General features: G+C 43.0%; 1 protein-coding gene across 4 annotated transcripts; it reads left to right on the top strand.

The window, feature by feature from the left end:
- The first annotated feature begins 45,408 nt into the window (after positions 1 to 45,408).
- Positions 45,409 to 136,385, top strand: ARFGEF2 (ADP ribosylation factor guanine nucleotide exchange factor 2). Of its 4 annotated transcripts, none has more exons than XM_059706805.1 (39): positions 45,410 to 45,718; positions 59,992 to 60,022; positions 60,673 to 60,796; positions 68,974 to 69,120; positions 70,018 to 70,197; positions 70,558 to 70,792; positions 74,972 to 75,040; positions 76,874 to 77,025; positions 80,132 to 80,262; positions 81,425 to 81,659; positions 82,268 to 82,367; positions 83,122 to 83,261; positions 84,355 to 84,463; positions 85,072 to 85,255; positions 88,890 to 89,001; positions 89,520 to 89,725; positions 92,369 to 92,453; positions 92,558 to 92,729; positions 93,325 to 93,476; positions 94,879 to 95,007; positions 96,040 to 96,198; positions 102,428 to 102,575; positions 103,693 to 103,792; positions 105,631 to 105,671; positions 105,770 to 105,939; positions 109,453 to 109,604; positions 112,037 to 112,209; positions 114,995 to 115,155; positions 116,585 to 116,715; positions 116,863 to 116,992; positions 119,161 to 119,296; positions 120,603 to 120,741; positions 120,846 to 120,900; positions 122,801 to 122,915; positions 125,586 to 125,716; positions 129,032 to 129,200; positions 130,229 to 130,367; positions 132,165 to 132,282; positions 132,832 to 136,385. In XM_059706805.1, the coding sequence occupies exons 1-39, from the start codon at positions 45,466 to 45,468 to the stop codon at positions 133,006 to 133,008; spliced, it is 5,490 nt and encodes a 1,829-aa protein (XP_059562788.1). In that variant the 5' UTR covers positions 45,410 to 45,465; the 3' UTR covers positions 133,009 to 136,385. The 4 variants fall into 4 exon arrangements, 3 of the variants coding, with proteins under 3 accessions (XP_059562788.1, XP_059562787.1, XP_059562790.1); XM_059706804.1 differs by having other exon boundaries at positions 70,558 to 70,794; positions 74,962 to 75,040; XM_059706807.1 differs by lacking the exons at positions 132,165 to 132,282; positions 132,832 to 136,385 and adding an exon at positions 132,016 to 132,146 and having other exon boundaries at positions 70,558 to 70,794; positions 74,962 to 75,040.
- Positions 136,386 to 144,179: the final 7,794 nt, after the last annotated feature.

Raw genomic sequence — 144,179 nt, 5'->3', positions numbered from 1 at the left:
AACCGGCGACCCTTTGGTGCATGGGACGATGCTCAACCAACTGAGCCACACCAGCCAGGGCAGATTTTTTTTTTTAAGACACTGTGAGGGCACAAAGGCCACAAACCCATAAACTGTGGCCCAATTTCAGCCTAAATGTGTTTTGCTTGGTTTGTACCTGCTCTAATATTGTTGTTGTTTTTCACTTAGATATCGATATAAACATAACCTCTAAAACCCAGCCCACTTCAGTCACGAGTACTATCTTTATGGCCCTTGTGGGCATTTGAGTTTGCCATCCCTGCATAGAGAGTTAAAGATCGTTACAGCCACAATGCCCAGAAGCCCTAAAGAAGCTTCTGGAGGCAAAGGTTAGGGATGTATTTAGGCCAGTTGTTCCCAATCTGGGTTGAACATCGAAATCACCAGGGAGTGTATAACATGCAGATTCCAGGCCCACCCCAGGCCCACTGAATCCTACTCTCCATAGTATGTGGTGCTGGATATGAATTTTCTTTTCAAGATTCTCCCAAAACACTTATGCATTGCAGATGGGAATATGTATTGAATCAAGCTCTGCGGATGGGAATTTGACTGTCCCTGTCAAAATTATAAATGTATCTATCTCTTGACCCAGCAATTCCACTGCTGGGAATTTATCTTCCAGACCAGTGCGTCTTAAACTTCAATGTGCACACAGATCCCCTGGGCATCTTTCTAAGATGCAGATCCTGACCTATCAGGCCCAGTGTGGGGCCTAGGAGACTCCAGTTTTAACAAAGCTCCCACCTGACACCCAGTTGCTAGTTCTGGAACATTCTGAAACACACATATCCAGGGATGCCTGTACAAGATGGGTCACTGTACCATAGTCTGTTATTTGCAAGTGTTGGAAATAACCTAAAGGTTCACCAACAGGCGACCGTCAAATAGGTGCATCCCTGCAGCGGAGCATTTCGCAGCCTTGAAAAGGATCATGGCGGCTCTTCACGGAATGGTGTGCAATGATCTCCGCGACATGTTATTAAACACAAAAAGCAAGGAGCAGAGCAGCGAGTGGAGTGCTCAACCATTTGTATGAAGAGTGTTGAGGGGAACATTTATGCTCATGTTGACTTGTAGAAGCACAGAACAGCCTGGCAGGAGGAGCGTAACTGAATGCCTCTGGAGAAGAGAACAGAGTGGATGGGTGACAAGGGAGAGAGGGAGATATATTAGAATACCCACTTGAATTTTGAACTATAGGAATATAATACCTGTTCAGAAAACTTTTTAAATTTTAAATTATAATGATACCTAAATAAAAAGTCTCACTTCTGGTGCTCAGACATGAATTTAGACCATCAGAAAAGTTGGTCCAGAGTGGGTCACCTCCTACCTCAGCACACCGTGTACATTTGTGCATACACACACACACACACACACACATACACACACACATATACACACACATACACACACACACACTTGCGACCCTTCAGTCCGCAGGCCGATACTCTATCCACTGAGCCAAACCGGTTAGGCTGCAGACAGCTTTGAGGACAGTCTGTGCAGCGCGTTGACAAGCAGACCAGGCTTAGACTCTGCAAACTTGTTAGATCCCAGTCCTGCCAGCCAAGTGATATAGAGCAAGACATTCAGCCTCAATGAGCCCCATTTCATGGGGGATGATCAAAATAACACTGGTCGCCCTGCAGACCTTGAGTGGTGGGAAAATACTTCACAAACAAGAGTACACATGAAAACACTAGTTATAACATGAACCCCAATGGTGAGCAGGGGGTGGGGCTGCCCAGCCTGGTCTCCGCAGGGTCTCGTGCAAACCTCCCAGGACACCATGCAAGGTGGAAACCCAATACCTTGACCTTTGCAGGGAGGCAACTGCTCTGAGCAACCCCTGGCAATGCTAATCACCAACTCTCCTCCCACCATCTGGTCCAGCTGCCAGGCTGAGTCACATGCAGGCAGGCTGAGGGACAGGCACATGACCTGTATGTGGGACTGGTGTGTGAGGTGGTTGGGGGAGGGTGGGAAAGGCCACAAAAGGCTGTAACTCCCCCCTCAGTGGGAAATTTCCTGCCAGAGGAGAAGATCTAAGCTTGATTCTTAGGTTTGAAACTCAGCTGGCTGCCTGGATATCTGGTAGAACTCCTCCTTCAGGAAGCCCACTGGGAGAGAGAGAGAGAGAGAGAGAGAGAGAGAGAGAGAGAGAGAGAGAGAGAGAGAGAGAAGAGAAAGTGTACATGGAATAATAATAAAAATAACTAACAAATATGCAGCACTTATTGTGTGCCAATCTCTGTCCTAAGCATCCTGCAGATTAAACTCTGTGAATCTTCATCAACACCAGCATCCTCATCACCCCCTTTCCAGATGAGGAGCCAGAAGCACAGCACAATTAATAATTCACCCAAGGTTATATAGTCCAGATTCAGAGTCAGGCAGTCTGACTCCAGAGGCCCCACTCGGAACCTCTCAGCTACAGGGAATTTCACTCCTTGAAGGGGTTTTCCAGGTGTCGCTGGGCTCAGGGCAGTGGATGACAATGGTGGGAACACTGCCAGCTTCTATGGGCATCTCTCTGTGGAACGTTGGACAAATTAACCCTGTGCTTCCTGCTGAAGAGACTCCGCTTCCCCACCTGTAAAATGAGGATCGTCATGGCAGTGCCCAACTTTCAGGCTGTCTCAAGGCTCAGTAATGAGGTATTGAGAGTCCTGCACACAGGACTGCACAGATATTAACTTTGTTAATATAATGTATACCCATTATTATCCAGTACTATTGAATGAGGTATTAAAAAGAAAAAGAAAACAGCTAGAAACCCCCAGGCCTGTGTAAGAAGAAATCAAATCTCTTTTTTTTAACTGTCTGTCCATATCATTCATCTGTAACATGTAACTTAAGTAACTTGCCTTTTCTCCTGTTTCTATAAGAAAGCAAGATAGCCCTAACTGGTTTGGCTCAGTGGGTAGAACATCAGCCTGCGGACTTAAAGGTCCCAGGTTCAATTCCAGTCAAGGGCAAGTACCTTAGTTGCGGGCACATCCCCAGTGGGGGGTGTGCAGGAGGCAGCTGATCAATGTTTCTCTCTCATTGATGTTTATAACTCTCTATCCCTCTCCCTTCCTCTCTGTAAAGAATCAATAAAATATATTAAAAAAAAAAAAAGAAAGAAAGAAAGATAGGGTTAGCAAAGAAAGTACACAGATCTTGGTCATGATTAAAACCACTTTCATTCTTTCAAAGGCACCAAGAATCTTGATTTCTTGATTTCTACCAAGAGATTTTCGCAGAAGAGAAACCCACACACAGCACCAAGTCCAGCCTGGTGGCAGGGGGACAGATGAAATGTATCTTTCAAGGACACCTTCACCTCTTGGTCCTCGGGAAATTAATTCGATCCAACAATGATTTAGTGAGGATTTACACTGTTCCAGGTCCCTAGCAGGGATTGGGGAGATACCACTCAATAAGACAGATACAAATCCCCCTGTCTCATGAGGCTGACGTTTTAGGGGAGGAGACAGATAATAAACAAGTAAAGAGATCATCTAATGTCAAGTGTTGAGAAATGCTGTGAAGAAAAATAAAGCAGAATTAGGGCATGGAGAATGGGGGGGGGTGTTATTAATTTGAACAGAGTGACATTTGAGCAGAGAGCTGATGAAGTGAGGGTAATTAGGGAAAAAGTATTCCAAGTTGAGGGAATGAGTGGCATGTGCAAAGGCCCTGAGGCAGGCACAGGGAGAGAATGATAGAAAATGAATTTGGACAAGCAGGCAGGCCTTGCCTCTGTCTCTTTTCTTTGCCCAACTGGGATGAAAACAGTAACCTGCCACCCCACCTCCATTCCAGAGCCGCAGGGAGATAACGGATGGGAAAGTGCTTTGAGAGGGAGAGCAGGAACAGTGTTATTAATGGACATGCTGGACAAGGCCCGTGCCAGGTGCACTTTGGGACAGTATGCTTCCTCCTCCCTCCTGGTGGTTCTGTTATCCTAAATACCAGCACTGGGCGAGTCCAAGCTGCAAATAGTTCTGTGCTCTAATTCAAGGGATGGAAAAGGTAGGGCCCAGAGAGGAGTGGAGACCTGCCTCAGGTCACAGAGTAAGTTCCTCCACAGCCCCAATTTTCAGGATTGGGCTCAAAAGTAGTGAACAAATATTGAACCAGCCCACTCTCCAGTGAAGATAAGAGTAAATAAAATCAATATTCTTATCTCCTTAAGAAGTTGCTACTTCCCCAGGGCAAGAAAGAGGTGAGACAATTAGCTGAGGGTGGGAGGGGGGTGTTGGGCTGGGGGAGTCACACTCAGCAAAGCAAATTAAATGTGTTAAATTAGCAATTTCTCCAATAGATTGATCTCTTTGCTCTCAGCAGGTGACCTCTCATTTATGCTTTTCAAAACATTCCCCAAATTTTCCCAGGTCTTCACAGCCCAAGACTCGGGGCTGGTTGTCACCTTCCCACAGAAGAGAGAGTGAGAGCGAAAGCGAGGCTCAAAGTAGTGAAATAGCTCATCTGAAGCTGTACAGCAGGTTTATCTGATCAGTCAGCAGATATGGCCTAACTGTGGCCTGAGAAAACGGCGGGGAGCAGGCCACATAGAAAATAACATAATGAATAAGATCATTTCAGAGAACACAAAGATGAAATTAAACATGGGGACTGCAGAACTAATTTAGTGTGGTCAGAGAAGGGCCCCAGGGTGGGTGACATATGAGTGGAACCGGCCGCTTGAGAAGAAACCAGCTATGTCCAGAGCCAATCAGAAGAGGGTTCCAGACTGAGGCACTACACACACACACACAGTCCCTGTGGTCCGAACAAGCATGGTGGTGGAGGAATGGAACAGGGCAGACCAGGGGGAGGGGCGGGGGAAATGAGATCAGAGATGGGGGCAGGGCCTTGCAGGCCACTGTAAGGAATCAGAATCAGTGCTAAGGGCAGAGGCTGCCAGTTCAGGGCTCTCTGGCCGGTGGCAGAGCTGGGCCTTCAAACCCAGAGCTCCTTCTTCAGAACTAAGGCTCGCTCTTCCCTTTGGCCTTTTATGCATCCTGGTACTTCCTCAGCTGACCCTGGAAGTTCCTGGTTGTACTCCTAGCATGTGACTCTGTCTTGCTCTGCTCAGCCCCGCTTTCCCACAAAGTCAGCATCGACTTGACTGCCTTTCTCACACGCACAGGCCGACCTTCACCTCATCTTCTCAAGTTCAGACTCTCTGGGGGTCTTGCAACAGCAGGTGATATTGCATCCCCCTCCTCCTCTGGCAACAGCAGGTATTAGGGAAGGGAAAGAGAGAGAGAGAGAATATGAATGTGCCTTTCAGGAGTGAATCTGCAGCAAACTAGGTAGAAAGGCAGGGAGAACACAGGTAAGAGCTGGTATAAGGGGCTTACCAGCCTTGCCCCGGGGACAGGTTCCCAGTGGCCATCGCTGTCTCCTCTGGCTTTACTTCTGGTGTTAGGAGGTGGCAGACAGGATCCCAGAATGTAGCTGGCCAAAAATAGCCATGCAGCGAGGACAGCCTCTGGGGAACCCTGAGGGAGTCCTAGGTTGTATAAGGTCATCATTACTGCCTACACATTTTGTTATTCCTTGAACATATTTCCTTAAAATTCAAATTATGCATAAAGAGAATGAATTGGAAACTATATTGGCCAGTGTAGGGTGTGTTTCTGTGTGTGTGTTTCTGTGTGTGTTTTAAAAGACAATTAAATCAACAGGAACAAGACAGCATGTCCACTTTCACCACTCTTATTCAACACAGCACTGGAAGTCCTAGCCACAGCCATCAGACAAGAAAAAATAAATAAAAGGCATCCAAACTGGAAAGGAGGAAGTAAAACTGTCGTTATTCTCAGATGACATGATATTGTACATAGAAAACCCTGCAGACTACACTGAAAGACTACTAGGTTTAATTTAAAAAATTCGGCAATGTAGCACAATATAAAATTAATGCCCAGAAATCAATGGCATTTTTATGAACTCTGAGAAAGAGAAACTAAAAAACCATTGCTACAAAAAAAATTAAGATACTTAAGAATAAACTTAACCAAGGAGCTACAAGACCTGTACTCAGAAAACTACAGGACGTTGAAAAACAGATAGAGGAAGATATAAAACAAGTGGAAGAATATACTGTGTTCATAGATCGGTAGAATAAACATCATTAAAATGTCCATATTGCCCTGGCCAGTGGTTAGCGTGTCAGCCCAAACACCAAAGGGTCTCAGGTTTGATTCCCCATCAAGGGCATGTACCTGGTTGCAGGTTCTCTCCCTGCTCCCGGTGGGGGCCTGTTCAGGAGGCAACAAATTGATGTGTCTCACATTGATCTTTCTCTCTCTTTCTTTCCCCCCTCTCCCCCTCCCTCCCTCCCTCCCTTCCGCTCTCTCTCTCTCTCTCTCTGAGAAGCAACGAAAAAATAAATGTCTATATTATCCAAAGCAATCTATAGATTCAGTGCAATCCCTATTAAAATACCAACAGCCTATTCCACGGATCTAGAACAAATACTCCAAAAATTTATATGGGACCAAAAAAAGACCCCAAATAGCCTCAGTAATCTTGAAAAAGAAGAGCAAAGTTGGGGGAAGCACAATACCAGTTATCAAGCTATACTACGAAGCCACTATAATCAAAACAGCCTGCTACTGGCACAAAAACGGGCATTTAGAACAATGTAACAGGACAGAGAATCCAGAAATCGACCCAAGCCATTACGCTCAATTAATATTTGACAAAGGAGGCAAGAGCATGCAATGAAGTCAAGACAGTCTCTTCAATAAATGGTGCTGGGAAAACTGGACTGGTATATGCAAAAAAATGAAATTAGACCACCAACTTAACACCATACACAAGAATAAACTCAAAATGAATAAAATATTTAAATGTAAGTCATTAAACCCTAAAAATTCTAGAGGAAACAGTAAACAAATGGGACTACATCAAACTAAAAAGGTTCTGCACAACAAAAGAAACCAGCATCAAAATATAAAGCTTCTTTCCCGTCGGGTGTGGCTCAGAGGTTGAGGGTGGACCTATGAATCAGGAGGTCATGGTTCGATTCCAAGTCAGGGCACATGCCTGGGTTTCAGGCTAGATCCCCAGTAGAAGCCGTGCAGGAGGCAGCCTATCAATGATTCTCATCATTAATGTTTCTTTCTCTCTCTCCCTCTCCCTTCCCCTTTGAAATCAATTTAAAAAAAAATTTTTTTTAATGAAAAGGGGACCCACTGTATGGGAGAACATATTTGCCAATGATACATCTGACAAGGGGTTAATTTCCAATCCAAAATATATAAAGTACTCATGCAACTCAACAAAAGGAAGATAAATAACCTAATTAAAAAATGGGCAGAAGACCTGAATAGACACTTCTCTGAAAAGGACATACAAATGGCCAATAGACATATGAAAAAAATGTTTAATATCACTAATCATCAGAGAGATGCAAATTAAAAGGACAATGAGGTATCACCTAACACCTGCCAGAATGGCTACCATCAATAAATCAACAAACTACAAGTGCTGGCAAGGATGTGGAGAAAAAGGAACGCTAGTACACTGCTGGTGGGAATGCAGACTGGTGCAGCCGCTATGGAAAACAGTAAACAGTGTGGAGTTTCTCAAAAAATTAAAAATGGAACTGCCATTTGACCCAGTGATCCCACTTCTAGGAATATATACTAAAACTCCCAAAACACCAATCAGAATGAATATACGCACCCCTATGTTCATAGCAGTGTTATTTACAATAGCTAAGATCTGGAAACAGCCCAAGTGCCCATCAGCAGATGAGTGGATAAAAAACTGGTACATTTACACCATGGAATACTACGCAGCTATAAAAAAGAAGGAACTATTACCTTCTTTGAGACAGCATGGAGGGGCCTAGAGGTGATTATGCTAAGCAAAATAAGCCAGTCAGAGAAAGACAAATATCACAGGATCTTACTAATATGTGGAATCTAATGACCACAATAAACTGATGAATAAAATAGAATCAGAAGCATGGAAACATGGAACAGGCTGACAAATCTCAGAGGGAATGGGGAGGAGGGTGGGCTGGAAGAGATTAACCAAAGAACTTCTGCGCATACATGCATTGCCCATGAACACAGACAACAGGGTGGTCAAGACCTGGAGTAGGGTGGGAACCGGGTGGTGGGGGGCAAAGGAAGAAGAGGGGGGAGACATTTGTAATACTCTCAACAGGAAAGATAAAATAAATAAATAAATAAATAAATAAATAAATAAATAAATAAATAAATAAGTAAGTAAATCATTTTTAAAGCCAACTAGCCCATCTATTGCATTTTTTCATTTTTCCTTTCCAACCTGGGCCCAGCGGAGTGGCGCCCACAAAGAATGAAGGTGAGAAGGACCATTCTACCATCAAGAGAAAGTGATCAGAGAATACACCATCAGCATTCACAGGCACGTCCAAGGGGTGGGCTTCAAGAAGTCTTTCCCTTGGGCACACAAGGAGAGCTGGAAATTAGCCTTGAAGTTGAATGGAGACTCCAGAAGTGCACTTTGACCCAGGCCAAAGAAGAGGGAATGTCCCTTACATACCTGTGGATGGTTATCCAGAAGCGTAATGAGGATGAAGATTCACCAAACAAGATCACCACATTCAAAAATCTGCAATCCGTGTGGATGAGGACTAACCACTGATGGTCAAATAGAGTTACAAAACCAGAATTTCTTTAAAAGCCAAATAATCGAACTTAAAAAAAATAAATAAATAAAAATAATTGAACTTATAAAACTGAGCCTAAATATTTTAAAACTTAATATACACTCTAGAGCAGTTTTATATTTACAGAAAAATTGAGGGGAGAATACAGAGAGTTGCCTATACCCTCTGAAACCACCCCCCCCACCCCCCCCCCCACCCCCCACCGACCACCACCACTGAATTTCCCGCTATTAGCAACTTGCATTAGTGTGGTACATTTGTTACAATTGATGAGCCAATATTGATACATCATTATTAACTAAACCCATAGTTTATATTAAGATCTACTCTGTGTTGTATATTCTATGGGTTTCAACAAATATATAACACACTAGGGGCCTGGTGCACGAAATTCGTGCACTGGGTGTGGGGGGGGGGGAGTGTCCCTCAGCCCAGCCTGCCCCCTCTCACATACTGGGAGCCCTCAGGCGTTGACCCCCATCACCCTCCAATCGCAGGATCGGCCCCTTGCCCAGGCCTGACGCCTCTGATAGAGGCGTCAGGCCTAGGCAGGGGACCCCCAGACCCCTCCGATTGCTGGCTCTGCCCCTTGCCCAGGCCTGATGCCTCGGCCAGAGGCGTAGACCCCCATCACCCTCCGATCGCCTGATCGGCCCCTTGCCCAGGCCTGACGCCTCCGCCAGAGGTGTCAGGCTTGGACAGGGGACCCCCATCTCCCCCCCGATCACTGGCTCTGGCCTAGGCGTCCAGCCCGGGCAGCGGGGACCCACAGCTGCAGTGGCCCCGCGATCGTGGGCTCCGCTTAGGCCCAGGCAAGGGACCCCTAGCTCCTGGGACTGCCAGCTTCAACCGTGCCCAGCTCCCATCACTGGCTCCACCCCTACTTCCTGCTATCACTGGCCAGGGTGGAAAAGGCACCTGATTCTCCGATCATGGCTGGGGGGCAGGGCAAAGGCGGCTGCCTTTGCCCTGCCCCCCAGCTCTTAGCTCCCCCCTGGTTTTCTGATCACTGTCAGTGGCAGGGGGCTTCTTCCTGCTTTCCCTTTCGCCTCCCTGCATTGTGCCTACATATGCAAATTAACCGCCATCTTGTTGGCAGTTAACTGCCAATCTTAGTTGGCAGTTAATTTGCATATAGCCCTGATTAGCCAATGAAAAGGGTAGCTCGTACGCCAATTACCATTTTTCTCTTTTATTAGTGTAGAGATAGTTCCCATTGTAGTAATATTTAACATTATAGTTTCCCTGCCCTAAAAATCCTGTGTTCTGCCTATTCATCTTCCCTCCCCCCAAACCTCTGGCAACCACTGATCTTTTTACTGTCACATTATTTTGCCTTTTCCAGAAAGTTGTATATTTAGAATCGTACAGTATATAGTGTTTACAGATCGGCTTGTTTCACTTAGCAATATACATTTAAGTTTCCTCCATGTCTTTTTGTTGGCTTGACAGCTCATGTTTTAAAAATCACTGAATAATATCCCATTGTCTGGATGGACCATAGTTTGTTTATCCACTCACCTATTGAAGGACATCTTGGTTGCTTCCAAATGTTGGCCATTACAAGTAAAAGCTTATACATTTTTTTAAATATTTTTTTTCTTTTCATTGCAAAAAGCAGTGACATATGGTCATTGTAGATTAGGAGAACACAGACAAATACAGAGAACAAAATAAACATCTCTCATTTTACAAATGAAGTAACTGAGGCTGGGGGAGGGAGAGTGACGTGTTCATTCATTCCTCCCTCCAGTGAATATTTGCAAAGCTCCTCCTATATGCAGGCATGTGCTTGGGCAGGGGACACCACTGAGAACAAAGGAGACAAGCTCTTCCTCTGCCCCCCTGGAGGTGACATTCTAGAATCTAGATGGGCAATAACCAAGTAAATAAATGATATGCATAATGAAAGAACAGCTAATGTTTATTGTGTACTTCTTTAGTGCCAGGCATCATTCCAAAACCTTTGTGTGAATTGAGACAATTAATCTTCACAAGCGCAGATGGGAAAACTGGGGTCCAGAGAGGCCAAATCACTAATCCAACGTCACACAGCTAGAAAGTGGAGGGAGCAGGATTTGAACCCAGCTCATGGGCTCCCAAGTCTGTGGGCTTACCACTGCTCAACTACAACAAGAGGGAGCCTTTTCAGACCAAGGGCTGGTGGCAGAGCCCAGGCTGACCCCTGATCTTCAGCTTTTTATCTGCCGTTAGGGCTCTGAGAAGCCAAACTTCATTGTCCTTCGTGGCTTCTCCCAGTCTTTTAGCCGTGGTCCCCGAGGACTGGAGGAAAGGCCTTGGAGCTCAGTGGCTGGCCAGGGCTCCTGAGTGCAATTGGATGCCCTTTATTTTTAAGCCATTAAATCCCTGATGACAAATGCGGCTCTTCAGAGGAGCAAGATGACCTGACCAAGAGAGAGTCATCGCTGGGTATGGAAAAAAACAATCTCAAAGCACACACCTCAGCGGATGTATTTGGCCATCAGTCAGGGAGGAGCAGTCTCACTCAACTCTGTTTCCTGCAGGGCAGTTCAAAATCTGCAGCAGAAAAAGCCAAAAGCTTCAATAAACGGTGTTGGTGAGGCTCTGGGGAAAGAGATACTGTCCTAGACAGCTGGTGGAAGTCAGAGTTGCTTTGGGAAATGATTGACACCAACTACCCAATTTTATTTTTTTTACTGATTTTTAGAGAGAGAGGAATGGAGAGGGAGAGAGAGAGAAAGAACCATTGATGTGCGAAACATCGATTGGCTGCCTCCTGCATGTCCCTCACTGGGGATCAGGCCTGCATCCGGGACATGTGCCCTGACTCAGAATTGAATCGGCAACCTTTTAGTGCCTGAGACAACACTCAGCCAACTGGGCCACACCAGCCAGGGCTCAACTACCCAGCTTTAAAGAAACACAGCCTTGGACCCAGCAATTCCAGGTCCAAGAGTTTCATCGTACAGGCATCCTCTCTGTGTGTACACTGATGTACATACAAGGCTACACAACACAGCAGTTTGTAGTAAAAGAACTGAATAGGACTGGCCAGGTAGTTCAGTTGGTTAGAATGTTGTCCTAGTACATCAAGGTTCAGGACACATACAAGAATCAACCAATAAATGCATTAATAAGTGAAACAACAAATTTCTCTCTTCTCTCTCTCTCTCTTTAAAAAAAAAAAAATCAATGAAAAGTAAAAATGGCCCATCCCTCTCCCATCCCCTAACCAGGTCCCTGGTTAAATAAATAACAGCCATACAGGCATCCTTCACTTTACCGAGCTTCACTTTATTGAGCTTCACAGGTATTGCATTTTTACAAACCGAATGCAAGACCCTCCACCAGCAAAAAGATTCCGGCTCGCTTGGAACCAAATCCAGGACGCCTCTGAGGTACGCCTGTGCATACTTGCAAAGAAGTGCTCCACGTACTGCAATTGAGCTTCATTCAAGATAAATTGTTTAAAGGGGAAAGCAAGGTCGGAACATTAAGTGCTATCTCTGTCTGCTGTAAGAAAAGGGGTAGGGGCTATTCCCGAGGTGTTGAATCATGACAGCGGCAAGGACCTGGGGGCAGGGATCCCATGCTGTGCAATGAATGGCAAAGTCCTCAACCTTTCCAGGCCTCCGTTTTCCAAACTGTAAAATTGGGGCCTAATATCTGGGCTCTTTGGAAAAATTAGATAATCTATGGGAGGGGCTCTGCTCAGTGCCTAGGATGTAGGGATTGATTAAAAAGAATGGCTATATAGCCCTGGCTGGTGTCACTCAGCGGTTAGAGCATTGACCGGCACACCAAAGGGTCTCTGGTTTGATTCCCAATCAAGGGCACGTACCTGGGTTGCAGGTCCAGACCCCAGCCCTAGTTAGGGCTAGAGCAGGAGGCAACCAATCAATGTGTCTCTTTCACATCAATATTCCAATGTTCCTCTCTCTCTCTTTCTCCCCCTCCCTTCCTCCTACTCTCTCTAAAAAGCAATGGGAAAAAATATCCTCAGCTGAGGATTAAAAAAAAGAATGGCTATAATAATAATTATCATTATCCACAAACACTCTTTCGAGGAAAACACAAGAAACTGGGTAGCTGGCTACTTCTGAGGACTGGGAGGATGGGGATGGGATAGAGGGCGACTGAGAATGCATGCCCTTATTGAAACATTTGACTTTTTCTTTTTTTTTACCTTGTGCATGTATCACACATTTAAAGAATATCATTTAAAATAGGGGAAAAGAGCCCGCCTGGCATGGCTCAGTGGTTGAATGTCAACCTATGAACCACTTGGTCACGGTTCGATTCCTAGTCAGGGCAGGCTCCATTCCCAGTGCGGGGCATGCAGGAGGCAGCCAATCAATGATTCTCTCTCATCACTGATGTTTCTATCTCTCTCTCCCTCGTCCTTCCCCTCTGAAATCATATATATATATATATATATTTAAAAACAATAAAATAGGGGAAAAGAGCAAGTTCAAAATGAGGTGATTTTTCCACTGGATTTTCTGAGCTAACAGCAACCTGTGTGTCAAAGCCTTGCTCCCCCTGGGCCTCGCCTGGGAGACTGTTGGGACTGCAGGCCCTCAGCCCCACCCCAGACCTGCGGAGCCAGAATCTGCATTTAACCAGATGTCCAGGTGGGTTGCACACTTATGCAAGTTTGAGAGTCACCGGTTGTAAGACTGCTGCCCTAGCGGCTGCCAAAGGCCAGAGGCGGCATTTTTCCGTTTTGTGACTCAGCGTAGCACAGGATGAATGGAATGAGTTGCCCCTCCCTTGGGGTAGTGAGGGGGGAGGGGAGAGAACAGTAAGAATTAAGAACCCTGCTTGCTCTCGCCCCACAGGAGGTTGTAGTACATGAGATCTGAGGTGTGTGGCTTTTGGCAACTCCCCACTTAGGGCTTAAAATAACTTTCTGGTTGAAGAAGAAGAGGAAGAGGAAGAGGAAGAGGAGGAGGAGGAGGAGGAGGAGGAGGAGGAAAGGGAGAAAGAAAGAAAAGGGAACCTCTCGCTGCAGCCCACACAGCGCCAAGAGGAAAGAAAGCTTCTGCTCCCCCATCCCATTTCATCTGTTTGGAGACAGTGACAGAAGAATTGCGGGAGGAGAAATCAAGTGGGAGGTTCTTAGAGTTGAAGAGCTTCTGAGATGATCCACTTCAAGCTTCTTATTTAATAGGTGGGAAATAGAGGCCCAGAGAGGGGAAGTACTTTGTCCAGGTCACACAGCAAATTAGGGGCAGAAGCAGTTCAGGGATCATAGAGGCAAGAGAGTCCTTGAAATTTGAGGGGGCCTCACAGGTAATCCTACTGAGAGAGGCAGATCAGCCATTCTATCCTATAGGCCACAGAACAGGCCTGTGAGCCAGCTGGGCTGATGAGAATTGGTTCTGGATCCTTTGTTAGTATTGGGAGCCATCTTTGCATCTACCCACAGGTATAGAACTTGCCATATTTAAAAAAAAAAAAAAAGTAGTAAAATACACAGAAGATTTACCCTCCTAACCATTTCTAAGTGGACAGTTGAGTAGTATTAAGTACATTCACATTCCTGTGCAATGAGCCTGCACTTTTGATGGAGACAACAGTAGGAGGAGTGTTTCACAGACACCATGCAGATGGTAACTGTGGACGGAGCTGCCCTCACACCCAGCAAGTGTCCTCTCAGATGTACCAGTCAGCTTTGGCTGTGTAACAAACAACCACCAAAAAATATCTCACTTATTTCTATTCTTTTCACCTAAAAAGCTTCACCAAGGGCTGGAGGAGGCCCTTATTACAGAGGGGAGTCTGCAGCTAAAACCCAGGAACGAGCTTTGGATCCAGACAGACCTGGACCCCAATCTTGGCTCAACCTCTTGCAAGCCGTACGATTAATTAGATAATTGTTCCAGTTGTTTCTCAACTGTAACAGGAGGATAATAGAAGCCCCACTTTAAATTGTACTTGGTAACCACAGTGGACACAACGTTAAGTATTACAATGGACCAACCCAATTGACCATTACAGTTAGGCCCAGCTCACCAAGATGCTCAGACTATGAAAGGCTGGAAGGGCCTGGGCCTGAGTGAGAGAAGATTCGGGGTTCTCCTCTCACTTACCCTCCTCCACGTCACACCTTCATTTAGGCAAGAACGGTGGGCAGAATCACCCATACTCATTAAATTACCATGGCTTTTTCCTTTGAGCGCCTATAACTGAATAGGTGCACATTACATGCACATGTAAAGCAATGCCTTTGTATTTATATTGTGTTTATGCACCTAGATCCTAAGCTCTGTGAAGGCAGGGACTGGCATGGGAACAGCTAAATATTTTGCCAGGTAGAATACAATTAGTCATGGCTGCAAAGTGCCATGGGGAAGGCCAACCATTCCACCTGGGGCCGGGAAGGGCTTTGCAGTCTTCTGAACCAGCCCTTGCAGGAGAATTAGGGGATAGACGAGGATCCAGCATTTATTAACTATTTGCTTGGCACTATGTTTCCTGCTTTCATTTTTTTCTACTTCGTTCTTTTTTTTACTTTAAAAGATGACACGAGTGTACCAGTTAGCTTTTGCTGTAGAACAAACTCATTTATTTCTTCCTCACACATCTGTGGATTTTCTGGGAGATATTGTTGATCTCATGATCTCAGCTGGGTCTCTGGGCAGTGGATCTCCCACATGTTGTACATTTTGGGGGGGACTAGCAGGCAACCTATGGCACTTTGCAGCCATCACTTCATTACCCTTAGTGAAAGGCAGGAGCACAGGGGACCAGCCCAACTCCACCAGCATATCTCATGTTCACTGATATCCCATTGGCCAGAGTCAGTCACATAGCCAAGGCCAAAGACGAGAGACGGAGAAGTGAATTCCTTCCATGAAAGTGAAGGTTGAGAGGGTGCACACTTGCTCAACAATGAGCTACTCTCTAGCAACCAGTAATACTTGAATGCAGTCTCATTAAAAATCCAAACTAGAAAACATAAAAGCATAACAAGAGAGGAAAATACTACCCTCACCCTCCCCATCCCACCCTCTCTCCACCCAGGCATAAGCACTTCATCATCAGTTTGGGATGAGTCCCACCAGACTTCCTCTCGACCTGGCCCCTCACACACAGAAGATTTTTATTTTACACAATGAGATCATACTACATAAATGTTCACGTGACAATTAAAGTATCTAATCATTTAAGTAGTATATTGACCCTATGATTAAGCTTGTTGAGTTACCATTTTATAAATAAGGAATCTGAGGCCCTTGCTGGTTTGGCTCAGTGGATAGAGCATCGGCCTATGGACTGAAGGGTCCTGGGTTCAATTCCAGTCAAGGGCACATGCCTGGGTTGTGGGCTCAATCCTCAGTGGGGGGTGTGCGGGAGGCAGCCAATCAATGATTCTCATCATTGATGTTTCTCTCTCTCTCTCTCTCCCTTCCTCTCTGAAATCAATAAAAATATTTTTTAAAATAAGGAATCTGAGATTAAGATGCTTAAACAAGATCACCCACCTCTTAAATAGTTGAACCAGGATTTGAACGCAGGACTTTCCAAAAATTGTTTTTTGTTTTTTGTTGTTGTTTTTTTAAATATATTTTATTGATTTTTTACAGAGAGGAAGGGAGAGAGATAGAGAGTTAGAAACATCGATGAGAGAGAAACATCGATCAGCTGCCTCCTGCACACTCCCCACTGGGGATGTGCCCGCAACCCAGGTACATGCCCTTGACCGGAATCGAACCTGGGACCTTTCAGTCCGCAAGCCGACGCTCTATCCACTGAGCCAAACTGGTTTTGGCCCAAAAATTGTTTTAATTGCAATGAGGTTGTCTCTATGAAAAGGGGACTGGGTTGGTCCATCAAACATGTTACCAGCTCACTGCACCTATCCTTTGGGACCACCGAGAAGGATGTGTGTTTGTGTGTATGAGTTTTAGGAAAAGGAAAAGGGAGTGTTTACTGTGACCGGACTTAGGTTAGGAGCTTTGGGGACAAAAAATCTCCCCCCTCAGGTCACGTTTAATTGAATCAAAGAAACCAGGAGTCTCTCTTGAGGCAATTTAATAACAGGGCAGGATGTGCTGGGTGAAGTGTGGGGCACCTACAGGAAGTTTCATTATCTGTCCATCTAAGAGCTGAATGCTGAAGGCGAGCTCAGCCAAGAGCTGATAGCCCTGCTCAGCCTTGGGGAGGACGCAGGCCTTAACCACATTCCTAGAAAACGGGTAGAATTTAGAGAAAGGAGGAAAAAACGCACTCCAAGCAAGAATTGGGGATGGTGACTATCACTCTATCACCTCCAGCAGCATGCCATCTGAGTGTGTCACCAGGGGGCCAGGGAAGTACATTCTAGCAGAAACCTGAAGGCTGATTGGGAATTAGGTTTGAAAAAAGTGGGGGGTAGAGAGGGAATGGCATGTGAGAAAGCCTTGACTGAAGCTGGAGAGGGCTTGGGCATCAAAGAGAAAGACACTTGGGTGGGGATGGGGGCAGGGATGTGGTTCAAGATAAGGCTGAGCGGTTGGCAGGGCCAGGCAGGCAGGCACGTGAGCTGAGCTCATTGGGAAGGCGAGTAAAAGGGGAAAGATGTGGTGTGACCACAGGCTGGTGCGAGAGGAGGAGTGCGCATGTATGTGCTCTGTGTAAGAATGGCGTCGTGAGCGTGTAAGAGAACAAGGGCAGGGCAGCAAACGGCTCTGCCATAAGGGCCAGGGCGGGTACTGTGTCAATCCTGTGATGACTCTGGAATATGACTGAACCAGCAGCTAAAAATTCAAGATTTTGAAAGCGTGCCTCAAATAGCAAAACTTGAGAAGCCCTTTACATGGAATTTGAACAAAGCACAAAAGAGGCGAATTCTGATGTGTTTGTGGTGCAGAGTAGAGGAAGCAGTGGGGGAGGGACTGGCATTTGGAAGGTGTCACAAGGTGACATCTGAGGATTGAATAGGTCTTGAGGAATGAATGAGAGATCACCAAGTAAGAATGGGGGCAGGACACAAGGGGCAGAAGGCACGGCAGAGGCAAAGGCAGAATGTTCTGAAAGTTCCCGGAAAGTGAAAAGTGATGGAAGGGTGCGAGTTAGATTCCTGAAGGAGAGGGGCACCAAGGAATGTGGTGGTTCAGCTGAGGATAAGCTGTGCAGAGCCTCCCACACCAGACATGCACACTGGGGAACGCCAGGATCAGATGGTACATGATAATATAATGGGCTTGCCTTCGTGCTCTCTCACTCCCAGGGACTAGAGCAAGGCATTTGGGGCCCTTCCCCCTCTTCCTTCACACAAAGACACACCTTTTGGGGAGGTCCTGTAATCCTATCCCCCCGTCCCTGAGTCAGAAAGCCCTTTCCCCAGTGGGTTCCAGTCCAGGTCTACTGTGAAGACAGAGGTTGGAAAACTTTTTCTCATCCACCTGGCTTCAGGTAAGTGGGATGGAAGCCAACCTGAGTCCTCTGGAGACAGCTCTGCCTGTGCAATCGGCCCCTTAGAAGACACAAATGAAACCCAAAGCAACATGAAAGATGGCAGGAGGTGGCCAAGTGCTGATCTTATCAAGCAAACTCCTTAGAATCAAAGAAAGGGAATAGAGCTTTCCTTGTTTTCTCTCCTTTTTCTTCCTAGTTAATTGCTGACTGGGGGTCTGTGGCAGGGGTTGTAGGGGACTCCTAGATGTATCTTCAGGCCTGCAAGGCAGGTTTCTCAGCCACCCTGGATTTTTACCATTTTCTTGTTGGAAGTCACATCAAGCAAACTGTTAAACACCATTTGGGGGGAGGGGCAGAAGAGGTTATAAAAAAAGAAGGAAAAGAAAAGGAAAAGAAGACTGTCTCTACAAAAGGAGTTTATCATCTTGATGGAAGCAGGAAAGAGGCACATGTTTGTTATCTATCTCACTCAACTGTGAGCTCATTAGGAGCAAAGACCAAGTCAAAACCATCAAGGCATCTATCTCTGGAACCAAGTGCATAGTGGGACTCAATATCCATGTCATCGCCTTCAGAAATCTTTTAGTTATAAGTGATAGAAACCCAGCTAAGTCAATCTAAGGAGATTTGATCCTGAAACTTTCATTGGAAGTATTAGAAATACAGTGCTTTCTTTATGCTGATCTTGCTAGAGGGATAATATCAGCATTAAACCACCAGAGCTACCGCATGGAGAAACACCAGGGAAAACAGAGCAGGAGAGGAAAATTGAGCTCTGGTTGATATCTTTGAGCCCCTGGATGCAGCCATGCCTGAATCCCATTGGTCTTTTAGTTGCAGCCTGAGTAGAGTCCCTTCTTGGTTCCAGTCAAGTTGAGTTGACTTTCAGTCACTTGTAAACAAAAAACCACATTGAAAGGCTGTTGTAAAGGTTAAACAAGATTGTAAATTATAAAGTACTCAAAAAACAGGAGTTATTATTAGTAGCATTTTATAGTTCCATCTTCTGCATGCATATTGAAATCTGCTTTCACTTTAAAACTTTTACTTAAGGGAAAAAATGCTTAAAAGTCTATAAAATCAGGGCTGATATTCACTTGGTACCAGTGTGGCCACATGGATTATTTTAATACTGAAATATTTCCATAATGGTTGATAAATTGCACCACTTTGGATCTCCAGGACATACCCAACCTCTCTCTCTCAGGACCCTTCAGCCCATCCCACAGTCTGGCACCTAAGGAGTTAATACCAGGGCTGGCAGGGGATCCTGAACCTGCTCTCTCACTTAAGGCCTTCTCTATGCTACATATTTTTTACATCACCTCTGGGTATAGCTGTGTAACCTTTTCTGATCCCAAAGATGCCAGAGACATAATTTTGCACAGTGGTAACTAAGCAGGTATGGGCACCAGGCCAAGTCCTGCCTCCCTCCCTGCCTGTTACCTTGTGGTGCTCCTTGCCTTAATTCTACATCAGGGCCATATTTGTCATTTCTGTGGCAATATGATATGCCTTTGTTTTAACACACGATGGCTGGCCCAATCCTTTCCCTGCAGTGGGACATATGGTCCGTTTTTGTTCAGCTCTTCAAATTTTAAAAACTCACTCTGTTGGAAATTGCATTTCCATGTGGTGCCCATCTTTCTGGTAATAAGCAAAGGATTTCCTTCCTGCCTCGAACTTCAGCTTTGCGAATCACAAGACACAGTTTAGCCTTTTTGTCTGGAAATGTTTTTTTGGTTGTTGCTCTTTGAAATAAGAATCCATGGGCTCAATTATGTAATGCTGCCATTTAATAAATTATTTATTTCGACTCTAAGTCTATAAAGGATTTAAAATGGTTTATAAAAATACATACAAGATGAAATCAATACAAGAGGGAATCGCAGGGGGGGAGGGTGGAATTAAGAAGCAGTATATCTGACAGGTAAGGTGCTCAGCTGCTATTGAGAGGGACCAGAAATAACAGTAGCCTAAACACCATAGACGTTTACTTTTCTCTTACATCAATGAAATCTGGAGAAAGGAAGTTGAGAACTGATTCGGCAGCTCCACAAAAGCAAGGACACAGGCTCCTTCTAGTGTCCTGTTTCAATAAATCCTTAGAATGTGGCTTCTGTCCTCAAGGCTGCCTCATGGTTCAAAATGGCTACTGGAGCTCCAGCCATTGCAGCCACATTTAGGCAATAGGAAGGAGGAAAGGACAACACCCTTTCTTTAAGGAGCCTCTCAAAAGTTCCAGCCCCAAACTTCAACTTATATATCAATTGGCCAGAATTTAGCCCTCGCTGCATAGGAAGCCTTTTAGCTCGGCACAATGCCACCTCAAATAAAACCAGGATTGGGTTACTAGGAAAGAAGGGGGAATGGATAACAGGTAGACTGCTAGTAACCTCTGCTACAGGTAAGGAAAAGAAATAAAGCCAGGAATTCTGCTGGTTCACAAAACTGCCTATTGTAAAGACTTTTCAGGCTTCCAAATTGTCTCTGAGCATGCTAGCAACCATGGCAGAAAGGAATCCATGACTAAATACAAAGTGTTATTATCAAAGCAAAGAAAGCAAACCTATTGCCCAGAAAAACTTATTTTTTTTTCCAGATTCAGAAGTTAAGATGAAAGTCTACCCACAAGTCTTCACGAGGAAGACATGGGACATGATGTCCTTAACAATATTCCTGCAAAACGGAACAACATGATTCTGGGATTTGCTTCAAAACTTCCGGGCCAGGAAGTGTGTGAGAGTATAGCTAAAACCAGATGAGCCATGAGTTGGTAATTGCTGAACGGGGTGATGGAGACATGGGACCTTTTTATACGTTTCTCTTTACTTTGGTGTTTAAAATTTATCAATAATAATAATAATAATAATAATAATAATAATAGAACTTAAACTCTGCAAAGCCTCCTTTCCTACAGTTGCTTTTCAAGTGTTCCTTTCAATAAACTTGCCTTTAAGTTTAATTATCAGGCAGTTTCTACAATAATTAATCTGTCATATTTTTTGGCCTTTTTAGTAATGTCCTTATTTATTAACTTATTTATTAACTTCTTTAACAGATTTATTGAGATATAATTCACATACCGTACAATTCACCCTTTTAAAGTATCACTGGTTTCTCAGAGTTGTACAACCACCACCACAATCTAAATTTAGATACTATTATGTTTATCAACATATCGAAACCCCCTACCCATAAGCAGTCACACCCCATTCCCCTCCCCCACACATCCCCTGACAACCACTATCTACTTGCTGCCTTTCTGCATTTGCCTATTCTGCATATTTCATATATGGAATCATACAATATGTTTTCCTGTGTGCGACTAGCTTCTTTCATTTAGCATAATGTAGTCAAGGTTCATCCATGTTGTAGCATGCATCAGTACTTCATGCCTTTATACAGCCAAAAAATATTCTGTTTTATTGGTAATACCACATTTTGCTTATCCAATTGTCAACTAATAAACATTTGAGTTGTTTCCAATGTTTAGTTATTATGAATATTGCTGATATGAGTCTTTGTGCATGAGTTTTTGTGTGAATATATGTTTTTATTTCTCTTGGGTATATACCTAGCAGTGAAATGGCTGGGTTAAATGGTAAACTCTATGTTTAAGATTTTGAGGAATAGCTGAACTGCTTTCCAAAGTGGAAATGTATAATGGTTCCAACTTTTCCATAGCATCATCAACACTTGTTATTATCTGTCTTAATTATTTTAGCGATACCAGTGGGTGTTAAGTGGTGTCTTGTGGCTTTGATGTGCATTTCCCTAATGAGGAATGATGTTGACCATCTTTAAAAATGCTTATTTGCCATTTGTATATCTTCTTTCGAAAATATTTTTTCAAATCCTTTACCCACTCTCCAATTGACTTCTTGTCTTTTTATTGTTGGGTTGTAGGTGTTTTTATATATTCTGGGTACAAGTTCCTTATCACATATATGATCTGCAAGTATTTTCTAGCATTCTGTGGCTTTTTTACTTTCTTTTTAAAAATATATTTGTATTGATTTCAGGGAGAAAGGGAGAGGGAGAGAGAAACATCAATGATGAGAATCATTGATTGGCTGCCTCCTGCACACCCCCTACTGGGGATTGAGCCCACAACCCAGGCATGTGCTCTGATGAAGAATCCTGGTTCATAGGTTGATGCTCAACCACTGAGCCATGCCAGCTGGGCTTTTTTATTTTCACTTTTTTTATGGTGTCCTTGGAAACACAAAAGTTTTAAATTTTGATGAACTCAAATTTATCTATATTTTTTCTTTAGACACTTGTGTGGGGTTTTTTTTAATCATGTCTAAGAAGGTTTTGCTTGACCTAAGGTCACAAAGATTTGTTCCAATGTTTTCTTCTAAGAATCTTAGTTTTAGTTCTTACCTTTTTAGGTCTATGATCCATTTTGAGTAATTCTGTGTGTGAGGAAGGGGTCCAAATGCATTCTTTTTTTTTTCTTTTTCTTTTGCATGTGGATATCCAGTAGTCCCAGCGCCTGTTGTTGGAAAAGATTTTATTTACCCATTGAAAGGTCTTGGCATCCTTGTCAAAAATCAACTGACTGGAGAACCAAGATGGCGGCATAGGTTAACGCCGGAGTTTGCTGCTTTGAACAACTACTTCAAAAGTAAAACTAAAAGACGGAAGGGACATCACCCAGAACCACAGGAACGCTGGCTGAGTGGAAGTCCTACAACTAGGAGGAAAGAGAAAGGCATATGGACACTCAGAGGAGGCGCAGTGCTGAAGTCAAATGCTGAGGTGCGGAGTGCTTTGCAGCGGGTGCTGGGACTCAGAGAGGCAGAGCCCCTGGGGACTGCTCTCTCCCGCCCACCCTGTTGATCCTGTGTGACCCGCCCCGCCCAAGCCCTGCACAGAGGCATTTGCCGGATAGCCTCAGGCAAAGGCTAGATTAGCACCTCCCTAGAGGACAGAAGTTCTCTCACTGCTGACACAGCTGATTCTCATAGCCACTTGGCCTGGAGGTCAAACCCTCCCTGGAATTAGCTACAACAATCAAGATTTATCTATAAGACTGCGAACAAAGACCACTAGGGGGTGCACCAAGGAAGCATAACAAAATGCGGAGACAAAGAAACAGGACAAAATTGTCAATGGAAGAAATAGAGTTCAGAACCACACTTTTAAGGTCTCTCAAGAACTGTTTAGAAGCTGCCGATAAACTTAATGAGATTTACACGAAAACTAATAAGACCCTCGATCTTATATTGGGGAACCAACTAGAAATTAAGCACACACGGACTGAAATAACGAATATTATACAGACTCCCGACAGCAGACCAGAGAAGCGCAAGAATCAAGTCAATGATTTGAAATGCGAGGAAGCAAAAAACACCCAACCGGAAAACCAAAATGAAAAAAGAATCCAAAAATGCGAGGATAGTGTAAGGAGCCTCTGGGACAGCTTCAAGCGTACCAACATCAGAATTATAGGGGTGCCAGAAGATGAGAGAGACCAAGATATTGAAAACCTATTTGAAGAAATAATGACAGAAAACTTCCCCCACCTGGTGAAAGAAATGGACTTACAGGTCCAAGAAGCGTGGAGAACCCCAAACAAAAGGAATCCAAAGAGGACCACACCAAGACACATCTTAATTAAAATGCCAAGAGCAAAAGACAAAGAGAGAATCTTAAAAGCAGCAAGAGGAAGAAACCCAGTTACCTACAAGGGAATACCCATAAGACTGTCAGCTGATTTCTCAACAGAAACTTTGCAGGCCAGAAGGGAGTGGCAAGAAATATTCAAAGTGATGAAAACCAAGAACCTACAACCAAGATTACTTTATCCAGCAAAGCTATCATTCAGAATTGAAGGTCAGATAAAGAGCTTCACAGATAAGGAAAAGCTAAAGGAGTTCATCACCACCAAACCAGGATTATATGAAATGCTGAAAGGTATCCTTTAAGAAGAGGAAGAGGAAGAAAAAGGTAAAGATACAAATTATGAACAACAAATATGCATCTATCAACAAGTGAATCTAAGAATCAAGTGAATAAATAATCTGATGAACAGAATGAACTGGTGATTATAATAGAATCAGGGACATAGAAAGGGAATGGACTGACTATTCTTGGGGGGGGAAAGGGGTGTGGGAGATTCGGGAAGAGACTGGACAAAAATCGTGCACCTATGGATGAGGACAGTGGGTGGGGAGTGAGGGTGGAGGGTGGGGCGGGAACTGGGAGGAGGGGAGTTATGGGGGGGGGGGAAAGAGGAACAAATGTAATAATCTGAACAATAAAGATTTAATTAAAAAAAATCAACTGACTATAAATATAAAAAATTATTTCTATTCTTTCAATCTATTCCATTAATCTATATGTCTGCCCTTATGCCAATACCAAACTGTCTTGTTTACTGTAGCTTTGCAATAACTTTTGAATTCCAGAATTATGAGTCCTCTAACTTTGTTCTTTTTCAGGGTTATTTTTTTTCAGGTATTATGGGTCCCTTGGATTTCTGCACGGATTTTAAGATCAATTTGCCAACTGCAAAGAAGTCAGCTGGGATTTTTATAGGGATTGCTTTGAATCTGTAGATCAACTGGGGAGAATTGCCACCTTAACAATATTAAGTCTTCTAATCCATGAAAATGGGGTATCTTCCCACTTATTTAGGTTTTCTCTTATTTCTTTCAACATCTTATTGTTTTCAGAGCACAATCTTTGTACTTCTTCTGTTAATTTATTCCTAAGTATTTTATTATTTTTGATGCTAATGTAAATAAAATCATTTACTTAATTTTTATTTATAAACTTTTCATTGATACTTTATAGAGATACAATTGATTTTATATTAATCTTATATAGTACAACCTTCTTTACTAGTTCTGATAGTTTTTAAATGAATTCCTTATAATTTATAACATATAAGATGATGCCATCAGAGGATTTGAAGATAGCAGCATAGGTAAACACCTGTACTCGCCAGCTCCCACATCAAAATTACAACTAAAATACAGAACAACCATCATCCAGAACCACTGGAAAGCTGGCTGAATGGAAGTCTCACAACTAGAGAAGTAAAGAAGAAGCACACTGAGACTGGTAGGAGGTGCGGAGGCATGGACCAGGCTGGTCTGGCACCCACGTGGGACGCTTTTTTAATTGGGAGGGAGATAATCTCTGCGGAGGCCACCCGGAGGAGCAAGGGGTCCCAGCCCCACACCAGACCCCCAGCCCAGGGAACCAGAGTTGGGAAATGAAGTCCCTAAGGGCAGTAAGAACTATGGGCTGTAAAAACCAGTGTGGATTGAGGCTCAGTGGCACAGGGGCTGCTGGAGACCCAGCTGTTCCTCTTAAAAGGCCAGCACCACAAACTGAACTTACAAGGTCTTGCTTCTTCTGAGCTCCAGCACCAGCACGAGGCTCTGGGGAACACAGACATATACGAGGAGGAACTAGATTGCCTGGCATCGGGGCAGGAATTCGGGGGCAGCTTTCTCCCAGATGGAGGTGCTCACAGGGATCATTGTTCCTAGGCTGGCACCTGCATGGTCGGCCGCCGGGCTGACTGGCAGCCATTTCTGTTTGCTCTGCCCTGGTGATTCTCTAAGACCCCGCCTCATCCAATTTATAACCTCACCCAAGCTGTGGGCAACAGCTTTTGCACATGAATGGCCTATCCTTGCTCAGGCTAAAACCTCTCAAATAAGCTGCAGCTGGGTCAGGAAGGCCCAAACCAATCAATAGGAAGCCCAAGACCTGGCACCAGCACCAGCCTGCCTTGCTTCACAGCTGGGCCTTGTCTGGGCAGTTCCAAACCCAATAAAAAGGAGAAATCTGCATATCTCTCTGTACCTCCTGCTGGGTGGCCCCAGGCAGTAGCTGACTTTGCACCTCCCTGGAAACCCATGAGCCAGTGTACCCAGTGGTCAGTGTCAGACCATACCAGATTACAACTCTACACTTCCATAAGCAACACACTCAAAGGGCAGACTCAGTGAGCACCAAATCCCCACTGAAGCAAGTCCTGCTCCATAGGGGGGAGGGGGTGTCTCCTGCACAGCAGCTCTCCCACTGGTGTTGCAGCGGGTCCTCACAGCCAATTGGTCTGGAGGTCAATTCCCCCCAGTGACACCAACAGCAATCAAGTCTCAACTAAATAAGACTGTGCTCACAGCCCACAAAGAGGTGAACCTAGAGCTCCCAGTTCAGGTGACTGGGGAGGCTAAGCTACTAGACACTATAGGACACCTACTACACAAGGCCACTCTACCAACTCAAGGAGACATAGCAGCTACCCAATATATAGAAACAAACACAGGGAAGCAGCCAAAATGTGGAGACAAAGAAACATGTCCCAAATGAAAGAAAGCAAACTACTGGATACAGAGTTCAAAACCACAGTTACTAGGTTACTCAAAAATCTTCTAGAAACCTCCAAAAAATTTGGAAAGTACCAGTCAGAAATTAAGAATACACTGACTGAAATAAAGAATAATATACAGGGATTCAACAGCAGAGTAGAGGATTCTGAGAATCAAATCAACGATTTGAAATATGAAGAAGCATAAAACACCCAACCAGTAGAGCAAAAAGAAAAAAGAATCCAAAAATATTAAGATAGTGTAAGGAGTCTCAAGAATACGAACATTTGCATTATGGGGGTGCCCGAAGAAGAGAGAGAGCAAGATATTGAAAACCTATTTGAAGAAATAATGACAGAAAACTTCCCCTCCCTGGTGAAAGAAATAGACTTACAAGTCCAAGAAGCACACAGAGTCCCAAACAAGAGGAACCCAAAGAGGACCTCACCAAAACACATCATAATTAAAATGCCAAGAGCAAAAGACAAAGAGAGAATCTTAAAAGCAGCAAGAGAAAAGCAGTTAGTTACCTATAAGAGAATGCCCATATGATTGTCAGCTGATTTCTCAACAATTATGTAGGCCAGAAGGGAGTGGCAAGAAATATTTAAAGTGATGAATAGCAAGAACCTACAACCAAGATTACTCTACCCAGCAAAGCTATCATTTAGAATTGAAGGTCAGCTAAAGAGCTTCACACACAACAAAAAGCTAAAGGAGTTCATCACTACCAAATCAGTACTATATGAAATGTTGAAGGGTATTCTTTAAGAAGAAAAAGAAAAAGATTAAAAATATGAGCAACAAAATGGCAACAAATACATACCGATCAACAACTAAATCTAAAATTCAACATGAACAAATAAGAAATCTAATGAACAGAATAAACTAATGAATAAAATAGAATCACAGGCATGGAAATGGAATAGACCAGGGGTCCTCAAACCACGGCCCACGGGCCATATGCAAATATAAATATTGTATTTGTTCCCATTTTGTTTTTTTTACTTCAAAATAAGATATGTGCAGTGTACATAAGAATTTTTTCATAGTTTTTTTTTTAAACTATAGTCCGGCCCTCCAACGGTCTGAGGCACAGTGAACTGGTCCCCTGTTTAAAAAGTTTGCGAACCCCTGGAATAGACTGACAATTCTCAGAGGGAAGAGGGGTGGGAGATGGGAAGAGATTAAACAAGATCTTATATGCATATATGCATTACCTATGGACACAGACAATAGAGAGGCAAAGGCCTGGGGTGGGATGGAAACCGGGTGGAGGGGGGCCATCGGGGAAAAAAAGAAGGACATCTATAATAATCTCAACAACAAAGTTTTTAAAAAAAGATGATGCCATCAACAAATAAAATAATCTTACTTCTTCCTTTTCAACCTGGATGCCTTTTATTTCTTTTTCTTATCTAATTTCCCCTGCTAGAATGCCCAGTACAATGTGCAGTAGATGTAGTGAGAGCAGACAGCTTTATCTTGTCCCTGATCTTAAGTGGAAAGCATTCTCTCATCATTAAGGAGGAGGGTATCTGGGGAGGTTCTGTAGATGCCCTTTATTGGCTTGAGGAAGTTTACTTCTATTTCTAGTTTGTTTAGTGTTGTTGTTGTTTTTATCATGAAAGGGTGTTGGATTTTGTCAAATGTGTTTGTTGGGATTTTGTGTGTGTGTGTGCCTACTGAGATAATGTGTTTTTTTATCCTTTAGTCTATTAATATAGTTTGCTGTATTAATTGCTTTTTTCATGTTAAGTCCACTTTGCATTCCTGGGATAAATTCCTGATGTATAATCCTTTTTATCTATCTCTAGATTTAGTTTGCTAGTATTTGATTGAGGATATATGCATCTATGTCCATGAAGATGTTAGTCTGTACTTTCATAGTCTCATGATGTCTTCATCTGTCTTTGTTATCAAGGTAATACTGACCTCATAGAATGAGTTGGGAAATGTCCCCTCTTCTAATTTCTAGACGAATTTGTGAAGACTTCGTATTAATTCTTTCTTAAATGTTTGGTAGGATTCACCAGTGAAGCTCTCTGAGCCTTGCTTTTCTTTGTGGAAAAATTTTTGATAAGTATCTCTTTCTTCACTTGTTATAGATCTATTCAGATTTCCTATTTCTTCTTGAATCAGTTTGCTAGTTTGTCTTTCTAGGAATTTGTCCATTTCAGCTAACTAACCTAATTTTTGGCATAGTTGTTTATAGCGTTCCTTTATAAACCTTTTTTTGTTTTCCTGTAAGGTCAGTAATGATGTCTCCTCTCTCATTCTTGATTTTAGTAATTTGGGTCTTCTCTCTTTGTTTCTTTGTCAGTATGGCTAAGATCTGTCAATTTTGTTAATCTTTTCAAAGAACCATCTTTTGGTTTCTTTGACTTTCTCTATTGTTTTCTGTTTCTTATTTTATTAATTTCTGTTCTATTTTTTTCCCTTTCCTTCTACTTGACTTAGGTTTATACATAATATTTTTAAAGTAGTATTTTCTAAGTTATTTTCCACAGGAACTAACTGGTGAAGAGAAAAGATTACTCTAATCAAATAGTTTGGGGAAACACTGAATTTCATTGCATGAAATCTCTCTCTCTCTCTCTCTCTCTCACTGTGGAGGTCTCAGAACCTTTGCTATTTTTATGAATAATGTAAATTTCCAAGAGGGGGTTTCAGTATGCAGCATTTTCTCTTTTTTTTCTTTTTTCTTTTTTAAATATATTTTATTGATCTTTTACAGGGAGGAAGGGAGAGGGACAGAGAGCCAGAAACATCGACGAGAGAGAAACATCGATCAGCTGCCTCCTGCATACCCCCCACTGGGGATGTGCCGGCAACCAAGGCACATGCCCCTGACCAGAATCAAACCCGGGACCCCCCTAGTCCCCAATCCACAGGCCAATGTTCTATCCACTGAGCCAAACCAGTTAGGGCAGTATGCAGCATTTTCAATAGTTATTTATTACAAAACTCATTTTTTTTGTAAAGTAATTTTGGATTCTGAGATTTTGTGAATATCTACTCTTAAGTTTTCTGAAGTTTTACCATGCACAAAGATTTTATATGGTTAAGATGTAGAGTAACCACATAATTTCTCGTTCAAACCAGCACACTTTTGAGACTGACATGGGTGCGAAATTTAAGGGGTGCCAAACACTTGGTGATCAGGATAAAAAATATTTATGATGCAATTTTAACAACAATCCAAATCAATGTAAAAAAAAATTCATGGTGAACAAAATATCAGCATTTTAAATAAAGACAGGAACAGTATTCCAGACTTTGCCTTTTGCCTCAGGCTCCAGGATAACTTTGGCATGGCACTGTTACTGATCGATTCTATTTTTATAAAAAATATTGGTATTTAATTCATTATGGTTTTTTGCATTCGTTTTTATTTTTGTCAGTATTGCACTACAAATATAATTATCCTGATCACTGGTTTTTTTGGTGCCCACCCTCCCTTACATTTTGCCTGGCTCAGCTCACCCTACCCAGTCCCCGTCTTGTTTTGCATAGAGAAGGCACTCAATTCAACTGTGTGTTGAATGCTAGCTGTGTGCCAGAAATTGATGTGAAGAGTTTTGTTAAGTATTTATCACCTCACCAACAACCAGAGGAAAAACCTTTGCAACTTTACATTGCAGAGTAAGTGACAAGCTGGGAGAAAATACTTGTAGTTTATACAGGCAAAGGGTCACTGTCCAAAATATATAAAGAACTTCTACAAATTAAAAAAAAAAATTTTTTAAGACAAACAGCCCAACACAACTGCAGGCAAAGGAGAGAAACTGGCTGTTCACCAAAGAGGAAAACCAGATGGTCAATAATCACGTGAAAAGGCCTCAGCCTCGCTTTTATGAAATACAGACTTTGAAGTTTGATGTTATCAAGTATTGGCAAGGGTATAAGGAAACGGGATTACAAACTGGAAGGAAATTTGTCAGATCTGTTACATTAAAATTACACTCATCCTCTGGCTGAGCTATCCTACTTCTTATCTACACCAGGGAGTAGCGTGACACGTGCACAAAGATTTTGGGGGGACTTTGCCCATAATGGCAATACATTGGAAACACACTTGAAGTTTCTTCAAGGAGGGAGCTGATAAATAAACCATGGTATGGCCAGCAATCCCATTCCTACTGGGGGCCCCAGTGGATCCCAGTGGTCATCAGCCCTGGTCTAGAGAGAGGGCCAGCCCCACGGCACTCCTTACCACACATCTCTTACGTGTTGGGGAACTGGAGCATTGCGGGACGGGGTTTCCCACCTCATCTAGTATCTTCACTTTTGCATGCCTGCCTTTCTGGGTCTGGCCTCTCTTCCTTCACAGCCTGCTGGGCAGTGCTGCCTTTCTGCCATACTTGGTCCGGGTCCATGTTTTTCCAAGCTGCCCTCCTGGGAGCCTGGGAGCATCTTTCTGTCTCCTGGGGAATTAAAGGTGTTAAATCTGGTATCACAGGAATGCTCACAAATAACAAACTCACCCTTGTCCAATAGCGTGTTTAGCTCCCTACACCCTCGCCCCTGAATCCAGCACCTTCAGTCAGCCCGTTCTCTCCCGGTTCAGGTTGGTGCACGTGAAACTCATTCTGCAGTCCCTTTGGAGTCTAATCCCCATACTCCTTAGCCCAGAACATCTCCCAGTGGGGCTGTGCTGGAATGCGACTCTTGGAGACTGGGGCGGGGGTGAGGGGTCCTGTTTGTTGGTTCTCCACGTCTAGTGTTTGAAAGGTTAGACTCCAGCTTCTGGAATCACATGGCTTCGACCTCAGCACTTTCTACTTGCGTGGTCGCGGAAATTCACTCAACCCCTGTGAGTCTCCCTTTCCTCTTCTGCCAAGGATAGGGGTCCCATGAGCCACATGAGGGTGTTATAAGGATTAAACGAGACAGCACCTTCAAAGCTCCCGCAGAGAGCCTGGATGGTTGGGCTGAGGGACTTGGATGGGCCCTTTCATACCTGAGATTCTATAAATAGGAAGAAATGCTTAGCCGAGCCCAGTGGGGAATTGAAAGCAGTGTCAGGAATCGGGTGAGAGGAAGAAGAGGAGGACTTGAGGGGGAAAAGGAAGCACAAGCTGTGGGTTGTGCGCGGTGTTCTCTCTAAGATACTTCTCTGTTGTGGGCGCTGGCCTATGCATTGAGGGACTCATAACACACCGGCCTCTACCCACTGGATGCCAGTAGTCCTCCTACCCCCGTTGTGACAACCAAGTATGCCTTGGTGGGCAAGATTGTCCCCAGTTGAGAACCTCTGCTCTAAATCTAATTAAGCCTCCTGGTAAAACTGGGGTAATGATGCAGTAATACCTGCCTTGTATGGTGGCAGCTAAAGATTGTCATTATTTGTAGTGTGTTTATTGAGCACTTACTATGTACCGATGGCTGTGCTGATGCCTGACATGTATCAGCTCTCCCAATCCTCTAGTCCATCCTGTTTGGCACTGCTCTCTTTATCTTCACTGTACAGATGAAGAAACTACAAACATCTCTCTCATCTTCAAATTCAAATTCAACCAACACCTTCCAAGAGCCTATATGTGCCAGGACTCAAGGAGTTATTGCACACATACATCACTTGTTTCTGGGTGGATTCAGCTCATGGGAATCACTAGGTGGAGACCAGAGAATGGGAGGAGGGGAGAATCCAGGGCATTTCAGCAACTTCAGCAGCTGCTGTGTCCCCTCTGTGGTTCCAGCTCCTCCCTCGGGGGTCCTGGCTCTGGCTGCCTGGCCAGACTTCCACCCGGTGGCCCAGACTCTGAAGCATGGTAACACCAACTCCTCTCTTTACTCCTCCCCCAGGAGGGGTGGCAGCATCTTCCTGCTGTTTAATCATCAGGTTGCCTAGCATGCCCTTTTGACTTCTCAGCTCCTCCATCACCCTTGTAACTAATGCCCTGTATTATATTCCCTCCGTTTAAAACCTGGAGGGTTTTTAGCTTCTCTGATTGAACTGTGACTGCTATACACAGGATTCAGTTTCCTAGGTCATCCTCTTAGATATCAAGCTGATGAGCTCTTGGCAATACACGGAGATCTCCCAGATATGAGGATAAATGCGTCTGATAGATGTATTAGTCAGGACTCTTTTGATGGCAAGCGACAGAAAACCCAACCCCAAATGGTTTAAGCAGAAAAAGAAATGTATTAGCTTGTGTAACAAAACAGTTCTGGGGATAACTGGCTTCAAGCACAGTTTGATCCAGGGACTCCAATGCTATAGTCAGGATATCTCCATCTCTAGCTCTTATTTTTTTCTGTTAACTCCATTCTTAGGTAAGCTCTTCCACTATGTGACAAAAGATGGATGGTTCCAGCAGCAACAAGACTACATCCTTCCAGCTGAACAACCCTAGCAGAAAGTGAGGCCTCTTTCTCAATATTTCCAACTAAGTTCCAGGGAGGATTCTCATTGATCATATGCCCATTCCTGAGCCACTTACTGTGGCCAGCAAGATGAGATACAGGGTTACCCCAGTGACTCCCCCAACCCTTCTTAGTTAGGCACACAGCTGCCTGGTATCAAGACTACATTTCCCAGCCCCACTTGCAGCTGGGTGTGGACATGGGACTAAGTTGTAGCCATGAGATTATGTGGAAATGCGGAGTGGTGCTGGGGAGTGGGTAAAGGTGAAGTTGGGGGGTGTTCTTAAAGGGAAGGGCCATGCACCTACCTGCCATGGCTCTTCCCTGGTACCTGAAATGGACATATGACTGTGGTAGAGCAGGTATCTTGAACCACAAGGGGTTAACTCCTGGATCTTTCATCTTCAGGTGGGGAAAAAACCTCTGTTTAACTCATCTCCAGCTATAGCCCAATTTCTCTCTTTCCCTTTATAGCAAAAACTCAGAGTCTGTATTTCTGTCTCAAATTTCTCTCTATTCTCACCCTTGACCTGTCATTCAAAACTCAATCCCATAGTCATTCAAAGCCCTCATCCAACTTGGATCAGCAACATGTGACACAGTCACTCCTTCCCTCCTTTGTTATTTTTAATTTTGGTAAAATACATAAAGTGAAAATTGCCATCTTAGCCATTTTTAAATGGACAGTTCAGTAGCATTAAGTGTATTAATGTTGTTGTACAGCCATCACCTCCATCCAGCTGTAGAACGTTTTCATTTTCCCAAACTGAAACTCTGTACCCATTAAATAACAACTCCCCATCCCTCCCTGTCCCCCCGCCACCCCCAGCCTCTGGTACCCTCTAATCTATTTTCTGGCTATAAATTTGCATATTCTAGGTATTTCATATGCGTGGAATCATACAATATTTGTCCTTTTTCACCTGGTTTCTTTCACTTAGTGTAATGCTTTCAAGGTTCATTTACATTGTAGCATGTATCAGGACTTCAGTGCTTTTTATGGCCAAACTAAAGGTCCAGTGCACGAAATTTGTGCAGGGGTAGGGTTCCTAGATCAGGGTCAATCTGCAGGGCAATCTGCGGGGCGATTGGGGCCCCGCTTGCACTTGCCTTGGCTGGCCTGGCCCTGCCACTCACCGGCCCCGCCCCTCGCTGCTGCCCTCTGTCACCTCCCTCTGCAGGGCCTGCCGGCTAGGGGCAGCTCCTGCGTTGAGCATCTTCCCCCTGGTGGTTAGTGTGTGTCATAGCGACCAGTTGTTCACCTGTCGTTCTGCTATTTGGTCAATTTGCATATTAGGGTTTTATATAGACAGATAATATTCCATTGCGTGACTATTCCACATTTTGTTTATCCATTTCTCTGGTGATGGACATTTGAGTTGCTTCTACTGTCTGGCTGTTGTGAATAGTGCTGCTGTGAACATTCCTGTACAAGATTTTGTGTCCCTTGTTTTCAGTTCTCTTGGGAATACACCTCGGAGTGGAATTTCTGTGTCATATGACAATTGGAGGTTTTCTGCTTTGGGGACTGTGCTGATTACGGTGGGACAATGGTTCCCAGCCTTTTGGACTCCTCAAGGCCAGTACAATTTCTTAAAAACAAATCAAATGATTGGACGATCTACATAAGATGGTCTGCTTTTTATATTACCAAGTAAAGACTTTAAGATAAGACAAATGGAGTATTTAAAGAACCATCACTATACCCCCAAAAAGGGAAGGAGATTAAAATATTAGAACAAACAGCAGTTAAAGTTTATGAAAATTTCACTACATTGCTACTTTCTCAAAAGTACATGAACTGCTAAACAAACAAACAAAAACCTCACTCCTCACAGTCTAGCCCGGCTCTGTGTGTGTGTGTGTGTGTGTGTGTGTGTGTGTGTGTGTGTGTGTGTGTGTGTCATGGGGGGATGTTGGGTATGGCAGCTCTAGGGAGTTCTGAGATGTGTAAAAAGTGGTTCTTGTCTTAAGGAGCGTCAGGCTCTGAGAAGAATAAAAACCAGGATAACTGCTTTAATTGAGGCACAAGCAACAAGAGAACTCGAGGACAGAAATCAGTTCTGACCACGGGAAAAGGAGTTGGAGATTCTGAGCAGGCTGGAATGAATTCTGTGTCCACAAGTCTGGGAGATAATTTTTACCAGACCAGAGAGAATCTACAATTCCTAGAGTCTTGGTACCTTTAGGAACAGAGAGATTCTATTGCCAAATAATCTCTTCCAGTTGGGGCATTAATGAAAACAGTGGGAAAGTTAGGTCCCCTCTCCTCCTGGGCCCAGGGGCTCTGAAAGCCATTGCCTTCAATAGCATCCAGCTTGGAAATTAGCTCCAAAGTGCCTGCCATCTGAGAAGAAAGCAGCAGTCCCAGGAGGTCGGGTGCCATGGTGAAGGAACTAAAGGAAGAGGTACCTGGGGCAGCAGACATCAGGGGATCTGTGAGGCTCTGAGACCCCCGCCTCCTCCTAAGCCCCTAAAGTCCCCTTGGAGAACTCGGGGGAGGCAGCCAGGGGACAGTTGTAGCTGAACGCATTATGGGAAGGATCATTCTCTTTGCTTCCCAGTCCCACGGCTCCCAGCTGGAAGTACAAAATGAGGAAAGGAGGAATAAAATGTGGCAACTTGGCATATGACTAAGTGACTCCCAAGGGGAGAGGCAAATCCCACCTGCAGGAGTTTAGGAGAGCCTGGGAGGAGGGAGCGAGCTGGGTTAGGCTGCAGCATAACCCAGGCAGAGAGGAGATGGGGAGGCAGACATTTCCTCTGTCCCATCACCATATGGTGCTTGTGCTCTGTTCTAGGCCCTGGGGACAAAGCACCCAAGTCCTTGTTCTCATCGACCTGAATTTCTTGTGTGGGGAAACAGACAACGCAGATATAAATTAATGTGGGGGTGGCTGAAGCTTTATTTGTATCGTAGGTCCTAGATGAGAAGCACTCACTGGCAAAATAGTGCAGAAGTGGAAGTGTATCGAAATCAAACTTGGCTGATTTTCGCCTAAGGCTGGCAATGAAAGCGGAGAAGGAAGTCCCCAGATTTTATGAGGTGGGCTCATGGAACGTTGCGGCGAGGGAGATTTTTTTCTGATTATCTCTGAAGGATAAAATAAGCCAGTACGAACTCACACATGACATGGCTATCAGATTTTCTTCTGGTGCCGGGGGAGCTAATGAGAATGATGCTAAGGCCAGACGTTGAAACCAAAACCTTTTCCCTCCTTTTTTTCAGAGGGGAGTAAAACAGGACCAGGTGGTGAGTCCATCTGAACTGCCTGGACATTGGCGTCCTCTGGTGGCCGATATATAAATTGCGTCAAGGTTGAGGATGGAATTAGGTTAAAATTAGCAGATGCTGGGCTCAGGCCTTTAAATCTGCAGTAAGCAATGTAGGTGAGAGGTTTAGGACTTGTTCTGAAAGGCTAGAGACAAAGCCAAGAATGAGGGCCCAGTATTCAGTTCTGAGACCAAAAGCATTCTTTGCAGAATCCTCTTTTGGTATAATTTCGGATTCCCCGAACATCCTCATTTCCCACTTATTTTCTCAGCCTGATTCTCCAGTCTTCTAATTAGTTTTGTAAAAGATCCATCATCATTCTGGTATAGCCCTTTTTTTCTTAAGTTAGTAAAAGTTAGTGTATTAATTAGGTTTGGCTGCAGGCATCAGAAAAAAAACAAAAATAACTGCGACTTAAACAAGATAGGTAATTTTCTCTTTGTGAAAGAGTGCAGAGGTCAGCAGTCCCTGGCTTTCGGAGACCTGCATCCTTGTGTTTTGATGCTCTGGCTGCAGTTAGCACACTGCCTTGTGATCTAAAACAGCTGCTCTGCCTCCAGCCACTGTATCCACATTCTGGCCAGAAGGGAAGAGGAGAGAGTGAAGAATGATACGCCCTCACCCCTTTAAGGAGACCTACACATCTCACTTAACACCTTGTGGTTAGAGCTTAGTCACAAGATGACTCTTAGATGTGAGAAAGGCAGGGATGGTTAGTATTTCACTGAGTAGTTAGGTTTCTGGCTAAAAATCAGAGTTACATTGCTCAAGAGGAAGGAAGGAATGGCTACTGGGGCAGGCTACTAGGAATCTCTGCCTTGATCTGTCTCTGGTGCTACTCAACCAAGAACCTCACATGGAAGAGCCAGGCCAGGCTACAAGTCTGTAGCCACAACAGAACAAGGGACTCTGACAATACTTATCACATTGACCTACAACTGGTTCCCCCAAAATTGATTTTCTCTCATTTCCTTTATCAAATTATTTTGTGTTCACTTCCCGTTTGTCCTGGATGCCCACTGGCACGCCCTTGACCCTAATTCCTTCATCTTTCTGCTGTATTTTCTTTCCTACAGGCCCAGCCCAGTGTAGCCTCCACACCTCGATGCACGCTGTTCCTTTCACCTGGAAGGGCCCTCCTCCTTCCTCAGGCTGATCTAAAGGTTAGCTGTGGGGAGCATGTGGCATGCTTTTTGGCTACCCTGTCTATGTGTGGGGGTGTCCCACCTTACAAGTGGAAGGTGGAGCCAGACCTGATCTCGAGCCTCCCTTGCAGCTAGAGGCAGGCGGATGACCTTGGCTTTGCCAGTCAGTCATAACCAGACGGGCCTTCAATTTGGAAGTGAGTGACATGAAGAAGGCACACCTCAAATCCACCCGGTGAGAGTAGCAGAGGGGCCTGCAGCTTTCAGGGACAGCTACAGAAGCCGGGTCCTAGAAAGTGCATCCCATACTCAGCACTGGCCATTGTGAGCAGACAGCCTGCACTCCAGGGTGGTGGCAGTGGGTCTTTCTGGGCTGTCCAGCAGTTAAATGTGGACATTGCCTTTGGTGGTGGAGCCTCCAAAACTGATTCCCTGGCCCTCCTTCTTGGTATATTTTAATAAAATCCTTTTCTGCTTAAATGATCTAGAGTGAACCTGTTGTTTGCAATTCAACACTTGCCTGGTACACTCATTGTCTAGGTATTATTGTCCTGTGGCTGCTGTAACAAATTGCCTTAGTGGCTTAAATCAACACAGATTTCTTATCTCACAGTTCTAGAGGTCAGAAGTCTAAAATGGGTCTCATTGGGCCAAATTCAAGGTGTCATGAGGGCTGTGTCCTTTCTGGAGGCTCCAGAGGAGAATCTTTTTTCTTACCTATTCCTGAATCTAGAGCTGCCCACTCGCCTTGGCTCATGGCCCCTTCCTGCGTCCTCGCAGTTAGCAATGGCATCGCTCCGACCTCTGCTTCTGCCTTCACATGTGCCTCCTCTGGCTCTGACTCTTCTGCCTCCTTTTAAACTTTTATAAGAGCCCTTGTGATTATATTCAGCCCAGCCAGATAGTCGAGAGTAATCTTCCCATCCCAAGATCCTTAATGCAATCCCATCTGCAAAATCCCTCTTGCCATGTAAAGTAACATATTCACGGGTTCTGGGGATTAGGATGTGGGTATCTTTGGGGAACCATCATTCTATCCCCATAGTGGGGTTCCCCAGAAGCATATCCTGAGACAAGGATGTGGGTGCAAATGGTTTATTTGGGAAACATCAGTGGGAGAACAGGGAAGGGAAGGAAGCCACTACGGGGTTTGCCCTCAGGCTAGTGGTCACTGGGGACCTCTGGGAGACTATAGACTCTGGAGCATGCGCCAGAGCTGTAGGTTTATCATTGGGCAGCTCTCCGAAGTATGTCAACCCACTGGCACTTCTGGTCTTCCCAAGTTTGGCCAAGCTACACGTCTTTGGCCAGAGAAACCTCTGAGGCTGAGAGTTTGGCATATTTAAACCAAAACAATTTCCAAAGCAGCATGTGGCAGATGCTGTCATGCCCCAGCCATCTGCCCTGGGCACTCACCTGCCCTGTCCTGCCTGGAGGAGGCTGCTGTCCATGGGCCGTGGGGCCCGGCCAGCCAGAGTGCAGGGCACAGTCTCAGGGTCCAAGTCCTCAGAAGCAGCCCGTCGGCCAACATGGGTGGGGACTAAGTGAATAACTACCCCAGTTCCCTCCTCCCTCACTGGAGAACTCCAAGGCACGTCTACACTGACTCTGGGTTGTCCAGTGGGCTAGAGCCCCAGCTGCCCTTAGCGGTCACTGGCTTGATGTCACACCTTTGCTGGCTGCATCCCCGCTCCCCTGCTGCCGTGTCCTGGGATCCCCTCCCAAACACACTCAAACCCTTGTCTCAGGGTCCTCTTCTCAGGACAAGCAAACCACAAAATCCCACACCGTGGTGTCTTAACTATTTACATCGAACAAGTTAACATTTCTAGTGCAGTGGGGGCTCGAGCTGGGGCCTCATAGTTGGGAAAAGCCTCAACCATAGACTTTGGAGAGTCTCTCCAAAGGAGGTTATGTGCCTCGCCATTGGATTCTGCTCGTGTGTGTGTGTGTGTGTGTGTGTGTGTGTGTGTGTGTGCGTGTGGCCACCGCAGACCTGCTGGCAGGAATCAAGGACGCTGCGTTTGAGTTCTGCCTTAAAGTAAACACAGAAAGTAAATATGTTTCAAAGGGAACAGTGACACACAGAGGCACCCTGGGAGCGGGCGGGTCATCCAGGATGGCCAGGCGTATAAAGAGTCTGTGTGCGGTGGGAAGAACCCGGACTGGCAACGGGAAAGGCCTACGGCAGGCTGGCCACAAGGGCCTCATGTGATGCTGCATGTCACCACGTTGAGACATTACTCAGAGGAGTCAGAGCAGACACGGTTAGCTGCCAACTTTACTACTTACGACCAGGTTCAGCTGCAAGAGGTAAGGAACCGGAAATAAAAGGTGCTTATGTCTACCTCATGTAAAAGTCCATCCGTAGGCACCCCGGAATGTCAGGGAGCCAGGTGCCTCCTCTCTAGTTGCTCTGCTGAGGAGACTTCTGTGTCAAAGATGGCGTTGTGGTCCAACGAGGCTGCTGGACACCGGGGAGGGGGGGGGGGGCGCGGGGGCGGGGTTCCCTGGATTAAAAAAAATACAACGTATTCAGTTAAATTGCAATTATTTCTATTTCAGGTAAGCAGCAAATACTTTTAAAATATAACTCTGTCCCAATGATTGCATGAGACATACTTAGACTAAAGAAAGTACTCATTGTTTACCTGAAATTCAAATTTAACTGCCGTAACAAATTCCCATAAATGTAGTGGCTTAAAGCAACACAAATGTATTCTCTCACAGTTTTGGAGGTCGGAAGCATCAAGCGGTGTTTCTGGTGGAAGCACTAAGGGAGAACCCATTTCTCTGCATTTTCCAGCTTTTAGAGGCTGCCTGTGTTCCTCAACTTGTGGCCCCACAATCACTCCAACCTCTGCTCCATCATCACATCTCCCGACCCTGACCCTCCCCTGTCCCTCTGATAAGAATCCTTGTGATTATATTGAGCCTACTGGATAATCTAGAATAATTTTCCCATTTCCAAACCCTTAATCACAGCTACAAAATCCCTTTGCCCTCTAAGGCTTCTGGGGGTTAAGATGTGGAGATCTTTGGGAACCAATATTGTGCCTACCTTAGAAATGCACAAGTTGTCCCCCAAATAACTTGCTGATTGAATGATTAAATCATGTGGACCCCAATCCAGCCACCTTCATTCATTCATCCATAAACAGTTACTAAGCACCTCCTATGTGCTCTGGGTATAGAACGATGAATGAGACAACGTCTCTACCTTCATGGATGCACATTCTACCTGGAGAAAACAGGATGGCAAGTGAACAAACTCACGTGAAAACAGACCTCTCCTTTAAAAGGTGGAGCCTAATTCTTCTCTCCTTGAATGTGGACTGAACCTGTCATTCATTTCTAAAGCAATTGTATGTAAATCAAGGGAAAACTGTATTTTGTCTGGAAGTTCACCATTTCAAAACCACATCACCACCATTTATGCCAAACATGGTTGAGTCACCAAAACAGCACCACATCTGTGTGGTAAGCCACTTCAGAGACTAGGTCATAAAAATCACTGTGGCCTCCTATGATCGCTCTCTCTCTTTTTCTCTTGGGCCACTCGCTGTGGGGAAAGTGAGGTGCTGCATCAGGGACACATTCAGCAGCCCTACAGAGGGGTGAAGAACTGGGATCTCCAACCAGCAGCCTGTGAGGGAGCCACCCTGTGGGCGGCTCCTCCCGCTCCGGGCAAGCCTTCTGATGACCTGGCCCCAGCTGACAGCTGGACTGCAACTTCATGAGAGACCCAGAGTCAGAGCCAACCTAGCTGCTCCCAAATTCCTAGCCCATAGAAATGATGAGATCATAAACGTTTCCTTCCAAGCCACAAAGTGTTCAGGCAATTTGTTATGCAGCAAAAGATACCCAGTACACAGATACACACACACCACCATTTCAAATTAAATTTAGTGCAACAGTGAAGTAAATCAAGACGATGTGGAAACAAGTCGTGGGAGCAGGGGCGATAAGACTGGGAAGTTAGTGACAGCCTCCCTTGCCAGTGACCTTGAGCTTCGAACAGAATGGTGGGAAGGAGCCAGCAGGGCTTTCCAACCCCAATAGACACCACACACCCCTTTTTATAACCACTAGGTCTCCATTAACTATTCAGAAATGAAATTCATAGGCAATTAAATCTTCCCACACACATAATTTTTTAAAAAAGATAATGACCTAACAAAGATGAAACAAAAGGAAAGCAATGTATAATTTGCAAATTTTATTATGATGTATAAATGCTCAGACACAATTACTCTAAGTCTAAGCCTTAGAGTCTAAGGGATACAATAGAGCAGCCTGATGCGGGAACCTAAAAGGAGAATCCCTTGAATGGTGACAGCTACAAAGCAGACTTACCAGGGTGCGGTGGTGGCAACTCAATACCATGGCCGGAATAAATGGCAGTGATGTGGTTTCGGAATGGCGAACAACAGTTCCAGGCAAAACAGTTTCCCCTTGAATTACAATAATAGTTGCATTCCTGGAAAATTCCACACATATTAAAACAGGATGAGAAGTGCTTTGTGTTTATATGTAAAGCAGATGTAGGTTCTAGGTTTAGATCATTCTGAACAGGTTTCTCCCCTACAGGGATGTCTAGTCCAGCCACGTGAGACACGTGTAAATCTTTGCCATTTGGATTGTCCTGCTCTCTACAGGATGTTGTCAAGCATTCCTGCTCCCCCCCCCATCATAACAATAAAATTACTCCCCCCACAAAATTTCAACATGCCCTGAGGGGTCGCACTGCCCTCACTGAGATGCACTGATTGAGAGGAACAGGGATGCTTCAGCCAAGCCCTTGATGGAAACAAAAAGGGAACCCAGTGTGGCTGGAGAGCCCTGGGGAGGATAGAAGAAAAGGGGAGAGAGAGGTTCAGGCAGAGAATTCAGCCAAGGTGAGACACAGGTATCCCCTGCTTTTCAAAAGTCCGCGCTCCTCGGCTTGGCTTTTACTAGTACAAAAGACCTACAGTGGTACCTGTTTTCCTTAACCAAAAGAAATCCGTAAAGCAAGACGGGAGCCATTATAGAGGCAGTGCACACCCTGAGCAGTGAAGGTGACACCACCAAGCTCCTCCAGGATCCACACGCAGCAAGCAGCTCCACATCGAGCCCCAGGGCTTTGAACTGTGCCTGTGAGCATCTGTGTTTCACCCTCATTTATGTCGTGCATCCATCACCAAGATGTATCCTAAGGTATCAGAAAAGCCTCAGAGAGCGCTAAGGGGGTTCTGCTTAGAGTAAAACTGGACATACTTAAGTGTTTTGATTGTGGTGAATGAAATAAAGGCATTGAACTTGCCTGTGTTGACCATTCATACCACTTACACACAGAGAGAGAGAATCTTGAAAGCTGCCAAAGTTACTACTGGTTCTGCTAGTAGCAAAGTGGTTTCCATTAGCCAGCATCCAGTAATAGATAAAATGGCAAGTCTATAGCTTGAGCCGATTGACGGGTGCACAACATGTGGTGTTCTGCTACGTTATCTGGGAACACTCAAAAAATTTCCCATATACATTCATGGTAATTGCTTCTTCGCCTTATGCCATTTCAGCTTACGTGAGGTTTCATAGGAACGTTCTAATTCCAGCTAGCAGGAGAAACTTTCCCTTAGATTCAATTCCAAGGGCCCTGGGGAGTCCTGTAGGGTTTTCAGCAGGGAGTGACATAGCCTGACCTTGTTGTGGGGGGTGGCTCAAAACTTCTGTTAGTCAGAGGATTGCACTGCACTTCCCAGAGAGTTTCACACATTCAAGCACTCATTCATTCAACACGTAAGGATTAAGGGGTGTCCCATGCTGTGTAACAAACTACTCCAAAATGGAGTGGCTTAAAAGAACAATCATTTGTTGTTTTCTGCTACTCTGTGGGTTGGCTGGGCAGTTCTGCTGGTGTCACCAGGCTTACTGAAGCTGCTTTATTCAGCGGGTGGGTCAGCTGGAATGGCTGGGCCTCTCTCTCCATGTGCTCTTTCTTCCAGATGCTTCCTGAGCACCCAAGACTTCTTGATGCACAGGCTCTGGACCACACACAGCCTCACTTCTATCACATCTATTGGTCAAGGCAAGTCACAAGGCCACCCCAAAGAAACAGACTCCACTTTTTAACAGGAAGAGCTATAAAGCCACATTTACAGCAATAGAATTCATGGCCATGAAACATTCGACCTGGCTCTGGACCAGGCCCTGGGGATACAGTCTGCCCTTCTGTGGCCTGTACCTGGCAGATCACAAACAAGTCAACAAGTTAAAAAGGTCAGAAAATGCAATGAACACACCAAGTAGGGAAAGAGGGGCTACTTTATTTTTTAATTTTTTTTAAGTTCATGTGGCTTTGCACTTTTTAAAAATATATATGTGCTTTTATTGATTTTTTTAGAAAGGAAGGGAAAGGGAAAGAGAGAAACATCATCATTCAGCTGCCTCCTGCATGCCTCCCACTGGGGATGGAGTCTGTAACCTGAGCATGCCCCCCACTGGGGATCCAGTCTGTAACCTGAGCGTGTGCCCTGACCGGAAATTGAACCCAGTGACCTCGCCACGCATGGGAGGATGCTTAGTAAACAACTGAGCCACAGGGGCCAGGGGGAGAGGTGGCTATTTAAACAGGGTGGTCAGGCCCTAGCCAGCTTGGCTCAGTGGATAGAGCATCCGCCTGCGAACTGAAAGGTCGTGGGTTCAATTCCGGTCAAGGGCATATGCCTGGGTTGTGGGCTCGATCCCCAGTTCGGGGTGTGCAGGAGGCAGCCGATCAATGATTCTTTCATCATTGATGTTTCTATCTCTCTCTCCCTCTACCTTCCTCTGTGAAATCAACTAAAAATAAATAAATAAACAGGGAAATAAACAGGGTGGTCAGGGAGGGCCTCCCTGAGATGTTTGAACTAAGACCTGAGCATTTGAACATGCCTGCATGGGAAGTTTCTGTGGTTTCCAAGAAAGACATGTTCTTGCATGAGCCCAAAGCACCATGGCCCCACTTGGGAGAGGATGGCAGTGTAAAAGAAAGGGCTCCAAGGGGCATCACCAGTGGTGTTGTGATATCACTGGTCGTGGGATGGGGAGAAGGTGCCCTAGGGCCAGAGTATCTGTCTTCGTACACTCATTTGCAGCTGTAGAACACTGGCGATCTCTGCTTCTGCTTCTGTCAGACATCACCCCAAGCCCCCTTGCCCTGGTGTACTGCACAGGGAGGAACCACAAGGTTATGAGAATAAACAGATGCACTCCAGAGAGCTATGCACTTGGGGTGGCTCTTCCTGGCTGCGCTGTGCACAGGGATGGCACGATGCACAGAGGAGTCTCCATACTAGATGCCAGGGGTCAGCTCCGCTGCGCAGACAGGAGGCTTGTGCGGAAGGGGTGTGTCTTGCCAACAGCAGGGAGAAATCCCGTTTGGAGAGTGCACACGAATACCTGTCTCTCTTTCTCTCTCTACCTTCCCCTGGCTTCTCCTTCCCGTCCACTCATCATCCCCTTCATTTCCTTTTCTCTCTCCATCACCCACCCTGCTTTCTTTCCATCCTTTCTCACCTCCTCCCCCACCATTCTTTTTCCCTTTCATTCCTCTTCCCTTGTCCTAACTTCCCCCTCTTCCCTTTATCCCTCTCATCTCCTCTTTTCTTCCTTCTTCTCTGCTCTTCTCCTACACTCTCCACTCCCTACCTCCTCCCTGCCTTCACCCCTTCACTTCCTCTCACCCCAGCTCCACCTCGCCCCCTGCTTCTCCTACCTTCATGCCTCCCCTCGTCTCTAACCACCTCCCCTCATCTCTAACCACCTCCCCTCCTCTTCCACTCCCCTGGCTGCCTCTCTCTCCTCCTCTTGCCCCTTGATCACCTCTCTCAGTCCCTGGCCAATCCTCTTTTTCCCCAAGCTTTCCCCCCTTCCTTCCTCTCCTCCCATCTCCTCTCCTACCCCTAACTCCACTCTCACGGTCCTCGCTGCCTCGCGGTCTCCTCGCCTCCTTTTCTATCACCCTATCGCCATCTCTCCTGCCTTCACCTCCGTTCTTCTGCCCTCCAGGTCCCGACCCGCCTTCGCCCACTTCCACTCGCCTCCCCGCCCTCTTTTTTCCTGCCTGCCTTCCCCCACCTTGGCCCCGCCCCTCCCCGTCCACTGGCCCCGCCCCTTCCCAGCGTAGGCCCCGCCTTGCCGGGGTCACGGGGTCGACGGACGCGCGGCGGCCGCAGCGGCCCCGCCAGTCACGTGGTCACGTGACGCGCTCCAACATGGCGGCGCTGTGGGGCCGCGATGTCGCTTCCTGACGGGGCGGCACGGACGGACGCGGCGGGTGCCGACCGGGACGCCGGGCCCGCGGCCTCGTTCACCCGTTCGCTCGTGCCGCCAGCCCGCGGGGCTCCCAGCCCCCGCCGGGCTGGTGCCATGCAGGAGAGCCAGACCAAGAGCATGTTCGTGTCCCGGGCCCTGGAAAAGATCCTGGCCGACAAGGAGGTGAAGCGGCCCCAGCACTCCCAGCTGCGCAGGGCCTGCCAGGTGGCGCTCGGTGGGTGAGCCGCCCCGACCCGGTCCGGCCCCGCGCCGGCCTCCCCGCATCGGCCGTTACCCCCCTCGCCCTCAGCCCGGCCTCCGGGGCTCCGCCTCCCCCCGACCCCGAGTCCCACCCTGCCGTCCTCCTTCAGGACCTCGGGGGAGACGGATGCTCTGGCGCCTCGGGACTGGCCCAAGGTCACCCCGCAAGTTGTGGCGACCGGCGCGGCAGGCTCTCCCGCCTCCAGCCCTGGGGCACTCGCCTCGGCGTCCCGTTTCCTGGTTCCTCCCCTCACCCCCCTCACTGGAGTCCTGCCTCGAGTCAGTTCTGCACCCGGTGGGGGCTCCGTGCGAGCGGGCAGGTGGGGAGGGCTGGTTTGGGCAAACCGGAGGCTTGCTGTGGAAGTGCGGGTTGGAGACCGTCTTCCTTCCACTTGGGGAGCTCCCCATCCCCCTCCACGGGGGGCATGGAGCGGGCTCTCCCGCGTCTCCCAGGTATGGTGTGGACGAGACGTGGCCCGGGCGGTCCACTCCAGGGGAGGGTCTGTGAGGACAGGGGTGCTCGTCGGTTTTGTTCGCTTCTGGGTCCGCTGCACCTGCAACCGTGCCTGGCACACAGTAGACACTGATCGGATAGACCCCTAGTTACGGAAAGGGCGCTGACTCATAACTAGTTAAAACCTTAATTCCAACATCAACATCCTATTTTTCAGTTTAAAGCAACAGATATTTGTCACATGCGCACTGTGTACCAGGCACCGTGGTGGGCACTGGGGATACAGTGGGGAACGAGTCAGACAAGATAGTTGCCCTTTTAGGAGCTTATAACTCTAATAGGGGAGATAAAATAAGTACATAAGAAAATTAATGAGACACCTTTGGATACTAATAAGTACTTTCGTAAAAATAAAAGAGCGAGATGTGATAACAAAGGAATGCTTTTGATGAGGTGTCAAGAAAGAAATCCTTTCTGAGGGGTGACATTTGAACAGAATACTGAAAGGCAAGGGGCATCCCTGTGGGGTTTGGGAGAAGAGCGTTCCGGGCGGTGAGGATCAATACGGTGGACTAGATCTGGCCTCACTGCCCCTATGCCTTTGGTTTGGAATATGTAAAAAGACCTGTTTTTCCTAACAAACTGCGTAAGCGGAAAGCTTTCTTTTCTGCAGAGTTTGAGATTGCCATCACCTTTCTCACTTTATCTGGTCCAAGGTACAGTGCTGAGATTCTTCTCTTGGGGCCTGGGAGCGGGCTTGTGAACTTTGCGCTCCTCTGGGAAGAGGGTCCCTGGCTTTCATCAGATTCCCATCAGGGTCTGACTCCCTCAAGGGTCAAGAACTAGTGACACAGAGGTTGTTGCTTAGATAATCTTGGCGGAATTTACTGAGATTTAGACTTGCAACGCTTTTCTGTTCAGAGGAACCAAGGCTGCGTGTTGGATGTCGTTTTATCAGGAATGCTCGATAAGCACTACAAAGCAGTTTGTTAGTTAGGCCAAAAGGCCTGGTACTTATAACTCTGCTTGGAAATCTGCCTGGATTCTATCCTCTCACTATTACTTTTAAGTGTATTGTCACACACGATTCAAAATAGTTATTTGGCAGAAAAGTCTCCATTCCTTCCTCAGAAAACAACATATAATTTTCACCAAATTGTATATCACATTCTTGGAACCTACTTATAAAATGGATCATCAAGGGCCATAACATTGAGAGCTTATTAGACACTTTTGGATCATATCTTTCTTCAGAAGTTCAGATTTTTCCAACCCATATTGTGGAATGCACATTCAGTGTGTTAGTAGTGAATGTAAGAAATAGCCTGTAAAGGAAGTAATTCGACCATAGGTTAAATGAATAGCAAGTTGACATAGTGGCTCATCGTCATAAAATTGAGTAATAGGAGCTATAGTAAGGAGACCTACACTTTAGTGTTGAGTTGAACCAGCCATCTTGTTTAAGAGAGTAATTGTGTGTTGTTGCTGTTAAATAAAAATGACTGTTTTACTTATAAACAGTAGAAAACGTACAGCAAAGTGCCTAATGAGATGTCACTCTGCATCTCAAGACACAGTCCTCTTTCCAGTAAAAGTAGCCACAATAAGCCTGTGTATAAGAAGGGTTGCAATGGAGCTAGTATTTTAGAGGTTACCATGTGTGGATTATCATTAATTTTTGATAAGAGGAACGTTAAATGACTACTCAAAGTCGAAATGCTTGAATGAGAAGAGCACTTAACAGGAAAGAGCCTCTGTGATATGAGTCCAATTGTAGCTTGTCAGGGGAGGGGAGAGGGGCTGCTGGATAGGGATTAGGAGTGTGTGCTCTAGACTCAAGACTGCCTGCGTTTCCTTGCATTCCACTTGTTATCTTTGTGATCTTGGAGAGATCACCTTCCTCAAAGGGTTATTATAAAGTTAGTTGACATGTGCAAAGAACTTGGCATGTAGTAGGTTCTCTGTAAAGGCTTGCTGCTCTTACTTATGTTTATTATTTTAAGCTACAAACCAGAGAAACTATAAGTGCTCTGGCTTAATGTAATATATTAACCTACATTGGTTCCTCATTCAGCAGTGCCTTTTTCTTTATTTGGTTTGTAGATGCAATAAATGAGAATTTAATTACATAACAAAAAGACTGTGTTTATTGCTAAATAAACCCAATGAAGATAGGGTGGTTGTCTCTTGTAAAAACAGTGATGATCAAAATGGAAAAAGTGTGGAGTAATCTCACTGATTCATCTCCACTAAATGCCAAATGCATAGATAGAGACTCCCAAGTAGGGGTTGTGTCCTTCCAGCCTTTATCTGGAGAAATCAGAAGAGCCCGTGAGAGTATTCATCACCACAAGGACATTGTGGCTCTTTACCATGTTAACAAATTTTTGACATATAAGTAATCTTGAACCTTTCAGCCCCCTGTTGGGTAACATAATTATATCACTAAAACTCCCTTTCATGTCTTATTTAAGAGCCTTTTTTTTTTAATTCTCACTTTAGGGTATGCTTAATGATTTTGAAGAGAGAAATATCAATTGGTTGCCTTCCTTACATGCCCTGACCAGTATTGAACCTGGAACCTAGGTATATACCCTGACTTGGACTCGAACCCACAACCTTTAAGTATATGGGATGACACTCCAATGCAACTGAGCCACCTGGCCAGGGCATCTGCTCTTGAACTATATGGAGTTTGCAGACTTGACAAGATAATTGAGTGCTTTTAAATTGAGCATAGAATAAATTTGTCTGGAAATCTTAAAAACTTTAATGGAATTCTAACAGTACTTTACATATATATAAGAGATACAGTATCTTATTTAATAATTTAATATGCACAAATGGCCAAGTAAGGGTTAAGTGTTCTATAATTGTTGTCATTATTTCTTAGTCATTATCAAGAATATGTAAAGCCAATAGTAAACATACCTATATGTTTTTCAAATGACTTTTAAAAATTGAATTTATTTTTTAGAGTAGTTTTTAGATTCACAGCAAAATTTCATTAAAGGTACAGAGAAGAATTCTCACATAGCCCCTGCCCCACACATGCATAGCCTTTCCCATTATCACTATCTCTCACCAGAGTGGTACATTTATTACAATTGATGAACCTGAATTATCATTTATGTAGACGCCCAATTGAGTGACTTTTTAACATCTCATGTTATGTAGTAACTATGATATCTACCATGTACTGAGCATTTCTTATGTTTCAGGCACAGTGCCATGAGCTTTACATGCAGTTTAGTTCTTACTGTTACCCTCATTGAGGCCCAGAGAAGTTGGCCAGCATAACTCAGCCAGTAAGCAATGGAGCTGGGGCATGAACACAGGCAATCTGTCTCCAGAGCCCAAGAACTATTACTACCATGCTGTATTGTTTCTCCATATAAAAGTTCTTGTATATGAAGCCTTTAAACAGTTATTATACTACAATGATGTTTCTGTGTAAATGAAGTTTTAATAAAGTTTCTGTAAGTAAACCACTCAGTAAGTAAAGAGACCATATTTTCTATAGTTGGGATGTATTTGAAAGGCCTCTAATGAAAAAGATCACAACTATTTTTCCTGCAGGGTTTACTGCATAGGTCTTTGGTTTAATTTATGGACTAATGGGAAGAAGTAAATGAGGGTAAAGAGCTGGTTTCCCATAAGTTTCATTTGAGTTATGACGTTCTTCTGATTTATGACATCTCTCTTTATCAGCCGTGAACTCCCTCATATTAATTCTGGAGTTTTATGAATTCATCAATTCATATAATTGATGTCTGTCTTTGGGTCCAGTAGGGAAAGGGGAACCAAGGCCCAGAGAGCAACTTGCCCACACCTGCACAGCCAGATGGGGAAGCAGCTATATACAACACAGCTCTAGCCTGACATAAATGATAAATTAATTTGTAGATTTTCTACTCTGTTAAATATATGGGATTTAGAGATAAGTGGATCTTTGGAGAGCTTAGCTTGAGCTGTCTTGATGGCAGGATGAAGGTGGAAACCAGACTGGAGTGGGTTGAGGCATGAGTGGGAGGTAGGGAAATAGTGAGCTCAGACAACTCTTTCCCAGAGTTTGGCTGTGGTGTAAAGGGGAGGAGGAGATATGGATCATGGGAAGTTTTCTTTCTGTTGTTTTTGTCTTTTTTTTTTTTTTTTAAGATATGAAAGAGCCAATTAAGGGAGTACATTCATAATTCTTAGTTGTATATTAATGTGCAAAAAACATTTAACATTTATACATCCATCTCTCTGATGGTAAATTGCTTTTCCCTCCGTATGATGATGATGATGATGATGTTCTAATTTTGATGTGTTCAAAATAACTATTCTCACTATTAGGAAGAACCTCAGTGCAAAATTTGAAAGATATAAATTTTAAAAATCCCTAAATTGTCATAGCAGATAGAGTAAGGCTTTAAATTAATATATAGAATAAAATATTTAATTTTAACAAATTCTGGTATTTTGATTGGACATTTTGTTTATGAGTGCTGTATATTATAAAAGTTCTGAGGAGTAACAGGACTCAGGAGCCTGACAGATTACTCTTTGTTGAAAAGCTTTATGATGATTCTTTGGGAGGAGGTCATCTCTCTAGAAGCAGCATCTAAAAATTGGATTTTGGTTATTGAAAGGTATTTATTTATTAGATTGGTGGAATATTCATTGAGAACTGAGTTTGAAACTTTGCTTATTCATTAGTCTTGTGAACCTGGGCTAATAAGTTAGCTTTTTTGAGCCTGAGTTTCCTGAGGTGATAATACCTATGCCACAGGATTATTGTAATGGTTAAGTGAATTAATGAGTGAAATTACTGACACAGTACCTGGCACTTAACAGATGACCTGCTAAAATTCAGAGGCATTGGTGTTACCATGTTTAAAGGAGAAGGAGCTGAATGCTTGCTCTTCTCTATCTTCCCTATTCATTGGTTTATGGACCTTTTTGCTAGTCTCTGACATTTGGACACCAGAGAAGCAAGTGTTGGATGAATTTAGAGCTCTGTCCTGTACTTGTAAATCTCAGGGAAGATTCTGTAAACAGTGCTGGGGAAAACAGTAAGGCCATTCTTTATGGAAAAGAGTGAACTTGTGAAAAGCGTGTACTTAATCAGCAAGTACATGGAGTCTCCTACATAAATAGCTCAGCACTGTATTTAGTTCTCACCATTTTCACCAGGCTGAGGGGCCTGCCAGGAAAATACTTGACTTTCTTTCCAGCAGGGTTATCTTAGAAAAGAGTTTTCATGTTTGTTAATCCTGGAGTCTTCCTATAAGAAACTCCTTTTGGTTTACTGTCTTGTTTATAAATAAATTTTTAGCTTTTTGTTAGGTATTTTATGAGGTTTTATAGATTTATAGGGAGAATAGCCTTCTTGTGCTAGGACATAAAACTCTTAAATTTGCCCTCAGCCCTAGGGAGTGGTCAGTTTATATTTGTTCTTTATATAATTCTTTTTCCTCTTGACTGAATGAGGCTGAAATTCATTTAGACAGTATTTATTTGGGTGTCACACCTGGTGTTATGATGCAAGGAAAATAAAAAAACAAAACAAGGACCCTGTTCTGTTCTCATGGAGTTTTCAGTTAATGGAGAAGAGGGGCATTGTTCAAATGATCTTGTCCTCTGGGCCATACTAGCAACTTGAGAAATCCCAGGAATGAGAGAAGCCTGGTCCTGCAAGGGGAGTGAACAAGAAGTGAGGGAAAACTTTCCTGAGGAAGTCCGGAGATCTGAATGATAAATAAAAATTAAATAGGTCAAGGTCAGAGGCATTTTGGCAGTATGGGGAAGCAGCATGTGCAAAGGTCCTGTGGCAGCAAGGTGGTATACCTGTTAAGGAAACTAAGATATAACTATATGTGAATTTACAATTATAAAAAAAAAAAAAGTCAGGGAAAGAATGTTTGAGGATGAGGTGGGAGAGGTAGGCCAGGGCCCTTGGAGATCATTGTGAGGAGTTTGACTTTTAGACCAAAAGCAGTGAGACCACACTGAAGAGTTCTAAACAGGGAAGAAGGTGATGGGATGACCAGTTTTGTATTTTTGGAAAGATCACTTGGGCCATTGTGTTCAGAACATCTTAGAGCAGGGATGGGGAACATCTGGCCCGTGAGCCATATAAGTCCCACGAAATCATTTGGTCTGGCCCTGCCAAGGCATTAGGGGTGGGTGAGTTAATTAAATATTTGACCAAATATAGCAGGCTAATTTTTAAGTTGATAGTTTTATATGGCCTGCAAATGATGTTATAAATATCCAAATGGCCCTTGGCAGAAAAAAGGTTCCCCACCCCTGTCTTAGAGGAAGACCATAGAGTGTTGACACCATCTAAATGAGAGATGTTAGTGGCCTGGACTTAAAGTGGTGACAATAGAAATAGAGCAAAATGAATGGTTTTCCCATTTGCTTAGAAGGTAAAGCTAACAAAACCTGCTGATGGATTGGGTATGAACTTGAGAACGAGGATTGCTAAGGCAATTAAGTTTCTGACTCACCCAACTGGATGGATGTTGGTTCCGTTCTTTAAAATGGGAGTGTGGGAAGAGGAGGGGGTCAGGGATGAATTGGGACTTGGATGTGTTGAGTATTACCTGCCTTTGAGCATCCAACTGGACAGGTGGAGTGGGAAGTGGATAAATATATGAGCCTGATATTCATAAGACAAGCCTGGACTGGAAATCGAGATTTGGGAGTCATCAGAGTCTAGGTGGGGATCAAAAATATAGGTGAGGGTAAGACGGCCTGAAGAGAAAGAGAGAGTAAGGGGAAGGAGAGGCATAGGGAACTAGGAACCCAGCCTGCTCTGGCTGAGTAGAGGAAGTTAAGTCTGTAAGGTAAATGAAGAAGAGATGGGCTGGCAAGAGGCGGAAGGCAGATGAAAATGTGTGCTTAAGAAGCATAGAAAATTTCAAGAAGGGTGAGGTCAGTAATAAGGTCAAATGTTGCAGGGAGCTCAGGTCAAATAGAGACTGGAAAAATGCCTATCAGATTGAGTGGTATGTGGGTGGATTTAGCTTGAGTTGTTTTGGTGGTGTAGTGAAGGTGAAAGCCAGGCTGGAGTGGGTTGAGGCATGAGTGAGAGGTGAGGATACAGGCAGTGAGCACAGACAACTCTCACATGGAAGTCATGGAAGTTGTATTGTGTAGAGGTGTGTTGTTTGTTTGTTTGTTTGTTTATTTAAAGGTAAAAGCTTGAACTTGTTTCAGTGTTATTGAGAAGGGAGCCCGCTGAGGGCAAAGGTTAAATGCAGGAATGAGAAAGGACAGTTTATTCAACAAGTATTGAGTGCCTACTCCATGCCTAGGAATTCTTAGGTGCTGGGAATTGAACAGTGAAGACAACAGGCAAAAGTCTCTGGTTATAAAGTTTATATTCTACTGAGGAAAACCAATAACAAATGGACTGATACATAATATGTCAAAATTGGTAAGTACTGTGAAGAAAAATTAGAAAAATGAGTCAGAATAAACTGAAAAAATAAAGCGGGTGAGATACAGAATGATGAGTAGTAGAGATGACAGTTTTAGGTGGTGAGGGAAGGACTCTGAAGGGGTGACATTTGAACAGTGATCTGAAAGAAGTGAGGGGGGAAGCCATGTGGCTATCTGGGGGAGGGATGGCCTTCCAGGCAGCAGGAAAAGCAAGTGCAAAGGCCCTGAAACAGGAAAGCCCAACAAGCAGGCTGGAGGCAGGCGGTAGAAGGTGAGATCAGAGGGATAGCAGGGGGGCCAGATCTTATAAAGGTTTGGAGGCCAAGGTCATGATTTTGGATTTTACTCAGAGTGAGATGAGAAGTCAGTAGAGAGCTTTGAGCAGAGGAGCATATATCATCTGATTTACATTCCAAGGGAATCCCTCTGGCTGCTGTGTGGAGAAAAATGTGGGGAGGGAGGGCAGATTAGATCTGAAGCAGTAAGACCAGTTAAGAGGCGGTTATGGTGGTCTGGGTGGGAGATGATGGTGGTGGCCTGGTCAGACGTGATGAGATTCTATATAATACGGAAAGCATGAAGTTCCTGAGAAGGCAGGTAGGGATGGGCGACTTCAGAACTGGAGGGATTGGACACCAACTGTCTTCTAGCAGGAGTGGAGGTGGTGGGTGCAGAAGTAAGTCAATTTGCAGGTTTGCTAACAGGAAATAGAGGGAATCTCCTTGTGGCAGCTTCTAATTTCTGTGTGAAGTAGGGGCCACTCCATCGATGATGAGTAAAGAGTGGTGATGATTAGGAGGGAGAGATGGGGTGTTTAAGGAGAGCAGAGAAATGTGCAGTAGTCATTGCAGAGCGTTAGAGAAGATGGGCTTAAGTAGCAGTATTTGGGGTGCTGATTATGGCTTTATAGATCTACCAACTTGGCCTGTTGTCAGAGGTCTGGTTTTTAGGTGGGAACAGGTCAAAAGGAGATGGTAGTACAATCTAAGTTTGGAATTTTGCCAGCAGTTAAGAGTAAAGGTCGGGGGGGGGGGCACAAAGCTATCGATTGCATATCATTCAGATAACAGTCCTGCTAATGGATTCTGTCCTGGAAAGTGAAGATAAGGGAAGCCTGATATATTAGCCTTGTCAAAGTTTGACAGGCCAAAAGTAGGCCCTGCTTGCAGTTGAGTAGGTCAATTGGAAGGAAAGGAGGTTGTGGGCAGAGAGCAGGAAGGAGCTGGAAGTGCCACCATTGCACATGGGGACAAGATTCACAGTGTCACCAGCCACACCAGGGTGGTTTAGAGTGAAGGAGATCATTGGAGGGGGAGTTGAAGGAATTGAAGGCAGCATAGTAGAGAGGGGTGTGGCAGGTCAGATGTGTGAGGAGTAGTAAAGGTTTGAAGGGATGTTGTGGGACTTTCCGATCCCCATCTAGACTCTGATGACTCCCAAATCTCGATTTCCAACCCAGGCCTGTCTTATGAACATCAGGCTCATATATCTATCCACTTCCCACTCCACCTGATCAACTGCCTCCTGCACACCCCACACAGTGATGGCACTGTGGAGCTTGAGGAGAGAATGTGACTTAGTGCCAAAGTCTCTGATGAATGGGGAGGTGTGACCCAAGAGGTTCATAGGTGGCAACCATACCCAGAAAGGATTTCCCAGGAAGACCTTGTGGCTTTTCAACTGGAGCCACTCCACCCCTTCCCACTCAGGTCTCCTTTCTTTCCGGCCTACTCATTTATTGCTTCTAATTACCCAGTTGGCAGTTGGGAAAGCAATGCCTGGTAAGAAGTGGAGCAGTAAATGGAGCAGCTGTGACCCACCATATGCTCCTCTTCCTTCACCCACCCTCTCCCCCTTCTCATCATGGACAGGTTCTGGAGTGCCGGCTCTGGAGCGGCCAGTCTGGGTGTGAATCCTGACTATACAGTAGCTCTTCCAGGCTGTGAGCATGGGCAGGTGACTTCACCTCTCTGTGCTCGAATTCCTCACCTGTATGACAGTTAAGGATAAGAGTGCTCTTGCTTCCATGGGTTGTGATGAGGATTGAATGGGCACCTGCCGCTAGTGAATGTCAGCTGTTTTGATGATGATTTCGGTTCCACTCATTTGCTTTTTTCCCTTGGCTTTGTCTGGTTCCATCTATGGCACTAGAGATTTTGCACTGTTGCTAACTCCTGTTTTAAGATAAGAGCAAGACATTTATTGACCTCCTGCTGTATGCCACATAGTGCCTTAGCCATTAATCTCACAGTACCTTTCTCGTGGGGTAGTTGAGAGAATTACCTGCACCCAACTGCCTAGTCACAGTCTCTAAAGCACATGGGGCTGCCTTTTATCCTTTTTTTTTTTTTTTTTTTTTTTGGTTAATTCTCACCCGAGGATATTTTTTCCATTGATTTTTGGAGAGAGTGAAAGGAAGGGAAGGAGGGGGTAGAGAGAGAAACATCGATGTGAGAGAGACACATCAACTGGTTGCCTCCCACATGCGCCCCAACCATGGCTGGGAATTGAACCTGCAACCCAGGTACCTGCCCTTGATTGGGAATCAAATCCGAGACCCTTTATTGCATGGGCTGACACTCCAACCACTGAGGGACACTGGCCAGGGCTATTATCCTAATTTTTTAAAGTTGGAAATCCAGATTCAGGGATAATTAATAACCCACCTGGCATCTTTCAGCTAATAGAACTCCATGCCAAGACTTGAACCTATTTCTCCCTGAATCACAAATCTATTTTTTTCTTCCCATACCAGCCTGCCACACACCTTTTCCCTGTTCCTTTTCCTGCCTCTTTTTTTTTTATTATGTATTTTAGAGAGGAAGGGAGAGAGAAAATCACTGATCAGCTGCCTCCTGCACACCCCACACTGGGGATCGAGCTTGCAATCCAGTCATATACCCTGACTGGAAATTGAACTGTGACCTCCTGGTTCATAGTTCAATGCTCAACCACTGAGCCACACTGGCCGAGCTCCTGCCTCTTTTTAATGGGGGAAAAAATATTGTTATCCAGTTACATCCAGAATCCATTAGTTGGATGATATGAAACTACTAATATTTGACCATAAAACTGGCACTTTTATGTGGTTCAGACTGGTACTTCTCTCTACACCCCCCCCCCCACCCCACCCCCAGTCTCCACCCTGGTCCAAATCCCCATATTGCTTGCCTGGTTGGCTTCCCTGCCTCTGTTGTGGCCACCCTCCCCTTTATCCTCAAAATTGCCAGAAGGTAGGTCTGCCCAGGCCATGCTGCCTTCCTCCCCAGGCTGCCCATCATCTGGACCCCTGCTGTACTGGGTGGAGAGGATTTTACTGTTTTTCCTTTAACAAAAAGTGGTTTAGAGAGTGCAACAAGTCCTAATTCTTGTGGGAATACTTAAGTATAAATTAAGAAAACTAAAGAGAATCTGTGAACAAACGATTTGTGGCCACAGCTTCTGTAGTAGTAGTCTTCTCTTTCCTGCTCACTGCGGTTGGCCCTGCTCTTCACTTAATACTGATGCTGCTGCAAGTTACTCTGGCCCTTGTTCATTCTCCTTGGAAAACCAGAGTGCACCTTCACTGTGGTCCTGTGGCAGCAGGCCAGGAAAGGGATTGGGAGACTCCAGAGCCAAGTTGTAAAAGCCTCCCCAAGGCATCTGGAGCTCATTAGAGTAGTGCAAAAACCAGTGCTTTGTGGCAGTCACAGTTTGACATAATGATAGCAAAACCAACATTTATATTGTTCTGCATTCACAGTTTACAGAGTAACTCTACGTGCTTATTTGAGAGTCAAGCTACCCAAGAGGTTATGAACATGGACTCTGGAGCCCAAGTTTTGGGTTCAAGTCTCCCTCCACCACTTACTATTCTTGTAACCTCTCTGGGTCTTATTTTTTCATCTGTAAAATTTAACAGGATCTAACTTGAATCCTGGCCCTCTGGCTTCTTAGTTGCTCTTAGCTCTTGGGCTGAGCAACATACAACTTGTACAAAACTTAGATGTTTTGTCCTCACAGTGCTGGTCATAGTCCTCAAAAGTCACTTTTATCCTCTGCAGTTACTTTTTGGTAGTCAGTAAAGTACTTTCGCTTGGATTCTTCCCTACCCCTTAAAGCAAAGGTTGTCAGCTGGTAGCTCCAGGGTCAGGGTAGCCTGCAAAACAGTTTTATTTGAGCCATATATATTTTTTTAAATAGTAGAAGTTGCTTTGAATTGCAGTCAGAATTTTCACTTTAAAATCCAAGTCAGAACAACTGGCACTCCTAGGCTCAGGGTCTCTAGAGGTATCAGTCAGCTGGAGCAGAGGTGCTGCTGTGCCCTTAGCACTGTTGGGTAGGGAGGGGTCCTCCCTGCCCTTAATGTCCTACACCCACCCATCTCTCCCCCTGAGGTTCCCTACCTGGTGGCTCCCATAGGCCTTTGACTGTGTAATCCCTGCACTTGATTTTATAACCATGGGTACCTCAGTAAGTAGCAGCCCTGATGATAGATTCACAGATTGGTGGGTTGCCACCAGTGGCATTCCAGAACAGATTGTTTTAAAGCTTATAGGTTATCAGGGACTCTAGCAAAGGCCTAATTCTTTCAGAAATGTTTACTGACTAAGCTTAACTCTAACAAGGTAGTCATGATTGGAAGAAACTTTATATTTATAAAGTGCCCCTCAAGCGTGTCACACAGTGACAATTTTACCACCAAGCAGAACCTTGAGGTTATGGATGTAGATTTCTAGAGGCTGAACGCTTAGCTACCAGCCTCATGGGTTAGATTTCATGGGGGCTTCAGCTTAGAGGAAGCTGGAACTATTCCCTTAATGTATTCTTGTCCATGAAGGGCAGGAACCATGCCACAGAGCTCTCTTAACAAACTCTGTCACAGGCCTTATGGTCCATGAGCAAAATGCTTGATATTAATCATGTGGGTATTTGGCTCCTGTTTTCTAAATGCAGTAAGAAGACGTTGAAAGACTGGTTTGAAGGTTAGAATTTGCCACCTCTAGTGAGTCCAGGTATTCAGTTTTCACATTCTAAAGTTCAGTCTAGAGTAGAGGTGTCCAAAAAAGGAAATTTGTAACTTCCAGATCTGTGTTCTGGGGTTGCTAGGATAATTAATGCCATATTCAAACCAATGGCTCTCAAGATTGTATAAAGAAGGCTGATGTTTTGGACATTACCTGGATACGTGCATGTCACTCAGGGTAGGCTGCTTCATTGGTCCATGTTGGGGATACATTGAGCCTAACCTATATGAACATGTATGATTGAGTTGGTGTAGGGAATTCTGGGTGTTTAGATAGGGTGTTCTGGTGTTTCAGTGGTGTAAACCCTTGTACCTCTGGAAATAAGACTATCTCTTTGACATTGTGATTTATGAATAATGACACTTTATTTCCGTAAGTGTAACCTCCGTGGTTAAGATTTTTAAATTAATTTGAATTCATAAAATTTATATATGCCTTTGCACAATAGTATGAATGTACTTAATGCCCTGAACTGTGCACTTGAAATGGTTAAGGTGGTAAATTTTATCTTATGAATATTTACCACAATTTTAAAAACACATTTGTTGTTTTAAAAAATAAAGTACAAAAGAAAAATAAAGTACATATGCTTACCATAGAAAATGTGAGAAAAAAAATCCTACTACTTAGACAACTTTTGATATTTTATTTGTTTGCAGTTTTCCATGCATATTTTTATACAGTTGAGGTGTTATTGTATTACCATACTATATTGATAACTACATTAACATACATTTTGTAGAATAGGGGAATAGCCAGAACGTGGACTATGGAGCCAAAATGCCTGAGTTCCATTTCTGGCTCCCCGGTTCCTGATAGGTAACAGGAAGCAAGTTACCTAACTTTTCTGTGCCTTGGTTTCCCCTGTCTAAATCAGTGATTCTCAACAGGGGCAGTTTTGCCCCAAGGAACACCTGGCAATGTCTGGAGACATATTTGGTTATCAAAACTGCAGGCGGGGAGTGGGGGGTGTAACTGGCCAGAGAATGCTGCTAACCATCCCAGAGTGCATAGGACAGCCCCAAACTAAATTATCTGTCCCCAAGTGTCACCAGTGCTGAGGTTGAGAAGTCCTGCTCTAAGTAAGAGATAGTAGTACCTACCTCATGGGATTGTTATGAGTACTAAATAAGTTAAAATATGTGAAGAATTTAGAACAATGCCTAGCATGTAGTAACTGCTATGTGTTAGCTATTACTGTTTATAAAATCATTTTCATCACTTCATATCAGTATTTCTGTACTTTAAAATCTTATAAATATTATTTTTAATAGTTTATGAATGTCTTTAGTAAAGTTTCCTTTTATATAAACATTGCATATTCCTAACAGGCCTTTCTTTCTTCCTCATCAGATGAAATTAAAGCAGAAATAGAAAAGCAGAGGTAAGCTGGGGCACTTTCTCCTTGCTGAAATACGATATTAAGGGAGTAGGTAGTGACTAAGGGGACCCATTTCTCTGCATGTTTTCTTAGATTTCTGATCCTTGGGCAGCACATACTCTCCTAGCCCAGAGCTGGACACATTGTAGAGCTCTGTATGTGTTTGAACCGATGCTAGGTTAACAGGTTACTGGCTCAATAACTGTATTTGGAGGAAAGAGTAAGAAAGGTCAAGTTAATGCTGTGGTACCTTTTCTTGATAAGAGGTAAAGCCCTTGTCTCTTGTATGTCATGCTTCCTTAAGCAGGAGGACAGCTTCCTCTATAAGTGGCTGTTCCTCGTCTTCACAGAAATGAAGCCAGTAGTCACATTTCAGAAATAGACTCTGACATGGCAATGCCAAGATTCACTCCCGGATGCAGTCGATACACCTCGCTAATCTGAGACCTCGCTCTCTGCATGTGGCACTTGGGTGTTTTTTCCAAATGCATGTATGTATTAACTTTGAATTGTTTAGCCCCACAGATGCAGTTTGTAGGTATTTTTAATTAAATGATTGCAGATGGGATGGGAATTTAGAGTTAGGTGTAGGAAAAGCAAACTTTTTGTTTTCTCATTTTCCCTCGCTGGCCCTCTCCTGCTTTTTTTCCCAGGCTTGGCACTGCCGCACCACCCAAGGCAAACTTCATTGAAGCTGACAAGTATTTCCTTCCATTCGAGCTAGCTTGCCAGTCCAAGTCCCCACGGGTGGTCAGCACATCTCTCGACTGCTTGCAGGTACCATGTTTAAGCTTAATTGTGTAAAGGGGGTTCTCTGCAGGCCACACTAGTGAGTCCCCTGCTATTCAGAATACTTTCTGCGGTGACAGAAAAAGGCACATCCCAACTTATTCTTTACAGAGGTCTCATGAGGAAGGGAAGTAAGAGGGGACTAATTACCTTAGCTAAAAAAAGAATTCATTCCCTAGAAATACTGTTTTGTTGATCTCTCTTACGTATGTTTTTCTAAATGAAACCTTTAGCATTAGTTGGAATATTTGCTACACATGGGCACTTAAGGAATTTTTATTTAATCTCTTCCTTGATGGCATTAAAATTCATAAAATCAAGTAGAGAAATAGATATAGTCAAATCTCATTATTTGTAGTAAAATCTTATAAAGCTGTTATATGGTAAATGGGAACATGGGCCTCTTCCCATGCTCCAACTCCCCCTCCCACCCTGTGGGAAGATGATGAGGGCCATCAGTTAAGCAGACTATGAGACCTTGGGAGCCTGGCCAGCTCCTCAGTCAAGAAAACAGCATTTTTGATCTTACACAGGCCCATTTCCTTCCCCTGCATGCCCTGTTTTTCTCTGTTTTCTGTACTCTATAAAACCTGTGTTGGGAAAGGCTGAGTGGCAGTGAAACAATAGCACCAAAATACTGCCTCCGGTGTGGCCAATTGCAGACCAGACGGGACCTAGCAGTTCAGCTTCACTGGTGGCCGCTGGTGTGGCAGTAAACTTCACTTTGGGAATCCAAGGGCAATACCCTGAGGTTTTCTAGGACCTCAGCACTTTGCATAATAGTTTCAAACACTGGTTTAATAAATTCTGTACCATTGTTCCTAGAAAAAATATAGAGTTAGGTTCCCTTGAGCCTCTGGCCTAAGCATGTTCATCAGCTGATCAGTATGTAACTGTTCTCTGGGTATTTTGTTTAAAGACATCTTATTTGATATATATTACTGATTCATTAAGAGTGAACTCACAGTCCACAACATTATAGCACATGCCTGAACAAAATTTAATACACATAATGTCTCCATAAAGCACGCCACTATCTTCTTTCTCTTAGGAACTCTAGACAGCACTAGATTTGGGGGCTATTTTAATTGGCAAGCTTTTGCCCTATTTTAAAAGGACAAAATGGGGAAAACATAACACTAAATGGACCACAAAAAAGGTACTGCTTACAGTATGAGGACTGTATCAAGAAGGCAGAGTGTCGCCTTGTTTGATCTCAGCTGGGAACCTGTGCATTAAGTGATTCGAATTTTTCACTGCTCTGTACATGTTTGCAAATTACCACAAAATCACCACAACTGTTGATTTTGGGCTTACAAATAAATTTTAGTGAGTGGGTGCATTTACAAATCCAAAATCTGCAAATAATGAAGATCAACTGTATTTAGACCACCATTAACCTTGTCATAAATTACCTTTTACTAATGAAGAAGCAGGAGTAGAGAAGTTAGGGTAACTTGTTCAATGATATACAGATAGTGAGAGACAGAAATAGAGCTACAACTTGGATTTAATTCCTGGTCCAGCATCCCTGTATTTTTTTTTTTTTCATTTTAAAATTATATAGGTTTCAGAAATACAATTCTAAAATACATTGTCTGTAGGTTGTATTATGTGTTCACCACCCTGTATTTTTTTTAATGATCTACTCCTGGAGTTTCTGGTTACCTCAGAGGACATTTATTCTTAAACCCAGTGGGCAGCCTACATCAATAAAAAAAGATGGATACATTTTTAAAACTATGTTGAAGAGATCCATATTTATTGGTACTTTCTAGAACAGGAATAGTGAATAGGTTCTATATTATGGTTGTTTCAAAGCTGTGTTGAAAACATGAAGCCTCATCTGGGTTTCTTTAGAAAGTGCCATGATTGATTGGTTATGTCTGCTGAGGCACAGGGCTGGTGCTGATAGTTAATGTTATTGATATTCTAAGCACAATGGCTAACATGTATTGAATGCTCAGCCTATGCTGGGCCCTGTGCAAAGTGCTTTATTCTCATCATCAAGTTTAATCTTCTCACAAACCCCCTGAGTTACTTACTCTTAGCCTTACTTTAGAATCAAGGAAACTGAGGGTTGGAGAATAAAATGACAAGCCCCACCAAGTTCCCCTGGCCCAGAAGAGATGGAATTGGGTGGATGTGTGGGATTTCCTTACCCCACATCTGTGTTCTTAACCAGGAGTCCTTAAACTATAGCCATGAGCTATATCTGGACTGCCACCTGCTTTTGTAAATGAGGTTTTATTGGAACACTAGGGGCCCGGTGCACGAAATTCGTGCACTGGGTGTGGGGTGGGGGGGAGTGTCCCTCAGCCCAGCCTGCCCCCTCTCACATACTGGGAGCCCTCAGGCGTTGACCCCCATCACCCTCCAATCACAGGATCGGCCCCTTGCCCAGGCCTGACGCCTCTGGCCTAGGCGTCTGGCCCGGGCAGCGGGGACCCGCAGCTGCAGCGGCCCCGCGATCGTGGGCTTCACTTTAGGCCCAGGCAAGGGGCCCCTAGCTCCCGGGACTGCCAGCTTCGACCGTGCCCAGCTCCCATCGCTGGCTCCACCCCTACTTCCTGCTATCACTGGCCAGGGCGGCAAAGGCACCTGATTCTCCGATCATGGCTGGGGGGCAGGGCAAAGGCGGCCCCAGGGCTGCCTTTGCCCTGCCCCCCAGCTCTTAGCTCCCCCCTGGGTTTCCGATCACTGTCAGTGGCAGGGGGCTTCTTCCTGCTTTCCCTTTCGCCTCCCTGCATTGTGCCTACATATGCAAATTAACCGCCATCTTGTTGGCAGTTAACTGCCAATCTTAGTTGGCAGTTAATTTGCATATAGCCCTGATTAGCCAATGAAAAGGGTATCGTCGTACGCCAATTACCATTTTTCTCTTTTATTAGTGTAGATAGCTGCCTTAATGTACTTGGAGTAATACAACAAACTAGAGGCCCAGTGCATGAAACTCGTGCACTGGTAGGGTTCCTAGTGGCTGCCAGCTGCCAGCCAAGTACTCCCTCCCTTCCCCTGGCCGGCCCCACCCCTTGGCCGAAATCCCGGACAACTCCCAGTCAGGGGGACAATTTGCATACTATGCTTTTATTATATAGGATACCACAGACAGTGTGGCTAAAAAAGAGACATTTATTTTCCAAGATCAAGGTACCAGCTGATTTCAGTTCCTGATGAGAGCCCTCTTTCTGGTTTGTAGATAGTCAAATTCTCATTGTGTCCTCACATGGCATAGAGAGCTCACTAGCTCTGTGGTGTTTCTAATCCTTTCCTGAGGACCCCACCCTTATGACCTTGTCTAAACCTAATCACACCCAAAGGCCCCACCTCTGAATACCATCGCATTAGAGTTAAGACTTCAACATGGGAATTGTGGAGAATGCAAGCATTCAGTCCATAGCAATAGCCATGCCTGTTCATTTATGTATTATCTGTGGCTGCTGTGGCTGAGTTGAGTAGGTGGAATGGAGACCATATGACCTGCAAAGCCTAAATATTTAGTATATGGTCCTTTACAGAAAAAAGTTGCTAACCCCCACTCCCAACTATTATCCTGTAGTTCTGGCCAGTTTAATTAAAAATATGGTCTGTTATCCTAGAAATACTCTGTTTCTGGAAATCTGTGCATGTGTATGATTTCTGTTGGAAACATTGATGCCCTGCTTTGACTTTGAGTTGAAAATTCAAGAGTAGAGTGCCTGTCTGTGGTTTATGACATATGATTAGCTCTTTTTTAGAATGGAAGTTCTCTAATTTGTTAGGTACTCCTGTGTCATCCTTTTTATGACATAGAAATACTAAATGAAAATTTAATCTCCTCTCGGTGGTTGTCCTTGCAAAGCCTGTTTGACTGGCTTTTCCCAGTATGCGTGAGGTAACTTCTGTCTTGGAAATGGAAGGCCAGCTGGGTAAAGGTTGGTTTTGGCTGGATTGGAGCCAGCTGCATACCCATCCACATTCTGCCCTGGGCATTTGGAGGTATCTTCTTTGAGGTTGGAGCGGTGATGGGTGGTAAAGGTGTTTCTGGGTTTGAGTTAGCTCAGAATTTCCTCTCCCCATTGGAAGAAGCCTCCCCTCTGCTTGCTTCTAATAAATGATGAAGATCCTCTGCATTCCTTTCCTTCAGCATCTGGTCTGCCACACACTCTCCCAAGGCCAGGACTGGGGAAGGAGCGTTCAGTTCAGTCTTGTTTAAGTTAAGGAATGATCTCCATGTTTCTCCAGGCACATATCAGTAACAAAATGTTTTAAAGACTATCCTCCTAATGTAGTCATATTTCTTCAATGGTAAGATTATACATATGTCCTACTGCTATTAAATTATATATATTACAAAACATAAGAAAATAGAACTTTTAAAAAGATAAGACAAAAAAATACGTAGAAATAAAGTTCTAATATTTTTTTTACACCCCAGTGAAGGCTGTAGGAAACCACTGGTCTAAGCTGTCCTGTTCATACCACAAACATTGTCTTTTAACTCTTATTTCTAGAAAACTTTGGATTTTTAAATGCAAATTTGTAATTATATAAATTGTATATGACTACATTCTTTGTTAAAATATTTTTAGAACATTACCAATGAGGCCAAAATCCCTTGGACCACTAGCCCCAAACCCAGTTGCCTGTTTAGGTGTATAATTTTCTTCCTTTCTTTCTTATAATTTTCTTTCTTTCTTCCTCCCTCTCTTTTTTTTTTCTTTTTTACATAAATGGTATCATTTTTACAAAGTTTCCTGCAGTTTTTTTCTATTTAGCAGTGTCTTTTTTAGATCTAGTTATATTGGTATAGGCAAATATAAGACAATCCTTTTTACTGGTATGTGGAATATTAATGCTACTATTTTATTTATCCCTTCCCCTATAGAGGATATTAACTTGGGGTTACAATGAATACCCCTGTGCATGCAGCTTCCTTGGACACGTATCAGTGAGCCAGCTGCCCAAAGGCCTCCCTCCTCTGTCTCTCTCTTCCCATCCCCTTACTGTATCAAGGATCAGGGCAGGATCTTCTCTCCATCTCTATCATCCCCCAACGTCAAAGCCACCAGCAGCTGAGGTGTCCTCCTCACTGGTCCTCTGCTTCCACTCCTGTTGCCCTTCAGCCTGTTCTCCACACAGGAACCAGGAGAAACCTTTAGAAATGTATGACATTGTGTTAACCTTTTGCTTAAACCTGCCAGTGGTAGCTTCCTACCTCACTCACTGCAAAGCACTTTTCCCCAGGGAGTTTGCCAAGCATGCTCAGGCCACTGGACATCAGATATGTTTCCAGGCTTTTTTCTATGCATTTATAAAAATACATAATTTTCTATTTTTCAAAAATGAGATAATGCTGTGCATTATTGCTTGCTTTTCTTAAGATGACTACATTTCACACAGGGTCCTATGGGTCCCAGTCCAGACTTTTGGCTTTAGTCTGTCCCACTACCCGCCGGGAGAATATAAACCCTAGGAGAAAAAAGACTGCCTTACTCACTATTGTACCTCCAGTACCCAGAACAATATCTGGCACAAGAAGGAGCAGAAGGCAGAACTAGAGAGACCACAGAATGCAGGAACTCTGCTTTCTTCTGTCCCTGTCTCTGCACAGACAGCAGAGTAAAATCATACTAAAACCCATTTCAATTTGAAGGGTCATGTGCCTTTTAAGGAGTTTGTAGTGGGAAGAATAATTCCAATTTTTTTTTTTTGTATCTGAATTAAACATCTGGTAATTCACTTCCATCTTTGTTTTGCAGCATTAGTGTTGGGTTCTATGGGGCCTACTTATATTTTTTTAAAAATTTACTGTCCATAGTATTTGTTAATTGTTTATTTATCGAAACTATTCCTTAGTCCCAGTATTTATGTTTCATAGTTCAGGAACATAGGTCAGTGACAAACTTCCATGGAACTCAATCCAAAGAAATTCTTTACATTCCAAAATCAGCTTGCACTCTGAAAGATACCAGCATTCCTCTTCTCCTCAAAATGTTTTATGGAATCATAATTTCTATAGAAATCTGCATATGCCTTCTTTCTTGGTTCAGCCACAATTAGCTTAGATAAAGCTGAGATCCCGAGGGATACAGTGAATGCTCCAACATGAAATCACAGATGATTGTCCAGAAGGCCATGCATCTGAAGTTTCGTCAAAACACTGGAAGGCATGATGATTATATTCTTCTCAACACCATCGTCCTTCCTGATTGTGCCTCCTTTTCAATATTCACATTTTAGGAGTTCATAGATCATCCCACTCTTCCCAGTGCTCAAATCAGACTTGAGTCCATTAGGAGTAAGGAGTAAGCAGTGTCCAAACCCAAAGCTCGTTTAGCAGGTAGCCAGCATTGCCCTCTTGGGAAGCCTGCATATACAGCAGCTCTGAGGGGATGAGGTAAAGGGCATTTTGACTTGTTCTTCAAAAACACACTTCGGCCCGGCCCGCATGGCTCAGTGATTGAGCATCAACCTATGAAACAGGAAGTCACAGTTTGATTCCCGATCAGAGCACATGCCCATGTTGTGGGCTCAATCCCCAGTGTGAGGCATGTAGGAAGCAGCCGATCAATGATTCTCTCTCATCATTGATGTTTCTATTTCTCTCTCCCTCTTCTTTACTCTCTGAAATCAATAAAAATAAAAAACACACTTCTGTCCCCTACCCCTTCTCCTACCGAACCCAAATCTGGAGATCTGATCAGCAGAGTGTGTGCAGGCCTTTCTCCTGCTCATTCAGTCACCCAGTCCAGCAGTATCATATTTCTACCCTCAGCCACTCTCTTAATCTGTTTTTCTTCTACCATGGAATGCGGGGGGAAAGCCATTGGGAAACAGCGTCAGGCCTCTGCAGGGTGGTGGGTCTTCCTGGGTAGTGGTGGCTGCACTGTACATAACCTCAGATGCTTGTCACTTTGTGCAGATAGAGGCGAAAATGTGACAAGCCAAAAACCAAAAAGGATAAGGAATAGAATAGCATTTTTAAGAGTCTTTACTAAGTCCCTAGAAGCAGATGATGATTTAGAATTCATGAATCCCAGATGACTTGTGTCAGATGAGTGGTTCCTTTCACCCTTCAAAATAGCCTGGACAGTTTGGAGAAAAACAGATTCCTAGGCTCCACCCCGGATTTTGTGGTTTCGTAGGTTTAGGTTGAGGTCCAGGAAGCTGTATTTATAATGAGCTCTCTCAGGTGAATCTGAATCTCAGCCAGGCTTGGAAGTCATCTGCCTCCAGACCTTTGAGTTCCCTTCTAGCTCTGATTCTCCATGGTGAAATCCAGGTCACCATTGAGGTGACAGGCAGGTTGCCTCTGAAAGGTGGCCCCTGTCCAAGCTGATCTGTCACCTGATTATGAGGTTGTGGGCCAAGCAGCCACTTATCTCTTCAGCCATGTGGGTAACATGCACTGTTTGATAACATAGGTGTGGAATTTAGTGTTTTTGCTTTAATTTTTGGAATAGAAAAGATACTGATGTGACTCAACATTCAGAAAGAATGAAAGAGTGTACTATAATGAGCGGTCGCCAACCGGTGGTCCGCGGACCCCTGGTGGTTCGTGAGGTCCGATAGGTTGCCGACTGCTGCTATAAAGTGTCTTAGTACCACCCCTGCCCTCAGCTGCTTAGTTCCTTCTCAAGAAATTTATGTTTTTTATGTATTTTTCCATTTAAAGAAAAATATATATATATGGTTTTTTAACAGCTTGAGACATAATTCACATGTATATGATTTAGCCTTTAAAGTGTACAAGTTAGTGATTTTTATATATTGACAGAGTTTTGCAACCATCACCACAGTCTACTTTGAAACCATCTCTGTCACCTCAGAAAGGAACCCTGTGCTCCTCAGCAGTCACCCCCCATTTCTCTAATCCCCTCAACTCCAGGCAGCCACTGACTACTTCCAACTCTATTATGTATAGTTTTCATCCCTCAATTTTTCGAATGAGTGGTTGTGTACTGGGGACTGCTCTACAACTTGCCTCTTCCATCAGGTACTGTTTCACCATCTTGGGGCTCTTCTGCCATGGAGGAAGGAACAGAACCAAAGCTGCACTCTCAGGGTGGATGTGCCCACCGTGTGCCTGGGATGCAGAGGGATCTGTGGGAACTGGAAGTTAAGGCCATGCTTGTCATTTGCTACAGGGGGTGGCCTCATCTCTCTGTTCTTTCTGTGCTTAGAAACTCATCGCATATGGGCACATCACCGGCAATGCCCCAGACAGTGGAGCTCCAGGGAAGCGGCTGATTGACAGGATCGTTGAAACCATTTGCAATTGTTTTCAGGGCCCTCAAACGGATGAAGGAGTCCAGTTACAAATAATTAAGGTATTTCTGTGAATTTGCCTGGTCTGGATTTTAAATTTGAAACTAGTCCCCTGTGGTAATTTGGATTTCTGATTTACCATGTGTTAGTTGTCTCAGGTGGTGCTGAGCTGGAACAGAAAAATGTAAGCATCACTTAGATCTTTTATAAAGTGTCAGAATTTATTAGCGTGGAAGGAGACAAGAAGAGTGGAACCAGGTGTGTTTTCAGAGTAAACAGTTCCACCAATAACAATGTAAATTGCTTGTGAATTAAATTGGTTTGAAGTCCTCTGGTCCTGCCCCTTGAATTTCTGGATTCCCAACCTGCCATTTCTCAGCAGGTTCCTGTTGATACTCCTTTCACCAGTTTGCCCTGTTCCCGCCCCCCACTCCATTTCCCTGTTCCATTTATCCTGCCAGGAATGGTTTGGCATGGAACAAAGAGCAGGATCGAGATGAGTGTAACCAACATTCTGTATCTTAAGTTCTGGATGTAGAATGACTGATGGCTCTGTGTTAGCCGCACCTTTCCTAAAGCTCCCTTGAAACTGACCCCCTCCCCCATCAAAACATGTATATTTTGGTGTTAATCTAGGTGAGATCAAGTTGGAGCATTTTTCTTCTTAAGAGAAGTATTTTTTTTTTCTTTTTAAAAAGTAAGCTGGTAGAAAGCCCACTTTACAACTTAATTACTTTAAATAATTTGGACTTTATGGATTTAATAATTGTTTTTAAACTCAGAGCACTAGTGAGTCATCTCTTAGTACTAAGCATCCAGTTTAGTTTGCAGAGCCATTCTTTTAAAAATTTGTCAAACCAAACAAAAACAAAGCCAGACCTTGTGGAAAAGTTTGGCTGTGAGAAACTGGGAACAAGCTGGGTATTTGTGAAGGTGAAGGTTTCGGATTTTTGTTTTAGGCTCTTCTGACTGCAGTAACGTCCCCGCACATTGAAATTCACGAGGGCACTATCCTACAGACTGTTAGGACATGTTACAATATCTATTTGGCCAGCAAAAATCTCATCAATCAAACCACTGCCAAGGCTACCCTTACTCAGATGCTGAATGTCATTTTCACCCGCATGGAAAACCAAGTGGTAAGTGAGAGCAGTCATCAGCTGCGGGGGGTGGGACAGCATCCAATGCTGTGAACTGTTTTGTGTGTGGCCTCAGTGCCTGGCGAAGATTCACTAGTGTTTTAAAGTGTATGCCTTCTTCCTCTGAATTCTCTACACTTTTGTTTTCGTTCTCGCTATAAAAAGCAAGAGAGAGAATCTAGCAGGTATTTTGAAATTTGCATTCAGAATTTGCTTTGAGTTTGTCAAAGGGATTTATTTCCTTGTTAAAATTTCATCCTTCTCTATGGAAGTTTTTTAAGCAACAGGATGGCATATTTTCTGTTCCTTATCAAAATTCTGGGACCATTTGGATTTAATCCCTTTTTTGTTGCCTTCTAGTTTCAGGAGATCAGAGAATTGGAAAAACCAGTCCAGTCGAAACCCCAGTCCCCTGTGATCCAAGCTGCAGCAGGGTCCCCAAAGTTCAGTCATTTGAAGCAGAGTGAGGCACAAAGCAAACCAACAACTCCTGAAAAGACAGATTTAACCAATGGTGCACATGACACAAGTGGTTCTGAAAAAGTGAGCTCAGAGAATGGAGATGCACCCAGAGAAAGAAGCTCATCGCTATCAGGTATGCCCCATGTGCTAAGAGAGGGACAGGAGTCTGGTAACATCTGCAGGAAACCTCTAGTAGCAGCTCCTCTATTTCTGGGCCTTCCCTTTGACTTTCTCTTTGCTTTCCTCTCATGGAACACAACCATCAAGGCATGATGGCTAATGCCCATTGTCACCTGTGTAGTGTTCTCTCAATAATTCCTGAAATGTATCTATTTACTGCTGGGGTTTTTTTTAATCCTCACCCAAGGATATGTTTTTGTTGATCCTAGAGAGGGGGTGGAGGGGGGAGAGAGAAACATCAATATGAGAAAGACATCAGTCACCTGTCTTCCATATGCACCCTGACCGGGAATCAAATCCACAGTCCTTCGGTGCATGGGACGATACTCCAGCCAACTGAGCTACACTGGCCGGGGCTGGCTACTGCTTCTTGACATCAGCTTCAATGCAGTGGGTTTAGTTTGGGGCACTTATCTCCCAATAGTTAATTATTTGGGTGGTTAGGTCAGTGTCTGTGTTATCTTCCCAGAGGATGACAAGGACTTCATCTGTCACACACAGGAGCTCCAGGCCTTACCCACTGCCTGGCAAGTCTTTATACTCACAGACATGAGTGAGAGGAGCACAATATGGGCAGTTGCTGGAGATGTAGATGGACAGATAGACAGCTTTGTTTTCTTATTCTATGACTGAGAACATTACCGTTTTTGTTTGCTTTTTTAAATGAAAGAGATATTCCCCACCTGTTTATAGTCTTAAAGTAAATAATGTATTAGGCATGAAATATTGGATTGGGTTATCATAAGATTATTTTCCTTGGACAGTTGATATGAACCAGATCCAAAATTTATTTTTTTCCCCAGGAATGTACCTTCCCAAGTGATTCTGTCAAGTAATTCATTACTCTAGCTGGTTGTTCTACATGAAATATCTGACCCATCTTTATAATTGCTCTCATGTTTTCTTGTGTCACATTATTGGTGACGATTTCTGTCAATAGTGTGTTCCCTCCTAGAGAGTATAGATTGCAGCAGCTTTTGTTCCTCTGTAAGTCATCAGAGTGCTTGGCATACATAGGAACAGGCCAAGTGTCATTACTGGAATGTTGTGCTGTATCAGTTCACTCAAGGGAAGGACAAAAAAGAAAGTGGCCACTAAGAATTGCATGTATCACAGGGTGAGCACAGACGTGCCGTCTACTCAATCCTGCTGTCATGTGTCTTAGGGAAGGTGCTCAGAAACTCCTGGCCCACACTGTATATGTCATCATCTTTGCCTTCTCAACTCTCAGGATAAGGACCAGGTTTTTACTGTAACCTTTATCAGGCAGTGATCAATAAATAAATATTAATTTTAAAACACACTGTAGTAAGCATAGCTGTGTCTCTCTGAGCTGCATTAAAGTGCTTCCACGACAGCCCATTTCTACATGGCAGCCAAAATGATCTCTTAAAAGCATGCATTAGATCACAACCCTCCTCTGCTTAAACCCCATTGGTAATTCCCCATGCTGTCCCATTCAGAGCGAAATTTATGTCCACCCTGTCCCTGTGGCTTCCAAAGCCCTGCTTGACCTGTCCCCTGCCCACCTCTCTGTCCCCTTCTTACACCTCTACTATACAGTATGCAGGTGGTATTTCTGATTCTTAAAAGTGCCACACTTGCTCTTGGTGCCTTTGTATTTCCTGTCCCTTCTTTGCCCCACCTTTATCTTCAAGTCTCTCATTTCAAACAGATCACTCTCTGAAGCTCCCTATCATGTCTGTCCCCTAGCCTCTTTTCTTCATAGCACTTATTACTACTTGAAGTTACCGAGTTAATGTTTACTTGTGCCCACCTGAGACCTAGGCCGCCCTGTTTATGACTATATTTCCAGCACCTGGAATGGTGCCTAACACATATGGCAGACAGTAAATACACTATTTTAAACAAATGCGGGGGCGGGGGGGTGGAGGGGGGGGGACTTGATTCCCAGAATATAGTTTTGCAGAAACACAGTAACTTAAAATTCTGTGAGAATGATTTGCAGTTAGTATGTTGCTGTGGATTTCGTTGCCAATACTTGGTGCACCCCATGAGGCTTCTCCCAAAAATGTGGGAATCAGATTGCCTGTGAGAAACAAACCACAAACTTGCAAATAATAGGTCAAAATGGAGGTGTGCCGTCAGTTCTCAAGCTGTGGCTCTACAGAAAGAATGGGACCTTCCGAAGAAAGGATTGAGAAGCCTTGGAAGCAAGGAGGATGGACAGCCTGAGGCAGATGGCAGAGACAGTGTCTCGGGCTAAAGTGATAGAGACCACACATCCCCCCTCCCATGGTTCCATCCTATAGTAACCACCATCACACACCACCCCTAGCTTTGCCAGGCACTGTGCAAGGCACTGCTCATTATGTGAACACTCACACACATTTCCTGCTTAACTGGGAACCCTCCCCGTGGCCTGCCTGGGATAATTTGCCTCCCAAGAAGTTTGTGTAGATGGAGATAATTCACCCAAAGACCTGAGGATCTATTTCCCTTTTCCAGTTGTCATTCTTATCTGCCTGTCTAAGATGTGGATCAGATGCTCTTTGTAAACTCACAAAATTAGATTTTTTTTAACATAAGGTATGCTAAAAGTCCTTAGCGTAAGATATGCTTACTTATATGAATTCTTGGGCATAGCTAACCGCCTTCCCCAGGGAACCTCACCCCATTTGTCCATTCACACCTCTCCTGATTGCCCAGCTACTCTTGTCAGTTTCTTAAAAAACCAACTTGTTTGAGATATAGCATATACCATAAGTTTGCCCATTTATATTAACAGAGTTGTACAACAGTCACCACAATTAATTTTGGAACATTTCATCACACCCTTAGCAGTCACTTCCCATTTTCTTTTAAGTTCATTTTTGAAATTCTGACATTTTAACTCCCCACATTACACATTAGCATTTGTATAGTTAATATGTAGTTATTGTAGGTACACAATTACCTATGTATATACTGATTGGTTAGTTCACTTTTAAATAACCATTTTTAAGTACTATACAATAGAGATACTTTATCCTCCCTCAGCCAATATGGAGGTTCTGATCAGACAGCCTAAGTTCAGATCATGACTCTACCACTTAGTTCTTTGACCTTGGGCAAAATCTTTAACCTTTCTGAGCCTCATCTGTAAAATGAGAATACAACTACTACCTATCTTATAGGTTTGTGAGAATTAAATGACAGCAGTGTCTGGCACTTAGGGCTATGTAAGTGTTTGCTGTTATCATCTTTCAAATAAGTTTCAGCTTTAACCATGACTTAGTTTTAAAAAAAAATAGCAGATATTTCAGCTGGTAATCTGATGTGAAGGTGGTGGGAACAGTGTCATGGATAAAGAGAGCCTGCTTTGTGGTAGGTTAAGTATTCAATGGAAATGAAAACACTGTGGGCTGTACTCCAGGACACGGGACCAAGCATGGAACTTATAAAAAATAGTGGCTTGATTGAAAATCCTCCTTGAGGAAGAATTTAAAGGGTTATTTTGGTTTTGTTTATTTAATGTGATGGCCTTTTTGGTCATTGTGATGTTTTATAATGTTTACTTCTAGAAGGGCTGTTTAATAGTTCTTCCAGATCTAGTTTTCTACAAAAACAAATGGTGCCGAACCTCTTCCACTTAAACTGTTAACATTTTACAGAATAATTCCATTTAAAATTTAGTAGATCCTCAACTAGCACATTAAAAATCTCATGCTAAGTTCTAGGTTTACATTGTAGGGAAAACAAGACAGCAGAAAGTCACTTACTAAGGCTTCGTGTTCCCGAGGTGAAGACACAAGAGAAACCATCTTCTTTTGTTCTGCCAGGAACCATAGATGGATAAAATCCAGCTCCTGCCTCCAACTTGGGGGTGAGGAGGAGGACCCTGGGACTTAGAGCAACTATAACTTAGGAAGGAAAAGTGTGTAAGTCGGAAGGGTACTAGTGTTCCATGAAAGGAAAGATGAAATCATAGCTGATGTTGCCTGAGAATTTCCAGATTTCATGAGACTTGTCTTCTCTTGGTACAATCAGATCTGGCCTTGGTGGGTACTTATTTGCACCCTTTGCCTTCTGAAATTTGATTCTAGAGAACATGGACAAAATCTCCTTCCTATTTTCCCTAGAAATGCCCACATGTATATGCTTCTGTTTGTGTATTTGGGTGTGTGTGTAGGGACTGATGATGGAGCCCAGGAGATGGTGAAGGAGATCTTAGAAGATGTGGTCACATCTGCTGTCGAAGGTAAGAACCAATAACCCAGCCTTTCCTTCTACCCCATTCCTTCAAAAAAGCCCTTAGGCAGATATTTTAGTGGTAGGGTGCCCCGCCCCCAGTGAGCCAATGGAAAATGAATCTGCCCGTGTCTGCTCATCTTTCATATGGAATCCAAAAATTACTTGTTTTTAGCAGGTGATTTTATTCTCATTTGGGTTGGGTTCAAGAAGCACAGTCTGACAATGTTAGGGTTGAGTGTTCCACATAGAGACACAGAGGACCACTCCCGTATATATCCAGTTTTCCCAGGAGTGGGCTGTGAGCCCTGAGGTGGTGTCTATTACTGCTGAATTTTCATGGCTAACCATTGACTTGTAGGTATCAGATGCACATGGAAGCTTGTTCTTTTGTTATATTTCATTCATAACTCCCTCAACTTTATGGTGTGGTTTCAGTGGAATTAAACTTATATGGCTCAGTTCCAGTGCCAATAGACCATTAGTGGGTTAAGAAATCAATAATTTAGTGGACTGCAATGAGCATTTTTTGAAATAAATGAAAGAAAATAAATAGAATAGAATACAAACTGAATGCATTGCATGTGGTGTGTTAAGCATTGTTTCATGAAACATGCATTTTAATTATGTGCACGTGTGTACTAGTTCACGATTTTAAAAATGTATTTCTTAATGAAGGTTATCATCAAAGAAATTTGACCTACTGCTCTAAGCCTATCCTTTTCTTGATTTAGGGTACCCACCAAACTGTATGTATAGATTTCATTATTTAACTCCTTTTAGAAATTTCTTTAAAATTGAATGATTTTATTTCACATCCTTAGATTGTTTTCTGAGGTCAATACAAGAAGTCCTCACATAATAAACATTTGTCTGTCTTGTTCACTGCTATATCCCTCAGTCCCTAGCACAGAGATTGGTAAATAATAGGCACTTGATAAAATTTGTCGAATGAATATATGCTTTGTAAAACCATTATGGAAGATTGTGCTTATTGAGTTGTTTGATGTCCCATCTATATGTAAAGATCCACATGGTAAATTCTCATGGAGTTCCGCTGTTCTGCTAATCATCAAATATAGCTTTCTTTCATTAAATGATAAAATCTATTTAATTCTTTTTCTTTCCATTTTTCACATTGCTGCCAGGAACCTCACATCTTCATTTTCTTTTTTTTGTAACTGAGGTTTTCTTTTATAACTATCAAACCCTTTCATTTATGTGGCTCTTTTTCTCTAACCCCTATATTAATATCCCTTTTAAAAATTGCCGAAACCGGTTTGGCTCAGTGGATAGAGCGTCGGCCTGCGGACTGAAAGGTCCCAGGTTCGATTCCGGTCAAGGGCATGTACCTTGGTTGCAGGCACATCCCCAGTGGGGGGTGTGCAGGAGGCAGCTGGTTGATGTTTCTCTCTCATTGATGTTTCTAACTCTCTATCTCTCTCCTTTCCTCTCTGTAAAAACTCAATAAAATATATTTTTAAAAAAAAAATAAATAAAAATAAAAATAATCTGCACTTTTCATGTTTAGCTGTTTCTAATCTTTTTGAGAAGGGGAAGGAGGGGGCAGGGCTGCTGTATCACAATTCTGGACGTACCATTGACATGGACTACAGTATTAACCAAGACCCTGGTGTTGGGGCTGTGGATAACAGACACATGGAAAACCTACGCGTCACTTTGGGCAGCCTTTTCAATACGTATATGTCAGTCATGGGGTAGTGATGCAGGAAAAGGGAAAAAGCAGTACCTAGAAGGTTACATGAATCACTTCTTCCTGGTGTCAGGCTACCTTTCGGGATAAGTACTAATTTGGTAATGATTTTTGCACTTGTGTTTGAAGAAGCAGCACAAAAGCACAGTCTGACAGAATCCGAGAGGGCCCTTGGCGAACTGGAGGGACAGGAATGTGCTGTCCCATCAGCAGTGGACGAAAACTCACAGACCAATGGAATAGCAGATGACAGGCAGTCCTTGTCGTCAGCAGATAACCTGGTATGTTGATGATTCTCTCATGGATTCATTTCGATTTTTGCCTTTTTAGAAGATGCAGAATTAAATCTCTGCCAGAAGAAGTGAGTTAAAACCACTGAGCCCTCTTCAGTTACTGGTCAGAGTCCTGGCCTGATATTCTGTGTTAGTAGGTTCCATTTTTGGAACATGCTAATTAATGTTGGTTGTATTTAACATTGTTATTAAACCTTGTTTATTCAGATTTTTAACACATTTCTTGCCCTTTTTATTCGCTCTCAAAGTAATATGCATTTATTATAGGAAAATAATCCCATAATCCCATAACTCAAAGATAACCCTTGTTAACATTTTCTTTATAGCCTTCTAAATTTTCCTACCGTTCATATACTTTTTTCACTTAAATGGAATAACAATATACATGCTGTTTTGTGACCTATTTTGTAAACTTAATATATATTATGAACATTTTTTTCAGGCCGATATGTTCACTACAATTTTTTTTTAATAGTTTTATTGTTTTCTTGAAAATGTTATGTGTGGAACCTTGGTTTGCAAACTTAATTTGTTCTAGCAGGCTGTTTGAGAAGCGACTTATTCGAAAACCAAATCATTTTTTCCCATTAGAAATAATGTAAATTGAATTAGTTTGTTCCAAACCCACAAATGATTCCCTGTTTTAACCATTCTTATATGCAGTACATGTCTAATGTACTGTTTAATCTATAAATAAATACTTCTTTTATCAAATTTATTAAACTATCCCCGTCTAGCCTTAACTGAATCACTTTCAGCACTTGTTCCAGGGCTGTCTTTTAGGAAGTCAGCATGGGCATCTTCCCTTTTTCACATATCACTGTCTTTGAAATGCTGTCACTGGCTAACTACTTTTCATTTATTCAAACCAGCAACAGTTTGTTTACCTCTTCAATTGCCTGTGATCATTGTTTTGTTTCACACCCTTAGCAACATTAGCACTCTTGATAGCCTCTTTATGTTTTAAAATTATGCTATTCATCGATTTCCCAGCAATAAAAGCATTCTCTCCTTTGTTGCCTGAGAGTCCCTTTTATCATGCTAAGGTTGAAAGGGTTGTCAGGTCAAAAACCTAAGTTTGGTTTGACAACCAGGACATTTTTCCCCCTAAACCATTTGGTTGAGAACTGAAATGGGAGATGTTTGAGATCCGAGGTTTGACTATATATAAACATTCAAAACAGGAAGTAATACAACATTAACATCCCACGTGAACGCACTCCCTGTATCTTTTCACTAGTGTTTCTCAAACTTTTTTCATTATCACCTCTTTAAGGAGCCTTTTTACATATTTCTTTTTCTTGCTCACCGCCCACCCTTTATGAAATTTTAAAGCTACTGATAAATTAGATATCTGCTTATGTACTGCTTATACGTAAAAAGAATTTTTCACACACCCCCCCTAACCAATTTTCTGCCCTTGTCTTAGTCTGTTCAACCTGCTATAACAGAATACCATAAACTGGGTGCCTTATAAACAACAGAAATTTATTGCTCACAGTTCTAGAGGCTGGGAAATCAAGATCAAGACTCCAACAGTTTTGGTATCTGGTGAGGGTCTGCTTTCTGGTTCATAGTCAGTGGTCTCTCTGTGTCTTCACATGGCAGAGGGGTGAGGGAGCTCTCGGGACCTCTTTTATAAAGGCACTAATCCCATTCATGAGGACTCCACCCTCATGACCTAATCACCTCTCAAAATCCCTACCTCTTAGTGCCATCACGTTAGAGATTAGGTTTCAACATATGAATTTTGGGGGAACACAAACAGTCTGTGGCAGCCCCTTGGGTTATATTATCCCTGTTAAGAATGCACATCGGGATGTATTTAAGCCCATATGAGGGTCTCATGTCTTATATACAATGCTGACTTGCTTTGTTCACTCAACACTATCTTATGGACATCTTTCCACATCAGTACATATAGATCTAACTAATGTTTTAATGGCCATGTAAAATTCAATCATATGGATTACTGTAATCTATTTAGCCAATTCCCTATTAAGCCTTTAGGTTATTTCAGTTTTATCACAAGAAGCAACAGTTCTATAATGAACATCCTTATAGATAAAGCTTGTGCACATCCTTAATTCTTTCTTTGTGATAAATCCCTGCAGTGGTATTGCTGGGTCAAGGGTTGGAAGCTCTAAGGCTTTTGATCCTTAACATCAAATTAGCCTGTGGGAAGGTAATACTGGAATCTGTGCCCACTGTAAGCTGTCATTTCCTCATTGAAACTGGACAATAGTGTTCATTCAGAGCCCTGCTAGTCTCTTAGGAGAAAGAGCCTGCCTTAATGATTGGTAGTAAGGTTAAGTTTGCATTTGCATTTCTTGGAGAATTGCTTATTAATGTTTTTTACCAGTTTTTTATTTGAGATAAAGGTTTCCATATTCCCTTAATGAATTATAAGACCTTACTGTATATTGAGAATATAAATCCTTTCCATAGGTTTCAAATATTTTTATTTTTAAATGTAGTTTACTTATTTAAAGAAGTTTATTTTAAAATACCTATCATAGCCGAAACCGGTTTGGCTCAGTGGATAGAGCGTCGGCCTGCGGACTGAAAGGTTCCAGGTTCGATTCCGATTAGGGGCATGTACCTGGGTTGCGGGCATATCCCCAGTAGGAGATGTGCAGGAAGCAGCTGATCGATGTTTCTCTCTCATCTATGTTTCTGGCTCTCTATCTCTCTCCCTTCCTCTCTGTGAAAAATCAATAAAATATATTTTTAAAAAAATAAATAAATGAAATACCTATCATATTTCTCATTTATCTTGCAATAGTATTCTTAGAAATACCTTTTTACCCAAGCTAACATAATCATTACCTATATTTGTTTTAGTTTTTTTATGGTTGAATGTTTAAAATTGATCATTTTAAACCACCCATACTCACTTTTTGAAGGACAAGGAACATGGTTTTAGAATTGCCTTAATGACTCCCGCATAGCTCCTATTTTGCCATTTCTCCCCCCTCCATCCCTCACTTCCCCATTGAATAAATAAAGTAATTGGCATTTCCATGAGATACTTATTTCTTATTTTTGAAAATAATTATCCTTTTGTTTTGACCTTTAATTTTTTTCTGTTTAGGAATCAGACGCACAAGGACATCAAGTGGCTGCTAGGTTCTCTCACATTCTGCAGAAGGATGCCTTCCTTGTGTTTCGCTCTCTTTGCAAGCTGTCCATGAAACCCCTTGGTGAAGGCCCCCCAGATCCAAAGTAAGCAGACAGTAGTTCTTGGCTATCTGTAACCCAGGTAATCCAGGAGGATCTCAGGGGTTCCAGGAAACCCAGTGCTTTGACCCCTGGCAGAAATTTATTAAGGATAGTTTTATAGCTTTTTAAATTCATGTGGTGTCTACAATCACTTCTTTCACAATGAATTGTCTCTGTGTCCCCTTCAACCAAGATTCTGCCCAATTTTGCCTTTTTGGTTTATATGCTAAAAATAATTACCTTGAACATGCATGTACCCTCTTTTTACTGACTATAATCAATTTAATGTACTAATGAGGGCAGGAGCAGGATGTGAGCAAATCTCAGTTTCCTGCCCTGGTTGAAAACCTTAGTTGCATGGATACAGAACCAGATTCAAACCAGAGAAACCAACCTTTCTTTGTAGTACTGAGTGAACGACCGCAAGGATGGAAGTACTGTGGAGTGTCCAGGCCGAGGCTTTGGAGGCAGAGAGAACTACTTTCAGTCCTGGCCCTTACACTTGAGACCAGCTCCACAGCTTGTAGGAGCTTCTGAAAAATGGGAATATGGAAAATCACCTTACAGGACCCATTTAATAAAATAATACAAAGCACAGGGTCTTGCACTTTGCAAGAGTTTTATAGTCACTATTATTGCCATCATTATTATTAGTCATTAATAAGAACCTTCAACTCTTCTGTTGAGAATATAACCCTTAGGAAAATGGTTTATGGACATTTCTCATTTCTTACCATCCCTGTGGGCAGAGTGAGGGGGCAGGAGGCAGGTGGATAAAGAGCACCATCTTCATTGTCTATGAAAGCCAGATGTCTTAGGTTCCGTGAATGAGGTGGTAAAAGTAATTGTTCTATCAGGTGAGTTGCAGAACCAGCTCTCCAGGGCCAGCTGACACTTACTTTGCTCCTGCTATATCTACTTTATGGCAGAGGGGCATGAAAAGAATAGAAGCTGGCAGTTCTTGTTTTCACAGGATCTGCAGGCCCCAAGAAGACCCATCTCCTATCATCTGCCCTTGTTCTCTTGACATTTAGATGCTTTTGCTAGTTCTTAACTCATTGGCTTCTCAGAAAATTCTCACTGGTAGGAGTGAGGCCTTCTCGAGAAACATGATTTTTAAGTTTTATCTTTTAACCCCATCATTGTTCTTTGTTTTCTTTGCTAGGTCCCACGAGCTACGTTCCAAGGTGGTTTCCCTCCAGCTGCTCCTCTCAGTGTTGCAGAACGCCGGCCCAGTCTTTAGGACTCACGAGATGTTCATCAATGCAATCAAGCAATATCTCTGTGTGGCATTGTCCAAAAATGGCGTCTCTTCAGTGCCTGATGTCTTTGAGCTCTCCCTGGCCATTTTTCTTACTCTTCTTTCAAACTTTAAAATGCACTTGAAAATGCAGATAGAGGTACGGACTCCAAATTAATTTTTTTTCATTTTGTACCAGATGGTTAACTGCTGGTGGCAGAGTCACCAAGAACTATAGTTACACAGTCTACTAGTTGCCTTCCCCCCAAAGAACTTTTTGAATGAGTGAGGAGAGAAGAATACTTCTTCGTGAAAAGTTACTGCCCCAAAATCTTGTATTCCTTTCATTTTAACCAAAGGTTTAAATCGAGTGGTCTGTGTGCTAGGTTTAGCCCCCACAAATATGTTTGTTTAATCTAAATTATTTGAACTACCCTGAATTAGGTCCCAAGTAGAGAAATCAGATTCTACATGAAAATCCAGATTTCTGGTTTCTCTTGAAAAATCACGAAAGCGGTCCTGCATTTCCATGTGGCAGCTTTTGGCGATGACTCGGGAGCAGCTGCTCCCTGTGATGAGCCCGTGTTCCCCAGTTCCCTGTGCCCCTGCCCTCCAGCTGTTCCCACGCAGCCAGGGTTTCATTGCGATTCAGCAGCATGTGTACGCCTCTCTTCATCGTAAGATCTGCCTGTCCTCTAAAGTCTTTGAGGTTTTGAGCCCTAATTTAAACTATTAATCAGTGTCCTCCTTTGTCTTCATGTCACATAGGTCTTTTTCAAAGAGATTTTCCTGAACATTTTAGAAACATCAACAAGTTCTTTTGAGCACAGGTGGATGGTCATTCAGACTCTGACAAGGATCTGTGCAGGTATTTTCTCCCTGAGGGTGCTCATCCCTTTGGCTAGCCCGGAACCTCTTGATGTGTTTATTTTCCAAAGTCCAGAGGAAGATCTTTAACTCCTCCTCTTTGAGTTTTAATGAAGTGCTGGGAAAATCATTACCTTATAGGCCAATGCTAACCTAATGACTAGACCCACCCCACCTCCTTTGGAGGATGAGCAACTCAGCCTCGTTGCCTGGGAAGTTGGGGTTTTTGCACTATAAGTTCCATATCCTGAGAAACCCTCAAATCCTGGAAAACTGGGACACTTGGTCACCCTGCCTATCAGCTGAATGTGCTTTTCTAGTCACAGGGTCCAACGTATTGGTGCTGCCAACCCTTGATTGGGTGCTTAGGTAAATTTGGATTTACCTTACACAATGCAGTTGTGTGACTGTAAAGCCAGCATCCTACTTGTCACCATCAAACATAACTTCATAAGAATTACACAACTTAAAATGGATCAGGCAATTATGACTCCTGTTGTGATGAAGAAAGTGAGCTTGGAAAGTTGGAATGAACTGCCTGAGATTTTAGGTAGTTGCCCAGGCCTGGAGAGAGGGTCTCCCATCTCTCTACTACTTAAGACATTCATTTCTTGTGTGTGACACTGTGGTATGTCCACTTGAGTTAGCAATTCACTGGGAAAAATTTTTTGACAAAGGAACCTTATTCAATAAGAAAACATAACTGTTACTTATGTTTAATCAGAATTTCTAATATCTGTCTGTTATTTTCCAAGATGCCCAGTGTGTTGTAGATATTTATGTCAACTACGACTGTGATTTAAATGCTGCTAACATTTTTGAGCGCCTCGTAAATGATTTATCCAAAATTGCTCAGGGAAGAAGTGGACATGAGCTGGGAATGACACCTCTGCAGGTAAAAATACTAAGAACACTCATTTATACTTAAAGTTCATTCATTTTGATAAGCATTTATCAAGTGCCACCATGTGCCAGGCACTGTCCTTGCTGCTGGGAATACAAAACAAACATATGTATGTACATGCACACAATTGCTGCCGTCACAGCACTTATAAGCAGACAAGGAAGAAATAAGCTGCAGGGATGATAGAGAAGGAGTGTGGAGGTGTTGTCATTTTTAATGACGTCATCAGAGTTAGTCTCCCTGAGGAGGTGACATTTGTAGGAAGCAAGTTCACTCTCAGTCACCTTTCCAGAGACCTTGTGAAAACAGGATCTCAGGCTCCAGTAAAGGCAGAAGAGATTGCCTCTTATCGGTGTGCCTGTAAAGAATAGGGTCCTTAACCTGGGGCCTCTCAATGAACTGTGAGAACATCTGTGAGCTGCCTGGAATTATGTGTAGAATTTGGTCTATGGCATTTTTCCTAGAACATTCATATTGACGTTAGATTTATAGAGAGATCTGTGCCACCTTAGATGCTGTTTTGATCCTAAAATATTTGTTTTTGTTTTAGATTATCTGCAATTCATATTTAATTTTTTATTTAAGAAATACTATTTAAAAAAAACCACACAAAACAGTGTTTTTATTGTAGTGTGAGCCTTAAAAGGGAATACATTTGTGAGTGTTTGGGAGATAAGAGTGTGTTCAGAATCACTAATTTGTTGCATAATACAAGATTTTTTTTGTCTTATTTTGAGATCACTGGTTTAACACCCTGGTTTTGGTTTTGGTTTTGTTTTTTTAAAGGAAAGTATTTTAAGTGTTTTTTCAAATTATACAAGCAATGAACTTCCTTTTAGAAATTCAGAAAGCACTGTTCATTTTAAGAAAACACACATCTAATATTTTTGCTGCTAGGATGTGTGTAATGAATACCTTCAGAGATTTTCAGGGTTTTTACAATGAGCCCTTAATACTTAATGTCACCTGTTAACTTTCCCCTGTCAGTGGTTATCTTCTGTCCTCATAGAATTCCCTAAGAGCCCTATAGATATCTGCACTTAATTTATCTGAGTCTCTGTGCCATGTCACTTTTGTCCTTTAGGAGCTCAGTCTGAGGAAGAAAGGACTAGAGTGCCTCGTGTCCATTCTCAAGTGCATGGTGGAGTGGAGCAAAGACCTGTATGTGAATCCCAACCACCAGACCAGCCTTGGTGAGAAAGCGTTGCTGCCACCACTGCCTCCATTCACAATAGGCTACTTACGGCTATTGGGAAAAGTTGTCCTGTTATAATTGTCTTAGAATTAGCAAAAACACTTTAGTTTGCTAAATACCTATAGTATTTTAAAGGTTCCGCTTTTTAATCCATCTGGAATTTGGAAGAGGGATATGTATGAGTTGTGCTCTAACTTCACTTTTCCAAATGGAGGACCAATTGTTCCAACATTTTTTATTAGTCTCCCTCACCAATTTAAAGGTCCACCTTTATGACATACCATATTCTCTTGTGTGTATATGTCTGTTTCTGAATTTTCTATTCTGTTCTATTGATTTGTCTATTCTTGCACCAGTACAAGTGTCTTGACTGTTTTTTATCATTATACTTTTATGTGAATTTTAGAGTTAGCTTATCAAATTTCACAAAAATGTAAGTTTTTAAGTAAAGTATTAGAGTAATATCGCGGTTTTATGCTTATGATCTTGACAGTGCAAACTTATTGTTATAGGTGTGGAAAAGGGAATTGCAGAGCCAGACCTGAGCTCAGCCATGTCTGTTTCCCTTCTGCTGATACGGTTTTCTTTTCTATTATGTCATTGCAGGTCAGGAGAGGCCCACAGATCAGGAAATGGGGGATGGGAAAGGTCTCGACATGGCGAGACGGAGCAGCGTGACCTCCATGGAGTCCACAGTGTCCTCAGGGACCCAGACAACTATTCAGGATGATCCAGAGCAGTTTGAGGTCATCAAGCAACAGAAAGAAATCATTGAACATGGCATTGAGCTGTGAGTGTGGCTGCTACTCTAGCTGAATCTCTTGGGGCCTCTGACAAAGCCACATCTTCTCTGGGGACCTGGGGCTGGCTCCTCAAAGGGAAATGCCTGTTGCAGAGGCGAGTGCTGGCACTTGCAGCCGAGCCTGATTAAGCCAGCAGAGTGAGTGAGTTTTGTGTGTTAGAGAGAGAAATTTAATGGGTTTGTGTTTGATGCCTGCTCTTTTTTTTTTCTTTTTTTTTCTTCTTTTTTTTGAAGGCTTTTATTTTTTTATTTTTTTTTAATTAAATCTTTATTGTTCAGATTATTACATTTGTTCCTCTTTTTCCCCCCCATACCTCCCCTCCTCCCAGTTCCCGCCCCACCCTCCGCCCTCACTCCCCACCCACTCTCCTCATCCTTATGTGCACGATTTTTGTCCAGTCTCTTCCCGCATCTCCCACACCCCTTTCCCCCCCAAGAATAGTCAGTCCATTCCCTTTCTATGTCCCTGATTCTATTATAGTCACCAGTTCATTCTGTTCATCAGATTATTTATTCACTTGATTCTTAGATTCACTTGTTGATAGATGCATATTTGTTGTTCATAATTTGTATCTTTACCTTTTTCTTCCTCTTCCTCTTCTTAAAGGATACCTTTCAGCATTTCATATAATCCTGGTTTGGTGGTGATGAACTCCTTTAGCTTTTCCTTATCTGTGAAGCTCTTTATCTGACCTTCAATTCTGAATGATAGCTTTGCTGGATAAAGTAATCTTGGTTGTAGGTTCTTGGTATTCATCACTTTGAATATTTCTTGCCACTCCCTTCTGGCCTGCAAAGTTTCTGTTGAGAAATCAGCTGACAGTCGTATGGGTATTCCCTTGTAGGTAACTGAGTTTCTTTCTCTTGCTGTTTTTAAGATTCTCTCTTTATCTTTTGCTCTTGGCATTTTAATTATGATGTGTCTTGGTGTGGTCCTCTTTGGATTCCTTTTGTTTGGGGTTCTCCGCGCTTCTTGGACCTGTAAGTCCATTTCTTTCACCAGGTGGGGGAAGTTTTCTGTCATTATTTCTTCAAATAGGTTTTCAATATCTTGCTCTCTCTCATCTTCTGGCACCCCTATAATTCTGATGTTGGTACGCTTGAAGCTGTCCCAGAGGCTCCTTACACTATCCTCGCATTTTTGGATTCTTTTTTCATTTTGCTTTTCCGGTTGGGTGTTTTTTGCTTCCTCGCATTTCAAATCATTGACTTGATTCTTGCGCTCCTCTGGTCTGCTGTCGGGAGTCTGTATAATATTCGTTATTTCAGTCCGTGTATGCTTAATTTCTAGTTGGTTCCCCAACATAACATCGAGGGTCTCATTAGTTTTCTTGTAGATCTCATTAAGTTTATCGGCGGCTTCTAAACAGTTCTTGAGAGACCTTAAAAGTGTGGTTCTGAACTCTATATCTTCCATTGACAATTTTGTCCTGTTTCTTTGTCTCCGCATTTTGTTATGCTTCCTTGGTGCACCCCCTAGTGGTCTTTGTTCGCAGTCTTATAGTTAAACCTTGATTGTTGTAGCTAATCCCAGGGAGGGTTTGACCTCCAGGCCAAGTGGCTATGAGAATCAGCTGTGTCAGCAGTGAGAGAACTTCTGTCCTCTAGGGAGGTGCTAATCTAGCCTTTGCCGGAGGCTATCCGGCAAATGCCTCTGTGCAGGGCTTGGGCAGGGCGGGTCGAACAGGATCAACAGGGTGGGCCGGAGAGAGCAGTTATGGCGGCTCTCAGTCCTGTCCCCAGGGGCTCTGCCTCTCTGAGTCCCAGCACCCGCTGCAAAGCTGGGAGAGAAAGCTGCACTGGCTCTGACCGAAGCCAGACAGTCCCGCTTCTCCCGTTTGAGTCTGGGTCCCTAAAGACTCGCCCGGATCTGGAGCTCAGAGTCTGCGACTCCCTCCCGATTGAAAACGCCAATCGCGCCCTCCGCCGCCAGCCCGCTCCGCACACTCCGCACCTCAGAATTTGACTTCAGCACTGCGCCTCCTCTGAGTGTCCGTATGCGTTTCTCTTTCCTCCTAGTTGTAGGACTTCCACTCAGCCAGCATTCCTGTGGTTCTGCGTGATGTCCGTTCCGTCTTTTAGTTTCACTTTTGAAGTAGTTGTTCAAAGCAGCAAACTCCGGCGTTAACCTATGCCGCCATCTTGGTTCTCCCCCTTTTTTTTTCTAATGAAAAAAAAATTAAACCACTAGAAAATACAGAGGAGTATAAAGCAAGAATGTTAAAATTGCTCATAAAATTACTCCTAGAGGAAATCACCATTGGTAACATTTTTTCCAACTATATATTATGAAAATTTTTAACATACAGAAAATTAACATCTGCCACATTAGTGTTACCTATGTATTTTTTTCTTCTGAACCATTTGAAAGTAATTTCAGCCCTACATCTTTGAAAACCATACTATTATCGTAACCACTGGTAAATCTTAATGTGTTTCTTTCTAGTCTTTCACACACAAAAATACATATGCACACACTCATATCCTGTCCAGCTTCTGAGTGATTGAAGTGTAGATCTCTTCATTTCCTCTGTCACCATCCCTACATCCTTCAAAAGTAATCTTTTTGAAAACTTAAATCAGGTCTTATCACTCCCTTGCCTAAAGTCATTCCAGGTTTTCCATTTTCTCATCCCAGCCTGACCTAGCCCCTGGCCCATCTCACTGACCTCATTTCTTGCTAATCTCATCTCCTGCCAATACCCCTGAATCATATAATCGTTTCAGTACTTTAAATACTTCCAGGTGTTTTTGTTCTCACACCCCCCCCCCCTGATTGGAATACTCCTGTGTCTTTTTCATCCTTTGGACTTGGCAAAACACATCTTCCTCAAAGTGGCCTTCTGTAACCACACTACCTAACAGGTCCCAAGTTGTTCTCTGTTCCTGCACCCTATTCATCTTCTTCCTTCACAGCCCCTGCTACAGTTTGTACTTATATGTAATGTCATTCTCTCCCGTGCACAGCCTGGTAAATAAGTTGAATTTATACCTTAGTGGAAAGTTTGCCTGCCTTTAACAGGAAATACACAAAAGCAGCCTAGAGCTTTTGTAGTGGCTCCTATGGACATCGGAGATCCAGGCTCCTCTTAGCTTTTTGCTTCACCAGCCTTAACACAATTTGCATCTTCATTGTTGCCTCATGGTTTAAGATGACTGCTGGAGCACTAGCCATCACACATATATTCTGGGGAAGAAGAGGGAAAAGGCAAAAAGAGTATACCTCCCAGTCAGGTCAGCTTTGTTTAAGGAGCCTTCCTAGAAAGTACCCATGACACTTCTGCTCAAATCCTCACTGACTAGAACTTTATCACATGGCTGTACTTTGTTTAAGGGAGGCAAGGAAATGTAGTTTTTATTTCAAGGAGTTGTGTCCCCAGATAAACATCTTGGGTTTTGTGAATGTTGCAGAAGGGGAGTACGGATATTGGGTGGCAACCAACAGACTGCTGTATAGCTAGGTGAGAAATTGAAGATGGAATTCAGAAACCTGCCAGGATACACAGGACCTTCCTAGCTGATATATGATGGCTTGTTCATGGTGTTATTGTAACCTACCTCAAATGCCAGGTATTTCTATCCTTTAGATTTTCAATCCGTGTCCCATCTCTTCTTAAAACAGATTCAACAAGAAACCCAAGAGAGGGATCCAGTTTCTCCAGGAGCAGAGCATGCTGGGAACCTCAGTTGAAGAGATTGCCCAATTCCTGCACCAGGAGGAGCGTCTCGATTCTGTAAGACTGGGAGTTGAGCACTTGCAAGTGGGTTCTATCAAGTAACACTAAGACCATACCAGGTTTTAACATAGAGATTGTCTGACCCTGAGTGCAGTGGCTATTGTCCACATGCCTGCTTATAGCAGCCCTACTCTTCCCTTTGGCCAGTGATGCAAAAAGCTCTTTGAAGGGAATAAACTAACCTCCTGACAGGTGGTTGTGTATTTGGTGGCACAGTATCAGAGCTAGAAGTATGCCTTCGCTGCTAGAAACTATATTATCTGCCACTAACCTCCCTCCCTATCATTGTTTCTCCCTTTTTAAGTCTCATGTGCTCCCTTCTCCTCTTTTGTGGCAGGACAGACTGACCTGGAATTGTTGGGTGGGCGGACAGTTCAGGGAATCACGTAGCTTCTAGCAGTTTATCTTGTCTTGAGTGTCCTGAACTGGGCACTCTGCCTCCCCACTTTGAAGTGTCTTTCGTTGCACATTCATATTTGACAATTTCTAGATGTAAGTGAATGCGTGTGTTTCAGACCCAAGTAGGTGATTTCCTGGGAGACAGCACGAGGTTCAACAAGGAAGTGATGTATGCCTATGTGGACCAACTTGACTTCTGTGAAAAGGAGTTTGTCTCAGCCCTGCGGACATTTCTAGAAGGTTTCCGCCTACCTGGGGAAGCCCAGAAGATTGATCGGTTAATGGAGAAGTTTGCCGCAAGATACATAGAGTGCAATCAGGGGTGAGCATCATATTTAAATCCCTTGTACGTCATCTTTTTGCCTACATCAGAACACTAATCTTAGTTTGGTTGGGGGTGGAGTGTAATCTTTCTAAGTCTATGCCAAACAACTAAAATTTCTGTTCACCATGTGCCAGACACTGTGCTGAGGGATTATCTCGTGTAAGGCCTCAGAGCAACTGTTTATGTCCCCTTTTACAGACAATGAGATTGAGACCTGAGAGGCTAAATAACTTGCCCAAGATCCCAGCTAGAGCCCATGCTATTAATTATGATAAGAGCGTATTTTGGGTTGAGAGGAAGCACTTGGTCACCTCTTCCCTAATCAAAAATAACTCCCTGATTTAATATATGGGATAGATCTCAGGATTTTAGTTTTTCTTTAATTACATATTGATGAGCAAGTTACAAAAAATGGCTCTGTAACTAATAAAACCCATCTAAGTGCATGATTCCATATTAGGGCCTTTTTTCATAGGTAGTTCATGTTTTTTGTAGAAAGTGAAATTGAAAAGAGAACTGACCTTTATTAAACACCTGCTATGTGTCAGCCAGGCCGTGAGTTTTACATGCATTACATTTAATTCATGGTAAGTCTGGGAGTGGTATCCCCATTTTACAGATGAGGAAACAGACTCTGGGACATTGAGCAACCTGTCCAAAAGTAATCAGCTAGTAAATAAGCAGAGCCAGGGTTCGATATGGGTTTGCCTCAATCAAAGCTCACGCTTTTGCCACTGAACATGAAGTTACTAGGGTAAAAATGTCTGGATATACTGTGAAAATGATGTGGAATTGTTCCGTAGAAACATGTTGATAACAGTTTTGTCTCTTTAATCAGCTTGGTTTTCATATTAATTGGTTCCAGTCCTGCAAGTGTACAGCAAGCTGTCCCCTGGAGATGGCATGGTCAGCAAAGGAAGCGTCTGGTCATTCTAACTAAACGGATGCTAGAACTTGCTGTGAAGACATAATTAGATGTTATTTACTTCAATATATAGGCACCCCAAAAGTATTTGCTCACTTGTGTCTCTGTGTCACATTTGGGTAATTACTGTATTTCTAACTTTTTCATTATTAGTATATTTGTTACTGTAATCTGTGATCAGTGATCTTTGATGTTACTATTGCAATTGTTTTGGGGAAGCACAAACCACACCCATTTAAGATGGTGTACTTAATAAATGTGTGTGTTCTGGCTGCTCTGCCAACTGGCTGTTCCCTCGTCTCTCTCCCTCTCCTCAGGCCTATCTTCCCTGAGACACAACAATATTGAAATTAGTGCAATTAATAACCCTACAGTGGCCTCTTAAGTTTTCATGTGAAAAGGAGAGCCTCACATCTCTCACATTAAACCAAAAGCTAGAAATGATTGAACTTAGTGAGGAAGGCATGTCAGAAGTTGAGATAGGCTGTAAACTAGGCCTCTTGCACCAAACAATTAGCTAAGAAATTGCCACAGCCACCCCAACCATCAGCAACAATCATTCTGATCAGTTAGCAGCCATTGACATCTAGCAAAAAGATTATATCTCATTGCAGACTTAGACGATGGCTAGTATTTTTAGCAATGAAGTATTTTTAATTAAGGTATATACATTTTTTTGACATAATGCTATTACACACTTAATAAATTACTATAGTGTAAATATAACTTTCATATGCAGTTGGAAACCATGTGACTTACTTTATTGAAGTGTTCCTCAAACTTTTTAAACAGTGGGCCAGTTCACTGTCCCTCAGACCATTGGAGGGCCGGACTATAGTTTAAAAAAAACTATGAACAAATTCCTATGCACACTGCACATATCTTATTTTGATTGTGGTGGTCTGGAACCAAACCTATTATATCTCTGAGGTATGCCTGTATTTCCTGTGTGGACCTGGAGACCTTGGTCTGTTTCTCTTAATCAGTAAATATGTGGCCCAATTAAATTTCACATTAGAATGCAGACCTTTTGTGTGTTCTTCAGAATTTATCCTTTTCCTATTGGGAGCAGTTGGGCAGACCAGTCTTTTCTAGCTTTAGCCTCACCTATTATGAAACTGTGCATCTACCAGTTTTTGTCCTTTTTTCCTTGCATAAGACAAAAACAGTCAGACATCACTGGCATAACGTTTAGAACACACAAATATTTCTATTGTTAAATATTACAGTGGGTAATGTAAACTGTAAATTGTTAATAACTGGACAGCAGTTTTAGTCAGCTTTCTACCCAGTGCCCAGCACAAAGTGCATGCTGACAGTAAGAGGACCAGCATGAGGCAAGTGAGGCACTACGGGTGCTCCCTAGAAGAGGCCTCACTCTCAGGGTCTAATACTGCAGGGTTGACACCCAGGAGTGAGGGTGCCTCGCTTGCCTCAGCCTACTCTCTGGAGGATATTTGGGGATCTTCTTAAAAAACTGACTTGAAACTGTTTTATTCAAAGAAATCCAAAGCTGACAAATATTCTTAACTACCTTTCGCTACACTCTGGGTCGTTAATTATCAATCAGTGATGATGAAAGCATGAAACTCTTTACTCATTTGGCATTACATGGAGCAGTCAGCCTGCTTTCAGTGAAGCATGTCCCCATCAGCACTGGACCGTCCCAGCCTCATCTCTATGCGTGTTCTGACATCTGGAATCTTTTCTTCCAGGCAAACACTTTTTGCTAGTGCTGACACTGCATACGTCCTAGCATATTCGATTATTATGCTAACTACAGACTTGCACAGCCCTCAGGTACAATATGTTAATGATTTATATATTATGGTAGCTAAATAAGTAGCTTTATTTGGGACATTGGATATTTTCTAAATGGTTTTTGAAATTTCTTTAAATTTTAGGTAAAAAATAAAATGACAAAAGAACAGTATATTAAAATGAATCGGGGCATCAATGACAGTAAAGATCTACCAGAAGAATATCTCTCAAGCATCTATGAAGAGATAGAAGGCAAGAAAATTGCAATGAAAGAAACAAAAGAGCACACGATCGCAACCAAATCTACTAAGCAGAGTAAGGTCTAATGGCAAACTTTATATTCACTACAGTTTTCAAGTGTATCAGAATGCATGATTAAGCTAATTTTATGGATGATAATGTTAATTTGCATATATAATAACTGAATAAGAAATGTGGTTAAATTAATTATTAGTATTATGTTGGTTCTGTCATATCACCATCTTCTTGCTAGCCTTGTGATTAGATTCAAGAGAGAATTTAAAATAAATAATCTGAATTGCTCCCCAAAAATGTTCCTTAAAACTTTGCTTTGATACCAGTGGTGATTTTGCCAACCTTGATTAGGATTCTGTTAGTTAAGGCCACTTTGAAGCTACCCATGTCTTTGTTTGCGAGGCAGCAGAGTGTAGTGGTTTATAGTGCAGGCTCCAGAGCCACTCAAGTCCCAGCTGTACTGCTTATTAGCTGTGTGACCCTGAGTAAGTTACTTAACACTCTGTGCCTCATTGTATGATGACAGTATTTCTAACAGACTCATGGGGTGGTTGGGAGGATTTGTGAATTAGTCATTATAAATCTTTTGAAGCAGTGCCTGGCACTTTGCAAGCACTCAGTGAGTCTTAGCTCTTATTCTCTCATTTCTCTGTAGATGTAGCTAGTGAAAAACAGCGACGGCTGCTGTACAATTTGGAGATGGAACAAATGGCTAAAACAGCCAAAGCTCTGATGGAGGCTGTGAGCCACGCCAAAGCCCCATTTACGAGTGCCACTCACTTGGACCACGTCCGGCCAATGTTCAAAGTGAGTATCCTGAGAAGTTAGGACGTGGCTAACCCCATTTCTGGAGTTAACCAGCAGGAAGCTAACCAGCAAGTGCATAATGATGAAGAGATTGAGGAGAGGAAAGGCCAAGTCTGGGAATTGCTTTTTACATAGTAACTGAGGTGAATCCTTTCTAGAAGCCCTTTGATGATGCTGGGGATGTGCCAGCATCAGCCACAAGCATAGATTTTGCAGTCAGAATGTCTGGGTTGGAGCCCTGTCTTTGCCACTTTAGTTTTTGTTGTTGTTTTTTAATTGAATTTATTGAGGTGACACTTATTAACAAAATAAAGACAGGTTTCAGGTGCACAATTCTACAACACATCATCTGTACGCTGTATTGAGTGTTCACCACCCCAATCAAGTTTCCATCCATCATCATGTATCCCCACTATACTCTACTCCACTTCCCTCTACCCCAAGCCTTTGCCACTTTGTAGCTCTGTGACCTTGGTCAGTTACTCAGCCTCTCTCTGTTCATCATCTATAAAATGGGGACAAATACAGGGTTGCTGGTGGAATTTAATGAATTAATAATTATTCAGGCAAAAGAGATCGTTTTATTGTAATAGCTCATCTCAGTGGCCTCAGGGTTAGTTTATCAGATGAGAGTAGGTGGAAGTAAAACACCATACCCTGAGGCCTCTCTATTTTTAAAATGTCTAAAAAAAAAACACGCCCTAACCGGTTTGGCTCAGTGGATAGAGCGTCAGCATATTCGATTCCGGTCAAGGGCATGTACCTGGGTTGCAGGCACATCCCCAGTGGGAGGTGAGCAGGAGGCAGCTGATCGATGTTTCTCTCTCATCGATGTTTCTAACTCTCTATCCCTCTCCCTTCCTCTCTGTAAAAAATCAATAAAATATATTTTTAAAAAAATAAAAAAGAAACACGATCTAATGCTACATAGTTTATCAATTCTAGATTTTTGTGAGCTTTTCTTTTCAGGGAGTTCACAAGAAAATTAGGACAAGTAAAGTCTAAATAATTGAATTAGGGCTCTTTTTAATTAACTAAGTTATAAGAGATAAGTTGCCTATAGGTTTTATTTTGCACGCTAACCTCTGATTGGCGATGCTGCCTGTTGCACTGTGGGATCATCAGTGATGTCTCCCGTGAGCACAGGTGGGCGTAGTGGTGACACACTAGCCACATAGTCACCATCCTTTCTTTTGACCTGTACGTGTAGTATATGGCATCTCTGTAGTGACAGCTTTGACCACAGTTTAGGAGGAACTGTTTTATATTGTAACTGGAATAGATTGAAATAAAAATAGCAGTGAATTTGGCATCCTGGCTGTACTCATAACTAACAGTATGGCCTGTAAGTGCTCTTCCCACTGAAATTCTAGACATTATTGAAACCTTCCTTCCTTGGTAGCTGGTGTGGACGCCGCTGTTGGCAGCCTACAGCATTGGACTGCAGAACTGTGATGACACTGAAGTGGCGTCCCTGTGTTTGGAGGGCATCCGCTGTGCAATCCGGATCGCCTGCATCTTTGGAATGCAGGTGGGTGTAAGTTAGCAAAGCTCCAGAGATGCTGGTAGGCTGTGTTCTTTTAGATTTGGCAAAACCTAGAAACTATCAGGCATTTCCAATTAGCCAAAAAAATCTCAGCAAACTCCTTCCTTGTGCCCACTGAGAAGCAGCCCACAGATTTGTGCTAACAACTGCCTCATTAGGAGGGGAAATGGAGGTTTGGGTTAAAACTCTCTGAAAGGTTTTACGGTTGAAAACTTTCTTTGAAAGTTCAGGCTACTTGATTGGATTTGGTCTGCCTAACTTGCCTTCCCTGGTGCTTAAAAATCAGCTTTTATTATAATTCTCTCATTTCCCGGCTTCTCTGGGGTGAGCAAATAGTTCAGTATGAAATGAATATGTCTGTAAACTTTTTGAATCTTGGAAGATTCTAGCAAATAAAATTTAATTTTCAAACTGTTATGAAATGAGGACATTGTCAATCCCATTCATTTTCTAAGTAAGAATTTGCATCCATTTATTTTTAAAAACTCAAAATTCTGTTCTCATTTATTTTACAGTTAAACATTTTCTTTTGTACCAAGACCATAGGCTTTGACATCAGGCAGTCTGGGTTTCACTACCCCGCTCTGCTATTTCTCTAGCCATGTGACATTGGCCCAGCTAACTTCTCTCTAAGACACCTTGTATTTCCTCATTTGTAAACCTGAAAAAAATAGACCTACCTTACAGGATTGTTACAGATCCTAGAATTTAAAGGATAATGTTAGCATTCAGCAGGTTCCTCCTCTTCTTCCTCCAAAGGAAATGGAACAGGAACATAAGTGTGAGGTCATCTGAAAAGGAAAGGGCTAGTTCTCAAGCAGGTGGTGTGTGGGAGCCTCAGTGGGATGTTCTGATAGTAGGAAGACACCAGCATGGAATAACTGGCATGTTAATGTGCCTGAAGCCTGTCGTGTGTACAGAAGGTATCAGAGAAGCCCAGTGCACCAGCCCCATCGATGTGAAGACGGTCATGCTCAGGGTGGGATCTCAATGTTCTCTCCTGGGCTTCCATTACAGCTGGAACGAGATGCCTATGTTCAGGCTCTTGCTCGCTTCTCCCTGCTGACAGCCAGCTCCAGCATCACAGAAATGAAGCAGAAAAACATTGACACCATAAAGACGCTTATCACAGTGGCTCACACTGACGGCAACTACCTTGGGAATTCCTGGCACGAGGTGTGTGTCTCTCTGAAAGCCTGGTAATTGCCTTTTTTTAGTTAAGGTGACTACCGCATTCCTTTTATTCAGTGTCAGTTTCTCTTTGGTCACTTTCAGTTTTCTTGAAGTCGAGCCTAACTTTAACTCTGGGTTTTCTCTTATCCACAAATACCTCATATATCTAAAGGTCAGTCTCTGGGGCTGTGGCGAGGGAAATGATTTTGTTCAGATGCACCACCTCATAAGGTGATCTTACACCCCGTGGCCAGTGTCCTCACATAGTGCACTTCTATTGTGACAACTTTGCTCCACATTAATGCCACTTTCCCCAAGTCCTTACACACCTCCTGGGAGGTCTCACCATCAGTGAGTAGATTTAGGACAAAGCTAGGAGCCTGATGTATCTCCCAGTTATCTCTTTAAAAAACGGTCAACATTTACAATGAGCCATTAGGGAAATTGCTAGTGGGTTCACATTTTCATTTAACTAAACAATATCCCAACATTCTCACATAATTATGTGTACAAATGTGCTTGTAAGGTCATCGAAATTTTAGTTCTAAGGAAAAGATTGGAGTAGAAACAGCCTAGATGTTCCAACAATGAGAGATTGCTCTTTTTTAAAAAAGTGTGGTACACCAGTTCTTTGTTACATAGCCATTTAAAATGATGTTGCCGAAAGGAGAGACAACCAGACATCATGCACAACCAGTCACATTTGCCCAAAACCCAAACCTAAATCAATTCGAGCCTCTACTGCAGTCATAGGAAATACAGGATGCCGGGGTCCAACCCCAGCAGGTCCAGGGGTCCCCAAAGGTGTGGACGGAGTCGGCGAAGAAGGAATGTCACGGAGACAGCGTTCAGTTGATCAGCAGCCTAGCCAGGATCTCCAGCCCGGATCTCCAGAGAGGTTCTGCTTCGGATCTCCAGCGAGGTTCTGTAGCCATGTTCCCTCGCTAGGTTCTCCAGCCAGGTTCTGTCCAGGCTCTCCAGTCAGGTTCAGTGTCCAGGTTCCAGTCAGGTTCTCCTGCCAATCTCTGTAGTCAGGTTCAGTCCAGGATCCCTTGCCATGTTCTCCCGCTAGGCTCTGTCTCTAGGCTCCGAGGCCAGTCCCGGTCCAGGATCCTCTGGCATGCTCTCGCCAGCGAAGTTCTTCTGTCTCTAGTTCTGTGTTCTAAATTCTGTCTGTTGTTGTCTTGTTGCATCTGTATTTATACTAGTTGATTCTAATCCTGTCAATTTCTATTACAAAGGTTAGGGCGTTTCTTATCTCCATTCCAGGGAGAAAAGATTATGTAGTTTAAGCATGATTGTTCGTAGTTAAAGGGATTAATTACCCGCCTGGCACTTAGTTGAGGGGTTTTATTCCCTCCCTAACTTCAGGGGAAAATCCCTACCTGGGGAAAACAACCTTTCTCAGAGACCTTGGTTAAAACACATAGTGCCAAGAAGGTGAGCAAACATATTAAGAACAGTATGCCATATATGCCAGGTCCCTTGAAACAGCAAGCATGGACCGGCTCCCGGCAAATTCCCCCTTTTTTATTTTTTAAAAGCAGGCATTAAAAAGAAAAACCTCAAACGCTCTCTTGTATCCATTTTAAGAGTAGGATTGGCGCTTTCTGCTATTACCTGAGTCCTGATCTATCACCCCAGGGAGAGCTTGCCAATCCTGCACTTTCCCGGGGTGGAAAGGCTGCAGTGGGGTTAAGGATAAGGCTCCTTGGGCCTACCTTCTCCCATGCCTCTACATTTACCTTTCCGGCACCTTTCCTTCCTCAGAAAAGCATGGACGTATTTCTTGTATAAAATGTTCTGTCTGACTGGGAGTAACCTTAATTCCTCTGCTAACAAGCATATATGTTAAAAGATCAATACGGAGTCTTTTTTCTTTAGACTCAGTATGGCACATCTTCTTAATCTAAAGATCAATACAGAGTCTTCTTTCTTTGGACTCAGTATGGCACATCTTCTCAATCTAAGTTCTGTACTATCCACCTTCTTACCCTACTTATCCTCTGTAGGGGGGTTTGCAGCACCCTGGTGGAGTCCTATCCGTCCCGAATGTGGGGGTTCTCAATGGGGGGGGGGGGCTTACCTATGGGAATCCTGTTCCAGGGGTTCCCAAAGGTGTGGATGGAGTCGGCAAAGACTATCCACCCTCTTCCTATGGTGGAGTCCTATCCATCCCGAGTGTGGAGGTTCTCAATGGGGCGGCTTACCTAAGGGAATCCTGTTCCAGGGGTTCCCAAAGGTGTGGACGGAGTCAGCGAAGACTATCCACCCTCTTCCTATGGTGGAGTCCTATCCGTCCCGAGTGTGGAGGTTCTCAATGGGGTGGCTTACCTAAGGGAATCCTGTTCCAGGGGTTCCCAAAGGTGTGGACGGAGTCGGCGAAGACTATCCACCCTCTTCCTACGGTGGAGTCCGATCCGTCCCGAGTGCGGGGCGCTTACCTAGGGGTCCCTGTTCGGGCGCCATATGCCGGGGTCCAACCCCAGCAGGTCCAGGGGTCCCCAAAGGTGTGGACGGAGTCGGCGAAGAAGGAATGTCACGGAGACAGCGTTCAGTTGATCAGCAGCCTAGCCAGGATCTCCAGCCCGGATCTCCAGAGAGGTTCTGCTTCGGATCTCCAGCGAGGTTCTGTAGCCATGTTCCCTCGCTAGGTTCTCCAGCCAGGTTCTGTCCAGGCTCTCCAGTCAGGTTCAGTGTCCAGGTTCCAGTCAGGTTCTCCTGCCAATCTCTGTAGTCAGGTTCAGTCCAGGATCCCTTGCCATGTTCTCCCGCTAGGCTCTGTCTCTAGGCTCCGAGGCCAGTCCCGGTCCAGGATCCTCTGGCATGCTCTCGCCAGCGAAGTTCTTCTGTCTCTAGTTCTGTGTTCTAAATTCTGTCTGTTGTTGTCTTGTTGCATCTGTATTTATACTAGTTGATTCTAATCCTGTCAATTTCTATTACAAAGGTTAGGGCGTTTCTTATCTCCATTCCAGGGAGAAAAGATTATGTAGTTTAAGCATGATTGTTCGTAGTTAAAGGGATTAATTACCCGCCTGGCATTTAGTTGAGGGGTTTTATTCCCTCCCTAACTTCAGGGGAAAATCCCTACCTGGGGAAAACAACCTTTCTCAGAGACCTTGGTTAAAACACATAGTGCCAAGAAGGTGAGCAAACATATTAAGAACAGTATGCCATATATGCCAGGTCCCTTGAAACAGCAAGCATGGACCGGCTCCCGGCAACAGGAGACAGAGAAGCACAGTAAATGATGATAATGAGAATGCAGTTTGCAGATTAGGGTATGATAGACCCTCAGTGCAAACGACCAGGTTCTTCAACAAATAACTTGCAAGAAAAATAGTAGATGAAGTGGAGGACCTTTGGATTAAAGAGACTTTAGAGAAGAAAGATAAAGATGTTATTAGAAACTAATACGGAGGATATCAGAAAGTCATAATAAAACACTGTGAGACTTCATCCCTTTTGCCAAACATACAGAGAGAATGAGGCTTAAAAGAATAAAAATGTTAACATCCTGCCCTAGCCGGTTTTGCTCAGTGGAAGAGTGTTGGCCCTCGGACTAGGGTCACAGGTTCAATTCTGGTCAGGGGCACACACCTTGGATACAGCCTCGATCCCCAGCACAGGTCGGAGTACATGCGGGAGGCAACCAATCAATGTGTCACTCTCACATCAATGTATCTCCTCTCTGTCTCTCCCCCTCCCTTCCACTCTCTCTAAAAATCAGTGGAAAAAGTATCTTCGGGTGAGGGATAACCAAAAAAATGTTAACATCCCCCCCTGGCCAGTGTGGCTCAGTGGCTGAGCATTGATCTGTGAACCAGATCACAGTTCGATTCCTGATCAGGGCACATACCTGGGTTGCAGGCTCGATCCCCAGTAGGAGGCAAGCAGGAGGCAGCCAATGAATGTTTGACATCAGGCAATCTGGATTTCTCTTCCTTCTGTGCCAGTTGTCATCATTAATGTTTCTGTCTCTTCCTCTCTGAAACCAATAAATATATATATAAAAAATTGAAAATGTTAATATTCTGAGTGATAGAATTATAAAGGTGATTTTTTTCCCTTAAATGCTATTTTCATATTTCTCTACCATGTACACATGTTACTTTTTGTCCTGAGAGAAAAGTATTAAGAAGAGAGACGAGAATGTTGAGTGGTGGGGGCTGTGGTGGGGATTGCTGTTAGCCTCCTCCCCCACCCAGGGATTGAGTAGTTCCGGAAACGGCCTGGAGTCAGACTGCGGGGGTCTGATGTGGACATCCACCTCTGCCCGCCTGTAGGGCATGGTGGTTATTTCATCTTGAAGCCTCACCTTCCTCTCTACAACCTTCACAGCTTGGTGTAAGGATGAAAGTAGTTAATATGCACAAAGGGCTTAGAACCGTATTGTTAGTTATTATCATGATCATCACGGCACAGACCTTTGTCCCTTTTCACCCATCCTTTCCTTTCTCTATACAACTCTGGAGTATTTCATGTTAGAAAAGATGGAGGATGGGTGTTTTGCTTTTTATAAGTTGGGTACTTTTTTAAAGAAATAATTTCCTGCCCTGGCCGGCTAGCTCAGTTGGTTAGAGCATTATCCCGATGTGTCAGGGTTGTGGGTTCAATCCTCTATCCCCAGACAGCACACGTGCAAGAAGTAACTAATGAATGCATGGATAGGTGGAACAGCAAATTAATGTTTCTCTCTTTCTCTTTCTCTCCCTCCCTCCCTTCCTCTCTCTCTCTTTAAAGAAAAAATTAATTAAAAAATAATTTCCTGTCTTCTGAGGTGTCTTAATACCTAGTGAATTAATGAATAGTTGCTTTCTCTCCTACAATTATTTTTTTAACCTGAGAGGTATGACCCATGTGGGGTTTCTACTGGTTGCCAAGCATTTGCAGCACCTGGAAATATTAAAAATGAATTAACCACCTATTCGATGGTCAGAAACCTTGAGAAATCAGGTTAGAGCCAATAAATTTTTGGCCACAAGTATTCACATACTTGAGATTCTAGCTATCCCCAGCTTCTGGAAGGAGGAGTGGGGGCATTAATAGTTTACTGGTAGTAATTTAATAGTATGCTGTGTGGACCAACCAGGGAATGGCTTTCTTTGGTAGAATTAAGTACCTTTCTCAGTCAAGGGGAAGACAGTTTATAAGTAAAGATACTCAGCAGTGCTCAGTGGCACAGTGGAGCCCTGTCCTCTGGGATTGGATTGTAAGATCAGTATGAAAGACAAAACTCAGCTTTATTCAGAAGTTCCCATGAAAATTCCCTAGGAGGGCTTTATCTGGAGATGTGTGCACCAACCTTCAGTAAGTTTCATGAGGCTAGCTTTCCCTCCAGGAGAAGCTGAAACTCATTTGTTTCTTTAGGTAAGCCCCAGGTGAGAGAGGCTTGGGTGTAGGTATGCGATCTCAAGCACCAGAACCACCCACAGGGCTGGAAGATACTCTTTTCTCCCACTGCACGTTATTCTAGGGCACATGTTCATTCATTCAGTTAACCAAGTAATAGTTGCCAACTATTTTTAAGTGCTGGGAATTCAGCAGTGAACAAGACGGAGTTAATGCCCTGTTGGCACTTAAGACAGAGAACAAACAAATAATTATATGGTTTAATGTTAGGAAGTATGTGACCAGGGGAGGGTGTGTGATCTTGGGGTGGTCAAAGGAGGTGTCTCTAAGGACACATGCCTAAGCTAAGAATCTTAAGAAGTGAGCCAAGGGGAAGAGTATAATGAACATGTTCCAGGCATAAGAAACAGCAAGTGCAAAGGCCCTGGGGTAGGACTAGATATGTCGAGTTAAAGGAACAGCAGGGAGGGTAGTGAATTGTGTAGAGTAGAAAGGAGGTGGGGTGGCTAAATCAGAATAGATGGTGCACTTATTGAGTGGCATGGTGGATGGAATCTCCTCTAGTCAAATACCTTTTTTTCTGTCTTGAGCACTTACTAAATTTGCATAAACATTTATATGGCATAACTTCCATTATACCAGCTTTTATTTTGCTCATTTTCTCTTTCTCTTTTTAATAGTTTGTTGTTTTTTAAGTGAAATCTGTTGTCCAAACCTACATTCTGGGATTAGGGAAACCTCCCCACCCCTAACACCCTCAGATTTTATTCTCACCTGAAAAGCTGTGTGTTTCAAAGGACTCTTTAATGACTAATTTAATATCACACTAATTTAGGCTATAAAATGGGACCTCATTTCTTCATGCCTTCTTTTCATTTAGATCTTGAAGTGTATCAGCCAACTAGAGCTCGCTCAGCTCATAGGAACCGGTGTGAAGACCCGCTACCTGTCTGGGTCTGGGCGTGAAAGAGAGGGGAGCCTGAAGGGCCACACGTTGGTGGGAGAAGAGTTCATGGGCCTTGGTCTCGGTAAGACTCCAGGCCCCACAGCTGGCCATCACGGACTCTCAAGTTAACCAGAATGAAACACTTTTTGTCTCATCAGGACTGTCTCATAAACCATCTCTTCCTTCTGTGCCAGCTGACAGTATGTTTACTAATGCAAGTGCTGCTTCAGCAGTCTTAGTTGTCATGAAACTATCAAGTAATGCCAATTTTATCAAAATCAGCAGGGTGCATTCTTTTCTCTATACACTAGTACATAAAACTATACTGGGAGGAAAAGCCACTTTCTTTAGAAAGGCTACAGCTTTGGTACCTCCTATTAGAGGAGTGGGTATGTGTATCTCTAGATTTTAAAAGGTGGAGTCAACCTCTCTTCCATGTTCATTTGGGGGGCTTTTTAAAATGGTATTCTTATGAAAATAGAATTATGTCTGGCTATATGTTGGATTGAGAGGCTCCTGTCAGTGATATAACACAATAATAATAGTAAGTAGGGCAAACAGGTATGCAGGCCACACTCTAAGTTCTCAGTGAGATTGGGACTATTATCCCAGTTTGTAAATGAGGAACGTTGAGGTACAGAGGATAAAGTGAGGTACAAAGCCACCCTGCAAACAAGTGGCAGAGGTAAGTTCAAACCCAGGCCATCTGATTGCAGAGAGCAGGCTCCTAGGTCCCACAAACAGTGGTTAGAATAGTACAGTGTAGCAGTTAGAAGCATGGACTCTATGAAAATGGGGGGTTGTAATAGTACCTACTTCTTAGGGTGCATGTGGGGGTGATTGGAGTGAAATCCTGGAACATTATACTGAACATTCAGCAGATGTAAGCCATTACATATTCTAGAAGCTCTGGGTTAGTGTCCATTAATTCAAATTTGTTTTCCTTAATAATAGGTATTTAATACTATAAAAATGTAAAACACTATGAAGAAAGAGAGATGATTAATACAAACAAGGGAAAGTATAAGAATTCATTTTAAAAGCCAAACCCCAAAACCCAAGTTTAATTTCATTCCATCAGCAGTTGAGGATTTTTTTGCCTGCAAACCATTCTCATTTGTGTCTTTTGTCTGCATGTTGATACTGTGTGCTGCATACTTGCCTGTTTGGAAGCACTGGTTTTGTGCATTGTGTTTCAGGTAATTTGGTGAGTGGTGGAGTGGATAAAAGACAGATGGCCAGTTTCCAGGAATCGGTTGGGGAGACCAGCTCCCAGAGTGTGGTCGTAGCTGTAGACAGGTAATGACTTTTCTCTCCAGTGAAGCTGGACCACCCAGGGGCTTGGCGTCCTCTGTGTCAGCAATTTTCAACCTTGTTCATCTTATGGCACATATAAACCAATTACTAAAGTTCTGTGGCACACCAAAAAAATCTATTTGTTGCTGATCTGACAAAAAAAAAAAATAGGTAAAATATTTTTATTCATTTACACCAGATGGTTTTTATTGTGTTGGCTGTTGTCATTTTTATTTGACAATCTAAGTTCAAACCCAGGCCATCTGATTGCAGAGAGCAGGCTCCTAGGTCCCACAAACAGTGGTTAGAATAGTACAATGTAGCAGTTAGAAGCGTGGACTCTATGAAAATGGGGGGTTGTAATAGTACCTACTTCTTAGGGTGCATGTGAGGGTGATTGGAGTGAAATCCTGGAGCTCAGTGCTCCTGACTAAATAGTCAGGTAGTTCATATTTTAAAAATTCTTAGGGCTCTGGCTGGTTTGGCTCAGTACATAGAGCACTGGCCTGCGGACTGAAGGGTCCCAGGTTCGATTCCGGTCAAGGGCACATGCCTGGGTTGCGGGCTCGGTCCCCCCATGTGGGGAGTGCAGAAGGCAGCCAATCAGTGATTTCCTGTCATCATTGATGCTTCTATTTCTCTCTTCCTCTCCCTTCCTCTTTGAAATCAATAAAAATATATTTTAAAAAATTCTTAGGGAACAGCAGTTGAAAATCGCTGCCCTATGTACTTACTAGGCGAATGACTGCTAGTATGTTTGACTGTTGTCAATGTTGTCAGTTCCAGATCACTCAAACTAAGAACTGTTCAAAGTGTTGCGTGATCCATAACTGCTAATAGCCTTCACATTCATTTCAATTTTGACCTTGAATTGCATCATGACCTTTTAAAAAAAATTGCAACTTTAACTTTGTGACCAAATTGTGTCAAGTTAAAATGCCATAATGTTCACAATTCATACTAAGATTAAGCCATTTTTCTTGAATAAACATTTTTATAAGCCTTTGGTAATTTCAAAGTTCAGTTCTGAAAATGTTGATTTTGGTAATTTTTTGCCAGTTTTTTTGCTGTTATGTAAGAGCAGCGTTTTGGAAGTCCTCACTAAACCACTCCCACTGTGGTGACATCACATGCTAATAAGTTTTAACTCTTCCTCCCTCCTTTTTTTTTTAAATATATTTTATTGATTTTTTACAGAGCGGAATAGAGATTTAGAAACATCGATGAGAGAGAAACGTCGATCAGCTGCCTCTTGCACACCCCCTACTGGGGATGTGCCCTCAACCAAAGTACATGTCCTTGACCGGAATCGAACTTGGGACCTTTCAGTCCGCAGGCCGACGCTCTATCCACTGAGCCAAACCGGTTAGGGCATTCCCCGCTCCTTTTTTTTTTATTATTAATATATTTTATTGATTTTTACAGAGAGGAAGGGAGAAGGAGAGGGATAGAAAGTTAGAAACATTGATGAGAGAGAAACATGGATTCAGCTGCTTCCTGCACACTCCCTACTGGGGATGTGCCCGCAACCAAGGTACATGCCCTGACCAGAATCGAACCTGGGACCCTTCAGTCCCCAAGCCGACGCTCTATCCACTGAGCCAAACCGGTCAGGGCCCCTCCTCCTTTTGATGTGTCACTTTCTCTGTCAATGTAGGCATTTCTGTTCTCAAGGCAATTCATTGACCAGTTCTGTACCTCTGATGCTTCAGCATTTATTTTAAAGTGGAGATACCAGACCTGAAATGTTTCCTTTCTCCCTTTTCTAAGATTGTTTGAGATTGAAACTTAGGCTTCCAAATCTAATTTTTATTTTATTATGTCTGGAATTACCTTCCTAGAATTTTTACTGGATCTACTAGACTGGATGGAAATGCAATAGGTATGTATGTGACTCCTCTGTGACAACTACAGACGCCTCATATTGTGACTGACCATTACTAATGAGGCCTTGCATGTGTTGTTGCGTTTGGCCTGTAGTTGATTTTGTCCGTTGGCTGTGTGCCGTGTCCATGGACGAGTTGGCTTCCCCCCATCATCCCCGCATGTTCAGCTTACAGAAGATTGTGGAGATATCGTACTACAACATGAATCGGATCCGACTGCAGTGGTCCCGAATATGGCATGTGATTGGAGATCACTTCAACAAGGTAACTCTTCAAATTTCAAAACTATTCCATTGATGTCCAAAACAAGCAGGCAATTAAATTTTAAAAAGAAGTGAAGCGATGAGAGTTTAGGTGCCTATCATTCATTTTCCTTGTGGAGTCCAAGACAGCTCAGTAGGATCAATAGCATACTTACATATTGATAGAACTCATAGAGAATGAATTACGAATTCAGGCTGTGCAAAAATTTCTATATCCCACATCCAGGACATAGGCTAACATCACAAAGAGCATTATAGTCACTCAACAAACATATTGGTATTTGAAAGCATTATGAAATCCTAAAGTGCTTTCTGAAAAGTTTATTTTCCATATAGTTTCTCTATTAAATGTCACTTCCATTCTATTCTAACTTCCATTGCCACCACTTTTCTGAAACCTTTGTCGAGTAAACTAACACTTTTTTTTAATTAGAACTAAGCAAGAACCTTCTGTGCTCTGAAACTGACAACTACTGAGAGAAAGCCAGACTAAACTTTGTCTCCACCAGAGGTTTCATTATATACAGGTAGATACATGCACACCTATATTGACCAAAGAAAAAGAAATCAGAAGAATATGTATGTATTAAATGTGTATGTATGTATTTGTGATGCTATTTGCTTCATAAGGGAAAAGTAACAGCTTAATAACACTGTTTCCTACCAAAACACACTTCACAACTTACAAAAATTTCTCAGGCCTGGAGATATAATAATAAAGAGTTGTAATACAGATGTTTAAAAATAGTAAAAAAAACAATTTACCCAAAAGAGAGTCACTCTCTACACTGAATAGAAGAAAAATCGTAAAAAGAAGTTGTCTGCCATTGAATATAGAAGAAGCAGTAGAGTGCCAATAAATAATTTGTAGCATCTGCAAATTTCTGTAGTGCTCCTCCCCACCCCCGGGGACCAATTTGAGGCTAGGAATAGGATGCCACTAATTGTGTAGACTAAGGAAGAGTTGGACACTGTTAGCTCTCACGGGCAGCTGCTAGCCTGCTCCAGGGCCCTACAGAAATAAGGCATTGTCAGATGTAGTCTGGCTTCTAAATTGGTACATCAACTAATCAAAGTTTTTGTTTACTTTGTGTCCTTATTAGCTCCAAGTAGGGTACCTCACAACATCTGTTTAACAAACTACCTGAGTGGCTTATACCAGGCAATGGACAGATGAGGTCCCTGCCCTCAGGGAGTTCACCCACATTTTATGATAAAATAATCGATGGTAAAGGGTCAGGTGACACAGTATGTCAGTCCTCTGTGGATGTGACCTTTCATCTGAACCCTCAGTGAGGAAACAGCCACAAGAGTCTGAAGATGACCCAGAGCAACTGTTCGTTGAATGAATAGTGACACTCATTCATCTAAAGTCAACTCATTTAGCAACCATCTTTCCCACTGTTCGGGTAAATAAACTTTTAGTGGACCAGTTGACATGATTGATAGGAACTTGCTGGAAGTCTAGGTTTCATGTTCGGTGGAACTGCTTTTGGTGGGGAGCATCGATTTTACAAGTTCCCTTTCCGACCTGCAATTCTGTTGTCAAGACTCTACATGCCAGTTCTCAGTTATCACTGGGTCACTTCTGGGCAAGCTTGGGACGTGGGCTGGCAGATAGTGCTTAGACATTTCATGGTTGTCAACTTCATTCCATCTAATCGGTGCCGTTAAGCACAAAGTTTGGAAAATTCAGTTGCTCGCCCTGGGGCTTTTTATTCTTTCCACCACCTCAGAAAGACGTCTGCTTCCCTTGGGAACTGGAGCACATGAGAATCTCGAGGCTTGAAGAAGTGGATGGCTAAGTATAGCTGTAACTTAGCTCTGGGGATTCTAGCAGAGCCATTGGAGCAATCACATGTTTTTCTTCTAAACTAGGCCCTGTGTGTGTCTTAGGGTATGCGAAGCTACACAATAAGCCTGCTGTGTATTTCTGAAACAGGAATTCCTGAATTCTCCTGGATTTTTAAGATGGGGATATATTTTTTATTAGTCTCTAATTTCATAAACATTACATGAACATCTTAAAAAAAATTATATCTAAAAACAGCTTTGACCATCACCACCCCCAACAGGACACCCCCGAAAACTAATTGTTCTGATCAGTTTGGTATATATCTTTCCAGACATTTTTCTATACACATGCATATGTAGGTACTCATAGAAATATAGATAATATTGTCTTGGTTTATTTTGCTTTTTTAAAAAACATAAATAGTATTACACATTTTGTAATTTGCTTCTTAATTATGCTAGAATATATGGGTTTATTCTTTTTTAATTGTAGTAAAACATACATAACAGAATTTTCCATTTTAACCATTTATAAATGTAGAGTTGAGAAGTGTTAAGTACATTCATTGTGGTGATCTCCAGCATTCTTTCCATCTTACAGAATTGAAACTTTGTACCCATTAAGCAACGACCCCCATTCCTTCCTCTCCCCAGTCCTTGGAAACCACTTTTTACTTTCTGTCTGTGAATTTGATGACCTTGGGTACTCATATAAATGGAATCGTGCAGTATTTGTTCTTTTGTGTCTCACTTATTTCACTTGGTATAACATCCTCAGGGTTCATCCATGTTGTGTAGCCTTTGACAGAATTTCCTTCTTTTTATGAGGCTGGATTTATTCTTTCTTTTTAATTGCCAAACATTATTCCATCTGAACATATCACCATGTAGTCATTTTCCTATTGATCTTTTTTTTTTTTTTTTCCCTAAATGATGATGACTTTTGTTAAAATTCAAACATTTCCAGTCAGCCACGTGTCAGTGAAGTTTCTCGCCTGGAGCAGGCTCCTCCTGCATGTGGTTTAGATACTTTGTCAGGGGTTCTGGTGAGAAATACTCCCTTGCTCTGCTGTTAGGGTTTCTTCTTGAGGGAGAAGTCTAAGAAGTACCAACCAAAATACACCCATAACTTCAGTCCCTAAAAGTAGGTAAGCCACAGACAAGTCTAATGTTAAGGGAATTGAAAAGCCTCACTATTTCTACTGAATTTTTTGAGGCTGATGATACACATGTATAATCTTTCCCTTTAGGCAGCAAACATGGGCAATATGAAAAGGCTTTACAGAGACTTCCAAGTCTTTTGACCTGTCGTGCGTATTTGTATAAAGTTAAATAGCACATGGAGAATTATTTAATGGATATAATTTCAATTTTGTAAGTTGAAGAGAATTCTGGTAGTACAGCAATGTGAATGTCTTTACTAAACTGTGCACTTAAAAATGGTTAAGATGATATATTTTGTGTTATGTGTATTTTGCCACAATTTTTAACAAATTAGCACATTTTGAAAGAACTTCTAACTAAATGTGCATTACTTTCACCATTAAACTTAAATAAAATTATACAGGTCATAGCCATAAAATAACCATTTTTTTCCTCCTTCAATGTGTTTTCCCAGAGCATTTATTTTAAAGGCAGGATGTCCATTTTTGAGGTTCAGAACCCCACATCCACAGTTGTTTCACTGTGTCTATTTCACCTTACATCCTGTTCTGCTCAGGTTGGCTGTAACCCTAATGAAGATGTGGCTATCTTTGCTGTTGACTCATTAAGGCAACTTTCCATGAAGTTTCTTGAGAAGGGAGAATTAGCCAACTTCCGTTTCCAGAAAGATTTTTTGAGACCCTTTGAGCATATCATGAAGAAAAACAGGTATGTGCATTGTTCTGAAAGAGCTTTGGTCAAATTCCCCATTGGACCCAGCCAGTGAGGCTCATTGGTTGAGCATCAAACCATTAATCAAGAGGTCCCTGGTTCATTTCCCATCAGGGCACATGCCCAGATTATAGGCTCAATATCCCTCATCCGCCGAAACCGGAAACCGGTTTGGCTCAGTGGATAGAGTGTCGGCCTGTGGACTGAAAGGTCCCAGGTTCGATTCCGGTCAAGGGCATGTACCTGGGTTGCGGTCAAGGGCATGTACCTGGGTTGCGGGCACATCCCCGGTGGGAGATGTGCAGGAGGCGGCTGATCGATGTTTCTCTCTCATGGATGTTTCTGACTCTCTATCTCTCTCCCTTCCTCTCTGTAAAAAAAAATCAATAAAAATATATTTTAAAAAAATATATATCCCTCATCCTTCCTCTCTCTAAAAAAAGAAAAATATATTTTTTAAAAATTTCCCCATTGGACCCCTAAAAGGACCCCCTACCACTAACCACACAATTAATTTTTTTCTTCCTTGATGGTGGAAGCAAATAAAATGAAGAGACTCTGATTCGCATCTATTGTCTCTAAGTAAATCACACTGCGATCTGTGTATAACATTCTCCAAAGGACACATTACACCACTGCAAATAGTAGAAATATGTGACCGTCTTTTTGAGGCTGATGGGGAGGGGGAGGCAGAGAAAGAGTCACTGCTGAAGCAGCCTCCAGCAAGGTCAAGGATTATGTGACTCAGCATTTGTGCCCCAGGGAAGTGATAAAGAGGTCAGGGCAGCTACTAGCCCTTTGAAGCAGTCACCCTTTTCATTCATTCACTTGGCTGTGTAAAAGGCATGCCATCTCCTAGGTACTATTCTAAGTGCCAAGCATACAGCAATAAAGCAAACAGTCAGCCCTAACCGGTTTGGCTCAGTGGATAGAGCCGGCCTGCGGACTGAAGGGTCCTCGGTTCAATTCCAGTCAAGGGCGTGTACCTTGGTTGTAGGCACATCCCCAGTAGAGGGTGTGCAGGAGGCAGCTGATCGATGTTTCTCTCTCATCGATGTTTCTGACTCTCTATCCCTCTCCCTTCCTCTCTGTAAAAAATCAGTAAAATATATATTTTTTTAAAAACAGTCAAAAATTTATATTTTCATTTGGCCCTAATTCGATAATCATTGCAGCTAGGTGATAGGTATACATTATTCATTACTCTGTTCTCTCTACCTACATATATGTTTGAAATTTTTCATAATAAAATTAAAAAACAAGTCCTTGTTTATATTCCAGTGGGATAGATAAGTAAATGTTCAGTAAATCATTGGTAATTACTCTAAAGAACTTTAGGGGATAGGGATAGAAATACTCTTTATACAGGGCAGTCACAGCCCAGTTGTTGTCAAGGACTCAGGTTCTTTCCATTTCTTTGGCCATCCACAAGGTCACTTTCATCCTTGAGACTTGTTTGTGATTGCTGTACTGAGGCTCTAGCTCAAGCCATCATGCTGCGTTCAGAATGAAAATAAGAGTAAAGGGGGCAGAGCCTGCCATGTGTATTCCTTTTAAGACAAAAGCTAAACCTTCCCAGAAACCTCTTCTCCCTAATGCCGTACATTTTCTCTGACATCTAATTAGAGCAGATCATGGAGCTCCCCTAGCTGCAAGGGAGGCTGGGAAATCGAAGACCTGGCACATGCTACAAGATTGCCACTTATCTTATACCGTTTATGATCCATTTCCTGATGTTGGGCATGTTGCTGCCTGCAGTGAGAGTTCTGTTGTAAGGAGGTGGGAGGGTTGCTTCTGGGTAGGCAACTAACTGTCTGCCACAGTGATTACTTACCATTTTTTCTTTTTGTTGTCTGTAATTTTTTTTTTATATTTGTGTAAGAGTTTATTTGAGGCAAACTGCCGACATATGCTGGGGAGCAAGATCTCAAAGCTCCAGAGAATAATAGTTTTGTGGCTTTTTTTATGGATGTGATATTAAAAAGGAAACATAAGGACAGTTACATGGAGATGGGGAAAAACAAGGCAGAGATTGGATTACAAGATAGTTAACAAGATTATGTGGTCTCTTATTTCAAAGGTGTGTTAACCTAGATGCACAGAAACAACAGACAGGTCTTGCCTGGGGCATGACTACTCACTGTGACCTGCCCAGTTAGGAATTTATGATCAATCCTGTGAGGTTCCTTTCCATAGAATCTCTTTTTTTTATTCACAGTTCCCCCTTTTGGTCATAAATCAATCCAAAGGATACATTCATGACCAAGCTTTGGTCAAATATTGTCTCTAATTTTTTTTTTAAGTGAATGTAGATTACTGCGTAGTTTAAAAAAAATGTGTTCAGTGCTGCTTCTACATGATAAGCTGTGTTTATATGTCTTCCCACTATCCAAAGTACAGATGACATGGCTGCCCCATTTCTTCCTCAGGTCTCCGACCATCCGGGACATGGTGATCCGCTGCATTGCCCAGATGGTAAACTCCCAGGCGGCCAACATCCGCTCGGGCTGGAAGAACATCTTTGCCGTGTTCCACCAAGCAGCCTCGGATCACGACGGGAACATCGTGGAGCTGGCCTTCCAGAGCACAGGTCACATTGTCAGTAGGTGTCTCTTCCCTCCTAACATCCACCCACAAGTCTGGAAGAGGGAGCACTTATTTCCTGTCTCTTTTACTCCCAAAAAAGGGCTTCCTTGGTTTAGCTGTACTGTGATATAATGATGTGCCACATTCTTGACACGTGCACAGCATCCCTGTGAAGGAAATACTGTCAACTCTCATTATTCGCAGCGTCCATGTTGGTGAATTCACCTGCTTGCTGAAATTTATACGTAATTCCCACGAATACTCCTGGCATTTTTGTTGCCATTCGTGGACGTGCACATGCACAGAACAGCGAAATACTTGAGTCGCCCAAGGTACACATTCCCAGCTGGGTTAGAAGGTCATGCTCTGCCTTCTTGTTTCAGCTCTTTTACTGTAAATATGCAAGCATCCTTTTCATAGTGCACTTACTGCCACGTTTTTTGCATTTTTGTCTTATTGTTGGTGACTTTGCCATTTAAAATGGCTCTGTACATAGTGCTAAAGTGCTGTCCTGTGTCCGTAAGCACAGGAAGGCTGTGATGTGCCTTATGGAGAAAATACATGTTTTACATAAATTTCATTCAGGCATGAGTTACAGTGCTTTGTTGGCTGTGAGTTCATTGTTAATGAGCCAACAGTATATATTAAATAAGGTGTCTTTAAACAGATGCACATAAAGCAAGGTGATGTAGTGATCAGTTGATGAGAGTGTGATGGCCCGAGGCTCGTAGGAACCTGACCCCGAATTTCCCCTAGAAGTGCTAGTTCAGAAATTGCTAATTCAGTGTTCATAGCTACTCTAGAGAACTCAATACCATGATTAATGAGAAGTGACTACACCATTGTTTTCCCCATTTTACTGAAGAGAAAACCGAGACATCAAAAAATAAAGTAGAACAACTTGCCCAAGGTCACGAAGCTAGGAAGTGGTGGAGTAGGATTCACACCAGGCAGTCCAGCACTATGTCCCTCTACCCTAGACTGACCAGAAGTCCCTGTCCTGCCTGTGATCATGTAACAAGATGTTTACTGGTCTTGGTCTTCGTGGAAATTGTAAAGCATTGGGTCACCTTTCATCTTTTTTCATTTTTTTAACTTTTTGTAAACTTGCTACGCATATATTTCTCCTAGATCATGTGATATTTGTAGGGTTTTGAAAACTTTAGGTTTCTAAATTGCCTTTAACCTTTAGCTCATTGACTGCCGGGAGCCGGTCCATCCTTGCTGTTTCAAGGGACCTGGCATATATGGCATACTGTTCTTAATATGTTTGCTCACCTTCTTGGCACTATGTGTTTTAACCAAGGTCACCTCTCTGAGAAAGGTTGTTTCCCCAGGTAGGGATTTTCCCCTGAAGTTAGGGAGGGAATAAAACCCCTTAACTAAGTGCCAGGCGGGTAATTAATCACTTTAACTACGAACAATCATGCTTAAGCTACATAATCTTTACTCCCTGGAATGGAGATAAGAAACGCCCTAACCTTTGGAATAGAGATTGATAGGATTGGAATCAACTGGTATAAATACAGATGTAACAAGACAACTGGACACAGAACCTAGACACAGAACCTACACAGAACCTAGAGACAGAAGAACTTCGCTGGAGAGAACATGGCAAAAGATCCTGGACAGAAACTGGCCACAGAACCTAGAGACAGAACCTAGCGAGAGAACATGGCAAAAGATCCTGGACAGAACCTGGCTACAGAACTTGGCTGGAGAAACTAGACAGAACCTGGCTGAAGAACCTAGAGACAGAACCTGGCTACAGAACCTGGATAGAACATGGCAAGAGAACCTGATTAGAACCTGGTGACTGAACCTGGCTGGAGAACCTGGACAGAACCTGGCTGGAGAACCTAGCAAGGGAACATGGCTACAGAACCTGGCAATAGAACCAGGCAAGAGAACCCAACCATGCTGATCCACTGAACGCTGCCTCTGTGTCATTCCTTCTTCGCCGACTCCGTCCACACCTTTGGAGACCCCTGGACCTGCTGAGGTTGGACCCCAGCAATTGATATTTATCTTTACAAGATTCCATTCAGCAAGGTAGCACAAGGTGTGGTCTTAGGAAGGAAACAACCAGAGAATTAAGGGATGAGGTCAGGATCACAGACTAGGCCAGAGCCTTGCTCAGGGCTCAGCTTTTGGCAGACAAACCACTATGGGCAACGGCACAACACAGATCAGTGTTTACGTCTTACATAGTTCCTCAAGCTCCATTCTGAAGCAGCCTCAGTTAAATGGACACCTTGGCATCCTGCTGCAGCTTGGCTTTCCCATGGCTCACCCTCTCTCACTTCCTTAGGGACACTTCTCAGGACCTATTCGGAGAGGTCTGCCCGACCACCAGCCTAAACAGCCCCTCTTACCTTCTGCCCTTATCTAGAACTCACCCCACCTGAGATTATCTTATGTATGTATTGACTTAGGTGATTGTTGTCTGTCTTGCCCATTGGAGCACGAGCACCATGAGGCAGCAAGTTTGATTCATCATCTCTGTCTCCAGGGCCCATAACCATGCTTTGCACATAGTTGACACTCAAATGTTTATTGAATGAATGATTATTTGGGTCTTTACGTCATTGTTTGAGCTCAGGAACCAGTTTAGCCCAAATTGTACCCAGTGCACTTATTCCTGAATAATTGACTAAGAAGCACTGTCTTACAGAAATACTGACATGCTTTTCTTAGATTTTCACAGAAGAAATCCTCTCTGGGGTGTGTGTGTGTGTCTGTCTCTAATCCCCATTTCTAAATCCTGGTCTTATTTTTTTTATGTGCCTTTGTCTCCCCAGCAACTATTTTCCAGCACCATTTCCCTGCAGCCATCGACTCCTTTCAGGATGCTGTGAAGTGCTTGTCGGAGTTTGCCTGCAACGCCGCTTTCCCTGACACCAGCATGGAAGCCATCCGGCTCATCCGTTTCTGTGCCAAATATGTCTCCGAGAGGCCTCGGGTACATTTCTCCTTTCCTCACTCATATGGGAGATGAGGGGAAGGAGTTGTGGGGCCAAAACCCCACTCCTGGCAAAGAGCTTTCCATTGTAGGGGTTATACCTTTTCTGTATTTTGTATTTATGAAATTATTTTATTCAACTGAACTTTTATTTGGTATCCTACAAACTATTTTGTAGACAATAATAGTATTTTAGCTTTGAATTTTCGCAAAACTGAACAAGCTAGACCTTTCTATTTGAAGGAAAATAAACCTCCCTTTTAGGAAATGACATTATGCCATTGTGACATGGCTGGGAAGTCACATTGAAAAATCACCTGGAAATATTTTGGGTTTTTCTATCATGTCTCATCTATCTAAGGAGGCCTGCTTGGTTTAAATGACAATCTCAAAACACTGAAATTGGGTGGAAACAAACATAAACTATGGTGGCTAGATAACTTGTCAAGCATTCTTTGCAGAACTGTAAGCCCCTGAGATGACATGCTAGGTCCCCTACAACAGCTCATTAAGATGATGACGATAGCCGAAACCGGTTTGGCTCAGTGGATAGAGCGTCGGCCTGCGGACTGAAAGGTCCCAGGTTCGATTCCGGTCAAGGGCATGTATCTGGGTTGCGGGCATATCCCCAGTAGGAGATGTGCAGGAGGCAGCTGATCGATGTTTCTCTCTCATCAATGTTTCTAACTCTCTATCTCTCTCCCTTCCTCTCTGTAAAAAATCAATAAAATATATTTTTTAAAAAAAAGATGATGATGATAATGAGAGCCACTATCGGCTGAGCACTTACTACATGTCAGGCACCATTCTAGGCACTGTGCGTTGATTTATGTAATCTTCAAAGCAGACCTATGAGGTGGGTAGTTATATCCCCATTGTGCAGGGGAGTTAACTGAAGCACAGAGAGAAATTGCCTAATGTTAGATAACCAGAGTTGATAAAGAAATTCCTTTACAACAAACAATGCCACTTTAAGAGTGGTTACAGAGCAGAGGGCTAGAAATCCTAGAGATGGGGCCTCACATCCAGGCTATGGAAAGACTGCCAGCTCTTAACTGCATGACCTTGGACAGTTTACTTAAACTCTTAAGTGCCTCAGTTGATTCATCTATAAAATGGGACCATCATTTTTTCCCTGCCTCTCAGAATCATTGTGAGAATTATTAAACCATGTAGAGCACTTTTACAGTCCCTGGCCCATAACAAGCATTCAGTAATAGTAGCTGCTGCTGCTATTATTTTAAGTAGTACTTTAAGTACTGTATTAACATTCCAGAAAGACCTAAGACCTAAGATTTTGCAGCATCCCTTGCTGAATGGATACTTTCAGGAGAGAACATGTGTGAGGCCTTGCCCCCTGTGTAGTTCCCTTTCACTTCCTTCCTTTTGCTTGCATAGGTCTATATCTGACAGGTGACTTTCATTGTAGGTGCTACAAGAATACACAAGCGATGACATGAATGTGGCTCCTGGTGACAGAGTCTGGGTCCGAGGCTGGTTCCCCATTCTGTTTGAGCTCTCCTGCATCATCAATAGGTGCAAGCTAGATGTGCGGACAAGGTAACTGTGTCCCAGGGCGGTACCCCTCCCATCACTGAATGAGCCTCAGTCACCTGCTCACCTGATCCCATGCTCTCCCCCTCTCTTCTCTGCTGTTCTCTTCCCCCACCCCCTTCCCTCTTCTGCTCCTGGCTTTGTTTCCTGCAGAGGACTCACGGTCATGTTCGAGATCATGAAGAGCTATGGCCACACCTTTGAAAAGCACTGGTGGCAGGACCTGTTCAGAATCGTGTTCAGGATTTTTGATAATATGAAACTCCCGGAGCAGCAGTCGGAGGTAGGTGATGACTACAGCACAGCTGGGATGGGATGGGAGACGAGCCTCTCTGGCCTTTGTCTGCCTCTGGGGGTTGTGTCCTCATCTACATGGAAGTCTTAAATACTGAGCCACTTGAGATGTGTTTTAAAAATGGGAACACCCTTCCTGGCACTCTTCTACCAATATCAACTAGTAGAAGAAGCCCTCCCTGTCTGAGGACGAGTGGAAATTAATCACCACGCTCTGCCTTTTTGGCCCTGAGGCATCGTACCTGCCAGATCAGCAGGGCACCTGACTGGTTCACTTAACTTCTGAACAATCAGTAAAAAGTGGAGTGACTCTGTCCCTTCAAAAACACACTTAAAAGGGTTTTTAATATGAAGTTGCAGTCAGATGATGTCAGCAAATATTAGGCCTTTTTTAAAAAGATGTGAGATGTTTCTAGTTGTCTTCGTTATTTCTCCCCTGGAGGTAAAGGGCTGAGGAGAAGGCATTCTAGCTCAAGATTTTAAGATGGGAGAGTAACTTTTTTACCTTCTTTTAGGAACAGCATTCCCTCCCTCCCCCTGATATGGAAGGAACATATACTTAATATGGAATATTAGGAATATAAAAAACATCATTTAAAATCATTCCAAAATTAGAGTTAATGTTTTGGCAAGTTTTCCTCTGTCTTTTATGTAGATTAAATAAGGTTGTTGAATGGACCTGGTTATAGTGTAGATACAGTTTTCTAATCTTATATTAAGGTAATTAAAATTTTTCTTCATTATAAAACAAATTGGAAAACAGAAAAAATTTAAGCACCCACAGTTTAAAACTTCCACAGGTTACCACTATTAACCCCTTCAGATATGCCGTGTGTGTTGTGTGTGTGTGTATTATACACTTTTCTTTTTTTAACAAAAATGGAATCCCATCATATACTGGGAACTGCTTTTTTAACTTAATGTGTGTTTTTTTTACAACTGCAGCTTGTCCTCCACAATGTTTTTAAGGACTGCAAAACATTCCTATCTGTGGATGTTCCATAGTCCACGGAAGATTGTTTCCAATTTTCCTTTAGACAGCAATGAAATGAACATTTTGCAGCTACAGTTTGCTTTTAGGAGAAGTGGTCTGATTGCCAGGTTTGGGGCTTGCACATCACTGAGGCTTTTGATACTTCTAGTTGACCTCCAAATACACTTACAGCTATTCACACTTCTGCCAGCAATGTATGCGAGTTACCGCTTCCCCGACTCCAGCTCTTTGTAATTTATTTAATCATTAATTTGATAGGCCAGAGATGTGAGAGTGACACATCTACTGGTTGCCTCCTGCATGCACCCTGACCAGGGCCAGAGATCAAACCCACAACAAAGGTATGTGCCCTTGACTGGTAATCAAACTTGGTACCCTTCGGTCCATAGGCCAACGCTCTAACCACTGAGCAAAACCAGTCAGGGCTAGATATTTCTTCAACATAGTTTTTTCGGATATATATCTAGAAGTAGAATTTATTGGATCATATGGTAGTTATATATATATATATATATAGAGGAGCCTCTTTTTAGGAGCCTCCATACTGTTTTTCATAGTGGCTGTACCAATTTACAGTACACAAGTGTTCTCTCTTCTCCACATCCTCTCCAGCATTTATCTCTTGACTTTTTGATGAATGCCATTCTAACAGCTGTGAGGAGATATCTCATTGTGGTTTTGATTTTCATTTCCCTAATGTTTAGTGATGTTGACTACCTTGCCCTGTGGCTGTTGGCCATTTTTATATCTTCTTTGAAAGATGCCTATTTACTCATTTTTAATATTTAAATTTTTGATGTATGGTATATTTAGCATAATCTTATATTCATTTTTTCCAAATCGTTAGAAATTTTTGTAAGTAATACTTTGAATGACTGTTTAATGTTCTGTCAAATGGATGTACTCAGTTTAATCGCACATTGCTGGACATGAGTTTGTATCTGTGTTTACAGTGTATAAATACCAGTGTGATAAACATAAACCTCACCCACACAAATCTTTGATTATTTCTTTTGGGTTCATTCCTAGAAGTGTTATTGCACCAATGGATGTGAACTGATAGGACTGTTGATACATGATGCTAGATTGCTTTCTAGAATAGTTTGTCAATGATGTCTGGGACTGAGAGGTCTTTAAATATTATCTTTTTACTCTTTTTCCAGAAATCTGAGTGGATGACAACAACTTGTAATCATGCACTTTATGCTATTTGTGACGTATTTACCCAGTTTTATGAAGCTTTGAATGAAGTTCTTCTTTCTGATATATTTGCACAGTTGCAGTGGTGTGTAAAACAAGGTATTCTATGTCTCTAGGCATCATTTATCTTGACATAGTCCTTCATGAGAGACTTATTTTTTCCACATATAAAAGCATGGCTATAATGACAAAGAGTACACACTGTATCATTTCATTCAAGGGTGGGGAACCTTTTTTCTGCCAAGGGCCATTTTGATACTTATAACATCATTCACAGGCCATACAAAATTATCAGCTTAAAAATTCGCTGCTATATTTGGTCAAACATTTAATAACTCACCCTAATGCCTTAGCAGGGCCTGACCAAATGATTTTCCCAGCCTTAGGCGGCCCTCGAGCTGGATGTTCCCCACCCCTAATTTCATTGGTGAAAATGTATTTTTAAAATTTTAATTAGAACATAAAAACAATCAACCAAGTCAGCTTATATTTCTTTAAGATGGGATGTATTTTTATATTTTAAAAGATGTACCTTTTTGTAAGTTACACTATTCTTTTCTGTTTTTGTCTGTGTTTAAAATTTTCTATAATAAAATGTTTTTTAAATGTACTGTGGGAGCCCTAACTGGTTTGGCTCAGTGGATAGAGCATCAGCCTGTGGACTCAAGGGTCCCAGGTTCGATTCCGGTCAAGGGCATGTACCTTGGCTGCGGGCACATCCCCAGTGGGGGGCGTGCAGGAGGCAGTTGATCGATGTTTCTCGCTTATCGATGTTTCTAACTCTCTATCCCTCTCCCTCCCTCTCTGTAAAAAATCAATAAAATATATTTTAAAAAAATAAAATAAAATAAATGTACTGTGGGAGTCAAGAGCAATAGCTTCATCGATGGACATTTTTTGTTTTAATACTTAGGTGTTTATTTAGTGTGCATTAGGAAAAATACCCACATAGCACATTAGATCTGGATGCATTAGATAGTTTTGGCTTCGTAAGATGAGGCTTAATTTAAGCTTTTCAAAAAGTGACTCAGTTTTAAAATAAATGATAAAGCAGTTTATACTGATATGGCAAAAATTGGAAAAATAGAATTTGAATGACTACATTTTTAAAAGCACTGTTCTGATATTTCCCATCTTCTTTTACCATTTCTCATACAAGAAGCCAGTTAATTAGGTAGCAAAATGTTGACCTTCTTCCGATCCCTAGCAGTAAAGTTATGAGAAATAATTTCTCCCCCACTTGAACTATAAAAATGTTAATACTATCTGTAGCAATCCTGCATTAATTAAAAGCCTATAAACCCACCAGTGGCATAGTCTCCACTTCACAACATGAAGCATCAGCAATCTGTTTGGAATCAAAGAGCAGTTGAAGTTTAATGATAGATATTATTTTATTTTACAGATAATGAGCAGTTGGCTCGATCAGGTACAAATTGCTTAGAAAACTTAGTAATATCCAATGGAGAGAAATTCAGTCCTGATGTCTGGGATAAAACGTGCAGTTGTATGATGGATATTTTCAAAACAACCATCCCACATGTGTAAGTGTTAGTGTGATTGTCGTTATTTGTTTGTGTGTGCAGTGGAGCTTAGAGCTCTGCGTTGCCTTTCAAGTGATCATTTTCCTTTTCTGCATTTTCTCAAGTTTGCTGACGTGGAGGCCTGTGGGAATGGAGGAAGACTCATCAGAAAAACATTTGGTAAGATTTCTTTTTGGTTCTCTTTCCTCATTTTATAGTAAAAGATTTAGCAGCCCAAAGAGTTAATGCTTTCCTGGTGGGAAGTGAGTTAAAATCGTTATAAGATCTAAAAACGATATATGTTCATTAACACGGTTTTTCAAAAGTGTAGAAAAATATTACGAAAATAAGTCATCTCACTCAATAAAAAACACAAAACATTTCTAGTTTTTTCTTATATGACTGCACTCACGTAACCCACATATTTGAAATTTGGCTTACTTGGCACATAATGTATTAACATTTTCCCATATTTTAAATATTCTCTGAGAACAGCCTTTTCAGTAGCTGCACGTTATTATAATTTATTTAATGCATTCTCCCTTGTTGGATAGGTCAGTTCCCATACTTCACTGTTATAAATACTTCTGTGTAATTATCTTTATTTATAATCCTCCTAAGTAGAGAGTGCTTTTTCTCTCCACCAATGAAGTAGTAGTTTTTAGGGGGTTTTTTTGTTTGTTTGCTTGTTTTCAGAATAAATTAATCATTTGTATAGAAAAGAATGTTCAGTATATGCCATACTTTCATACCTGGCTTTCCAACTAAGCAAGGATTAACTAGAGCAGTGATGGCGAACCTATGACACAGGTGTCAGAGGTGACATGTGAACTCATTTTTTTGGTTGATTTTTCTTTGTTAAATGGCATTTAAATATATAAAATAAATATCAAAAATATAAGTCTTTGTTTTACTATGGTTGCAAATATCAAATAATTTCTATATGTGACACCAGAGTTAAGTTAGGGTTTTTCAAAATGCTGACACGCCAAGCTCAAAAGGTTCGCCATCACTGAACTAGAGTATCAGCTGCAGCATGTTGACACTTACTAAACGTTAACAATACATTGGCTGTATAACGGAAGTTATACACAGACTACCAAGTAGTAGTTGTTTTTTGTGTGCAGCAGCATAAAGTTCTAATTCAAGTCCCACTTTAAAATACTTCGGTTTTCAAGTATTTTACAAGTGTTTGTAATTTATTTTAAATGTGTTTTTATATTGATTTCAGAGAGGAAAGAAGGGGAGAGAGATAGAAACATCAATGATGAGAATCATCAATCAGCTGCCTCCTGGACCACGCATGCATGCACACACACACAAACACACAGACCCACACAATTGAGCCCGCAACCCGGGCATGTTCCCTGACCAAAAACCGAACCGTGACCTCCTGATTCATGGGTCAACACTCAGCCACACCAGCCGGGCAGTGTTTGTAATATTAACGTCTATTCCCAAATAACAAAAAGGGCATTAGATTTCAAAAGGCATTTTGGGATATAGCAACTTTTTTTGAAGCCCATTATTTAAACTTTCTGGTGGGTTTTTTTCATTTTATAACTTTTTTATTTTTTCAATTATGGTTGACATATTCAATATTATATTAGTTTCAGGTATATAGCATCGTGGTTAGACATTTATATAACTTACAAAGTAATCCCCCCAATAAATCCAGTATCCCCATGACACCATACATAGCTATTAAACTCTGTCTTCTGTAGTCAGTTTAAAAAGGAAAAAGGGCGAGCTATTGCACTAGTTTATTTTTTAATTTGATCTCATTAAAATTTGGTCATGCTCATTGTTAAATCATATGTCGAGAAATGCCCTCTAAATTGGAATGAGAAAACATGAAGGTTTAATGGAGGGAAGAAATCATTGAAATTCGTAATCTTTCCTGTGCAGCCTCTGAGAAGTGTCACTTTAAGAATGCAATGTAATTGTACTTCAAGCTGAGCAAGACACTTACTTACGTTTAAGTTGGGCCCCAGTGTTAAAACAGGCACCGCTCTCCTTAGGTGCTGAATTACAGATGAAGAGAAAGTGACCGTTGTTTTTCTCTCTGGTTTACTTTTAGGATGTGGATTTGGACCGCCAGTCTCTAAGCAGCATAGACAAAAATGCCTCTGAGAGAGGCCAGAGCCAGCTCTCTAACCCCACTGATGAGAGCTGGAAAGGTAGACCATACGCAAGTAAGACCACTTTTTTATTTTTTATTTATTTTAAATAGGTAACACATTTACATGGTTCAGATACTCAGAAGACACAAAAGGGTAAACATGATTAGCCTTTCCACGCTGTGCCTCAGTCTGCCAGTTCCTTCCCATCTGGCCGCCAGTACCACCAGTTTCTTATGTGCCTTTCCAGAGACATTTGTTCATATGCAAGAAATGCTTATCCATAACACACCAATATATATGTACACATAGACAGATAGTTACAGATATATAGATATACTACATATAGATACTGTATATACATTTACATCAATTCTCTCCTCTTTATGCAAATTGTAGAATACTATGCATTATTATTTTATCACTTAATATATCTTAGAGCTTATTCAAAATCAGTACCTAAGCAGCTTTCACATTCTTCTGCACGATTGTATATTATTTCAGTCTGTAGGTGTTATTTGTGTAATTGGGTCCCTACAAAAAGACATTTGTATTATTCCCACTATTTTTATGTTACAGTCAATACTGCATGAATCACCTAGTGTGCATCATTTATGAATTTATCTGTTACCATATGACCCAAATTTCTAGTCATTGGATTGCTGGGTTAACTGATAAGTGCTATTTGCCATTTTGGCAGATAAGTCCAGATTGCTGCCCATTAAGTTTATACCTGTTTACATGATCTCTGGAAACACCTAGGTGATATTTGGTATATTTGGAGTCATTTTAATTTGCAGCTTTTTAATAATGAGTGAGACTGAGCCATTTTTTAATGTGTTTAAGAAGCAGTTCTATTTTCTTTTCTATGAACTATCTGTTCATAATCTTTGCTCATTTTGTATTGGTTGTTGCTCTTTTTTTATTGGTTTGGAGGAGCTCTTGTTGTGCTAGAGATCCCTTTTCTGGATGTTAGCTTCAAATTACTTTTACCAATTTGTATCTTATGGTGTTGCTTCTGGTGTTTTTTGCTGTCTGTCATTTTCTTAAAAAAATATGTTTACCAGTTGCTATGAGCCAAGCACTGAACAGTGTGTTTCATGTGTGTGACCCCATGTAACCCTTATGCTAGCCCTCTGAGGTGGTAGTTTTACATTTCAGTGGCCTGGGACTCAAACCCATGGCATGACCTGCCATATGTAGTAGAGTTGTGATTCAGGCACACTTTGGCTAACTGAGAAATCAGAACCGTTCTGATGTGAGTCTGCTCTTTTTAAAGTTATGTGCCCCATTGTTTTTCTTCCTTACATACTCACCCACTTCTCAACATGCCAGGCTGTAGGTGTTAGCATTGCCATTAACTTCTAAACAGCACATCAGACAAAGCCATGTGTTCATTATCTTTTGAAGGCATAAAATCTAATCCCCCTTGAAATGCATTACCAAGGCACCATGCTGGAGACTGATGCACTGTTCCCACTAACCAGCACAGCCATTTCCCCATGTCCCTGAGAGCATGAGCACTGTTGCCTCATCAACTCCAGGTAAAGGGCTGGCTTGTGTATGGGGAGCAAGTGTAGAACCACTGTCAGTGCAGCGAAACAGCTGTACCCTGAGAGACGCCTGGGACTCAAGACCCTGCCATCCCTCCAAGGAGCATGTTGGTTTCTCCAGGCTCCCATCTCGCCTCCCTTCTGGGCTTCAGCTCAGTGAGCAGAACAGCAGGAGAATCTCTTACTCTGCTTGTATTGTTTTCTTTCCTTGTTCTTATTTTTGGTCAATGATGCATAATTGAATTGGTGTAAGTTACAACATTGCAACTCCACTGTATTCATTTTAATTAAAATGAATTCTCCATGGAGATCTTACATAATTTCATAGCCACTTTCAAAAACTTGAAGATGACCCATGCTTATTTGCCGTCACTAAACACTTCATTTAGTGTTTTCCATATTCTGATTCTATAACAGTAAGTTGAATAGAAATCTATACTTTTACTATAGTTAAGTCAATTAACACCTATGAAGTGCCTGACATAGGCTGCCCCTGAGCCCAGGAATTTAGAAGAAAAGATGGCTGCAACACTAGTCAGAGTCTAGCAGAAACCCCACCGATAATACGGACAGGGAAAATTCAACATAAAGAATTATTAACTAGTCAAAGATGGATAACCACCAAAAGGGGTACACGACTCTTGAAGTAGGAAATGCAGAAAGCAATCCTGTCTCCAGGGCAATCCAGAACTAAGAACTTAAATGAGCCCCGCCCTTCAAGACCCAGATACAACCTCTTAGGAGCGTCTGGCCACCATAGGAACCTGTGGCCTCCTGTGTCTAGGGCACAGCCCTGAGCTGCTCTGCAGGCGTGGCCCACAAGGTGACTGGAGGACACTGGACTTCCATAGCTGACTCCTCTCCTTCTTCGGGTCTTGGTCTTTGGTCAAATACTACATTTTCAGAGAGGCCTCTCCTGACCACATTGCTTAAATTTGCAAACCAATCCTGACCCCATCTTTACCTTATCCCCACCCCTACGTACGTCTTCATCATTTGACATACTCTATCATACACTTAGATACCTTGTTTGTTGTCTGTTTCTTCCATGAGAGCAGGGATTTTTATCTTGCTTATTCATTGTTAGGCCACAGCATCAAGAACCGTGCCTGGCACATAGTAGGAGCTCAGTGAATATTTATCCAATGCTGGCTAAATTATTATTAGGGTTAATCTTTATCATCTAATATAGATCAGAAACTGTTTGCCAGCCTCCTCATCAAGTGCGTGGTCCAGTTGGAATTGATACAAGCCATTGACAACATCGTGTTCTACCCAGCAACAAGCAAAAAAGAAGATGCAGAGCACATGGTTGCTGCCCAGGTAATGAAAGCAGGCCTTGAAGGGCATCCTTGCCCCTGGGGAAGTTGTGCAGGTGCAGTGGTGTGCTGGAACCAGCTGGTCCTGGCTCGCAAGAGCCCATCATGCTCGTCTTTTCCCAACCCCGTGTTCAACATCATATTGGCCCTAGCCGGTTTGGCTCAGTTGGTAGAGCATCGGCCTGTGGATTGAAGGGTCTCAGGTTCGATTCTGGTCAAGGGCACATGCCTGGGTTGTGGGCTCGATCCCCGGTTGGAGGCATGCAGGAGTCAGCCAATCAGTGATTTTCTCTCATCACTGATGTTTCTATCTCTCTCTCCCTCTCCCTTCCTTTCTGAAATCAATAATATATTTTTTAAAAATAATAATATTGGTAGCTTCAGATTGGCCGAGATGGAAGTATGTACACCACAGAAATCAGCAAACGCTAAACATCAGGGCTTCTTTTTATTTTTATTCCCCAGAGAGCCAATTTACCAGCATACCATTTCTCAGATGCCATCCCCACATTTAATGTTATTAATCACAGGACTACTTCTCATAATTGGTATATAATTTAACTGCAAATAACTGAGAGGGAAACATATGCAGATAATACCAGTTTTTCCTTGAGAAAGTTCACGTTTTGTTTTACATACGCAATCTTCTGTGCACACCAGTATTCTTGGAAATAGAGAATTGAGTGTCCAAAACATGGACAGTAACCTTACACCATGGGTTTCAAACTTAGGTGCCTCAGGGGCTAGCAGATCCTGTGAGTGCTTGCTGCAGGCTGGGTGTTTTTGACAGAGAGCCCCAGTCAGAGCCAAAGCCACATCCAGCTCCAGTGGTGCTGCTGTAGGGGAGGCAAGTCTTAATGGTCTTCCAGTTTTCAGGAGAAACCAGAATTAAGATAGTGTCAGATGGGAAATCACCTAATTAAGTACTATAATTACTGATAAACAAAACATCTGTGGGCCAAAGGCTGTATTTTTTAAGTGTACAATTTGGTGGTTTTAGTATATTCACAAAGTTGTACAAATATCACCACGGTCTAATTCCAGAATATTTTTTGTCACTGCCAAAGGGAATGCCCTAACCATTAGCAGTCACTTTCCATTCCCTTCTGGTTCCAGCCCTTAGTAACCACTAATCAAATCTACTTCTGGATTTGCCTAATCTGGTTATTTCATGTTAATGGAATCATATAATATGTGTGCTTTGGTGTCTGGCTTCTTTAACTTAGCATAATATTTTCTAGTTCCATTCATGTTGCAGCCGGTATCAGTACTTTATTATTATTAAACTAGTGGCTCAGTTCATGAAATTCGTGCACGGGGGGAGGGGGGGTCCCTCAGCCCAGCCTGCACCCTCTCCAATCAGGGACCCCTTGGGGGATGTCCAACTGCCAGTTTAGGCCCAATCACAATCTGGGACCACTGGCTCCTAATCGCTCACCTGCCTGCCTGATCGCCCCTAACTGCCTCTGCCTGCCTGCCTGATTGCTTCTAACCCCTCTGCCTGCCTGCCTGATCGCCCCTAACCCCTCTGCCTGCCTGCCTGATCGCCCCTAACCTCTCTGCCTGCCTGCCTGATCGCCCCTAACCTCTCTGCCTGCCTGCCTGATCACCCCTAACTGCCTCTTCCTGCCTGCCTGATCGCTTCTAACCCCTCTGCCTGCCTGCCTGATCGCCCCTAACCTCTCTGCCTGCCTGCCTGATCGCCCCTAACTGCTGTCCCCTGCTGGCCAATTTGGTTCTGATTGGTCAGTTTCTATGCCAGTCAGCATCAAAAGCTCCGCCTCCAAGGCAGCCATTGGCTCCTCACACCCAGATTTGGTTCTGATTGGTCGGTTTCTATGCCAGTCAGCATCTCTGGACCTGATCAGAGAGGTGGGGCTGGTCAGCAGCCCCCTTGGAGGCCCAGAGAAAAACAGAGGCGCAGCTGCTGGTGAAGCCCCGAGAGAAAAGAGAGAGGCAACGGCTGATCAACAGCTGCCATGGAGGCTGCAGATCAGACCCTGCCTCTCTCTGGGACTGACTTCCCGTGTTTGGTCAAGCCTTCGTTCAGTCGTTATGGACCCTGGGTTTTTATGTATTAGGATACTAGAGACCTGATGCACAGAATTCGTGCAAGGGGCTCGGCCCTCTCAGCCACAGCGGTTTGCCTCAGCCCTCGCAGCCCCAGCTTCGTCCAGAAGGACGTCTGGAAGGTTGTTTGGCTGTCTGATCTAATTAGCATATTATGCTTTTATTATTATAGATAGGTTTATAAGGACTCTCAGTTCTGTTACATGGATCTTTATGTCTACCTTTATGCCAGTTACCACAAGTCTTGATTACTGCAGCTTTTTATTGAGTTTTGAAATTGGAAAGTATGAGTCTTCAAACTTTGTGCTTTTTTTATATATGTATGAGTTTATTTGAGCCAAACTGATGACATTGCCAGGAAGCAAGATCTCCAATGCTCTTCTTTTTTCAAGATATTTTGGCTTCTCTGTGTCACTTACATTTCATATGAATTTTAAGACAGCTTGTCAGTTTCTACAAAGAAGTCAACTGTGATTTTGATAAGCTGTTGACTCTATAGATCAATTTGGAGAATATTGCAAACTCTGCTCCTTTTGTCCTCTTGTAACCTCTGCCTTATGATGAAGAGGATGGGGTCCATTCCAAGAAGGCTTAAGGGATATAAAATCTCTGATTACATCTCACATCTCAGGCAACGTGTTCAATAAAAATTTCTAGCATTTCACACATGTTTTTATGCATTGTTTTCTTCACATTGGAAAGCACAGTTGTTGAACTTAACCCTTTGTTCACTGTAAGCATCTATAGACGCGGGGGTTTCTGTTTTGGATGCGTGGCAGTTAAATGGTTAAGTTCACTCATCACCTGATGAAGCTAAAGATTCCAGTTAGGCTTTGCTTAATAATTTCTGCCTTTCAGGGAGTATATTTTGGGACTTACACTTTCTGTCACAGAAAATACTACAGTTTGATTTTGCCATTTTCCAATTTCTTTATAAAATAAAAAGAGAACAATGCACTCCTGTAGTGAAATAATTGGAGAAATATACAGTGTTCATACCCTGAAGGCAATACTGACCAAACTGAAACATTGGCCAGCAAAGCCCTCCACTGTGCAAGAGCTCAGAATATTCTCTCACCAGACAGTGTGCAGAGTCTAAGTGGGAAATAGTTCAGGGTGTTGAGGAATGCAGTCTAGTCTGTCTTACACAGAGGACAGGACTTTTGGAGAGTATAACTCCCTGTATCAGATATTACAATGTCCAAAACCATTTCATCTTCCTTACTTAGTGCTCTGTCCTCCCCTCTAGCAAGACACGCTGGATGCGGACATCCACATAGAGACGGAGGATCAGGGCATGTATAAGTGCATGTCTTCCCAGCACCTCTTCAAGCTTTTGGACTGCTTGCAGGAGTCCCATTCATTCTCAAAAGCCTTCAACTCCAATTACGAGCAGCGAACTGTCCTATGGCGAGCAGGTGAGGACACACAGCAGATAGGACAGGCGGCCACAGTGGTTATCACCCTAAAACCTTAAAGCCTTTGAGAGGTTCCTGATATTGTACACATAGCTGCAATAACTTACCAACTATTTCCATGCTTGAGGGAGAAAGAAAGAAATTGCTGGATAGATTTTATCGCAGTACCAGGAATATTGCCTGACTTGTGAGAGATTCTCAGTAAGTTTTTGATGGAAAAACAAGTTGAAAGAATTGAATTGATGTAGTAAATAAAAAAATTTTTTACATTAGATTAAAATTATGTAGTTATATGATGATATAATAAGTGTAGTAGTCTAGGAGAAACAAAGCATTCATATATTTTCTGAAGCTTTTAGGGGTCCACTCTCTTCCTCACCTCCAAAAATATTTACATAAATCCTGGGGTGATGGTGGGAGGCTCATTTTTTTAATTTTGCACAATAGTGATACTTCATATAATTTTTGTATTACCATTACTTTAATCCCCAAATGCCTATTTTAATCCACAATTTTTAAATCTCATTTTTCTCTATGACTTTAAAATACCTAGATGTGCTGTCTTTGCCTATTATAAGGTCTTGCCTCTGAGAGTGGGTTACACATCTCTGTGGTTGATTGGTACTGCTTTGTTTAAGAAAATGTGTTCTTATGCGTGCTTTGTATGGCGGGGGGAGGGGGGGTGCTGGGGGAAGTTCTTGCAACATGCTAGAATCTTGAGAAGCTGAAACAAATGGCTTCACCAGCCAGTGAGCAGAGTCTAAGGGAGCAGAGAGCAGGCAGTGAGAACTGAGTGTGTCTTACACAGAGCATGGGTGAGCTGTCCTGACTGCCTTTACCTGGTATTATAGTTGAGCCGTATTAAGAATGTAAGCTCCCCCCCCCCCCAATCAATGAAAACACTTAAAAAAAAAAAAAAAAAGAATGTGAGCTGTTTGGGTACTTTTTACTAGATTAGATTAGCTTCCCAGATGATTTTCAGCAGTAACCTAGAATGTGCACAATTTCAGTGACTATTTGATCTCTAGGTTTTAAAGGCAAGTCTAAACCCAATCTTCTAAAACAAGAAACCAGCAGCCTGGCCTGTTGTCTGAGGATCCTGTTTCGAATGTATGTCGATGAGAACCGCAGGGATTCCTGGGAAGAAATACAGCAGCGACTCTTAAAGTAAGAAAATTGGTTTCTGATTAAATTTCTTATCTGTAATACACAAAATGCACCACGCAATACCATGAATTGAGAAGAGTAGGAGAAAAGCACCTCTACACTGATGTCCTTTCAAACTGTTTTCCTTCTCTTTGGTGACTTCATTTTCACTTTTCTTAATGCCCTGAAGGTGGCAGGGCCGCATTTCTTTAATTTGTAATTTTCTCAAGGTACAGAAACAGGGACAGTGAAACGTGCCCTGGACTCAGAGTCAGCAGGGCTGGAGTGAAGTCCTTGCTAGGTTCTCCTTCGAGCACTGTCAGCCCTAACATCCTATCATTTCTTTTTTCCAAGAGGAATGTATTAAATCATACAAATGCCAGGATGCACTTACTTTGATTGTGGGGAGGACAGTGGGATGCCATTGAGAGCTCCCCAGACAGAAAAAGTAGATTTTTGCCACCCAGCTTCTTGGGCAACTGTGAGCAAGATGCTATGTCAGAGCCTCCATTTACACCTTTTTTTCTTTTTAATATAGTTTTATTGATTTCAGAAAGGAAGGGAGAGAGATATAGAAAAAATCAGTAATGAGAGAGAATCATTAATTAGCTGCCTCCTGCACACACTCTATTGGGGATTGAGCCTGCAACCCAGCCATGTGCCCTGACTGTGAATCAAACCATAACTCTTGGTTCATAGGTCAACACTCAACTGCTGAGCCGGGCAGACCTGGTTCCATTTACACCTTTAAGATTTAAAACCAGCAGTACGCACTGCTACCCCTGTGCATCCGTGTGATAAGACTCGCTCCCAGCACTGCTGGTGGGCTGTATTGACAGGCTCTTTCTGGAAATCAGGTGTTGTTATAAATCAGGAACCTAAAAATGTTCACTTCTTTGTGTCAGTAATCCACTGTTACAGAATCTATTTAAGAAAATATCTAGAATATAGGAACAAGTATTCCCACACATAATATTAATTGTTGGCTTACTTATAAAAAGAAAACATTTAAAATAGCTCAAATGTGAAATTAAATTACAGTATAATCTATAATAGAGTACTATTATGCAGCCATTAAAAATAAAGTTTTTAAAAAATATTTTCCCTGATGTAGAAATTAGTAAGTTTCACCACACAAAAAAGCAGATGTAAAACTATGTATACTTAGGATTTTCAGCAGTGTTTTTTTTTTTTAATCATAAACGAAAAAGTTGGAAGAAAATACTAAGCCAAAATATTGTCATGTGTCCTTCAGGACAATAGAATTATGGATATTTTCCTCCTTTTTACTTTTATGCACTTTTCAGCTTCTTACAATGAGAGTATATGACTAACAAGTAATAAACTGAAAAAAGAATTAAAGGGCACACCAGTTGCTCATTTCAACAGAGATTTACCTACATAGTGGTGTAAAGTTTCTCTAAAGAAGATACGTAAATGTTTTTAGCATAACATGTTTAAAATGTTAGCAGTCGTATGTGATATGAGAAGAGAAAGGCAGGTTATAATTAACTGTGGATAATAAGCTCTCGCTTTTTGTGCTGCAAACACTGATTGAGCCCCAGCTGTGTGCCAGGCCTGAGCTTAGCTGACATTTAACATACGTAGTCCCTTTAATCTTCACAACGGCCCCTTGAGTTTGGTATAGTTACTTATCCCCATTTTACAGCTGAGGAAACTGAGGCTCAGCGATTTGCTCAGGATGGCACAGCCAGAGCAGGTGCTTGGTAAATACTCATTGTAAGAGTAAAGCATTCTCCGCTCAGTCGAACGTGAGCTGTTCATCCTTCGTTCCGTGTGCCCTTCTGATTCTTCTAGTGTGTGCAGTGAGGCTCTCGCCTACTTCATCACCGTGAACTCTGAAAGCCATCGGGAGGCCTGGACAAGTCTCCTGCTGTTACTCCTAACAAAAACCCTCAAAATAAACGATGAAAAGGTAAGCAAATAAACTGTGTCGCCACTAGGACATGGGTGTGGGTTGGCTTTTTCCTCAGAGTGCGAGTTAACTATCTTCTCAACTCTTCCAAGGATGGTGACATAACTAGTCCCATTGTACATGCATTGGGGAGGTTAGTTCATTACAGACACTGGAAGCCTTAGATTATTGGGTTTTTCTCTCGCAGAACCCAGCTGGGAAAGGCTGACGTTGAAGCCATAGCAACATGCATGCTATTCGGCGCTGTGGTGGTCTTCAGTGGGGCTGTGTTGGAAGAGGTTGAGATTGGGCAGCACCGGTCTCGCACTGGGAACTGGCTTTACTAAAACTAAAGTTGACTTTTGTAGCAAGCCTATCCCTAAGTGTGTGTTTGGAGTTGAATATAATGAAAAGAAGTTTTAATTGGCAAATTTTTTGTACCAACTTTCTAATAGCAAAAAAGCACCAATACCGCAAGAAGTTCCAGAGAGAGGTGAATACTTCTGTAAAATGAGTGCCCAAAAGCAGTTCTGTGTCTAATTTACTCTCTCTCCTCTCTCCCACCTCAAGTTTAAAGCACATGCTTCAAAGTACTACCCCTACTTGTGTGAAATTATGCAGTTTGACCTGATCCCTGAGCTCCGGGCAGTCCTGCGGAAATTCTTCCTACGGATAGGTGTTGTATATAAGATATGGATCCCAGAAGAGCCGTCACAGGCAGCAGGCACCCTGTCACCAGTGTGGTAGCCCTGGCCCTGCTGCCCTCCGGACACTCGCCACGCCACCTCTGCGGGCACATCTCCCGAAGGGGCAGATCCTAGAAACAGGGAGTCAGCATCTTGGAGCTCAGGATGGTCTGGGTAAAGCTGGCCTCTGCGCTGGTCCCTCAACGTCCTGAACAGGGCGTGCGGTGTTGTAGTAAACTGCTGCAGGCCCAGTTAGCACAGCGGGCGGGAGTCTCTCATCTCGTCATTCCATTCCCTGACTGAACTGCCGGTCAGACCTGTCGCTGCACGTGCTGTCCTCTCTAGGGACGTCCCATGATTGACTGGAACCATTTTGTCAGAGGAAGTCGCTCTCCTTTAAAATACTGGACATAGCTGTATCGGTTCGTGACTATTAGAGTCTGTTAATAAAATTTCTTGTAACGGCCAAGTGCCACCTCAGATGCTGGGTTTTGTTGTTGTTTGAGTGTGTTAGACAAGTTTGAGTGTTTGTCAGTTGTGAGTCAGCTGCAATAGATTAGTTTGGGGAGATGTAGGGGACAAAAGGAGGGTGTTTTTCCTGTTCTGTTTATGTCTGAGTGATTTTTAAAGTATTTTACAAAAACATATTGAAGATTTGATTAAGGCAGAGTTTCGTGATTAAGTTAGATGAGCGTGCAAGGTTAAAATGTAGTGCCTCCTGGCTCTGCCTGTTCTAGTAACTTGGGAAGAAAGACTATAGGGGGGAAAAAAATTTAATGAAGATGATTAGCCTTCCTTGAAGTAAGTACTTGTGGTGGATGGGTATCAAATTAAATTTCCAGGATACATTGTCCATCTCACACACTGAAATCTAATATATGAAGTAGTAATTTAAGAATTAATTTATATTTGCGTAAACCTTTTATTTGTACCTCAGAATCGTGAGTGGACCAATGGTTAGTGTCCCTCTCTGCACAGTCCCCAGTGCAGGGTCCTCGAGAGAGGGCAGTGGCTGTGCGGGAGACAGTTGCTCTGAACCTCCTCAGGCCCGTGTGTGGATCCAACCAGAACAGACCTGTGCTGTTGTGGGGCCAGCATAGCTGGTCTGTGACCTTGGCAGGAGGCGACATGTGCCCAGTGCTTCTGCTGATCTGAGCCCAGGAGCTGAATTCTTTGGAAGGTTCGATTCTGAGGCCCTTTCTGTGTTAACAATGGTGCAATATTCTTAGCTGCAGTAGACCTGGATTCTGATGCACCTTATGTGAAAGCAGGCTGTGTACAGGTCGGCCCAAAGCCTGCGAGCAGGATATTTGGAAGTTCACGTTGTTGTGAGTCCGTGAGAAAGAGCACACCTCATTCTCTGCCCTCTCGCCCACTGCTCACCAAGAGCAGCTCAGCATCAGGAAAGGTGTTACACAGTTTTTAACGCATTCAGACTTCTACCTATGCCCTTTAGTCCTGTAAATTGGGTTGTATCGATGTCAACTCTGGTGCCTTAGAAGTTAGTAAGTTGGGAACCTATCTATAAAAGCAGATATTTTTTTTCTTTATAGAGAAGGATTTCTGGTGCTTTTGTTTATTAAGAAACCCATTTCCTAAATGTTTTCCTTTTTAACAGCCTTGAGAAATGTTTGGTTTGGGCCAGCAGTACTCTGTCTACTTTTTTCTTTCTCCAAAAGTGTTTTCATTTCTTTACCAAAGAAAAAAAGCAGGCTTATGTTTTTACATTATTTACACACATTTAAGAGGAACTATATAACAGGAAGGGACACGGGAGAGCACATTGGACTGACTTGTCTTGAGTCCCTTACATCTTGGCACTGAACTTGGGAGCTCTGTTCTAAGACTGACTGACTCCTGGTACGATGGTCTGTCACAGCCCCAACAAGTCAGTCATCTCCATCGACATTTGTACGTAAGGCATAAATGGGGAACACGCATGTTCATTACATTTTCGGTACAGCTGCATCCCTGATTGGGATTTTTCCTTTCCTTCTGAGACTGTCATATGACATTTGCTTCCTCGAAGGTGACTGCAAGACTTTTCCAGTATATTCCTGCCTTCTCTTTAATTTTTGCCTCCTTTTGCGGAGTAAGAAATGTGTAGTACATTCTGTTACATGCTGAAACATTCAGGCTTCCATTTCTTTTTAACTTTATCTTTTAAATGATTCAATTTTCTAAATGAGGCATTTGAATTGTACCAGCGTGGACTTTTAAACACTGGACGTAAAACCATGAAGGGTAATTTTTCTTGTCTCCGGACCGTGACCTACAGAGGAAATCTGTTACCTCCAGTAATAAGCCATTCAGCCTAAATTCCACTTCTGTGTCGTGGTGAACATGGCTGGTGCCACTCAAACTAGTGAGAAGGGTGTGTGGCTCGCAGCACCGGCTGGGGCACCATGTGTTACCGAAGCTGAGGAGCAGCGTGCAGCGCTTCCAAGGCCTTACTTTCCCAGAATGCTGTAAGTGTTGATTACATGTGCTGGTCTCCAGAGAAGTTCTTGTTACTTCTGCTTTGAGCAATTTTGTTCTTCTTCATTGTCCTTTATAGAAATCACCAGCTTTGGTATCTTAACAACAAACAGATGGGAAATCTTATTTCAAATATGTATCTTTAGAATCAAACACACTTTTCCCCTGGTACTCGCACATACAACCAAAGAATATACATTATGGAAATTGTATAATATCTGGAAACACAACATTTTCCTCTGACAGGTGACTTTTGTACAAAATGCAAAAAGAAAAAAACTTTTTTTGTGGTTCCTTTGTGATTATGGCTATACACTTAGTAGTCTTTAGTAGTTATTAAAGGAACCTGTTGACAAAAGTATGACCATCTCATTCAGATGTTTGTTGTTATGATGCAAATGGTATTGGTTTAAACAGAAGCTGGATTCTCAATACTGCATTTTTTGAATTCTGTTTCTATATTTGTGTTAAGATAAACATAGCTTGAACTCACATGAAATCTTGGAGTTTTGCTATCAGCAGCTTTGTAGTTTGGGAAACAGAGAAACCAAAGCTGAATATTTAAAAGAATGAATATATCTGGAAATCCTTGCTGTCATAAAAAGACGCTCATCAAAGGTGTCGTTTTTCTCAGTGTTCTAATTTTTTTAAAAATTTTATCTGCATATTTACATCAAATATTTCCTTATGTGCAAAATATATGTTTTACCTTCTTAAAATGCCTAAACGTTAATAGCTACTTTTGTTTAATCTATACACGATGATTAAGTGCATTTAATATTGGTAATTTAATGAAAAGCATTCCTTGCCCAATGGATGTATACATTTTTGAAAGAATAAGCAGAATTATATAATATGAAATGCTATGTAAAGTTTTCTATGTAAAAATATTATGTATAATATGTTAAAATATCCCATGCTTTAATCAGGCGGTAAATCAATAAAGTTTTAAAAAGTAAAGCTGATTTTCATGGAGTAATTCATATGTATATCAAGCCATAGTTTGGGGTTAGTTTGTTCTTACGGTAGCTATAGCTTGTAGTTTAATAATGGGAGACTATTTTCAATATGTTTTTATTGACTTTTTAGAGAGAGAAGGGGGAGGGATAGAAATGTTGATGAGAGAGAAACATCAATCGGCTGCTTCTGAACATTCCCTACTAACGATCGAGCCCACAAACCCGGCATGTGCCCTGACTGGGAATCGAACTGGTGACCTCTTGGTTCCTGGGTTGATGCTCAGCCGCTGAGCCACACCAGTCGAACAATGGGAGAATATTAATTATGGGTTTGGGATTTTTTCGAGTACGGTTCCCCTTTTCTCCCTCCCTCCCCTACCCCGGGAAAGGGGGGGAAATCCAGTCATGAGACAATTCTTATTTATCTCTTGAACCCACTGTCCTTCATTAATTAGTTTGATCAGTGCATTTGTTCCCAAGAAAAGACAGATATCTCCTCTTGCTGGCATTGAGGGCAAGATTGCACTGGGAGACTCGCAGGGGAGCCAACTGGTCATTGAGTGGGAGGCCATTCTAAGGTTCACCCAGGATGCCCCCTTACGAAGACAGTAAGCTCGAGGCCTGGCTTCTCTGCCTCTGAATACAAAATCCATTCTTTCCGAAATATTCTAAAGTTGTAGATCATTATTGTACTTAAAATGCCCCACTGCTGGAATCGACTGACACGTTGTCATCCTTACTGATTCGCTGGAGTAAAACTCGGCGGCCCTACGCCTCAGGAGCTGCCAGTGCAGGCTTACAGAAGGACGCCCTTTCTCTGGCAAAGGCGTCTAAAGAGCATCTGGCCAGAGCAGATGGAGGCTGGGCTTTATGTAGAGCCGCAGCTTCCAGTTCTGTCCTCGGGACAGTGGCAACTTTGGTCGTCACCTGGGGGTGGGGGTGGGGGTTATTTGCTGCTGACACCTAGTTAATAGAAGCTGCTAACCAGGGAGGCTGCTGAACAGCCCCCACAAGGACTTGCCCAGCCCCAACGTCAACAGTGCTGAGGTCAAAAAGACTCAGCTTTAGTGACTTCCTTCCAAGTCCATAAAGGCTTCTTCAGCTTGGTTTGTGGGGCCTACAAGCCCACCGGTGCCATATACTCTCGGCATTCGTTGGCCTTCCTGTTAAAAAAGTCACTTTCTGTTAAAAAAGTCACTTTTTTTAAAAAGTCACTTCTGCTTACCCACTTTACCAAGGAAGCTTGCTGAGGTCACTAGTTGGGGAAGGACCAGCTCGGCTTGATTTAAAGTGCTACTTATTTAAGCATTTTGAAAGATAATGTCAGCCTTAATACTGCATTTGTACCCTGCCAACAGACGGGAACACATTTTAGGCAAAAGTAAGTTTCCATTTTCAAAGGACCAGAGTGGTTCCTGGGAATTTTTGCAAACTTATGTAAACATGCCTGTTGTCCAGTTTAAGAAATCTGCTGAATTGTCCTTGGTTAGCTATTTGTGTCATTTCTTGGGAGTTTCCAGCTCAGTAAATGCAACTGTATGCTCACAGCAAAAGGAAAGGAGAAAGGACGGGGCTGCCCCAAGGATTCTGGCAAAATGATTTTAGTTGTGTGTTTTTAACGCCTATTTCCAGACAAAAGCTGACCTTATCTGGTGCTCAGCTGACAATTGAGTCTTTGAGGAAAGTTTTATAGAAGTCAATTTTCATTTTTTCCCCAGAGACTCCCAATCTTTACATAACGCTTCTATAGCAGCAGTTCTCAACCTGTGGGTCCTGACCCCTTTGGCAGTCGAATTACCCTTTCACAGGGGTCGCCTAAGACCATCCTGCATATCAGATATTTACATTACGATTCATAACAGTAGCAACATTACAGTTATGAAGTAGCAACGAAAATAATTTTATGGTTGGGTCACAACATGAGGAACGGTACTTAAAGGGCCAGAAGGTTGAGAACCACTGTTCTATAGCATCCTCTTCATTAACCTAATTCAGATTTGCTTAAAGAATTTATCTTGATTTATTCTAAGAAATACTAGTGTGACCTGGAACTAATATAAAATAATACTGAGTTTCTGCACAGCAAAAGAAACCATCAATGAAATGAAAAGAGAGAGCCCACTGTATGGGAGAACATATTTGGCAATGATACATCTGATAAAGGGTTAATATCAAAAATATATAAAGAACTCATACAACTTAACAAAAGGAAGACAAGCAATCCAATTAAAAAATGGGCAAAGGACTAAATAGACACTTCTCCAAAGTGGACATACAGATGGCCAAGAGACATGAAAAAATCAAAACGACAATGAGGTATCACCACACACCTGTCAGAATGGCTATCGTCAACAAATCAACAAGTGATAAATGCTGGCAAGGATATGGAGAAAAGGGAACCCTAGTACACTGCTTGTGGGAATGCAGACTGGTGCAGCCATTATGGAAAAATAATATGGAGTTTCCTCAAAATATTAAATATGGAACTAACATTTGACCCAGTGATCCCACTTCTAGGAATATATCCTAAGAAACCCAAAGCACCGATCAGAAAGAATGTATGCACTCCTATGTTCATAGCAGCGCAATTTACAATAGCTAAGATCTGGAAACAGCCAAATGCCCATCAGCAGATGAGTGGATAAAAAAGCTGTGGTACGTTTATACCATAGAATACTATGCAGCAGTAAAAAAGAAGAATCTCTTGCCCTTTGAGACAGCATGGAGGGACCTGGAGAGTATCGTGTTAAGTGAAATAAGCCAGTCAGAGAAAGACAAGTATCACATGATTGCACTCATATGTGGAATCCAAGTAACAAAATAAACTAATGAATGGAGTGGATCCAGATATGTGGAAGCATGGAACAGTGTGTGGAATCTCAGAGGGAAGGTGGGAGGTAATCAACCAAAGACTGTGTATGCATCTATGCATAACCCATGGACACAGACAATAGGTTGCTGAAGGCCTGGGGTGGGACAGGGGGCTGGGGGCGTACTAGAGGGGTTCAATGAGGGGAAAAGGAGCACATATGTAATACTTTCAACAACAAAGAATTTTTTAATATATTTTTATTGATTTCAGAGAGGAAGGGAGAGGAAGAGAGAGATGGAAACATCAATGATGAGAGGGAATCATTGACTGGCCACCTCCTACACGCCCCCCACTGGGGACCAAGCCTGCAACCCAGGCATGTGCCCTTGACCTGAATCAAACCCGGGACCCTTCGGTCCGCAGGCCGACACTCTATCCACTGAGCCAAACCGGCCAGGGCAACAGTAAAGAATTACTAAAAAAATAAAATAAAATAATGTTGAATGTCAACTGTAATTGAAAATTTTAAAAAGAGAAATACCCATGTGTTCTAGTAAATATGTTTGCTTAAGTGGATTTTAGCTCAAATAATGGCCTATTGGTTTTCTTCTCCAGAAGGCTAGGGGTTTTGGAAAAGCAGCGAAAACCAAGCACTGTCAGTAGGCGAGGCCAGTGGGCAGACGACGGAAGCTGCAAGAACTCTTCCTGCAGAAGGGATTGTGCTAACTCTCTGCCCTTTGGGCACTATGATAAGCAGGCTGTTAATATCACTTCTGGGTTTATTGTACTCCAGGCACTAAGTGAAAACAGCCCTATGAGTATGTAGCAGTACTAGACCTTCATTTAAAAATATGTATATTTTATTGATTTTAGAGAGAGAGGAAGGGAGAGAGAAAACCACAATGTGAGTGAGAAACATTGATTGGTTGCCTCTCGTATGCGCCCCAACTGGGGATCGAGTCCGCAAACCTTGCATGTGCCCTGACCGGGAATCGAACAGACAACCCTTCTGTGCTTGGAATGACGCTCCACCAACTAAGCCACACTGGCCAGGCTAGACCCCCATTTTTTAGACAAGGAAACTGAGGCCCAGAGAGGCCCACTGAGGCTGCGTAACTGGACCTCTGAGGTGAGAAGTGGCAGGGCTGGCCTCAGACCCAGACTCTGTCTTCAGAGCACACCAGCCAGTCTGGGAGGAGGGGTCACCAAGCAGAACATAGTGCTGGTCTCTGAGGAGCTGTGTCCCAAGGCCCCTGCTTATAAGTTGAACTGCTCGGTGTAAACTGCAAACACCTGAGTTAGAGATGGTGGGGTCATGCCTTGGACCGTCTCACACTCTGCAGAAGTGAGGAAAAGGACCTGACTAGCAGATAAAGAGGAAGAGAGACAATTCTGAGGTTGGGCCAGTGTGCCCTTGCTTTCTCTTGCCCTAGTCTCACCCCTTTTCCATCAATTCATAAACTGCCTTCCTTTTTCCACTTCACTGAACAACTGAGTAGTCCTGACTTTTTTAGAGCTCACACCTGCTCCTACCTCAGGGCTTCTGCCCTTGCTGTTCCCGCTGCCTGGAACGCTCTCTCCCCAGATCGCGCCATGGCTGGCTTCTCCTCCTCCAGGGCTCAGGCCAAGCACTAACTCCTCAGTTGCCTCCCGTGCCTCCTTGGGGCCCAGCACCATCTGCAGGGCTCTGTCTGAGGCCCGTCTCCCCCGCTAGAAAGCAAGCCCGTAAAGGCAGGAACCGTAACTGTTCTGTGCGTGAGTCTCACCAGCTGGAGCTCAGTACCAGACTCATAATGGGCACTCAATTAATTTTTGGTGAAATAGCGCAGGGATCTTTTTTTAAATGGAAATTCTAGGATGGTCACAGAACAATGCCCGAGTTCAAGGGCCTTCGTTTCCTGTGCTTTCTTGAGTTGCTGGCACGTGCCCTCTCCATTCGCCTTGCTCAGCGCGAGGAGGAAGCTGCTGCCTGAAGGCCCGCTTCCCCTCCAGGCCTGCCCTCGGCACTTACTTCCGCAGAGAGTTCTGGATGGCGCTGGGCCTCAAATCCTAAGGCCACAGGAGCACAGAGGGCTCTGGGTTGAAGCTCCACATTCCTGAACTGCTCTGGTCTAACCCCCTCTCGCTCTCCCAAAGGAGGAAAGGGAACGTCATCCTCCCGCTGGCCTTGCCTATCGATCACTTTACGTGCTCTCGCCATCTCAACCGCTGTTCAGCCTCTCTCGTTTCCGTGGTAGCACCTGGCAGCAAAGTAACGGTGATAGTAATAACCATTTATTGGATTTTTAATGTGCAAGGCATTTGCTCTGCACATATCTTCCCCTTTAATTCTCACCACCACACCAGAAGGTTAGGTACTATATTACCCTTGTCACACTCCATTTTTTATAGAGGGGTACCTGGGCCCTCAGAGAGGTCAGTAACCTCGCCTAAGGCCACACAGCTCAATTTAAAGCCTGCAGTCTAGCCCAGCTCATTTTGCTCAGTGGATAGAGTGTAGGCCTGTGACTGAAGGGTCCCAGGTTCGATTCTGATCAAGGGCACACGCCCGGGTTGCAGGCTCGATCCCCAGTGTGGGGCGTGCAGGAGGCAGCTGATCAATGATTCTCTCTCATCATTGATGTTTCCATCTCTTTCTCCCTCTTCTTTCCTCTCTGAAATAAATAAAAATATATTTTTTCAAAAAATAAAGCCTGCAGTCTGGCTCTAGAGACTGCCTCTTGAACACTGCCCTCACCACCTCTCAGTGCTGAGAACCACTAGTGACTATCCCCATCCCTTCCCTGCACTGCAGCCCTGATGCTCCCTTCAATCCCCCCAAGGAGGGGCCTCCCACAAAGGATCTGCTGTCTGTTGGGTAGAGATCACTGTATCATTGGGCACTGCCCCAGTGGTGGGAGCACAGCACAGTACTGACATCTGCTGGCTCTGGAGCAGAAATGCAAATGTGGGCTCACGTTAATAACCTTTTGAATAAAACGCATTATCAAATGCCCTAGCCAGTTGCTCAGTGGTTAGAGCATCAACCCACTGACTGAAGGGTCCCAGGTTCGATTCCGGTCAAGCACAAGTACCTCAGTTGCAGGTTGGACCCCCAGCCCTGGTGGGGCTGCGTGCAGGAAGCAACCAATCAATGTGTCTCTCTCACATCAATGTTTCTCTCTCTGTGTGTCTCTCCTCCCTTGCACTCTCTAAAAAAAATCAATGTAAATAAAAATAAATAAAAATAAAATTTAAAAAAATCAATGGAAAAGATATCCTCTGCTAAGGATTAACAAAACAAAAACACATTGTTAAATGGTAGACTTCATTAAGAAGAAATTGCATGGTCCCAGCCGGTGTAGTTCCGTGATTAGAGCACCAGCCAGGATGCCAAAGGGTCTCAGGTTTGATTCCTGTTCAGGACACAACCAATCGATGTGTCCCTCTCACTCTCGATATCTCTCTCCCTCCCTTCCTCCTTCCTCCATTCCTCCCTTCCACTCTCTCTAAAAATCAATGGAAAAAATATCCTTGGGTGAGGATTAACAACAAAAAGGCCATGTTTTTCACAGCTACTTCAGCTTCCATCTGAATTAACAGTTACTAGTCCTTGCTGGGTTAGGTCAGGAGGTAAACACGTTCCCATAATTGGGAACATCATTCACACATAAATTTCCTTTTCCAAGATTCCTTTTCCACAGACCTTCTACAGCTTCCCTTGTCCTTCTTAGTTTGTCTCTTTTTCCTCATTCAGAAGTAACCAACTTATTGGGACAAACTAGTTTTTTAACTTCTCTCAACAATTCATATATCCTTCTCCTTCCTTCTGCAATAACATCCCTTCAAAATTTCAAAAGATAAGCAATTAAATGAGGATTGTTGATGATACAAAAGTTATCTTTTTTGTTGTTGTTAATCCTCACCCAAGAATATTTTTCCATTGATTTTTAGAGAGAGTGGAAGGAAGGAGAGACAGAGAGAGAGAAACATCAACAAGAGAGAGACATATGATTGCCCAGCAAGCAGTGCTTCTGTAAGAAAGGTCCACTTAGAATCGTGGCCATCGTGTCAAAGCTAAACCTGAGAAGGTGGTAGCTGTTGCTGCAGCCGCAGCCTCATCCACAAAACCCACGGCTCCCTCCCGGGATGTCAAGGAGCCTGACGGCCAGGGCTCGGGTCTTATCTCGGCCGCTGGCTCTCAGGCAAGTGCTTACACTGTAATGAAATAGCATAGCGACCTCTCAGTAAACATCAGACGCCGTCGCCTCAGACAGCTGTCACCGCCATCCTAAAGGAAGTCTGAAGATCCTGGAGACAGAAACTCGCCCTCCTGCCTCCTCATCCCTGGATGTGCCATATTCAGGGCTATATACGAATCTACATGTTTTCTGAAAAAAAAGGGGATACAGCTTAAAGCGCCCATGGATCCAGAAAAAAACAAGAACCCCTATCAGGGAGGCAGGGAGGACATTTCAAATGTTGCCAGACAGGGTGAGAGTGTGCATGGAAGGTGGGTTTTAGGTTGGCCCCGGGGGTTCCACTATCCCCTCCATGGCCCTGTCTCTGTCCATCTTGGTCAGAGTCCGAGCCTGGGTCTTGTCAAGGAGCCAACCATCAGCCCTTTGCCCTTGATGTCTACGCGTCAAGTCTGCAACCATACAAAGGAGGGAAAACACACTTCACCCAGAGGGAAATGGGCAGGATCTCTTAGGATTTCTTTTTTAAGAAGAACCTAAAAACGTCTGAGCGGTCAGGGCCTGACCATGCACCCTGCTGGGGGTGGACAGGGTGTGTAGACCAGTGTTCCTCAAACTGTAACATGCAGTCTGGCTGGCGTGGCTCAGTGGTTGAGCATCAACCTAGGAACGAGGAGGTCACAGTTCGATTCCCAGTCAAGGCACAAACCCAGGTTTCGGGCTCAATCCCCGGTAGGGGTTGTGCAGGAGTCAGCTAATCAATGATTCTCTCTCATCACTGATGTTTCTTTCTCTCTCTCTCTCT

This window comes from Myotis daubentonii, chromosome 8 (assembly GCF_963259705.1).
Source record: "Myotis daubentonii chromosome 8, mMyoDau2.1, whole genome shotgun sequence".
NCBI lineage: Eukaryota > Metazoa > Chordata > Mammalia > Chiroptera > Vespertilionidae > Myotis > Myotis daubentonii.
The sequence above is the reverse complement of the archived record's forward strand: the minus strand, read 5'-3'. Positions and strand labels throughout refer to the sequence as shown.

Excerpts from the sequence above, each read along its gene's own strand:
- ARFGEF2 (XM_059706804.1), top strand. The coding sequence starts at position 45,466 with ATGTCGCTTCCTGACGGGGCGGCACGGACGGACGCGGCGGGTGCCGAC. Across the intron at positions 82,368-83,121 it reads TCTGACAAGGATCTGTGCAG|ATGCCCAGTGTGTTGTAGAT; the intron begins GTATTTTCTCCC and ends TTATTTTCCAAG. Across the intron at positions 84,464-85,071 it reads CAACCACCAGACCAGCCTTG|GTCAGGAGAGGCCCACAGAT; the intron begins GTGAGAAAGCGT and ends ATGTCATTGCAG.